Here is a 125,000-nt window from a genome sequence, read left to right as displayed (position 1 = left end):
GGGTCCTCCTCTAGATTAGTGAAGGAATGGAGGGTTGGGTCCTCCTCTAGTTTAGTGAAAGGTTGCGTCCTCCCCTAGATTAGTGAAGGAGAGGAGGGTTGGGTACTCCTCTAGATTAGTGAAGGGTTCAGTCCTCCCCTAGTTTAGTGAAGGCCTGGGTCCTCCCCTAGATTAGTGAAGGGGTGGAGGGTTGGGTCTTCTAGATTAGTGAAGGATTGGAGGGTTCGGTCCTCCCCTAGATTAGTGAAGGAGTGGAGGGTTGTGTCCTCCTCTAGATTAGTGAAGGATCGGATGTTTGGGTCCTCCTCTAGATTTGTGAAAAGGTGAAGGGTTGGGTCCTCCTCTAGTTTAGTGAAGGAGTGGAGGGTTGGGTCCTCCTCTAGATTAGTGAAGGAGTGGAGGGTTGGGTCCTCCTCTCGGTTAGTGAATGAGTGGAGGGTTGGGTCCTCGAAGGAGTGGAGGGTTGGGTCCTCCTTTAGTTTAGTGAAGGAGTGGAGAGTTGGGTACTCCTTTAGTTTAGTGAAGGAGTGGAGGGTTGGGTACTCCTTTAGTTTAGTGAAGTAGTGGAGGGTTGGGTCCTCCTTTAGTTTAGTGAAGGATAGGAGGGTTGGGTCCTCCACTAGGTTAGTGAAGGAGTGGAGGGTTGGGTCCTCCTTTAGTTTAGTGATGGAGTGGAGGGTTGGGTCCTCCTCTAGTTTAGTGAAGGAGTGAAGGGTTGGGTCCTTCCCTAGGTTAGTGAAGTAGTGGAGGGTTGGGTCCTCCTCTAATTTAGTGAAGGAGTGAAGGGTTGGGTCCTTCCCTAGGTTAGTGAACGAGTGGAGGGTTGGGTCCTCCTCTAGATTAGTGAAGGAGTGAAGGGTTGGGTCCTCCTCTAGATTAGTGAAGGAGTGGAGGGTTGGGTCCTCTTCTAGATTAGTGAAGGAGTGGAGGGTTGTGTCCTCCTCTAGGTTAGTGAAGGATTGGAGGGTTGGGTCCTCCTTTAGTTTAGTGAAGGAGTGGAGGGTTTGGTCCTCCTCTAGTTTAGTGAAGGAGTGGAGTGTTGGGTACTCCTCTAGATTAGTGAAGGGTTCAGTCCTCCCCTAGTTTAGTGAAGGCCTGGGTCCTCCCCTAGATTAGTGAAGGGGTGGAGGGTTGGGTCTGCTAGATTAGTGAAAGAGTGGGGGGTTGTGTCCTCCTTTAGATTAGTGAAGGATCGGATGTTTGGGTCCTCCTCTAGATTTGTGAAAAGGTGAAGGGTTCGGTCCTCCTCTAGATTAGTGAAGGATTGGAGGGTTTGGTCCTCGTCTAGTTTAGGGAAGGAGTGGAGGGTTTGGTCCTTCTCTCGGTTAGTGAAGGAGTGGAGGGTTGGGTCCTCCTCTAGGTTAGTGAAGGAGAGGAGTGTTGGGTTCTCCTCTAGATTAGTGAAGGAGTGGAGGGTTGGGTCCTCCTCTAGGTTATTGAATGAGTGGAGGGTTGGGTCCTCCTCTAGTTTAGTGAAGGAGTGGAGGGTTGGGTCCTCCTTTAGTTTAGTGAAGGAGTGGAGGGTTCGGTCCTCCTCTAAGTTAGTGAAGGACAGGAGGGTTGGTTCCTCCACTAGGTTAGTGAAGGAGTGGAGGGTTGGGTCCTCCTCTAGATTAGTGAAGGAGTGAAGGGTTGGGTCCTCATCTAGATTATTGAAGGAGTGGAGGGTTGGGTACTCCTCTAGTTTAGTGAAGGAGTGAAGGGTTGGGTCCTTCCCTAGGTTAGTGAAGGACAGGAGGGTAGGGTCCTCCACTAGGTTAGCGAAGGAGTGGAGGGTTGGGTCCTCCTCTAGATTAGTGAAGGAGTGAAGGGTTGGGTCCTCATCTAGGTTAGTGAATGAGTGGAGGGTTGGGTCCTCCTCTAGTTTACTGAAGGAGTGTAGGGTTGGGTCCTCCTTTCGTTTAGTGAAGGAGGGGAGGGTTGGGTCCTCCTCTAGTTTAGTGAAGGAGTGCAGGATTGGGTCCTCTATGATAGAGAAGGAGTGCAGGGTTGGGTCCTCCTCTGTGTTAGTGAAGAAGTGGGGGGTCGGGGTCCTCCTCTAGGTTAGTGAATGAGTGGAGGGTTTGGTCCTTCTCTCGGTTAGTGAAGGAGTGGAGGGTTGGGTCCTTCTCTAGATTAGTGAAGGAGTGGAGTGTTGGGTCCTCCTCTAGGTTAGTGAATGAGTGGAGGGTTGGGTCCTCCTCTAGTTTAGTGAAGGAGTGGAGGGTTGGGTCCTCTTTTAGTTGAGTGAAGGAGTGGAGGGTTGGGTCCTCCTTTAGTTTAGTGAAGGAGTGGAGGGTTGGGTCCTCCTTTAGTTTAGTGAAGGAGTGGAGGGTTGGGTCCTCCTTTAGTTTAGTGAAGGAGTGGCGGGTTGGGTCCTCCTTTAGTTTAGTGAAGGAGTGAAGGGTTGGGTCCTCCTCTAGTTTAGTGAAGGAGTGAAGGGTTGGGTCCTTCCCTAGGTTAGTGAAGGATAGGAGGGTTGGGTCCTCCACTAGGTTAGTGAAGGAGTGGAAGGTTGGGTCCTGCTCTAGATTAGTGAAGGAGTGAAGGGTTGGGTCCTCCTCTAGATTAGTGAAGGAGTGGAGGGTTGGGTCCTCTTCTAGATTAGTGAAGGAGTGGAGGGTTGGGTCCTCCTTTAGTTTAGTGAAGGAGTGGCGGGTTTGGTCCTCCTTTAGTTTAGTGAAGGAGTGGAGGGTTGGGTCCTCCTCTAGTTTAGTGAAGGAGTGAAGGGTTTGGTCCTTCCCTAGGTTTGTGAAGGAGTGCAGGATTGGGTCCTCTATGATAGAGAAGGAGTGCAGGGTTGGGTCCTCCTCTGGGTTAGTGAAGAAGTGGGGGGTTGGGTCCTCCTCTAGGTTAGTGAAGTAGTGGAGGGTTGGGTCCTCCTCTAGGTTACTGAATGAGTGGAGGGTTGGGTCCTCCTTTAGTTTAGTGAAGGAGTGGAGGGTTGGGTCCTCCTTTAGTTTAGTGAAGGAGTGGAGGGTTGGGTCCTCCTTTAGTTTAGTGAAGGAGTGGAGGTTTGGGTACTCCTCTTGGTTAGTGAAGGAGTGGAGGGTTGGGTCCTCCTCTAAGTTAGTGAAGGAGTGGAGGGTTGGGTCCTCCTCTAGTTTAGTGAAGGAGTGGAGGGTTGGGTCCTCCTTTAGTTTAGTGAAGGAGTGGAGGGTTGGGTCCTCCTTTAGTTTAGTGAAGGAGTGGAGGGTTGGGTCCTCCTTTTGTTTAGTGAAGGAGTGGCGGGTTGGGTCCTCCTTTAGTTTAGTGAAGGAGTGGAGGGTTGGGTCCTCCTCTAGTTTAGTGAAGGAGTGAAGGGTTGGGTCCTTCCCTAGGTTTGTGAAGGATAGGAGGGTTGGGTCCTCCTTTAGTTTAGTGAAGGAGGGGAGGGTTGGGTCCTCCTCTAGTTTAGTGAAGGAGTGCAGGATTGGGTCCTCTATGATAGAGAAGGAGTGCAGGGTTGGGTCCTCCTCTGGGTTAGTGAAGGAGTGGGGGGTCGGGTCCTCCTCTAGGTTAGTGAAGTAGTGGAGGGTTGGGTCCTCCTCTAGGTTAGTGAATGAGTGGAGGGTTGGGTCCTCCTTTAGTTTAGTGAAGGAGTGGAGGGTTGGGTCCTCCTTTAGTTTAGTGAAGGAGTGGAGGGTTGGGTCCTCCTCTCGGTTAGTGAATGAGTGGAGGGTTTGGTCCTTCTCTCGGTTAGTGAAGGAGTGGAGGGTTGGGTCCTCCTCTATTTTAGTGAAGGAGTGGAGTGTTGGGTCCTCCTCTAGGTTAGTGAATGAGTGGAGGGTTGGGTCCTCCTCTAGTTTAGTGAAGGAGTGGAGGGTTGGGTCCTCCTTTAGTTGAGTGAAGGAGTGGAGGGTTGGGTCCTCCTTTAGTTTAGTGAAGGAGTGGAGGGTTGGGTCCTACTTTAGTTTAGTGAAGGAGTGGAGGGTTGGGTCCTACTTTAGTTTAGTGAAGGAGTGGCGGGTTGGGTCCTCCTTTAGTTTAGTGAAGGAGTGAAGGGTTGGGTCCTCCTCTAGTTTAGTGAAGGAGTGAAGGGTTGGGTCCTTCCCTAGGTTAGTGAAGGATAGGAGGTTTGGGTCCTCCACTAGGTTAGTGAAGGAGTGGAGGGTTGGGTCCTTCTCTAGATTAGTGAAGGAGTGAAGGGTTGGTTCTCCTCTAGATTAGTGAAGGAGTGGAGGGTTGGGTCCTCTTCTAGATTAGTGAAGGAGTGGAGGGTTGGGTCCTCCTTTAGTTTAGTGAAGGAGTGGTGGGTTGGGTCCTCCTTTAGTTTAGTGAAGGAGTGGAGGGTTGGGTCCTCCTCTAGTTTAGTGAAGGAGTGGAGGGTTTGGTCCTTCTTTAGGTTTGTGAAGGAGTGCAGGATTGGGTCCTCTATGATAGAGAAGGAGTGCAGGGTTGGGTCCTCCTCTGGGTTAGTGAAGAAGTGGGGGGTCGGGTCCTCCTCTAGGTTAGTGAAGTAGTGGAGGGTTGGGTCCTCCTCTAGGTTAGTGAAGGAGTGGAGGGTTGGGTCCTCCTCTAGTTTAGTGAAGGAGTGGAGGGTTGGGTCCTCCTTTAGTTTAGTGAAGGAGTGGAGGGTTGGGTCCTCCTTTAGTTTAGTGAAGGAGTGGAGGGTTGGGTCCTCCTTTAGTTTAGTGAAGGAGTGAAGGGTTGGGTCCTCCTTTTGTTTAGTGAAGGAGTGGCGGGTTGGGTCCTCCTTTAGTTTAGTGAAGGAGTGGAGGGTTGGGTCCTCCTCTAGTTTAGTGAAGGAGTGAAGGGTTGGGTCCTTCCCTAGGTTTGTGAAGGATAGGAGGGTTGGGTCCTCCTTTAGTTTAGTGAAGGAGGGGAGGGTTGGGTCCTCCTCAAGTTTAGTGAAGGAGTGCAGGATTGGGTCCTCTATGATAGAGAAGGAGTGCAGGGTTGGGTCCTCCTCTTGGTTAGTGAAGAAGTGGGGGGTCGGGTCATGCTCTAGGTTAGTGAAGTAGTGGAGGGTTGGGTCCTCCTCTAGGTTAGTGAATGAGTGGAGGGTTGGGTCCTCCTTTAGTTTAGTGAAGGAGTGGAGGGTTGGGTCCTCCTTTAGTTTAGTGAAGGAGTGGAGGGTTGGGTCCTCCTCTCGGTTAGTGAAGGAGTGGAGGGTTGGGTCCTCCTCTGGTTTAGTGAAGGAGTGGAGGGTTGGGTCCTCCTTTAGTTTAGTGAATGAGCGGAGGGTTGGGTCCTCCTCTAGTTTAGTGAAGGAGTGGAGGGTTGGGTCCTCCTTTAGTTTAGTGAAGGAGTGGAGGGTTGGGTCCTCCTTTAGTTTAGTGAAGGAGTGGAGGGTTGGGTACTCCTCTTGGTTAGTGAAGGAGTGGAGGGTTGGGTCCTCCTTTAGTTTAGTGAAGGAGTGGAGGGTTGGGTCCTCCTTTAGTTTAGTGAAGGAGTGGCGGGTTGGGTCCTCCTTTGGTTTAGTGAAGGAGTGGAGGGTTGGGTCCTCCTCTAGTTTAGTGAAGGAGTGAAGGGTTGGGTCCTTCCCTAGGTTTGTGAAGGATAGGAGGGTTGGGTCCTCCACTAGGTTAGTGAAGGAGTGGAGGGTTGCGTCCTCCTCTAGATTAGTGAAGGAGTGGAGGGTTGGGTCCTCCTCTAGGTTAGTGAATGAGTGGAGGGTTGGGTCCTCCTCTAGATTAGTGAAGGAGTGGAGGGTTGGGTCCTCCTCTAGTTTACTGAAGGAGTGTAGGGTTGGGTCCTCCTTTAGTTTAGTGAAGAAGGGGAGGGTTGGGTCCTCCTCTAGTTTAGTGAAGGTGTGGAGGGTTGGGTCCTCCTTTAGTTTAGTGAAGGAGTGGAGGGTTGGGTCCTCCTTTAGTTTAGTGAAGGAGTGGAGGGTTGGGTCCTCCTCTCGTTTAGTGAAGGAGTGGAGGGTTGGGTCCTCCTCTAGTTTAGTGAATTAGTGGAGGGTTGGGTCCTCCTTTAGTTTAGTGAACGAGTGGAGGGTTGGGTCCTCCTCTAGTTTAGTGAAGGAGTGGAGGGTTGGGTCCTAATTTAGTTTAGTGAAGGAGTGGAGGGTTGGGTCCTCCTCTAGGTTAGTGAATGAGTGGAGGGTTGGATCCTCCTCTAGATTAGTGAAGGAGTGGCGGGTTGGGTCCTCCTTTAGTTTAGTGAAGGAGTGGAGGGTTGGGTCCTCCTCTAGTTTACTGAAGGAGTGTAGGGTTGGGTCCTCCTTTCGTTTAGTGAAGGAGGGGAGGGTTGGGTCCTCCTCTAGTTTAGTGAAGGAGTGCAGGATTGGGTCCTCTATGATAGAGAAGGAGTGCAGGGTTGGGTCCTCCTCTGGGTTAGTGAAGAAGTGGGGGGTCGGGGTCCTCCTCTAGGTTAGTGAATGAGTGGAGGGTTTGGTCCTTCTCTCGGTTAGTGAAGGAGTGGAGGGTTGGGTCCTTCTCTAGATTAGTGAAGGAGTGGAGTGTTGGGTCCTCCTCTAGGTTAGTGAATGAGTGGAGGGTTGGGTCCTCCTCTAGTTTAGTGAAGGAGTGGAGGGTTGGGTCCTCCTTTAGTTGAGTGAAGGAGTGGAGGGTTGGGTCCTCCTTTAGTTTAGTGAAGGAGTGGAGGGTTGGGTCCTCCTTTAGTTTAGTGAAGGAGTGGAGGGTTGGGTCCTCCTTTAGTTTAGTGAAGGAGTGGCGGGTTGGGTCCTCCTTTAGTTTAGTGAAGGAGTGAAGGGTTGGGTCCTCCTCTAGTTTAGTGAAGGAGTGAAGGGTTGGGTCCTTCCCTAGGTTAGTGAAGGATAGGAGGGTTGGGTCCTCCACTAGGTTAGTGAAGGAGTGGAAGGTTGGGTCCTGCTCGAGATTAGTGAAGGAGTGAAGGGTTGGGTCCTCCTCTAGATTAGTGAAGGAGTGGAGGGTTGGGTCCTCTTCTAGATTAGTGAAGGAGTGGAGGGTTGGGTCCTCCTTTAGTTTAGTGAAGGAGTGGCGGGTTGGGTCCTCCTTTAGTTTAGTGAAGGAGTGGAGGGTTGGGTCCTCCTCTAGTTTAGTGAAGGAGTGAAGGGTTTGGTCCTTCCCTAGGTTTGTGAAGGAGTGCAGGATTGGGTCCTCTATGATAGAGAAGGAGTGCAGGGTTGGGTCCTCCTCTGGGTTAGTGAAGAAGTGGGGGGTTGGGTCCTCCTCTAGGTTAGTGAAGTAGTGGAGGGTTGGGTCCTCCTCTAGGTTACTGAATGAGTGGAGGGTTGGGTCCTCCTTTAGTTTAGTGAAGGAGTGGAGGGTTGGGTCCTCCTTTAGTTTAGTGAAGGAGTGGAGGGTTGGGTCCTCCTCTCGGTTAGTGAAGGAGTGGAGGGTTGGGTCCTCCTCTAGTTTAGTGAATGAGAGGAGGGTTGGGTCCTCCTTTAGTTTAGTGAATGAGTGGAGGGTTGGGTCCTCCTCTAGTTTAGTGAAGGAGTGGAGGGTTGGGTCCTCCTTTAGTTTAGTGAAGGAGTGGAGGTTTGGGTACTCCTCTTGGTTAGTGAAGGAGTGGAGGGTTGGGTCCTCCTCTAGGTTAGTGAAGGAGTGGAGGGTTGGGTCCTCCTCTAGTTTAGTGAAGGAGTGGAGGGTTGGGTCCTCCTTTAGTTTAGTGAAGGAGTGGAGGGTTGGGTCCTCCTTTAGTTTAGTGAAGGAGTGGAGGGTTGGGTCCTCCTTTTGTTTAGTGAAGGAGTGGCGGGTTGGGTCCTCCTTTAGTTTAGTGAAGGAGTGGAGGGTTGGGTCCTCCTCTAGTTTAGTGAAGGAGTGAAGGGTTGGGTCCTTCCCTAGGTTTGTGAAGGATAGGAGGGTTGGGTCCTCCTTTAGTTTAGTGAAGGAGGGGAGGGTTGGGTCCTCCTCTAGTTTAGTGAAGGAGTGCAGGATTGGGTCCTCTATGATAGAGAAGGAGTGCAGGGTTGGGTCCTCCTCTGGGTTAGTGAAGGAGTGGGGGGTCGGGTCCTCCTCTAGGTTAGTGAAGTAGTGGAGGGTTGGGTCCTCCTCTAGGTTAGTGAATGAGTGGAGGGTTGGGTCCTCCTTTAGGTTAGTGAAGGAGTGGAGGGTTGGGTCCTCCTTTAGTTTAGTGAAGGAGTGGAGGGTTGGGTCCTCCTCTCGGTTAGTGAATGAGTGGAGGGTTTGGTCCTTCTCTCGGTTAGTGAAGGAGTGGAGGGTTGGGTCCTCCTCTAGATTAGTGAAGGAGTGGAGTGTTGGGTCCTTCTCTAGGTTAGTGAATGAGTGGAGGGTTGGGTCCTCCTCTAGTTTAGTGAAGGAGTGGAGGGTTGGGTCCTACTTTAGTTTAGTGAAGGAGTGGAGGGTTGGGTCCTACATTAGTTTAGTGAAGGAGTGGCGGGTTGGGTCCTCCTTTAGTTTAGTGAAGGAGTGAAGGGTTGGGTCCTCCTCTAGTTTAGTGAAGGAGTGAAGGGTTGGGTCCTTCCCTAGGTTAGTGAAGGATAGGAGGTTTGGGTCCTCCACTAGGTTAGTGAAGGAGTGGAGGGTTGGGTCCTTCTCTAGATTAGTGAAGGAGTGAAGGGTTGGTCCTCCTCTAGATTAGTGAAGGAGTGGAGGGTTGGGTCCTCTTCTAGATTAGTGAAGGAGTGGAGGGTTGGGTCCTCCTTTAGTTTAGTGAAGGAGTGGTGGGTTGGGTCCTCCTTTAGTTTAGTGAAGGAGTGGAGGGTTGGGTCCTCCTCTAGTTTAGTGAAGGAGTGGAGGGTTTGGTCCTTCTTTAGGTTTGTGAAGGAGTGCAGGATTGGGTCCTCTATGATAGAGAAGGAGTGCAGGGTTGGGTCCTCCTCTGGGTTAGTGAAGAAGTGGGGGGTCGGGTCCTCCTCTAGGTTAGTGAAGTAGTGGAGGGTTGGGTCCTCCTCTAGGTTAGTGAAGGAGTGGAGGGTTGGGTCCTCCTCTAGTTTAGTGAAGGAGTGGAGGGTTGGGTCCTCCTTTAGTTTAGTGAAGGAGTGGAGGGTTGGGTCCTCCTTTAGTTTAGTGAAGGAGTGGAGGGTTGGGTCCTCCTTTAGTTTAGTGAAGGAGTGGAGGGTTGGGTCCTCCTCTAGTTTAGTGAAGGAGTGAAGGGTTGGGTCCTTCCCTAGGTTTGTGAAGGATAGGAGGGTTGGGTCCTCCTTTAGTTTAGTGAAGGAGGGGAGGGTTGGGTCCTCCTCAAGTTTAGTGAAGGAGTGCAGGATTGGGTCCTCTATGATAGAGAAGGAGTGCAGGGTTGGGTCCTCCTCTTGGTTAGTGAATTAGTGGAGGGTTGGGTCCTCCTTTAGTTTAGTGAACGAGTGGAGGGTTGGGTCCTCCTCTAGTTTAGTGAAGGAGTGGAGGGTTGGGTCCTAATTTAGTTTAGTGAAGGAGTGGAGGGTTGGGTCCTCCTCTAGGTTAGTGAATGAGTGGAGGGTTGGATCCTCCTCTAGATTAGTGAAGGAGTGGCGGGTTGGGTCCTCCTTTAGTTTAGTGAAGGAGTGGAGGGTTGGGTCCTCCTCTAGTTTAGTGAAGGAGTGGAGGGTTGGGTCCTAATTTAGTTTAGTGAAGGAGTGGAGGGTTGGGTCCTCCTCTAGGTTAGTGAATGAGTGGAGGGTTGGATCCTCCTCTAGATTAGTGAAGGAGTGGCGGGTTGGGTCCTCCTTTAGTTTAGTGAACGAGTGGAGGGTTGGGTCCTCCTCTAGTTTAGTGAAGGAGTGGAGGGTTGGGTCCTAATTTAGTTTAGTGAAGGAGTGGAGGGTTGGGTCCTCCTCTAGGTTAGTGAATGAGTGGAGGGTTGGATCCTCCTCTAGATTAGTGAAGGAGTGGCGGGTTGGGTCCTCCTTTAGTTTAGTGAAGGAGTGGAGGGTTGGGTCCTCCTTTCGTTTAGTGAAGGAGGGGAGGGTTGGGTCCTCCTCTAGTTTAGTGAAGGAGTGCAGGATTGGGTCCTCTATGATAGAGAAGGAGTGCAGGGTTGGGTCCTCCTCTGGGTTAGTGAAGAAGTGGGGGGTCGGGGTCCTCCTCTAGGTTAGTGAATGAGTGGAGGGTTTGGTCCTTCTCTCGGTTAGTGAAGGAGTGGAGGGTTGGGTCCTTCTCTAGATTAGTGAAGGAGTGGAGTGTTGGGTCCTCCTCTAGGTTAGTGAATGAGTGGAGGGTTGGGTCCTCCTCTAGTTTAGTGAAGGAGTGGAGGGTTGGGTCCTCCTTTAGTTGAGTGAAGGAGTGGAGGGTTGGGTCCTCCTTTAGTTTAGTGAAGGAGTGGAGGGTTGGGTCCTCCTTTAGTTTAGTGAAGGAGTGGAGGGTTGGGTCCTCCTTTAGTTTAGTGAAGGAGTGGCGGGTTGGGTCCTCCTTTAGTTTAGTGAAGGAGTGAAGGGTTGGGTCCTCCTCTAGTTTAGTGAAGGAGTGAAGGGTTGGGTCCTTCCCTAGGTTAGTGAAGGATAGGAGGGTTGGGTCCTCCACTAGGTTAGTGAAGGAGTGGAAGGTTGGGTCCTGCTCTAGATTAGTGAAGGAGTGAAGGGTTGGGTCCTCCTCTAGATTAGTGAAGGAGTGGAGGGTTGGGTCCTCTTCTAGATTAGTGAAGGAGTGGAGGGTTGGGTCCTCCTTTAGTTTAGTGAAGGAGTGGCGGGTTGGGTCCTCCTTTAGTTTAGTGAAGGAGTGGAGGGTTGGGTCCTCCTCTAGTTTAGTGAAGGAGTGAAGGGTTTGGTCCTTCCCTAGGTTTGTGAAGGAGTGCAGGATTGGGTCCTCTATGATAGAGAAGGAGTGCAGGGTTGGGTCCTCCTCTGGGTTAGTGAAGAAGTGGGGGGTTGGGTCCTCCTCTAGGTTAGTGAAGTAGTGGAGGGTTGGGTCCTCCTCTAGGTTACTGAATGAGTGGAGGGTTGGGTCCTCCTTTAGTTTAGTGAAGGAGTGGAGGGTTGGGTCCTCCTTTAGTTTAGTGAAGGAGTGGAGGGTTGGGTCCTCCTTTAGTTTAGTGAAGGAGTGGAGGGTTGGGTCCTCCTCTCGTTTAGTGAAGGAGTGGAGGGTTGGGTCCTCCTCTAGTTTAGTGAATTAGTGGAGGGTTGGGTCCTCCTTTAGTTTAGTGAACGAGTGGAGGGTTGGGTCCTCCTCTAGTTTAGTGAAGGAGTGGAGGGTTGGGTCCTAATTTAGTTTAGTGAAGGAGTGGAGGGTTGGGTCCTCCTCTAGGTTAGTGAATGAGTGGAGGGTTGGATCCTCCTCTAGATTAGTGAAGGAGTGGCGGGTTGGGTCCTCCTTTAGTTTAGTGAAGGAGTGGAGGGTTGGGTCCTCCTCTAGTTTACTGAAGGAGTGTAGGGTTGGGTCCTCCTTTCGTTTAGTGAAGGAGGGGAGGGTTGGGTCCTCCTCTAGTTTAGTGAAGGAGTGCAGGATTGGGTCCTCTATGATAGAGAAGGAGTGCAGGGTTGGGTCCTCCTCTGGGTTAGTGAAGAAGTGGGGGGTCGGGGTCCTCCTCTAGGTTAGTGAATGAGTGGAGGGTTTGGTCCTTCTCTCGGTTAGTGAAGGAGTGGAGGGTTGGGTCCTTCTCTAGATTAGTGAAGGAGTGGAGTGTTGGGTCCTCCTCTAGGTTAGTGAATGAGTGGAGGGTTGGGTCCTCCTCTAGTTTAGTGAAGGAGTGGAGGGTTGGGTCCTCCTTTAGTTGAGTGAAGGAGTGGAGGGTTGGGTCCTCCTTTAGTTTAGTGAAGGAGTGGAGGGTTGGGTCCTCCTTTAGTTTAGTGAAGGAGTGGAGGGTTGGGTCCTCCTTTAGTTTAGTGAAGGAGTGGCGGGTTGGGTCCTCCTTTAGTTTAGTGAAGGAGTGAAGGGTTGGGTCCTCCTCTAGTTTAGTGAAGGAGTGAAGGGTTGGGTCCTTCCCTAGGTTAGTGAAGGATAGGAGGGTTGGGTCCTCCACTAGGTTAGTGAAGGAGTGGAAGGTTGGGTCCTGCTCGAGATTAGTGAAGGAGTGAAGGGTTGGGTCCTCCTCTAGATTAGTGAAGGAGTGGAGGGTTGGGTCCTCTTCTAGATTAGTGAAGGAGTGGAGGGTTGGGTCCTCCTTTAGTTTAGTGAAGGAGTGGCGGGTTGGGTCCTCCTTTAGTTTAGTGAAGGAGTGGAGGGTTGGGTCCTCCTCTAGTTTAGTGAAGGAGTGAAGGGTTTGGTCCTTCCCTAGGTTTGTGAAGGAGTGCAGGATTGGGTCCTCTATGATAGAGAAGGAGTGCAGGGTTGGGTCCTCCTCTGGGTTAGTGAAGAAGTGGGGGGTTGGGTCCTCCTCTAGGTTAGTGAAGTAGTGGAGGGTTGGGTCCTCCTCTAGGTTACTGAATGAGTGGAGGGTTGGGTCCTCCTTTAGTTTAGTGAAGGAGTGGAGGGTTGGGTCCTCCTTTAGTTTAGTGAAGGAGTGGAGGGTTGGGTCCTCCTCTCGGTTAGTGAAGGAGTGGAGGGTTGGGTCCTCCTCTAGTTTAGTGAATGAGAGGAGGGTTGGGTCCTCCTTTAGTTTAGTGAATGAGTGGAGGGTTGGGTCCTCCTCTAGTTTAGTGAAGGAGTGGAGGGTTGGGTCCTCCTTTAGTTTAGTGAAGGAGTGGAGGTTTGGGTACTCCTCTTGGTTAGTGAAGGAGTGGAGGGTTGGGTCCTCCTCTAGGTTAGTGAAGGAGTGGAGGGTTGGGTCCTCCTCTAGTTTAGTGAAGGAGTGGAGGGTTGGGTCCTCCTTTAGTTTAGTGAAGGAGTGGAGGGTTGGGTCCTCCTTTAGTTTAGTGAAGGAGTGGAGGGTTGGGTCCTCCTTTTGTTTAGTGAAGGAGTGGCGGGTTGGGTCCTCCTTTAGTTTAGTGAAGGAGTGGAGGGTTGGGTCCTCCTCTAGTTTAGTGAAGGAGTGAAGGGTTGGGTCCTTCCCTAGGTTTGTGAAGGATAGGAGGGTTGGGTCCTCCTTTAGTTTAGTGAAGGAGGGGAGGGTTGGGTCCTCCTCTAGTTTAGTGAAGGAGTGCAGGATTGGGTCCTCTATGATAGAGAAGGAGTGCAGGGTTGGGTCCTCCTCTGGGTTAGTGAAGGAGTGGGGGGTCGGGTCCTCCTCTAGGTTAGTGAAGTAGTGGAGGGTTGGGTCCTCCTCTAGGTTAGTGAATGAGTGGAGGGTTGGGTCCTCCTTTAGGTTAGTGAAGGAGTGGAGGGTTGGGTCCTCCTTTAGTTTAGTGAAGGAGTGGAGGGTTGGGTCCTCCTCTCGGTTAGTGAATGAGTGGAGGGTTTGGTCCTTCTCTCGGTTAGTGAAGGAGTGGAGGGTTGGGTCCTCCTCTAGATTAGTGAAGGAGTGGAGTGTTGGGTCCTTCTCTAGGTTAGTGAATGAGTGGAGGGTTGGGTCCTCCTCTAGTTTAGTGAAGGAGTGGAGGGTTGGGTCCTACTTTAGTTTAGTGAAGGAGTGGAGGGTTGGGTCCTACATTAGTTTAGTGAAGGAGTGGCGGGTTGGGTCCTCCTTTAGTTTAGTGAAGGAGTGAAGGGTTGGGTCCTCCTCTAGTTTAGTGAAGGAGTGAAGGGTTGGGTCCTTCCCTAGGTTAGTGAAGGATAGGAGGTTTGGGTCCTCCACTAGGTTAGTGAAGGAGTGGAGGGTTGGGTCCTTCTCTAGATTAGTGAAGGAGTGAAGGGTTGGTCCTCCTCTAGATTAGTGAAGGAGTGGAGGGTTGGGTCCTCTTCTAGATTAGTGAAGGAGTGGAGGGTTGGGTCCTCCTTTAGTTTAGTGAAGGAGTGGTGGGTTGGGTCCTCCTTTAGTTTAGTGAAGGAGTGGAGGGTTGGGTCCTCCTCTAGTTTAGTGAAGGAGTGGAGGGTTTGGTCCTTCTTTAGGTTTGTGAAGGAGTGCAGGATTGGGTCCTCTATGATAGAGAAGGAGTGCAGGGTTGGGTCCTCCTCTGGGTTAGTGAAGAAGTGGGGGGTCGGGTCCTCCTCTAGGTTAGTGAAGTAGTGGAGGGTTGGGTCCTCCTCTAGGTTAGTGAAGGAGTGGAGGGTTGGGTCCTCCTCTAGTTTAGTGAAGGAGTGGAGGGTTGGGTCCTCCTTTAGTTTAGTGAAGGAGTGGAGGGTTGGGTCCTCCTTTAGTTTAGTGAAGGAGTGGAGGGTTGGGTCCTCCTTTAGTTTAGTGAAGGAGTGGAGGGTTGGGTCCTCCTCTAGTTTAGTGAAGGAGTGAAGGGTTGGGTCCTTCCCTAGGTTTGTGAAGGATAGGAGGGTTGGGTCCTCCTTTAGTTTAGTGAAGGAGGGGAGGGTTGGGTCCTCCTCAAGTTTAGTGAAGGAGTGCAGGATTGGGTCCTCTATGATAGAGAAGGAGTGCAGGGTTGGGTCCTCCTCTTGGTTAGTGAATTAGTGGAGGGTTGGGTCCTCCTTTAGTTTAGTGAACGAGTGGAGGGTTGGGTCCTCCTCTAGTTTAGTGAAGGAGTGGAGGGTTGGGTCCTAATTTAGTTTAGTGAAGGAGTGGAGGGTTGGGTCCTCCTCTAGGTTAGTGAATGAGTGGAGGGTTGGATCCTCCTCTAGATTAGTGAAGGAGTGGCGGGTTGGGTCCTCCTTTAGTTTAGTGAAGGAGTGGAGGGTTGGGTCCTCCTCTAGTTTAGTGAAGGAGTGGAGGGTTGGGTCCTAATTTAGTTTAGTGAAGGAGTGGAGGGTTGGGTCCTCCTCTAGGTTAGTGAATGAGTGGAGGGTTGGATCCTCCTCTAGATTAGTGAAGGAGTGGCGGGTTGGGTCCTCCTTTAGTTTAGTGAACGAGTGGAGGGTTGGGTCCTCCTCTAGTTTAGTGAAGGAGTGGAGGGTTGGGTCCTAATTTAGTTTAGTGAAGGAGTGGAGGGTTGGGTCCTCCTCTAGGTTAGTGAATGAGTGGAGGGTTGGATCCTCCTCTAGATTAGTGAAGGAGTGGCGGGTTGGGTCCTCCTTTAGTTTAGTGAAGGAGTGGAGGGTTGGGTCCTCCTTTCGTTTAGTGAAGGAGGGGAGGGTTGGGTCCTCCTCTAGTTTAGTGAAGGAGTGCAGGATTGGGTCCTCTATGATAGAGAAGGAGTGCAGGGTTGGGTCCTCCTCTGGGTTAGTGAAGAAGTGGGGGGTCGGGGTCCTCCTCTAGGTTAGTGAATGAGTGGAGGGTTTGGTCCTTCTCTCGGTTAGTGAAGGAGTGGAGGGTTGGGTCCTTCTCTAGATTAGTGAAGGAGTGGAGTGTTGGGTCCTCCTCTAGGTTAGTGAATGAGTGGAGGGTTGGGTCCTCCTCTAGTTTAGTGAAGGAGTGGAGGGTTGGGTCCTCCTTTAGTTGAGTGAAGGAGTGGAGGGTTGGGTCCTCCTTTAGTTTAGTGAAGGAGTGGAGGGTTGGGTCCTCCTTTAGTTTAGTGAAGGAGTGGAGGGTTGGGTCCTCCTTTAGTTTAGTGAAGGAGTGGCGGGTTGGGTCCTCCTTTAGTTTAGTGAAGGAGTGAAGGGTTGGGTCCTCCTCTAGTTTAGTGAAGGAGTGAAGGGTTGGGTCCTTCCCTAGGTTAGTGAAGGATAGGAGGGTTGGGTCCTCCACTAGGTTAGTGAAGGAGTGGAAGGTTGGGTCCTGCTCTAGATTAGTGAAGGAGTGAAGGGTTGGGTCCTCCTCTAGATTAGTGAAGGAGTGGAGGGTTGGGTCCTCTTCTAGATTAGTGAAGGAGTGGAGGGTTGGGTCCTCCTTTAGTTTAGTGAAGGAGTGGCGGGTTGGGTCCTCCTTTAGTTTAGTGAAGGAGTGGAGGGTTGGGTCCTCCTCTAGTTTAGTGAAGGAGTGAAGGGTTTGGTCCTTCCCTAGGTTTGTGAAGGAGTGCAGGATTGGGTCCTCTATGATAGAGAAGGAGTGCAGGGTTGGGTCCTCCTCTGGGTTAGTGAAGAAGTGGGGGGTTGGGTCCTCCTCTAGGTTAGTGAAGTAGTGGAGGGTTGGGTCCTCCTCTAGGTTACTGAATGAGTGGAGGGTTGGGTCCTCCTTTAGTTTAGTGAAGGAGTGGAGGGTTGGGTCCTCCTTTAGTTTAGTGAAGGAGTGGAGGGTTGGGTCCTCCTCTCGGTTAGTGAAGGAGTGGAGGGTTGGGTCCTCCTCTAGTTTAGTGAAGGAGAGGAGGGTTGGGTCCTCCTTTAGTTTAGTGAATGAGTGGAGGGTTGGGTCCTCCTCTAGTTTAGTGAAGGAGTGGAGGGTTGGGTCCTCCTTTAGTTTAGTGAAGGAGTGGAGGTTTGGGTACTCCTCTTGGTTAGTGAAGGAGTGGAGGGTTGGGTCCTCCTCTAGGTTAGTGAAGGAGTGGAGGGTTGGGTCCTCCTCTAGTTTAGTGAAGGAGTGGAGGGTTGGGTCCTCCTTTAGTTTAGTGAAGGAGTGGAGGGTTGGGTCCTCCTTTAGTTTAGTGAAGGAGTGGAGGGTTGGGTCCTCCTTTTGTTTAGTGAAGGAGTGGCGGGTTGGGTCCTCCTTTAGTTTAGTGAAGGAGTGGAGGGTTGGGTCCTCCTCTAGTTTAGTGAAGGAGTGAAGGGTTGGGTCCTTCCCTAGGTTTGTGAAGGATAGGAGGGTTGGGTCCTCCTTTAGTTTAGTGAAGGAGGGGAGGGTTGGGTCCTCCTCTAGTTTAGTGAAGGAGTGCAGGATTGGGTCCTCTATGATAGAGAAGGAGTGCAGGGTTGGGTCCTCCTCTGGGTTAGTGAAGGAGTGGGGGGTCGGGTCCTCCTCTAGGTTAGTGAAGTAGTGGAGGGTTGGGTCCTCCTCTAGGTTAGTGAATGAGTGGAGGGTTGGGTCCTCCTTTAGGTTAGTGAAGGAGTGGAGGGTTGGGTCCTCCTTTAGTTTAGTGAAGGAGTGGAGGGTTGGGTCCTCCTCTCGGTTAGTGAATGAGTGGAGGGTTTGGTCCTTCTCTCGGTTAGTGAAGGAGTGGAGGGTTGGGTCCTCCTCTAGATTAGTGAAGGAGTGGAGTGTTGGGTCCTCCTCTAGGTTAGTGAATGAGTGGAGGGTTGGGTCCTCCTCTAGTTTAGTGAAGGAGTGGAGGGTAGGGTCCTACTTTAGTTTAGTGAAGGAGTGGAGGGTTGGGTCCTACTTTAGTTTAGTGAAGGAGTGGCGGGTTGGGTCCTCCTTTAGTTTAGTGAAGGAGTGAAGGGTTGGGTCCTCCTCTAGTTTAGTGAAGGAGTGAAGGGTTGGGTCCTTCCCTAGGTTAGTGAAGGATAGGAGGTTTGGGTCCTCCACTAGGTTAGTGAAGGAGTGGAGGGTTGGGTCCTTCTCTAGATTAGTGAAGGAGTGAAGGGTTGGTCCTCCTCTAGATTAGTGAAGGAGTGGAGGGTTGGGTCCTCTTCTAGATTAGTGAAGGAGTGGAGGGTTGGGTCCTCCTTTAGTTTAGTGAAGGAGTGGTGGGTTGGGTCCTCCTTTAGTTTAGTGAAGGAGTGGAGGGTTGGGTCCTCCTCTAGTTTAGTGAAGGAGTGGAGGGTTTGGTCCTTCTTTAGGTTTGTGAAGGAGTGCAGGATTGGGTCCTCTATGATAGAGAAGGAGTGCAGGGTTGGGTCCTCCTCTGGGTTAGTGAAGAAGTGGGGGGTCGGGTCCTCCTCTAGGTTAGTGAAGTAGTGGAGGGTTGGGTCCTCCTCTAGGTTAGTGAAGGAGTGGAGGGTTGGGTCCTCCTCTAGTTTAGTGAAGGAGTGGAGGGTTGGGTCCTCCTTTAGTTTAGTGAAGGAGTGGAGGGTTGGGTCCTCCTTTAGTTTAGTGAAGGAGTGGAGGGTTGGGTCCTCCTTTAGTTTAGTGAAGGAGTGGAGGGTTGGGTCCTCCTCTAGTTTAGTGAAGGAGTGAAGGGTTGGGTCCTTCCCTAGGTTTGTGAAGGATAGGAGGGTTGGGTCCTCCTTTAGTTTAGTGAAGGAGGGGAGGGTTGGGTCCTCCTCAAGTTTAGTGAAGGAGTGCAGGATTGGGTCCTCTATGATAGAGAAGGAGTGCAGGGTTGGGTCCTCCTCTTGGTTAGTGAAGAAGTGGGGGGTCGGGTCATGCTCTAGGTTAGTGAAGTAGTGGAGGGTTGGGTCCTCCTCTAGGTTAGTGAATGAGTGGAGGGTTGGGTCCTCCTTTAGTTTAGTGAAGGAGTGGAGGGTTGGGTCCTCCTTTAGTTTAGTGAAGGAGTGGAGGGTTGGGTCCTCCTCTCGGTTAGTGAAGGAGTGGAGGGTTGGGTCCTCCTCTGGTTTAGTGAAGGAGTGGAGGGTTGGGTCCTCCTTTAGTTTAGTGAATGAGCGGAGGGTTGGGTCCTCCTCTAGTTTAGTGAAGGAGTGGAGGGTTGGGTCCTCCTTTAGTTTAGTGAAGGAGTGGAGGGTTGGGTCCTCCTTTAGTTTAGTGAAGGAGTGGAGGGTTGGGTACTCCTCTTGGTTAGTGAAGGAGTGGAGGGTTGGGTCCTCCTCTAGGTTAGTGAATGAGTGGAGGGTTGGGTCCTCCTTTAGTTTAGTGAAGGAGTGGAGGGTTGGGTCCTCCTTTAGTTTAGTGAAGGAGTGGCGGGTTGGGTCCTCCTTTGGTTTAGTGAAGGAGTGGAGGGTTGGGTCCTCCTCTAGTTTAGTGAAGGAGTGAAGGGTTGGGTCCTTCCCTAGGTTTGTGAAGGATAGGAGGGTTGGGTCCTCCACTAGGTTAGTGAAGGAGTGGAGGGTTGCGTCCTCCTCTAGATTAGTGAAGGAGTGGAGGGTTGGGTCCTCCTCTAGGTTAGTGAATGAGTGGAGGGTTGGGTCCTCCTCTAGATTAGTGAAGGAGTGGAGGGTTGGGTCCTCCTCTAGTTTACTGAAGGAGTGTAGGGTTGGGTCCTCCTTTAGTTTAGTGAAGGAGGGGAGGGTTGGGTCCTCCTCTAGTTTAGTGAAGGTGTGGAGGGTTGGGTCCTCCTTTAGTTTAGTGAAGGAGTGGAGGGTTGGGTCCTCCTTTAGTTTAGTGGAGGGTTGGGTCCTCCTCTCGTTTAGTGAAGGAGTGGAGGGTTGGGTCCTCCTCTAGTTTAGTGAATTAGTGGAGGGTTGGGTCCTCCTTTAGTTTAGTGAACGAGTGGAGGGTTGGGTCCTCCTCTAGTTTAGTGAAGGAGTGGAGGGTTGGGTCCTAATTAAGTTTAGTGAAGGAGTGGAGGGTTGGGTCCTCCTCTAGGTTAGTGAATGAGTGGAGGGTTGGATCCTCCTCTAGATTAGTGAAGGAGTGGAGGGTTTGGTCCTCCTTTAGTTTAGTGAAGGAGTGGAGGGTTGGGTCCTCGTCTAGTTTAGGGAAGGAGTGGAGGGTTTGGTCCTTCTCTCGGTTAGTGAAGGAGTGGAGGGTTGGGTCCTCCTCTAGGTTAGTGAAGGAGAGGAGTGTTGGGTTCTCCTCTAGATTAGTGAAGGAGTGGAGGGTTGGGTCCTCCTCTAGGTTATTGAATGAGTGGAGGGTTGGGTCCTCCTCTAGTTTAGTGAAGGAGTGGAGGGTTGGGTCCTCCTTTAGTTTAGTGAAGGAGTGGAGGGTTCGGTCCTCCTCTAGGTTAGTGAAGGACAGGAGGGTTGGTTCCTCCACTAGGTTAGTGAAGGAGTGGAGGGTTGGGTCCTCCTCTAGATTAGTGAAGGAGTGAAGGGTTGGGTCCTCATCTAGATTATTGAAGGAGTGGAGGGTTGGGTACTCCTCTAGTTTAGTGAAGGAGTGAAGGGTTGGGTCCTTCCCTAGGTTAGTGAAGGACAGGAGGGTAGGGTCCTCCACTAGGTTAGCGAAGGAGTGGAGGGTTGGGTCCTCCTCTAGATTAGTGAAGGAGTGAAGGGTTGGGTCCTCATCTAGGTTAGTGAATGAGTGGAGGGTTGGGTCCTCCTCTAGTTTACTGAAGGAGTGTAGGGTTGGGTCCTCCTTTCGTTTAGTGAAGGAGGGGAGGGTTGGGTCCTCCTCTAGTTTAGTGAAGGAGTGCAGGATTGGGTCCTCTATGATAAAGAAGGAGTGCAGGGTTGGGTCCTCCTCTGGGTTAGTGAAGAAGTGGGGGGTCGGGTCCTCCTCTAGGTTAGTGAATGAGTGGAGGGTTTGGTCCTTCTCTCGGTTAGTGAAGGAGTGGAGGGTTGGGTCCTTCTCTAGATTAGTGAAGGAGTGGAGTGTTGGGTCCTCCTCTAGGTTAGTGAATGAGTGGAGGGTTGGGTCCTCCTCTAGTTTAGTGAAGGAGTGGAGGGTTGGGTCCTCCTTTAGTTGAGTGAAGGAGTGGAGGGTTGGGTCCTCCTTTAGTTTAGTGAAGGAGTGGAGGGTTGGGTCCTCCTTTAGTTTAGTGAAGGAGTGGAGGGTTGGGTCCTCCTTTAGTTTAGTGAAGGAGTGGCGGGTTGGGTCCTCCTTTAGTTTAGTGAAGGAGTGAAGGGTTGGGTCCTCCTCTAGTTTAGTGAAGGAGTGAAGGGTTGGGTCCTTCCCTAGGTTAGTGAAGGATAGGAGGGTTGGGTCCTCCACTAGGTTAGTGAAGGAGTGGAAGGTTGGGTCCTCCTCTAGATTAGTGAAGGAGTGAAGGGTTGGGTCCTCCTCTAGATTAGTGAAGGAGTGGAGGGTTGGGTCCTCTTCTAGATTAGTGAAGGAGTGGAGGGTTGGGTCCTCCTTTAGTTTAGTGAAGGAGTGGCGGGTTGGGTCCTCCTTTAGTTTAGTGAAGGAGTGGAGGGTTGGGTCCTCCTCTAGTTTAGTGAAGGAGTGAAGGGTTTGGTCCTTCCCTAGGTTTGTGAAGGAGTGCAGGATTGGGTCCTCTATGATAGAGAAGGAGTGCAGGGTTGGGTCCTCCTCTGGGTTAGTGAAGAAGTGGGGGGTCGGGTCCTCCTCTAGGTTAGTGAAGTAGTGGAGGGTTGGGTCCTCCTCTAGGTTAGTGAATGAGTGGAGGGTTGGGTCCTCCTTTAGTTTAGTGAAGGAGTGGAGGGTTGGGTCCTCCTCTCGGTTAGTGAAGGAGTGGAGGGTTGGGTCCTCCTCTAGTTTAGTGAAGGAGAGGAGGGTTGGGTCCTCCTTTAGTTTAGTGAATGAGTGGAGGGTTGGGTCCTCCTCTAGTTTAGTGAAGGAGTGGAGGGTTGGGTCCTCCTTTAGTTTAGTGAAGGAGTGGAGGTTTGGGTACTCCTCTTGGTTAGTGAAGGAGTGGAGGGTTGGGTCCTCCTCTAGGTTAGTGAAGGAGTTGAGGGTTGGGTCCTCCTCTAGTTTAGTGAAGGAGTGGAGGGTTGGGTCCTCCTTTAGTTTAGTGAAGGAGTGGAGGGTTGGGTCCTCCTTTAGTTTAGTGAAGGAGTGGAGGGTTGGGTCCTCCTTTAGTTTAGTGAAGGAGTGGAGGGTTGGGTCCTCCTTTTGTTTAGTGAAGGAGTGGCGGGTTGGGTCCTCCTTTAGTTTAGTGAAGGAGTGGAGGGTTGGGTCCTCCTCTAGTTTAGTGAAGGAGTGAAGGGTTGGGTCCTTCCCTAGGTTTGTGAAGGATAGGAGGGTTGGGTCCTCCTTTAGTTTAGTGAAGGAGGGGAGGGTTGGGTCCTCCTCTAGTTTAGTGAAGGAGTGCAGGATTGGGTCCTCTATGATAGAGAAGGAGTGCAGGGTTGGGTCCTCCTCTGGGTTAGTGAAGAAGTGGGGGGTCGGGTCCTCCTCTAGGTTAGTGAAGTAGTGGAGGGTTGGGTCCTCCTCTAGGTTAGTGAATGAGTGGAGGGTTGGGTCCTCCTTTAGTTTAGTGAAGGAGTGGAGGGTTGGGTCCTCCTTTAGTTTAGTGAAGGAGTGGAGGGTTGGGTCCTCCTCTCGGTTAGTGAATGAGTGGAGGGTTCTGTCCTTCTCTCGGTTAGTGAAGGAGTGGAGGGTTGGGTCCTCCTCTAGATTAGTGAAGGAGTGGAGTGTTGGGTCCTCCTCTAGGTTAGTGAATGAGTGGAGGGTTGGGTCCTCCTCTAGTTTAGTGAAGGAGTGGAGGGTTGGGTCCTCCTTTAGTTGAGTGAAGGAGTGGAGGGTTGGGTCCTCCTTTAGTTTAGTGAAGGAGTGAAGGGTTGGGTCCTCCTCTAGTTTAGTGAAGGAGTGAAGGGTTGGGTCCTTCCCTAGGTTAGTGAAGGATAGGAGGTTTGGTTCCTCCACTAGGTTAGTGAAGGAGTGGAGGGTTGGGTCCTTCTCTAGATTAGTGAAGGAGTGAAGGGTTGGTCCTCCTCTAGATTAGTGAAGGAGTGGAGGGTTGGGTCCTCTTCTAGATTAGTGAAGGAGTGGAGGGTTGGGTCCTCCTTTAGTTTAGTGAAGGAGTGGTGGGTTGGGTCCTCCTTTAGTTTAGTGAAGGAGTGGAGGGTTGGGTCCTCCTCTAGTTTAGTGAAGGAGTGGAGGGTTTGGTCCTTCTTTAGGTTTGTGAAGGAGTGCAGGATTGGGTCCTCTATGATAGAGAAGGAGTGCATGATTGGGTCCTCCTCTGGGTTAGTGAAGAAGTGGGGGGTCGGGTCCTCCTCTAGGTTAGTGAAGGAGTGGAGGGTTGGGTCCTCCTCTAGGTTAGTGAAGGAGAGGAGTGTTGGGTTCTCCTCTAGATTAGTGAAGGAGTGGAGAGTTGGGTCCTCCTCTAGGTTAGTGAAGGAGAGGAGTGTTGGGTTCTCCTCTAGATTAGTGAAGGAGTGGAGGGTTGGGTCCTCCTCTAGGTTATTGAATGAGTGGAGGGTTGGGTCCTCCTCTAGTTTAGTGAAGGAGTGGAGGGTTGGGTCCTCCTTTAGTTTAGTGAAGGAGTGGAGGGTTCGGTCCTCCTCTAGGTTAGTGAAGGACAGGAGGGTTGGTTCCTCCACTAGGTTAGTGAAGGAGTGGAGGGTTGGGTCCTCCTCTAGATTAGTGAAGGAGTGAAGGGTTGGGTCCTCATCTAGATTATTGAAGGAGTGGAGGGTTGGGTACTCCTCTAGTTTAGTGAAGGAGTGAAGGGTTGGGTCCTTCCCTAGGTTAGTGAAGGACAGGAGGGTAGGGTCCTCCACTAGGTTAGCGAAGGAGTGGAGGGTTGGGTCCTCCTCTAGATTAGTGAAGGAGTGAAGGGTTGGGTCCTCATCTAGGTTAGTGAATGAGTGGAGGGTTGGGTCCTCCTCTAGTTTACTGAAGGAGTGTAGGGTTGGGTCCTCCTTTCGTTTAGTGAAGGAGGGGAGGGTTGGGTCCTCCTCTAGTTTAGTGAAGGAGTGCAGGATTGGGTCCTCTATGATAAAGAAGGAGTGCAGGGTTGGGTCCTCCTCTGGGTTAGTGAAGAAGTGGGGGGTCGGGTCCTCCTCTAGGTTAGTGAATGAGTGGAGGGTTTGGTCCTTCTCTCGGTTAGTGAAGGAGTGGAGGGTTGGGTCCTTCTCTAGATTAGTGAAGGAGTGGAGTGTTGGGTCCTCCTCTAGGTTAGTGAATGAGTGGAGGGTTGGGTCCTCCTCTAGTTTAGTGAAGGAGTGGAGGGTTGGGTCCTCCTTTAGTTGAGTGAAGGAGTGGAGGGTTGGGTCCTCCTTTAGTTTAGTGAAGGAGTGGAGGGTTGGGTCCTCCTTTAGTTTAGTGAAGGAGTGGAGGGTTGGGTCCTCCTTTAGTTTAGTGAAGGAGTGGCGGGTTGGGTCCTCCTTTAGTTTAGTGAAGGAGTGAAGGGTTGGGTCCTCCTCTAGTTTAGTGAAGGAGTGAAGGGTTGGGTCCTTCCCTAGGTTAGTGAAGGATAGGAGGGTTGGGTCCTCCACTAGGTTAGTGAAGGAGTGGAAGGTTGGGTCCTCCTCTAGATTAGTGAAGGAGTGAAGGGTTGGGTCCTCCTCTAGATTAGTGAAGGAGTGGAGGGTTGGGTCCTCTTCTAGATTAGTGAAGGAGTGGAGGGTTGGGTCCTCCTTTAGTTTAGTGAAGGAGTGGTGGGTTGGGTCCTCCTTTAGTTTAGTGAAGGAGTGGAGGGTTGGGTCCTCCTCTAGTTTAGTGAAGGAGTGAAGGGTTTGGTCCTTCCCTAGGTTTGTGAAGGAGTGCAGGATTGGGTCCTCTATGATAGAGAAGGAGTGCAGGGTTGGGTCCTCCTCTGGGTTAGTGAAGAAGTGGGGGGTCGGGTCCTCCTCTAGGTTAGTGAAGTAGTGGAGGGTTGGGTCCTCCTCTAGGTTAGTGAATGAGTGGAGGGTTGGGTCCTCCTTTAGTTTAGTGAAGGAGTGGAGGGTTGGGTCCTCCTCTCGGTTAGTGAAGGAGTGGAGGGTTGGGTCCTCCTCTAGTTTAGTGAAGGAGAGGAGGGTTGGGTCCTCCTTTAGTTTAGTGAATGAGTGGAGGGTTGGGTCCTCCTCTAGTTTAGTGAAGGAGTGGAGGGTTGGGTCCTCCTTTAGTTTAGTGAAGGAGTGGAGGTTTGGGTACTCCTCTTGGTTAGTGAAGGAGTGGAGGGTTGGGTCCTCCTCTAGGTTAGTGAAGGAGTTGAGGGTTGGGTCCTCCTCTAGTTTAGTGAAGGAGTGGAGGGTTGGGTCCTCCTTTAGTTTAGTGAAGGAGTGGAGGGTTGGGTCCTCCTTTAGTTTAGTGAAGGAGTGGAGGGTTGGGTCCTCCTTTAGTTTAGTGAAGGAGTGGAGGGTTGGGTCCTCCTTTTGTTTAGTGAAGGAGTGGCGGGTTGGGTCCTCCTTTAGTTTAGTGAAGGAGTGGAGGGTTGGGTCCTCCTCTAGTTTAGTGAAGGAGTGAAGGGTTGGGTCCTTCCCTAGGTTTGTGAAGGATAGGAGGGTTGGGTCCTCCTTTAGTTTAGTGAAGGAGGGGAGGGTTGGGTCCTCCTCTAGTTTAGTGAAGGAGTGCAGGATTGGGTCCTCTATGATAGAGAAGGAGTGCAGGGTTGGGTCCTCCTCTGGGTTAGTGAAGAAGTGGGGGGTCGGGTCCTCCTCTAGGTTAGTGAAGTAGTGGAGGGTTGGGTCCTCCTCTAGGTTAGTGAATGAGTGGAGGGTTGGGTCCTCCTTTAGTTTAGTGAAGGAGTGGAGGGTTGGGTCCTCCTTTAGTTTAGTGAAGGAGTGGAGGGTTGGGTCCTCCTCTCGGTTAGTGAATGAGTGGAGGGTTTGGTCCTTCTCTCGGTTAGTGAAGGAGTGGAGGGTTGGGTCCTCCTCTAGATTAGTGAAGGAGTGGAGTGTTGGGTCCTCCTCTAGGTTAGTGAATGAGTGGAGGGTTGGGTCCTCCTCTAGTTTAGTGAAGGAGTGGAGGGTTGGGTCCTCCTTTAGTTGAGTGAAGGAGTGGAGGGTTGGGTCCTCCTTTAGTTTAGTGAAGGAGTGCAGGGTTGGGTCCTACTTTAGTTTAGTGAAGGAGTGGAGGGTTGGGTCCTCCTTTAGTTTAGTGAAGGAGTGGCGGGTTGGGTCCTCCTTTAGTTTAGTGAAGGAGTGAAGGGTTGGGTCCTCCTCTAGTTTAGTGAAGGAGTGAAGGGTTGGGTCCTTCCGTAGGTTAGTGAAGGATAGGAGGTTTGGTTCCTCCACTAGGTTAGTGAAGGAGTGGAGGGTTGGGTCCTTCTCTAGATTAGTGAAGGAGTGAAGGGTTGGTCCTCCTCTAGATTAGTGAAGGAGTGGAGGGTTGGGTCCTCTTCTAGATTAGTGAAGGAGTGGAGGGTTGGGTCCTCCTTTAGTTTAGTGAAGGAGTGGTGGGTTGGGTCCTCCTTTAGTTTAGTGAAGGAGTGGAGGGTTGGGTCCTCCTCTAGTTTAGTGAAGGAGTGGAGGGTTTGGTCCTTCTTTAGGTTTGTGAAGGAGTGCAGGATTGGGTCCTCTATGATAGAGAAGGAGTGCATGATTGGGTCCTCCTCTGGGTTAGTGAAGAAGTGGGGGGTCGGGTCCTCCTCTAGGTTAGTGAAGTAGTGGAGGGTTGGGTCCTCCTCTAGGTTAGTGAATGAGTGGAGGGTTGGGTCCTCCTTTAGTTTAGTGAAGGAGTGGAGGGTTGGGTCCTCCTTTAGTTTAGTGAAGGAGTGGAGGGTTGGGTCCTCCTCTCGGTTAGTGAAGGAAGTAGTGGAGGGTTGGGTCCTCCTCTAGGTTAGTGAATGAGTGGAGGGTTGGGTCCTCCTTTAGTTTAGTGAAGGAGTGGAGGGTTGGGTCCTCCTCTAGTTTAGTGAATGAGAGGAGGGTTGGGTCCTCCTTTAGTTTAGTGAATGAGTGGAGGGTTGGGTCCTCCTCTAGTTTATTGAAGGAGTGGAGGGTTGGGTCCTCCTTTAGTTTAGTGAAGGAGTGGAGGGTTGGGTCCTCCTTTAGTTTAGTGAAGGAGTGGAGGGTTGGGTCCTCCTCTCGGTTAGTGAAGGAAGTAGTGGAGGGTTGGGTCCTCCTCTAGGTTAGTGAATGAGTGGAGGGTTGGGTCCTCCTTTAGTTTAGTGAAGGAGTGGAGGGTTGGGTCCTCCTCTAGTTTAGTGAATGAGAGGAGGGTTGGGTCCTCCTTTAGTTTAGTGAATGAGTGGAGGGTTGGGTCCTCCTCTAGTTTATTGAAGGAGTGGAGGGTTGGGTCCTCCTTTAGTTTAGTGAAGGAGTGGAGGGTTGGGTCCTCCTTTAGTTTAGTGAAGTGGTGGAGGGTTGGGTCCTCCTCTAGGTTAGTGAAGGAGTGGAGGGTTGGGTCCTCCTCTAGTTTAGTGAAGGAGTGGAGGGTTGGGTCCTCCTTTAGTTTAGTGAAGGAGTGGAGGGTTGGGTCCTCCTTTAGTTTAGTGAAGGAGTGGAGGGTTGGGTCCTCCTTTAGTTTAGTGAAGGAGTGAAGGGTTGGGTCCTCCTTTTGTTTAGTGAAGGAGTGGCGGATTGGGTCCTCCTTTAGTTTAGTGAAGGAGTGGAGGGTTGGGTCCTCCTCTAGTTTAGTGAAGGAGTGAAGGGTTGGGTCCTTCCCTAGGTTTGTGAAGGATAGGAGGGTTGGGTCCTCCTTTAGTTTAGTGAAGGAGGGGAGGGTTGGGTCCTCCTCAAGTTTAGTGAAAGAGTGCAGGATTGGGTCCTCTATGATAGAGAAGGAGTGCAGGGTTGGGTCCTCCTCTTGGTTAGTGAAGAAGTGGGGGGTCGGGTCCTCCTCTAGGTTAGTGAAGTAGTGGAGGGTTGGGTCCTCCTCTAGGTTAGTGAATGAGTGGAGGGTTGGGTCCTCCTTTAGTTTAGTGAAGGAGTGGAGGGTTGGGTCCTCCTTTAGTTTAGTGAAGGAGTGGAGGGTTGGGTCCTCCTCTCGGTTAGTGAAGGAGTGGAGGGTTGGGTCCTCCTCTGGTTTAGTGAAGGAGTGGAGGGTTGGGTCCTCCTTTAGTTTAGTGAATGAGCGGAGGGTTGGGTCCTCCTCTAGTTTAGTGAAGGAGTGGAGGGTTGGGTCCTCCTTTAGTTTAGTGAAGGAGTGGAGGGTTGGGTCCTCCTTTAGTTTAGTGAAGGAGTGGAGGGTTGGGTACTCCTCTTGGTTAGTGAAGGAGTGGAGGGTTGGGTCCTCCTCTAGGTTAGTGAATGAGTGGAGGGTTGGGTCCTCCTTTAGTTTAGTGAAGGAGTGGAGGGTTGGGTCCTCCTTTAGTTTAGTGAAGGAGTGGCGGGTTGGGTCCTCCTTTGGTTTAGTGAAGGAGTGGAGGGTTGGGTCCTCCTCTAGTTTAGTGAAGGAGTGAAGGGTTGGGTCCTTCCCTAGGTTTGTGAAGGATAGGAGGGTTGGGTCCTCCACTAGGTTAGTGAAGGAGTGGACGGTTGCGTCCTCCTCTAGATTAGTGAAGGAGTGGAGGGTTGGGTCCTCCTCTAGGTTAGTGAATGAGTGGAGGGTTGGGTCCTCCTCTAGATTAGTGAAGGAGTGAAGGGTTGCGTCCTCCTCTAGATTAGTGAAGGAGTGGAGGGTTAGGTCCTCTTCTAGATTAGTGAAGGAGTGGAGGGTTGGGTACTCCTCTAGGTTAGTGAATGAGTGGAGGGTTGGGTCCTCCTCTAGTTTACTGAAGGAGTGTAGGGTTGGGTCCTCCTTTAGTTTAGTGAAGGAGGGGAGGGTTGGGTCCTCCTCTAGTTTAGTGAAGGTGTGGAGGGTTGGGTCCTCCTTTAGTTTAGTGAAGGAGTGGAGGGTTGGGTCCTCCTTTAGTTTAGTGAAGGAGTGGAGGGTTGGGTCCTCCTCTCGTTTAGTGAAGGAGTGGAGGGTTGGGTCCTCCTCTAGTTTAGTGAAGGAGTGGAGGGTTGGGTCCTCCTTTAGTTTAGTGAATGAGTGGAGGGTTGGGTCCTCCTCTAGTTTAGTGAAGGAGTGGAGGGTTGGGTCCTAATTTAGTTTAGTGAAGGAGTGGAGGGTTGGGTCCTCCTCTAGGTTAGTGAATGAGTGGAGGGTTGGATCCTCCTCTAGATTAGTGAAGGAGTGGAGGGTTTGGTCCTCCTTTAGTTTAGTGAAGGAGTGGAGGGTTGGGTCCTCCTTTAGTTTAGTGAAGGAGTGGAGGGTTGGGTCCTCCTTTAGTTTAGTGAAGGAGTGGAGGGTTGGGTCCTCCTTTAGTTTAGTGAAGGAGTGGCGGGTTGGGTCCTCCTTTAGTTTAGTGAAGGAGTGGAGGGTTGGGTCTTCCTCTAGTTTAGTGAAGGAGTGAAGGGTTGGGTCCTTCCCTAGGTTTGTGAAGGATAGGAGGGTTGGGTCCTCCACTAGGTTAGTGAAGGAGTGGATGGTTGCGTCCTCCTCTAGATTAGTGAAGGAGTGGAGGGTTGGGTCCTCCTCTAGGTTAGTGAATGAGTGGAGGGTTGGGTCCTCCTCTAGATTAGTGAAGGAGTGAAGGGTTGGGTCCTCCTCTAGATTAGTGAAGGAGTGGAGGGTTAGGTCCTCTTCTAGATTAGTGAAGGAGTGGAGGGTTGGGTCCTCCTCTAGTTTAGTGAAGGAGTGGAGGGTTTGGTCCTTCTTTAGGTTTGTGAAGGAGTGCAGGATTGGGTCCTCTATGATAGAGAAGGAGTGCAGGATTGGGTCCTCCTCTGGGTTAGTGAAGAAGTGGGGGGTCGGGTCCTCCTCTAGGTTAGTGAAGTAGTGGAGGGTTGGGTCCTCCTCTAGGTTAGTGAATGAGTGGAGGGTTGGGTCCTCCTTTAGTTTAGTGAAGGAGTGGAGGGTTGGGTCCTCCTTTAGTTTAGTGAAGGAGTGGAGGGTTGGGTCCTCCTCTCGGTTAGTGAAGGAGTGGAGGGTTGGGTCCTCCTCTAGTTTAGTGAATGAGAGGAGGGTTGGGTCCTCCTTTAGTTTCGTGAATGAGTGGAGGGTTGGGTCCTCCTTTAGTTTAGTGAAGGAGTGGCGGGTTGGGTCCTCCTTTGGTTTAGTGAAGGAGTGGAGGGTTGGGTCCTCCTCTAGTTTAGTGAAGGAGTGAAGGGTTGGGTCCTTCCCTAGGTTTGTGAAGGATAGGAGGGTTGGGTCCTCCACTAGGTTAGTGAAGGAGTGGACGGTTGCGTCCTCCTCTAGATTAGTGAAGGAGTGGAGGGTTGGGTCCTCCTCTAGGTTAGTGAATGAGTGGAGGGTTGGGTCCTCCTCTAGATTAGTGAAGGAGTGAAGGGTTGCGTCCTCCTCTAGATTAGTGAAGGAGTGGAGGGTTAGGTCCTCTTCTAGATTAGTGAAGGAGTGGAGGGTTGGGTACTCCTCTAGGTTAGTGAATGAGTGGAGGGTTGGGTCCTCCTCTAGTTTACTGAAGGAGTGTAGGGTTGGGTCCTCCTTTAGTTTAGTGAAGGAGGGGAGGGTTGGGTCCTCCTCTAGTTTAGTGAAGGTGTGGAGGGTTGGGTCCTCCTTTAGTTTAGTGAAGGAGTGGAGGGTTGGGTCCTCCTTTAGTTTAGTGAAGGAGTGGAGGGTTGGGTCCTCCTCTCGTTTAGTGAAGGAGTGGAGGGTTGGGTCCTCCTCTAGTTTAGTGAAGGAGTGGAGGGTTGGGTCCTCCTTTAGTTTAGTGAATGAGTGGAGGGTTGGGTCCTCCTCTAGTTTAGTGAAGGAGTGGAGGGTTGGGTCCTAATTTAGTTTAGTGAAGGAGTGGAGGGTTGGGTCCTCCTCTAGGTTAGTGAATGAGTGGAGGGTTGGATCCTCCTCTAGATTAGTGAAGGAGTGGAGGGTTTGGTCCTCCTTTAGTTTAGTGAAGGAGTGGAGGGTTGGGTCCTCCTTTAGTTTAGTGAAGGAGTGGAGGGTTGGGTCCTCCTTTAGTTTAGTGAAGGAGTGGAGGGTTGGGTCCTCCTTTAGTTTAGTGAAGGAGTGGCGGGTTGGGTCCTCCTTTAGTTTAGTGAAGGAGTGGAGGGTTGGGTCTTCCTCTAGTTTAGTGAAGGAGTGAAGGGTTGGGTCCTTCCCTAGGTTTGTGAAGGATAGGAGGGTTGGGTCCTCCACTAGGTTAGTGAAGGAGTGGATGGTTGCGTCCTCCTCTAGATTAGTGAAGGAGTGGAGGGTTGGGTCCTCCTCTAGGTTAGTGAATGAGTGGAGGGTTGGGTCCTCCTCTAGATTAGTGAAGGAGTGAAGGGTTGGGTCCTCCTCTAGATTAGTGAAGGAGTGGAGGGTTAGGTCCTCTTCTAGATTAGTGAAGGAGTGGAGGGTTGGGTCCTCCTCTAGTTTAGTGAAGGAGTGGAGGGTTTGGTCCTTCTTTAGGTTTGTGAAGGAGTGCAGGATTGGGTCCTCTATGATAGAGAAGGAGTGCAGGATTGGGTCCTCCTCTGGGTTAGTGAAGAAGTGGGGGGTCGGGTCCTCCTCTAGGTTAGTGAAGTAGTGGAGGGTTGGGTCCTCCTCTAGGTTAGTGAATGAGTGGAGGGTTGGGTCCTCCTTTAGTTTAGTGAAGGAGTGGAGGGTTGGGTCCTCCTTTAGTTTAGTGAAGGAGTGGAGGGTTGGGTCCTCCTCTCGGTTAGTGAAGGAGTGGAGGGTTGGGTCCTCCTCTAGTTTAGTGAATGAGAGGAGGGTTGGGTCCTCCTTTAGTTTCGTGAATGAGTGGAGGGTTGGGTCCTCCTCTAGTTTAGTGAAGGAGTGGAGGGTTGGGTCCTCCTTTAGTTTAGTGAAGGAGTGGAGGGTTGGGTCCTCCTTTAGTTTAGTGAAGGAGTGGAGGGTTGGGTACTCCTCTTGTTTAGTGAAGGAGTGGAGGGTTGGGTCCTCCTCTAGGTTAGTGAAGGAGTGGAGGGTTGGGTCCTCCTCTAGTTTAGTGAAGGAGTGGAGGGTTGGGTCCTCCTTTAGTTTAGTGAAGGAGTGGAGGGTTGGGTCCTCCTTTAGTTTAGTGAAGGAGTGGAGGGTTGGGTCCTCCTTTAGTTTAGTGAAGGAGTGAAGGGTTGGGTCCTCCTTTTGTTTAGTGAAGGAGTGGCGGGTTGGGTCCTCCTTTAGTTTAGTGAAGGAGTGGAGGGTTGGGTCCTCCTCTAGTTTAGTGAAGGAGTGAAGGGTTGGGTCCTTCCCTAGGTTTGTGAAGGATAGGAGGGTTGGGTCCTCCTTTAGTTTAGTGAAGGAGGGGAGGGTTGGGTCCTCCTCAAGTTTAGTGAAGGAGTGCAGGATTGGGTCCTCTATGATAGAGAAGGAGTGCAGGGTTGGGTCCTCCTCTTGGTTAGTGAAGAAGTGGGGGGTCGGGTCCTCCTCTAGGTTAGTGAAGTAGTGGAGGGTTGGGTCCTCCTCTAGGTTAGTGAATGAGTGGAGGGTTGGGTCCTCCTTTAGTTTAGTGAAGGAGTGGAGGGTTGGGTCCTCCTTTAGTTTAGTGAAGGAGTGGAGGGTTGGGTCCTCCTCTCGGTTAGTGAAGGAGTGGAGGGTTGGGTCCTCCTCTGGTTTAGTGAAGGAGTGGAGGGTTGGGTCCTCCTTTAGTTTAGTGAAGGAGGGGAGGGTTGGGTCCTCCTCTAGTTTAGTGAAGGAGTGGAGGGTTGGGTCCTCCTTTAGTTTAGTGAATGAGTGGAGGGTTGGGTCCTCCTCTAGTTTAGTGAAGGAGTGGAGGGTTGGGTCCTAATTTAGTTTAGTGAAGGAGTGGAGGGTTGGGTCCTCCTCTAGGTTAGTGAATGAGTGGAGGGTTGGATCCTCCTCTAGATTAGTGAAGGAGTGGAGGGTTTGGTCCTCCTTTAGTTTAGTGAAGGAGTGGAGGGTTGGGTCCTCCTTTAGTTTAGTGAAGGAGTGGAGGGTTGGGTCCTCCTTTAGTTTAGTGAAGGAGTGGAGGGTTGGGTCCTCCTTTAGTTTAGTGAAGGAGTGGCGGGTTGGGTCCTCCTTTAGTTTAGTGAAGGAGTGGAGGGTTGGGTCTTCCTCTAGTTTAGTGAAGGAGTGAAGGGTTGGGTCCTTCCCTAGGTTTGTGAAGGATAGGAGGGTTGGGTCCTCCTCTAGGTCAGTGAAGGAGTGGAGGGTTGGGTCCTCCTTTAGTTTAGTGAATGAGCGGAGGGTTGGGTCCTCCTCTAGTTTAGTGAAGGAGTGGAGGGTTGGGTCCTCCTTTAGTTTAGTGAAGGAGTGGAGGGTTGGGTCCTCCTTTAGTTTAGTGAAGGAGTGGAGGGTTGGGTACTCCTCTTGGTTAGTGAAGGAGTGGAGGGTTGGGTCCTCCTCTAGGTTAGTGAATGAGTGGAGGGTTGGGTCCTCCTTTAGTTTAGTGAAGGAGTGGAGGGTTGGGTCCTCCTTTAGTTTAGTGAAGGAGTGGCGGGTTGGGTCCTCCTTTGGTTTAGTGAAGGAGTGGAGGGTTGGGTCCTCCTCTAGTTTAGTGAAGGAGTGAAGGGTTGGGTCCTTCCCTAGGTTTGTGAAGGATAGGAGGGTTGGGTCCTCCACTAGGTTAGTGAAGGTGTGGAGGGTTGGGTCCTCCTTTAGTTTAGTGAAGGAGTGGAGGGTTGGGTCCTCCTTTAGTTTAGTGAAGGAGTGGAGGGTTGGGTCCTCCTCTCGTTTAGTGAAGGAGTGGAGGGTTGGGTCCTCCTCTAGTTTAGTGAAGGAGTGGAGGGTTGGGTCCTCCTTTAGTTTAGTGAATGAGTGGAGGGTTGGGTCCTCCTCTAGTTTAGTGAAGGAGTGGAGGGTTGGGTCCTAATTTAGTTTAGTGAAGGAGTGGAGGGTTGGGTCCTCCTCTAGGTTAGTGAATGAGTGGAGGGTTGGATCCTCCTCTAGATTAGTGAAGGAGTGGAGGGTTTGGTCCTCCTTTAGTTTAGTGAAGGAGTGGAGGGTTGGGTCCTCCTTTAGTTTAGTGAAGGAGTGGAGGGTTGGGTCCTCCTTTAGTTTAGTGAAGGAGTGGAGGGTTGGGTCCTCCTTTAGTTTAGTGAAGGAGTGGCGGGTTGGGTCCTCCTTTAGTTTAGTGAAGGAGTGGAGGGTTGGGTCTTCCTCTAGTTTAGTGAAGGAGTGAAGGGTTGGGTCCTTCCCTAGGTTTGTGAAGGATAGGAGGGTTGGGTCCTCCACTAGGTCAGTGAAGGAGTGGAGGGTTGGGTCCTCCTTTAGTTTAGTGAATGAGCGGAGGGTTGGGTCCTCCTCTAGTTTAGTGAAGGAGTGGAGGATTGGGTCCTCCTTTAGTTTAGTGAAGGAGTGGAGGGTTGGGTCCTCCTTTAGTTTAGTGAAGGAGTGGAGGGTTGGGTACTCCTCTTGGTTAGTGAAGGAGTGGAGGGTTGGGTCCTCCTCTAGGTTAGTGAATGAGTGGAGGGTTGGGTCCTCCTTTAGTTTAGTGAAGGAGTGGAGGGTTGGGTCCTCCTTTAGTTTAGTGAAGGAGTGGCGGGTTGGGTCCTCCTTTGGTTTAGTGAAGGAGTGGAGGGTTGGGTCCTCCTCTAGTTTAGTGAAGGGGTGAAGGGTTGGGTCCTTCCCTAGGTTTGTGAAGGATAGGAGGGTTGGGTCCTCCACTAGGTTAGTGAAGGTGTGGAGGGTTGGGTCCTCCTTTAGTTTAGTGAAGGAGTGGAGGGTTGGGTCCTCCTTTAGTTTAGTGAAGGAGTGGAGGGTTGGGTCCTCCTCTCGTTTAGTGAAGGAGTGGAGGGTTGGGTCCTCCTCTAGTTTAGTGAAGGAGTGGAGGGTTGGGTCCTCCTTTAGTTTAGTGAATGAGTGGAGGGTTGGGTCCTCCTCTAGTTTAGTGAAGGAGTGGAGGGTTGGGTCCTAATTTAGTTTAGTGAAGGAGTGGAGGGTTGGGTCCTCCTCTAGGTTAGTGAATGAGTGGAGGGTTGGATCCTCCTCTAGATTAGTGAAGGACTGGAGGGTTTGGTCCTCCTTTAGTTTAGTGAAGGAGGGGAGGGTTGGGTCCTCCTCTAGTTTAGTGAAGGTGTGGAGGGTTGGGTCCTCCTTTAGTTTAGTGAAGGAGTGGAGGGTTGGGTCCTCCTTTAGTTTAGTGAAGGAGTGGAGGGTTGGGTCCTCCTCTCGTTTAGTGAAGGAGTGGAGGGTTGGGTCCTCCTCTAGTTTAGTGAAGGAGTGGAGGGTTGGGTCCTCCTTTAGTTTAGTGAATGAGTGGAGGGTTGGGTCCTCCTCTAGTTTAGTGAAGGAGTGGAGAGTTGGGTCCTAATTTAGTTTAGTGAAGGATTGGAGGGTTGGGTCCTCCTCTAGGTTAGTGAATGAGTGGAGGGTTGGATCCTCCTCTAGATTAGTGAAGGACTGGAGGGTTTGGTCCTCCTTTAGTTTAGTGAAGGAGTGGAGGGTTGGGTCCTCCTTTAGTTTAGTGAAGGAGTGGAGGGTTGGGTCCTCCTTTAGTTTAGTGAAGGAGTGGCGGGTTGGGTCCTCCTTTAGTTTAGTGAAGGAGTGGAGGGTTGGGTCTTCCTCTAGTTTAGTGAAGGAGTGAAGGGTTGGGTCCTTCCCTAGGTTTGTGAAGGATAGGAGGGTTGGGTCCTCCACTAGGTCAGTGAAGGAGTGGAGGGTTGCGTCCTCCTCTAGATTAGTGAAGGAGTGGAGGGTTGGGTCCTCCTCTAGTTTGCGGAAGGAGTGTAGGGTTGGGTCCTCCTTTAGTTTAGTGTAGGAGGGGAGGGTTGGGTCCTCCTCTAGTTTAGTGAAGGAGTGCAGGATTAGGTCCTCTATGATAGAGAAGGAGTGCAGGGTTGGGTCCTCCTCTGGGTTAGTGAAGAAGTGGGGGGTCGGGTCCTCCTCTAGGTTAGTGAAGGAGTGGAGGGTTGGGTCCTCCTCTAGGTTAGTGAATGAGTGGAGGGTTGGGTCCTCCTTTAGTTTAGTGAAGGAGTGTAGGGTTGGGTCCTCCTTTAGTTTAGTGAAGGAGTGGAGGGTTGGGTCCTCCTCTCGGTTAGTGTAGGAGTGGAGGGTTGGGTCCTCCTCAAGTTTAGTGAAGGAGTGGAGGGTTGGGTCCTCCTTTAGTTTAGTGAATGAGCGGAGGGTTGGGTCCTCCTCTATTTTAGTGAAGGAGTGGAGGGTTGGGTCCTCCTTTAGTTTAGTGAAGGAGTGGAGGGTTGGGTCCTCCTTTAGTTTAGTGAAGGAGTGGAGGGTTGGGTACTCCTCTTGGTTAGTGAAGGAGTGGAGGGTTGGGTCCTCCTCTAGGTTAGTGAATGAGTGGAGGGTTGGGTCCTCCTCTAGTTTAGTGATGGAGTGTAGGGTTGGGTCCTCCTCTAGTTTAGTGAAGGTGTGGAGGGTTGGGTCCTCCTTTAGTTTAGTGAAGGAGTGGAGGGTTGGGTCCTCCTTTAGTTTAGTGAAGGAGTGGAGGGTTGGGTCCTCCTCTAGTTTAGTGAAGGAGTGGAGGGTTGGGTCCTCCTTTAGTTTAGTGAATGAGTGGAGGGTTGGGTCCTCCTCTAGTTTAGTGAAGGAGTGGAGGGTTGGGTCCTAATTTAGTTTAGTGAAGGAGTGGAGGATTGGGTCCTCCTATAGGTTAGTGAATGAGTGGAGGGTTGGATCCTCCTCTAGTTTAGTGAAGGAGTGGAGGGTTTGGTCCTCCTTTAGTTTAGTGAAGGAGTTGAGGGTTGGGTCCTCCTTTAGTTTAGTGAAGGAGTGGAGGGTTGGGTCCTCCTTTAGTTTAGTGAAGGAGTGGAGGGTTGGGTCCTCCTTTAGTTTAGTGAAGGAGTGGCGGGTTGGGTCCTCCTTTAGTTTAGTGAAGGAGTGGAGGGTTGGGTCTTCCTCTAGTTTATTGAAGGAGTGAAGGGTTGGGTCCTTCCCTAGGTTTGTGAAGGATAGGAGGGATGGGTCCTCCACTAGGTTAGTGAAGGAGTGGAGGGTTGCGTCCTCCTCTAGATTAGTGAAGGAGTGGAGGGTTGGGTCCTCCTCTATGTTAGTGAATGAGTGGAGGGTTGGGTCCTCCTCTAGATTAGTGAAGGAGTGAAGGGTTGGGTCCTCCTCTAGATTAGTGAAGGAGTGGAGGGTTAGGTCCTCTTCTAGATTAGTGAAGGAGTGGAGGGTTGGGTACTCCTCTAGGTTAGTGAATGAGTGGAGGGTTGGGTCCTCCTCTAGATTACTGAAGGAGTGTAGGGTTGGGTCCTCCTTTAGTTTAGTGTAGGAGGGGAGGGTTGGGTCCTCCTCTAGTTTAGTGAAGGAGTGCAGGATTGGGTCCTCTATGATAGAGAAGGAGTGCAGGGTTGGGTCCTCCTCTGGGTTAGTGAAGAAGTGGGGGGTCAGGTCCTCCTCTAGGTTAGTGAAGGAGTGGAGGGTTGGGTCCACCTCTAGGTTAGTGAATGAGTGGAGGGTTGGGTCCTCCTTTAGTTTAGTGAAGAAGTGGAGGGTTGGGTCCTCCTTTAGTTTAGTGAAGGAGTGGACGGTTGGGTCCTCCTCTCGGTTAGTGAAGGAGTGGAGGGTTGGGTCCTCCTCTAGTTTAGTGAAGGAGTGGAGGGTTGGATCCTCCTTTAATTTAGTGAATTAATTGAGGGTTGGGTCCTCCTCTAGTTTAGTGAAGGAGTGGAGGGTTGGGTCCTCCTTTAGTTTAGTGAAGGAGTGGAGGGTTGGGTACTCCTCTTGGTTAGTGAAAGAGTGGAGGGTTGGGTCCTCCTCTAGGTTAGTGAATGAGTGGAGGGTTGGGTCCTCCTCTAGTTTAGTGAAGGAGTGGAGGGTTGGGTCCTCTTTTAGTTTAGTGAAGGAGTGGAGGGTTGGGTCCTCCTTTAGTTTAGTGAAGGAGTGGAGGGTTGGGTCCTCCTTTAGTTTAGTGAAGGAGTGGAGGGTTGGGTCCTCCTCTAGTTTAGTGAAGGAGTGGAGGGTTGGGTCCTCCTTTAGTTTAGTGAATGAGTGGAGGGTTGGGTCCTCCTCTAGTTTAGTGAAGGAGTGGAGGGTTGGGTCCTAATTTAGTTTAGTGAAGGAGTGGAGGATTGGGTCCTCCTATAGGTTAGTGAATGAGTGGAGGGTTGGATCCTCCTCTAGTTTAGTGAAGGAGTGGAGGGTTTGGTCCTCCTTTAGTTTAGTGAAGGAGTTGAGGGTTGGGTCCTCCTTTAGTTTAGTGAAGGAGTGGAGGGTTGGGTCCTCCTTTAGTTTAGTGAAGGAGTGGAGGGTTGGGTCCTCCTTTAGTTTAGTGAAGGAGTGGCGGGTTGGGTCCTCCTTTAGTTTAGTGAAGGAGTGGAGGGTTGGGTCTTCCTCTAGTTTATTGAAGGAGTGAAGGGTTGGGTCCTTCCCTAGGTTTGTGAAGGATAGGAGGGTTGGGTCCTCCACTAGGTTAGTGAAGGAGTGGAGGGTTGCGTCCTTCTCTAGATTAGTGAAGGAGTGGAGGGTTGGGTCCTCCTCTATGTTAGTGAATGAGTGGAGGGTTGGGTCCTCCTCTAGATTAGTGAAGGAGTGAAGGGTTGGGTCCTCCTCTAGATTAGTGAAGGAGTGGAGGGTTAGGTCCTCTTCTAGATTAGTGAAGGAGTGGAGGGTTGGGTACTCCTCTAGGTTAGTGAATGAGTGGAGGGTTGGGTCCTCCTCTAGATTACTGAAGGAGTGTAGGGTTGGGTCCTCCTTTAGTTTAGTGTAGGAGGGGAGGGTTGGGTCCTCCTCTAGTTTAGTGAAGGAGTGCAGGATTGGGTCCTCTATGATAGAGAAGGAGTGCAGGGTTGGGTCCTCCTCTGGGTTAGTGAAGAAGTGGGGGGTCAGGTCCTCCTCTAGGTTAGTGAAGGAGTGGAGGGTTGGGTCCACCTCTAGGTTAGTGAATGAGTGGAGGGTTGGGTCCTCCTTTAGTTTAGTGAAGAAGTGGAGGGTTGGGTCCTCCTTTAGTTTAGTGAAGGAGTGGACGGTTGGGTCCTCCTCTCGGTTAGTGAAGGAGTGGAGGGTTGGGTCCTCCTTTAGTTTAGTGAAGGAGTGGAGGGTTGGATCCTCCTTTAATTTAGTGAATGAATTGAGGGTTGGGTCCTCCTCTAGTTTAGTGAAGGAGTGGAGGGTTGGGTCCTCCTTTAGTTTAGTGAAGGAGTGGAGGGTTGGGTACTCCTCTTGGTTAGTGAAAGAGTGGAGGGTTGGGTCCTCCTCTAGGTTAGTGAATGAGTGGAGGGTTGGGTCCTCCTCTAGTTTAGTGAAGGAGTGGAGGGTTGGGTCCTCTTTTAGTTTAGTGAAGGAGTGGAGGGTTGGGTCCTCCTTTAGTTTAGTGAAGGAGTGGAGGGTTGGGTCCTCCTTTAGTTTAGTGAAGGAGTGGAGGGTTGGGTCCTCCTCTAGTTTAGTGAAGGAGTGGAGGGTTGGGTCCTCCTTTAGTTTAGTGAATGAGTGGAGGGTTGGGTCCTCCTCTAGTTTAGTGAAGGAGTGGAGGGTTGGGTCCTAATTTAGTTTAGTGAAGGAGTGGAGGATTGGGTCCTCCTATAGGTTAGTGAATGAGTGGAGGGTTGGATCCTCCTCTAGTTTAGTGAAGGAGTGGAGGGTTTGGTCCTCCTTTAGTTTAGTGAAGGAGTTGAGGGTTGGGTCCTCCTTTAGTTTAGTGAAGGAGTGGAGGGTTGGGTCCTCCTTTAGTTTAGTGAAGGAGTGGAGGGTTGGGTCCTCCTTTAGTTTAGTGAAGGAGTGGCGGGTTGGGTCCTCCTTTAGTTTAGTGAAGGAGTGGAGGGTTGGGTCTTCCTCTAGTTTATTGAAGGAGTGAAGGGTTGGGTCCTTCCCTAGGTTTGTGAAGGATAGGAGGGTTGGGTCCTCCACTAGGTTAGTGAAGGAGTGGAGGGTTGCGTCCTTCTCTAGATTAGTGAAGGAGTGGAGGGTTGGGTCCTCCTCTATGTTAGTGAATGAGTGGAGGGTTGGGTCCTCCTCTAGATTAGTGAAGGAGTGAAGGGTTGGGTCCTCCTCTAGATTAGTGAAGGAGTGGAGGGTTAGGTCCTCTTCTAGATTAGTGAAGGAGTGGAGGGTTGGGTACTCCTCTAGGTTAGTGAATGAGTGGAGGGTTGGGTCCTCCTCTAGATTACTGAAGGAGTGTAGGGTTGGGTCCTCCTTTAGTTTAGTGTAGGAGGGGAGGGTTGGGTCCTCCTCTAGTTTAGTGAAGGAGTGCAGGATTGGGTCCTCTATGATAGAGAAGGAGTGCAGGGTTGGGTCCTCCTCTGGGTTAGTGAAGAAGTGGGGGGTCAGGTCCTCCTCTAGGTTAGTGAAGGAGTGGAGGGTTGGGTCCACCTCTAGGTTAGTGAATGAGTGGAGGGTTGGGTCCTCCTTTAGTTTAGTGAAGAAGTGGAGGGTTGGGTCCTCCTTTAGTTTAGTGAAGGAGTGGACGGTTGGGTCCTCCTCTCGGTTAGTGAAGGAGTGGAGGGTTGGGTCCTCCTCTAGTTTAGTGAAGGAGTGGAGGGTTGGATCCTCTTTTAATTTAGTGAATGAATTGAGGGTTGGGTCCTCCTCTAGTTTAGTGAAGGAGTGGAGGGTTGGGTCCTCCTTTAGTTTAGTGAAGGAGTGGAGGGTTGGGTACTCCTCTTGGTTAGTGAAAGAGTGGAGGGTTGGGTCCTCCTCTAGGTTAGTGAATGAGTGGAGGGTTGGGTCCTCCTCTAGTTTAGTGAAGGAGTGGAGGGTTGGGTCCTCTTTTAGTTTAGTGAAGGAGTGGAGGGTTGGGTCCTCCTTTAGTTTAGTGAAGGAGTGGAGGGTTGGGTCCTCCTTTAGTTTAGTGAAGGAGGGGAGGGTTGGGTCCTCCTTTAGTTTAGTGAAGGAGTGGCGGGTTGGGTCCTCCTTTAGTTTAGTGAAGGAGTGGAGGGTTGGGTCCTCCTCTAGTTTAGTGAAGGAGTGAAGGGTTGGGTCCTTCCCTAGGTTAGTGAAGGATAGGAGGGTTGGGTCCTCCACTAGGTAAGTGAAGGAGTGGAGGGTTGGGTCCTCCTCTAGTTTAGTGAAGGATAGGAGGGTTGTGTCCTCCACTAGGTTAGTGAAGGAGTGGAGGGTTGGGTCCTCTTCTAGATTAGTGACGGAGTGGAGGGTTGGGTCCTCCACTAGGTTAGTGAATGAGTGGAGGGTTGGGTCCTCCTCTAGTTTACTGAAGGAGTGTAGGGTTGGGTCCTCCTTTAGTTTAGTGAAGGAGTGGAGGGTTGGGTCCTCCTCTAGTTTAGTGAAGGAGTGCAGGATTGGGTCCTCTATGATAGAGAAGGAGTGCAGGGTTGGGTCCTCCTCTGGGTTAGTGAAGAAGTGGGGGGTCGGGTCCTCCTCTAGATTAGTGAAGGAGTGGAGGGTTGGGTCCTCCTCTAGATTAGTGAAAGACTGGAGGGTTGGGTCCTTCTCTAGGTTAGTGAAGGGTTGGGACCTTCCCTAGGTTAGTGAAGGATAGGAGGGTTGGGTCCTCCACTAGGTTAGTGAAGGAGTGGAGGGTTGGGTCCTCCTCTTGATTAGTGAAGGAGTGGAGGGTTGGGTCCTCCTCTAGATTAGTGAAGGAGTGAAGGGTTGGGTCCTCCTTTAGATTAGTAAAGGAGTGGAGGTTTTGGTCCTCCTCTAGGTTAATGAAGGGTTGGGTCCTTCCCTAGGTTAGTGAAGGAGTGAAGGGTTGGGTCCTCCTCTAGATTAGTAAAGAAGTGGAGGTTTGGGTCCTCTAGATTAGTGAAGGAGTGGAGGGTTGGGTCCTCCTCTAGATTAGTGAATAATTGGAGGGTTGGGTCCTTCTCTTGGTTAGTGAAGGAGAGGAGGGTTCGGTCCTCCTCTAGATTAGAGAAAAGGTGAACTGTTCGGTCCTCCTCTAGATTAGTGAAGTATTGGATGGTTCGGTCCTCCTCTAGATTAGTGATGGAATGGAGGGTTGGGACCTCCTCTAGTTTAGTGAAGGGTTGCGTCCTCCACTAGATTAGTGAAGGAGTGGAGGGTTGGGTCCTCCTCTAGATTAGTGAAGGGTTCAGTCCTCCCCTAGTTTAGTGAAGGCTAGGGTTCTCCCCTAGATTAGTGAAGGAGTGGAGGGTTGGGTCCTCTAGATTAGTGAAAGAGTGGAGGGTTGGGTCCTGCTCTAATTTAGTGAAGGAGTCGAGGGTTGGGTCCTCAATTAGGTTAGTGAAGGAGTGGAGGGTTGGGTCCTCCTCTAGGTTAGTGAAGGAGTGGAGTGTTGGGTTCTCCTCTAGGTTAGTGAAGGAGTAAAGGGTTGGGTCCTCCTCTAGGTTAGTGAATGAGTGGAGGGTTGGGTCCTCCTCTAGGTTAGTGAATGAGTGGAGGGTTGGGTCCTCCTCTAGTTTAGTGAAGGAGTGGAGAGTTGGGTCCTCCTCTAGATTAGTGAAGGAGTGGAGGGTTGGGTCCTCCTCTAGGTTAGTGAATAAGTGGAGGGTTGGGTCCTCCTCTAGTTTAGTGAAGGAGTGGAGGGTTGGGTTCTCCTCTAGATTAGTGAAGGAGTGGAGGGTTGGGTTCTCCTCTAGTTTAGTGAAGGAGTGCAGGGTTGGGTCCTCTAGGATAGTGAAGGAGTGGAGGGTTGCGTCCTCCTCCAGGTTAGTGAAGGAGTGGAGGATTGGGTCCTCCTCTAGAGTAGTGAAGGAGTGAAGGGTTGGGTCCTCCTCTAGATTAGTAAAGAAGTGGAGGTTTGGGTTCTCCACTAGGTTAGTGAAGGAGTGGAGGGTTGGGTCCTCCTCTAGAATAGTGAAGGAGTGAAGGGTTGGGTCCTCCTCTAGATTAGTAAAGAAATTGAGGTTTGGGTCCTCTAGATTAGTGAAGGATTGGAGGTTTGGGTCCTCCTCTAGATTAGTGAAGGTTTGGAGGGTTGGGTCCTTCCCTAGGTTAGTGAAGGAGTGGAGGGTTGGGTCCTCCTCTCGATTAGAGAAAAGGTGAACTGTTCGGTCCTCCTCTAGATTTGTGAAGGATTGGAGGGTTCGGTCCTCCACTAGATTAGTGATGGAATGGAGGGTTGGGACCTCCTCTAGTTTAGTGAAGGGTTGCGTCCTCCCCTAGATTAGTGAAGGAGTGGAGGGTTGGGTCCTCCTCTAGATTAGTGAAGGGTTCAGTCCTCCCCTAGTTGAGTGAAGGCTTGGGTTCTCCCCTAGATTAGTGAAGGAGTGGAGGGTTGGGTCCTCTAGATTAGTGAAAGAGTGGAGGGTTGGGTCCTGCTCTAGTTTAGTGAAGGAGTGGAGGGTTGGGTCCTCATCTAGGTTAGTGAACTAGTGGAGGGTTGAGTCCTCCTCTTGGTTAGTGAAGGTGTGGAGTGTTGGGTTCTCCTCTAGGTTAGTGAAGGAGTGAAGGGTTGGGTCCTCCTTTAGTTTAGTGAAGGCTTGGGTTCTCCCCTAGATTAGTGAAAGAGTGGAGTGTTGGGTCCTGCTCTAGTTTAGTGAAGGAGTGGAGGGTTGGGTCCTCCTCTAGGTTAGTGAAGGAGTGGAGTGTTGGGTTCTCCACTAGGTTAGTGAAGGAGTGAAGGGTTGGGTCCTCCTCTAGGTTAGTGAATGAGTGGAGGGTTGGGTCCTCCTCTAGGTTAGTGAATGAGTGGAGGGTTGGGTCCTCCTCTAGTTTCGTGAAGGAGTGGAGGGTTGAGTCCTCCTCTAGATTAGTGAAGGAGTGGAGGGTTGGGTCCTCCTCTAGGTTAGTGAATAAGTGGAGGGTTGGGTCCTTCTCTATTTTAGTGAAGGAGTGGAGGGTTGGGTTCTCCTCTAGATTAGTGAAGGAGTGGAGGGTTGGGTCCTCCTCTAGATTAGTGAAGAAGTGGAGGGTTGGGTCCTCCTCTAGGTTAGTGAATAAGTGGAGGGTTGGGTCCTCCTCTATTTTAGTGAAGGAGTGGAGGGTTGGGTTCCCCTCTAGATTAGTGAAGGAGTGGAGGGTTGGGTCCTCCTCTAGAATAGTGAAGGGGTGAAGGGTTGGGTCCTCCTCTAGATTAGTAAAGAAATTGAGGTTTGGGTCCTCTAGATTAGTGAAGGATTGGAGGGTTGGGTCCTCCTCTAGATTAGTGATGGATTGGAGGGTTGGGTCCTCCCTAGGTTAGTGAAGGAGTGGAGGGTTGGGTCCTCCTCTAGAATAGTGAAGGAGTGAAGGGTTGGGTCCTCCTCTAGACTAGTAAAGAAATTGAGGTTTGGGTCCTCTAGATTAGTAAAGAAATTGAGGTTTGGGTCCTCTAAATTAGTGAAGGATTGGAGGGTTGGGTCCTTCCCTAGGTTAGTGAAGGAGTGGAGGGTTGGGTCCTCCTCTGGGTTAGTGGAGGAGTAGATGGTTGGGTCCTCCTCTAGATTATTTAAGGAGTGGAGGGAGCGGTCCTTCTCTAGATTAGTGAAGGGTTGGGTCCTTCCCTAGTTTAGTGAAGGAGTGGAGGGTTGGGTCCTTCCCTCGGTTAGTGAAGGAGTGGAGGGTTGGGTCCTCCTCTACCTTTGCGAAGGTGTGGAGGGTTGGGTCCTCCTCTAGGTTAGTGAAAGAGTGGAGGGTTGGGTCCTCCTCTAGTTTAGTGAAGGAGTGGAGGGTTGAGTCCTCTTCTAGATTAGTGAAGGATTGGAGGGTTGGGTCCTTCCCTTGGTTAGTGAAGTAGTGGAGGGTTGGGTCCTCCTCTAGATTAGTGAAGGAGTGAAGGGTTGGGTCCTCCTCTAGATTAGTGAAGGAGTGGAGGGTTGGGTGCTCTAGATTAGTGAAGGAGTGGGGGGTTGGGTCCTGCTCTAGATTAGTGACTAAGTGAAGGGTTGGGTCCTCCTCTAGATTAGTGAAAGAGTAGAGGGTTTGGTCCTCCTCTAGATTAGTGAAGGATCGGAAGGTTGGGTCTTCCTCTAGATTAGTGAAAAGGTGAAGGACTCGGTCCTCCTCCAGAATAGTGAAGGATTGGAGGGTTCGGTCCTCCTCTAGATTAGTGAAGGAGTGAAGGGTTGGATCCTCCTCTAGGTTAGTGAATGAGCGGAGGGTTGTGTCCTCCTCTAGATTAGTGAAAGAGTGGAGGTTTGGGTCCTCCTCTAGATTAGTGAAGGACTGAAAGATTGGGTCCTCCCCTAAGGTTAGTGAATGAGTGAAGGGTTGGGTCCTCCTCAAGGTTAGTGAAGGAGTGAAGGGTTGGGTCCTCCTCTAGTTTAGTGAAGGATTGGAGGGTTGAGTCCTCCTCTAGTTTAGTGAAGGAGTGGAGGTTTGGGTCCTTCCCTTGGTTTGTGAAGGAGTAGAGGGTTGGGACCTTCCCTCAGTTAGTGAAGGAGTGGAGGGTTGGGTCCTCCTCTAGATTAGTGACTAAGTGAAGGGTTGGGTCCTCCTCTAGATTAGTGAAAGAGTGGAGGGTTTGGTCCTCCTCTAGATTAGTGAAGGACTGGATGGTTGGGTCCTCCGCTAGATTAGTGAAGGGGTGAAGGGTTCGGTCCTCCTCTAGATTAGTGAAGGAGTGAAGGGTTGGGACCTTCCCTCAGTTAGTGAAGGAGTGGAGGGTTGGGTCCTCCCCTTATTAGTGAAGGAGTGAAGGGTTGGGTCCACCTCTAGATTAGTGAAGTAGTGGAGGGCTGGGTCCTCCTCTGGGTTAGTGAAGGAGTGGAGGGTTGGGTCTTCCTCTAGATTAGTGAAGGAGTGGAGGGTTGTGTCCTCCCCTCGGTTAGTGAAGGAGTGAAGGGTTGGGTCCTCCCCTCGGTTAGTGAAGGAGTGGAGGGTTGGGTCCTCCTCTAGATTAGTGAAAGAGTGGAGGGTTGGGTCCTCCACTAGATTAGTGAATGAGTTTAGGGTTGGGTCCTCTAGATTAGTGAAAGAGTGGAGGGTTGTGTCCTCCTCTAGATTAGTGAAGGAGTGGAGGGTTGTGTCCTCCCCTCGGTTAGTGAAGGAGTGAAGGGTTGGGTCCTCCCCTCGGTTAGTGAAGGAGTGGAGGGTTGGGTCCTCTTCTAGATTTGTGAAGGAGTGGAGGGTTTGGGTCCTCCTCTAGATTAGTGAAAGAGTGGAGGGTTGGGTCCTTCATCTAGATTAGTGAAGGAGTGGAGGGTTTGGTCCCTCTCTCTCTGTCTGTCAGTCAGTCAGTCGGTCTGAGTGGAGCAGCTCTCTCTCTCTCTGTCTGTCAGTCAGTCAGTCGGTCTGAGTGGAGCAGCTCTCTCTCTCTCTGTCTGTCAGTCAGTCAGTCAGTCGGTCTGAGTGGAGCAGCTCTCTCTCTCTCTCTGTCTGTCAGTCAGTCAGTCGGTCTGAGTGGAGCAGCTCTCTCTCTGTCTGTCAGTCAGTCAGTTGGTCTGAGTGGAGCAGCTCTCTCTCTCTCTGTCTGTCAGTCAGTCAGTCGGTCTGAGTGGAGCAGCTCTCTCTCACTGTGTCTGTCAGTCAGTCAGTTGGTCTGAGTGGAGCAACTCTCTCTGTATGCCTGGCAGACTGTCATCTCCACTGGCGCTAGGTGAATACAGGTGGTCAGCTGGCCAGACACTGGTGCCATGCAAACCTTGTTGACTTGTCCATCAGCACTAGTACATTGCCAGACAGTTAAGAGACTGTGTGTTAGAGAGAGGGGAGGGGGGCGAGAGAGAGTTAAAGAGAGAGAAAGAGAGAGAGAGAGAGAGAGAGAGAGAAGAGGTATAGAGAGAGAGAGAGAGAGAGAGAGAGGGAGAGGGAGAGGGAGAGAGAGAGAGAGAAAGAGAGAGAGAGAGAGAAGAGGTATAGAGAGAGAGAGAGAGAGAGAGAAGAGGTATAGAGAGAGAGAGAGAGAGAGAGAGAGAGAGAGAGAGAGAGCGAGCGAGAGAAGAGGTATAGAGAGAGAGAGAGAAGAGGTATAGAGAGAGAGAGAGAGAGAGAGAGAACAGGGTTCTTTGGCTGTTCCCGTAGGAAAAATCATTTTGAGTTCCATGTAGAACCCATTACACAGAGGGTTCCACATAAAACCCAATATAGTTCTTCCTGGAACCCAAAAAAAGTTATCCTATGTGGACAGAGGGTTTTGGAACCCTTTATTCAAAGAGTGTTAAAAAAGACAAAGGTAGAGATATACAGGCAACAGCAGTCTCTTTAACAGCAGATGTTTTACACAGCAGCCGTTAACCTCATTTCCTGGGCGGAGAAATACGCTCTATTAGAGAAGTAACAGAAACTAGAAAAAAATACAAGAGAAAGACAGAGACAGAGAGAGAGAGGGAGAGAGAGAGAGAGAGAGAGAGAGAGAGAACAGGGAGTCTTAGAGTTTAGTGGAACACAAATAATTTTGTCACCAGCGAGCTCTGACTTGTAGAGACAGAGACGGTGCTGGTAAAAAGAGAGAGAGAGAGAGAGAGGGAGGGAAAGAGAGAGAGAGAGAGAGGGAATAGGGGGAGAGTTAAATAGAGGGAGGTAGCAACACGCATGTTCTGACAGAGGACAAGAAAGAGAGAGAGAAACGTTTTCACTCCTAGTGAGAAGCAGTAGAGAGAACATAGAGAGAGAGAAACGTTTTCACTCCTAGTGAGAAGCAGTAGAGAGAACATAGAGAGAGAGAAACGTTTTCACTCCTAGTGAGAAGCAGTAGAGAGAACATAGAGAGAGAGAAAGAGAGCGTAAAGAGAGAGAGAGGACGTAAAGAACAGGAGAGATAAACGGGCAGAGCAGTGAGGGAAGTGGCCAAAAAGAGACCCTGCAATCTGATCACTGTGGCAGTGTGTGAAGTGAGAGTTTTTATCTCTATCTAACCAGGCTCGGGCTCGTACCATCACTCACCTTCCCAACCGACGCGCGCTGGTCTGGTCTGTTCATTTCTTACTTTTCTTTCATCGACAAAGAGATCCGTCCTGGTTTTATGCGTCAAGTCATTTTTCTTATGGTCAACTAGCGGGGTATTGTGAACATCTCTACTCGTCTTTCTGCTCTAGTTTATAGAATCTCTGTCCTTGTTGAAACAGGTTCAGTACCTCGGTCCCTACCTTCTCTTTGTTTAGGCACCGTCCAGAGGAACACAGAGCAGGCAGAGCGGTATGTGTTGTGTGGAGTTACTAGCTGCAGGACAGGGTTTGGCTGTTTGAACAGACTCAATGACCAGTCCGTTGTGTTGTGTTGTGTGACCAGTCTGTTGTGTTGTGTGACCCGTCCGTTGTGTTGTGTGACCAGTCCGTTGTGTTGTGTGACCAGTCCGTTGTGTTGTGTTGTGTGACCAGTCCGTGTTGTGTGACCAGTCCGTTGTGTTGTGTGACCAGTCCGTTGTGTTGTGTGACCAGTCCGTTGTGTTGTGTGACCAGTCCGTTGTGTTGTGTGACCAGTCTGTTGTGTTGTGTGACCCGTCCGTTGTGTTGTGTGACCAGTCCGTTGTGTTGTGTGACCAGTCCGTTGTGTTGTGTGACCAGTCCGTTGTGTTGTGTTGTGTGACCAGTCCGTTGTGTTGTGTGACCAGTCCGTTGTGTTGTGTGACCAGTCCGTTGTGTTGTGTTGTGTGACCAGTCCGTTGTGTTGTGTGACCAGTCCGTTGTGTTGTGTTGTGTGACCAGTCCGTTGTGTTGTGTTGTGTGACCAGTCCGTTGTGTTGTGTGACCAGTCCGTTGTGTTGTGTGACCAGACCGTTGTGTTGTGTTGTGTGACCAGTCCGTTGTGTTGTGTTGTGTGACCAGTCCGTGTTGTGTGACCAGTCCGTTGTGTTGTGTGACCAGTCCGTTGTGTTGTGTGACCAGTCCGTTGTGTTGTGTTGTGTGACCAGTCCGTTGTGTTGTGTGACCAGTCCGTTGTGTTGTGTGACCAGTCCGTTGTGTTGTGTGACCAGTCCGTTGTGTTGTGTGACCAGTCCTTTGTGTTGTGTTGTGTGACCAGTCCGTTGTGTTGTGTGACCGTTGTGACTCTCTGAGAGCTTGTAAAGATAAAGCCCAGTCAGCTCTATGTGCTGTAAGAACGTCTGCATATATTATCCTAGATTAACACAAGATTGAAGTTATACTGAGGTGGAACCAGATAGCTTTTTTTCTGGGGTGGCTGGGTTGTTTTTGTTGTTGTGGTGACAGTCACTAGATTCTAGCTGTTCTGTTTGACAACTCTCTCTCCACCTGGTCGTGTTTCAGCATCGTAGACGTCACTCTCCTTTCTACCGGACTTTTTTTTTTTTTTTTTTTTTACATTTAAAAACGAAATCTACTTGAGGCTGAGTCACAAGGCTGTCTGTCTGTCTGGGGTTCTCCCTTCGTGACTCAGAGGAGACTCAGGTGATTTTCACACCAGCAATAACAGCAGTCACCGCAGCAGTGTGGGGGCATTAGGCTGAGGGACTCTCTTCATCACCACACACCTTTAATTGTTCTGGTCTGTAAACACCTTGCGTCAGTCACACTTACACTCTGACTGATTCACTGTTCTCTGAGGGGGGGGGAGAGAGAGAGAGAGAAAGACAGAGAGAGAGAGAGAGAGAGAGAGAGAGAGAGAGAGGGAGACAGACAGAGAGAGACAGAGAGAGACAGAGAGAGAGAGACAGAGAGAGACAGAGACAAAGACACACAGAGAGAGACAGAGAGAGAGGGAGAGAGAGAGAGAGAGACAGAGAGAGAGGGAGAGAGAGAGAGAGAGGGGGGAGAGAGGAAAAAAGAGCACTGAAGGAGAAAGGTGTTGAGAAGCAGAACAGACGGACCATGAGACTGGTGTGTTTGGTCCTTACGTGCCTGGCGGCGCTGTGCTTGGCGGGCAGCGTGAGCAGCATGTCCACCTGTAAGACTCTGGACCTGGAGCTGGTTAAGAAGAAACGCATCGAGGCGATCAGGGGACAGATCCTCTCCAAGCTGAGGATGCCCAAGGAGCCGGAGGAGGAGCAGGCGGGAGCAGGGAAGGAGATCCCTGTAGCGTTGCTCTCTCTCTACAACAGCACCGTGGAGCTCAGTGAGGAGCAGAAACTACAGCCACAGCCCACCACACACACACTGGATGAAGAGGAGGAGTACTTCGCCAAGGAGGTCCACAAGTTCACCATGAAGCAGGGTTAGTAGAGAGAATGACGCACACTGTCAAACACACACTGTCACACACACACACATATACATACAAACAGATATAGACACACACATATACATACAAACAGATATACACACACACACAATAATACAAACGCACACACACACGCACACAAACACACACACTGTCACACACACACACATATACATACAAACAGATATTCACACACACACATATATACAAACACACACACACACGCACACACACACAGTCACGCACACACATGCGCACATACACTCTCACGCACACACACGCGCACACACACTCTCACGCACACACACAGACTTGAGACCTCAAATCTACCGGTGTAATTACTACTGTAATTACTACTACTACTATTACTACTAACACACACACACACCATATACACACACACCATACACACACCCACCATATACACACACACACACCATATACACACACACCATATACACACACACACCATATACACACCACACACCATATACACACACACCATATACACACACACACCATATACACACACACCATATACACACCCACCATATACACACACACACACACCATATACACACACACACCATATACACACACACCATATACACACCACACACACCATATACACACACACCATATACACACACACACCATATACACACACACCATATACACACCCACCATATACACACACACCATATACACACACACACACCATCTACACACACACCATATACACACCACACACCATATACACACACACTGTCACACACACACACAAAGACATACAAACAGATATACACACACACACATATATACAAACACACACACACACGCACACACACACACACACTGTCACGCACACACATACGCACATACACTCTCACGCACACACATGCGCACACACACTCTCACGCACACACACAGACTTGAGACCTCAGATCTACCGGTGTAATTACTACACGAAGACACACACACACCATATACACACACACCATATACACACACACCATATACACACACACACCATATACACACACACCATATACACACACACACACCATATACACACACACCATATACACACACACACACCATATACACACACACCATATGCACACACACACACCATATACACACACACCATATACACACACACCATATACACACACACACCATATACACACACACACCATATACACACACACACACCATATACACACCATATACACACCATATACACACCATACACACACACACACACACACACACATATGCACACCACACACACACACACATATACACACACACACATATGCACACCATATACACACACACACAAATACACACACACATACGAACACATATACATATAAACAGATATACACACACACACACACACACACACACACACACACACACACACACACACACACACACACACATACATACATACATACATACATACATAATTTACATAGGTATTCAGACCCTTCTCAATGAGACTCGAAATTGAGATCAGGTGCATCCTGTTTCTATTGATCATCCTTGAGATGTTTCTACATCTTGATTGGAGTCCACCTGTGGTAAATTCAATTGATTGGACATGATTTGGAAAGACACACACCTGTCTATATAAGGTCCCACAGTTGACAGTGCATGTCAGAGCAAAAACCAAACCATGAGGTTGAAGGAATTGTCCGTAGAGCTCCGAGACAGGATTGTGTCGAGGCACAGATCTGGGGAAGGGTACCAAAACATTTCTGCAGCATTTAAGGTCCACAAATGGGGGAGAAGAGTCCTGGTCAGGGAGGTGACCATGAACCCAGTGGTCACTCTGAAAGAGCTCCAGAGTTCCTCTATGGAGATGGGAGAACCTTCCAGAAGGACAACCATCTCTGCAGCACCACAATCAGGTCTTTATGGTAGAGTGGCCAGATGGAAGCCACTTTAGTAAAAAGCACATGACAGCCCGCTTGGAGTTTTCCAAAAGACACCTAAATAAACTCAGACCATGACAAACAAGATTCTCTGGTCTGAACTGAGCAAAGTATAGAGAGATCCTTGATGAAAACCTGCTCCAGAGCGCTCAGGACCTCAGACTGGGGGCGAAGGTTCATCATCCAACAGGACAACGACCCTAAGCACACAGCCAAGACAACGCAGGAGTGACTTTGGGACAAGTCTCTGAATGTCCTTGAGTAGCCCAGCCAGAACCCGGACTTGAACCTGATCGAACATCTCTGGAGAGACCTGAAAATATCTGTGCAGCGACACTCCCCATCCAACCTGACAGAGCTTGAGAGGATCTGCAGAGAAGAATGGGAGAAACTCCCCCAATACAGGTGTGCCAAGCTTGTAGCGTCATACCCAAGAAGACTTGAGGCTGGAATCGCTGCCAAAGGTGTTCAACAAAGTCCTGAGTAAAGGGTCTGAATATTTATTTAAATGTGATATTTCATTTTTTATTTTATTTTATAAATTAGCTAAAATTTCTAAAAACCTGTTTTAGCTTTTGATGTGGGAAAAAAACAATACAATCAATTTTAGAATAAGGCTGCAATGTAACAAAATGTGGAAAAGTCAAGGGGTCTGAATACTTTTTGAATGCACTGTATACACACACACATCCATATATATACACACACACACACACACACATCCATATATATATACACACACACACACACACACACACACACACACACACACACACACACACACACACACACACACACACACACACACACATCCATATATACACACACACACACACACACACACACACACACACACACATCCATATATACACACACACACACACACACACACACACACACACACACATCCATATATACACACACACACACACACACACAGACACACACACACACACACACACATCCATATATATACACACACACACACACACACACACACACACACACAATGGAGGCAGACTGGTTCATTGACAGAGAGGAGCCGGTCATGATTTAATGTATTAACATATTATTAACATATGCCAAAACTCATCCTGTAATTCAAAACAGCTTCCACTCTTATTAACATATGCCAAAATGAACATGTTATTAACACATTTCCACTGTGAGCTTCCACTCACTACCACTGGGATTGATTGCTATTGAACCCTTCTACCAATACATTCCCTGAACATGTGTCGAGAAGTGAACGATACAACATGTGTTTCCCTTCTGTTCTGTTAACAAACATCTTCACAGATCAGCAGCGTAATCAGCATCTGTTCCGATGTCTTCTCTCCTGCTATTATTTGAACTGTTGTATTTCTGTCGTGTTCCTGGCATTATGATTTGACTCAACACGTTCTGGTCGGTGCTGGTTGTGAAATCAGACCTCCTCTTCGTGTTCTGTTGGGTTACGTGTTTCTTCTTGTGTTGTTCGTCTAGTGTCATTTTACCTCCTACCGCTGCTTCTCCTCTTCTTTTTCTTCTTCTCCTCTTCTCCTCTTCTTCTCCTCTTCTTCTTGTCCTCCTCTTCTTCTTATCCTCTTCTTCTTCTCCTCTTCTTCTCCTCTTCTATTCCTCCTATTTTTGTCCTCTTCTCTTCTTCTTGTCCTCTTCTCCTCTTCTCTTCTTCTCCTCTTCTTCTTCTCCTGTTCTTCTTCTTCTCCTCTTCTTCTTCTCCTCTTCTTCTTCTCCTCTTCTTCTCCTCTTCTCCTCTTCTCCTCTTCTTCTCCTCTTCTCCTCTTCTTCTTGTCCTCTTGTCCTCTTCTCCTCTTCTTCTTCTCCTCTTCTTCTTCTTCTCATCTTCTTCTTCTCCCCTTCTTCTCCTCTTCTCCTCTTCTTCTTGTCCTCTTCTCTTCTTCTTGTCCTCTTGTCCTCTTCTCCTCTTCTTCTTCTCCTCTTCTTCTTCTCCTCTTCTTCTTCTTCTCCTCTTCTTCTTCTCCTCTTCTTCTCTTCTCCTCTTCTTCTTCTCCTCTTCTTCTCCTCTTATCCTCTTCTTCTCCTCTTCTCCTCTTATCCTATTCTCCTCTTCTTCTTCTCCTCTTCTCCTCTTCTTCTTCTCCTCTTCTTCTTGTCCTCTTCTTCTTCTCTTCTTTTTCTCCTCTTCTTCTCCCCTTCTTCTTCTCCCCTTCTTCTCTTCTCCTATTCTCCTCTTCTTCTCTTCTTCTTCTATTCTTCTTCTCCTCTTCTTCTTCTCCCCTTCTTCTTCTCTTCTCTTCTTCTTGTCCACTTCTTCTTCTTCTCCTCCTCTTCTTCTTGTCCTCTTCTTCTCTTCTCCTCTTCTTCTTCTTCTTGTCCACTTCTTCTTCTTCTCTTCTCCTCTTCTTCTTGTCCTCTTCTTCTCTTCTCCTCTTCTTCTTCTTCTTGTCCACTTCTTCTTCTTCTCTTCTCCTCTTCTTCTTGTCCTCTTATTCTCTTCTCCTCTTCTTCTTCTCTTCTCTTCTTCTTGTCCACTTCTTCTTCTTCTCCCCTGCTTCTCTTCTCCTCTTCTTCTCTTCTTCTACTCTTCTTCTTCTCCTCTTCTTCTTCTCCTCTTCTTCTCCTCTTCTCTTCTTCTCCTCTTCTTCTCTTGTCCTTTTCTTCTCTTCTCCTCTTCTTCTTGTCCACTTCTTCTCTTCTCCTCTTCTTCTTGTCCACTTCTTCTTCTTCTCCTCCTCTTCTTCTTGTCCTCTTCTTCTCTTCTCCTCTTCTTCTTCTTCTTGTCCACTTCTTCTTCTTCTCTTCTCCTCTTCTTCTTGTCCTCTTCTTCTCTTCTCCTCTTCTTCTTCTTCTTGTCCACTTCTTCTTCTTCTCTTCTCCTCTTCTTCTTGTCCTCTTATTCTCTTCTCCTCTTCTTCTTCTCTTCTCTTCTTCTTGTCCACTTCTTCTTCTTCTCCCCTGCTTCTCTTCTCCTCTTCTTCTCTTCTTCTACTCTTCTTCTTCTCCTCTTCTTCTTCTCCTCTTCTTCTCCTCTTCTCTTCTTCTCCTCTTCTTCTCTTGTTCTTTTCTTCTCTTCTCCTCTTCTTCTTGTCCACTTCTTCTCTTCTCCTCTTCTTCTTGTCCACTTCTTCTCTTCTCCTCTTATTCTTCTTCTCCTCTTCTTCTTCTCTTCTTCTTCTCCTCCTCTTCTCTTCTTCTTGTCCTCTTCTTCTTCTTCTCTTCTCCTCTTCTTCTCTTCTCCTCTTCTTCTCTTCTCCTCTTCTTCTTCTTCTCTGCTTTTTCTTCTCCTCTTCTTCTTCTCCTCGTCTTCTCCTCTTCTCTTCTTCTCCTCTTCTTCTCTTGTCCTTTTCTTCTCTTCTCCTCTTCTCCTCTTCTTCTTCTCCTATTCTCCCCTTCTCTTCTTCTCCTCTTCTCCTCTTCTTCTCTTCTTCTCCTCTTCTTCTCTTCTTCTCCTCTTCTCCTCTTCTTCTTCTCCTCTTCTTCTTCTCCTCTTCTTCTTCTTCTCCTCTTCTTCTTCTCCTCTTCTTCTCTTCTCCTCTTCTTCTTCTCCTCTTCTTCTCCTCTTATCCTCTTCTTCTCCTCTTCTCCTCTTATCCTATTCTCCTCTTCTTCTTCTCCTCTTCTCCTCTTCTTCTTCTCCTCTTCTTCTTGTCCTCTTCTTCTTCTCTTCTTTTTCTCCTCTTCTTCTCCCCTTCTTCTTCTCCCCTTCTTCTCTTCTCCTATTCTCCTCTTCTTCTCTTCTTCTTCTATTCTTCTTCTCCTCTTCTTCTTCTCCCCTTCTTCTTCTCTTCTCTTCTTCTTGTCCACTTCTTCTTCTTCTCCTCCTCTTCTTCTTGTCCTCTTCTTCTCTTCTCCTCTTCTTCTTCTTCTTGTCCACTTCTTCTTCTTCTCTTCTCCTCTTCTTCTTGTCCTCTTCTTCTCTTCTCCTCTTCTTCTTCTTCTTGTCCACTTCTTCTTCTTCTCTTCTCCTCTTCTTCTTGTCCTCTTATTCTCTTCTCCTCTTCTTCTTCTCTTCTCTTCTTCTTGTCCACTTCTTCTTCTTCTCCCCTGCTTCTCTTCTCCTCTTCTTCTCTTCTTCTACTCTTCTTCTTCTCCTCTTCTTCTTCTCCTCTTCTTCTCCTCTTCTCTTCTTCTCCTCTTCTTCTCTTGTCCTTTTCTTCTCTTCTCCTCTTCTTCTTGTCCACTTCTTCTCTTCTCCTCTTCTTCTTGTCCACTTCTTCTTCTTCTCCTCCTCTTCTTCTTGTCCTCTTCTTCTCTTCTCCTCTTCTTCTTCTTCTTGTCCACTTCTTCTTCTTCTCTTCTCCTCTTCTTCTTGTCCTCTTCTTCTCTTCTCCTCTTCTTCTTCTTCTTGTCCACTTCTTCTTCTTCTCTTCTCCTCTTCTTCTTGTCCTCTTATTCTCTTCTCCTCTTCTTCTTCTCTTCTCTTCTTCTTGTCCACTTCTTCTTCTTCTCCCCTGCTTCTCTTCTCCTCTTCTTCTCTTCTTCTACTCTTCTTCTTCTCCTCTTCTTCTTCTCCTCTTCTTCTCCTCTTCTCTTCTTCTCCTCTTCTTCTCTTGTTCTTTTCTTCTCTTCTCCTCTTCTTCTTGTCCACTTCTTCTCTTCTCCTCTTCTTCTTGTCCACTTCTTCTCTTCTCCTCTTATTCTTCTTCTCCTCTTCTTCTTCTCTTCTTCTTCTCCTCCTCTTCTCTTCTTCTTGTCCTCTTCTTCTTCTTCTCTTCTCCTCTTCTTCTCTTCTCCTCTTCTTCTCTTCTCCTCTTCTTCTTCTTCTCTGCTTTTTCTTCTCCTCTTCTTCTTCTCCTCGTCTTCTCCTCTTCTCTTCTTCTCCTCTTCTTCTCTTGTCCTTTTCTTCTCTTCTCCTCTTCTCCTCTTCTTCTTCTCCTATTCTCCCCTTCTCTTCTTCTCCTCTTCTCCTCTTCTTCTCTTCTTCTCCTCTTCTTCTCTTCTTCTCCTCTTCTCCTCTTCTTCTTCTCCTCTTCTTCTTCTCCTCTTCTTCTTCTTCTCCTCTTCTTCTTCTCCTCTTCTTCTCTTCTCCTCTTCTTCTTCTCCTCTTCTTCTCCTCTTATCCTCTTCTTCTCCTCTTCTCCTCTTATCCTATTCTCCTCTTCTTCTTCTCCTCTTCTCCTCTTCTTCTTCTCCTCTTCTTCTTGTCCTCTTCTTCTTCTCTTCTTTTTCTCCTCTTCTTCTCCCCTTCTTCTTCTCCCCTTCTTCTCTTCTCCTATTCTCCTCTTCTTCTCTTCTTCTTCTATTCTTCTTCTCCTCTTCTTCTTCTCCCCTTCTTCTTCTCTTCTCTTCTTCTTGTCCACTTCTTCTTCTTCTCCTCCTCTTCTTCTTGTCCTCTTCTTCTCTTCTCCTCTTCTTCTTCTTCTTGTCCACTTCTTCTTCTTCTCTTCTCCTCTTCTTCTTGTCCTCTTCTTCTCTTCTCCTCTTCTTCTTCTTCTTGTCCACTTCTGCTTCTTCTCTTCTCCTCTTCTTCTTGTCCTCTTATTCTCTTCTCCTCTTCTTCTTCTCTTCTCTTCTTCTTGTCCACTTCTTCTTCTTCTCCCCTGCTTCTCTTCTCCTCTTCTTCTCTTCTTCTACTCTTCTTCTTCTCCTCTTCTTCTTCTCCTCTTCTTCTCCTCTTCTCTTCTTCTCCTCTTCTTCTCTTGTCCTTTTCTTCTCTTCTCCTCTTCTTCTTGTCCACTTCTTCTCTTCTCCTCTTCTTCTTGTCCACTTCTTCTTCTTCTCCTCCTCTTCTTCTTGTCCTCTTCTTCTCTTCTCCTCTTCTTCTTCTTCTTGTCCACTTCTTCTTCTTCTCTTCTCCTCTTCTTCTTGTCCTCTTATTCTCTTCTCCTCTTCTTCTTCTCTTCTCTTCTTCTTGTCCACTTCTTCTTCTTCTCCCCTGCTTCTCTTCTCCTCTTCTTCTCTTCTTCTACTCTTCTTCTTCTCCTCTTCTTCTTCTCCTCTTCTTCTCCTCTTCTCTTCTTCTCCTCTTCTTCTCTTGTCCTTTTCTTCTCTTCTCCTCTTCTTCTTGTCCACTTCTTCTCTTCTCCTCTTCTTCTTGTCCACTTCTTATCTTCTCCTCTTATTCTTCTTCTCCTCTTCTTCTTCTCTTCTTCTTCTCCTCCTCTTCTCTTCTTCTTGTCCTCTTCTTCTTCTTCTCTTCTCCTCTTCTTCTCTTCTCCTCTTCTTCTCTTCTCCTCTTCTTCTTCTTCTCTGCTTTTTCTTCTCCTCTTCTTCTTCTCCTCGTCTTCTCCTCTTCTCTTCTTCTCCTCTTCTTCTCTTGTCCTTTTCTTCTCTTCTCCTCTTCTCCTCTTCTTCTTCTCCTATTCTCCCCTTCTCTTCTTCTCCTCTTCTCCTCTTCTTCTCTTCTTCTCCTCTTCTTCTCTTCTTCTCCTCTTCTTCTCCTCATCTTCTTCTCTTCTTCTCCTCCTCTTCTTCTCTTCTTCTCCTCTTCTCTTCTTCTCCTCTTCTTCTCTTCTTCTTCTCCCTTTCTTCTCCTCTTCTCTTCTTCTCCTCTTCTTCTCTTCTTCTTCTCCCTTTCTTCTCCTCCTCTTCTTCGTCTCCTCTTCTTTCCCTCTTCTTATTCTCTTCTTCTTCTTCTTTTCCTCTTCTCCTCTTCTCTGCTCAGCCATCCTCTATTTTTCACCTGATCTCGTCCTCTTATCAACTACTTCTAAAGACAGTTAGGGTTAGATAGATGTCCTGTCTCTAAAGACAGAGTTAGGGTTAGGGTTAGATAGATGTCCTGTCTCTAAAGACAGAGTTAGGGTAGGGGGTTATATAGATGTCCTGTCTCTAAAGACAAAGTTAGGGTTAGGGTTAGATAGATGTCCTGTCTCTAAAGACAGAGTTAGGGTAGGGGGTTATATAGATGTCCTGTCTCTAAAGACAAAGTTAGGGTTAGGGTTAGATAGATGTCCTGTCTCTAAAGACAAAGTTATGGTTAGGATTAGATAGATGTCCTGTCTCTAAAGACAGAGTTAGGGTTAGATACAGTAGATGTCCTGTGTTGAGCAGTGAACATAGACCAACAGGAAGAACAAACACTAGAGAAGACAGGGAATGTTGTTCTGCTGAGATGAACACCAAATAACAGCGTATCACTAATGGGGGTAGAAGAGGAGGATGGAGAGAAGAAGGGTAAGAGTAGAAATCTTTCTGCTCATTCTCTCTGTTCTCTCTAATCTCTCTCTCTCTCTCCCTCGGGGTAGGGGGTTTCCTGTAACGTGAGTGTTGGGTTCTCCCTTCACTGCTCTGTCACTTATTCCCTCTCTCCCTCCCTCTCTCCCTCCCTCTCTCCCCCCTCGTGTTATTATCAGTGTGTTTGGGACAGGGCAGCTTGGCAGGGACAGGAAGGAAGGCGATAGGGAAGCTAGGCTGCTCTGGGAGATGGTTTGTCAATGACTCAGATCCGCTAGACTTGGTGCCCAAAGGGAGTCTTGGTTTCCTCCTAACAGTACCTTTGCTGTGCAGAACACAACCGAACATCCGGATTCCACTCTGCTCCTTAACTGAGATGTTTACTGGACAACCCAACGACTTTGTCGACCTCCAGTGTGTGTGTGTGTGTGTGTGTGTGTGTGTGTGTGTGTGTGTGTGTGTGTGTGTGTGTGTGTGTGTGCGTGTGCGTGTGTGCGTGTGTGAGCGCTGAGAGGAAGGAATTGTTAGATAATCATTGGGGAGATTGAGGACAGTACGACTACCAGTTTGTTGCATGCTGGTTAGATCTACAGCATCTCGTCAAAAGATCACAAGGATCAGACAGACTCATTAAGATAAGAGCATAAGGGAGGAACTGAATGACACAATCACTTTCACATCTTCATCATCATTATCATCAGCTAAAGCCAAATGATAGCTATAGGGAATCTTTGTTCCCCTGATGGCTATAGGGAAGCCTTGTAACCCTGATGGCTATAGGGAAGCCTTGTAACCCTGATGGCTATAGGGAAGCCTTGTAACCCTGATGGCTATAGGGAAGCCTTGTTACCCTGATGACTATAGGGAAGCCTTGTTAACCTGATGGCTATAGGGAAGCCTTGTAACCCTGATGGCTATAGGGAAGCCTTGTTAACCTGATGGCTATAGGGAAGCCTTGTTAACCTGATGGCTATAGGGAAGCCTTGTAACCCTGATGGCTATAGGGAAGCATTGTTACCCTGATGGCTATAGGGAAGCCACCTGATGGCTATAGGGAAGCCTTGTTACCCTGATGGCTATAGGGAAGCCACCTGATGGCTATAGGGAAGCCTTGTTACCCTGATGGCTATAGGGAAGCCTTGTTACCCTGATGGCTATAGGGAAGCCTTGTTACCCTGATGGCTATAGGGAAGCTTTGTTACCCTGATGGCTATAGGGAAGCCTTGTAACCCTGATGGCTATAGGGAAGCCTTGTTACCCTGATGGCTATAGGGAAGCTTTGTTACCCTGATGGCTATAGGGAAACTTTGTAACCCTGATGGCTATAGGGAAGCCTTGTTACCCTGATGGCTATAGGGAAGCATTGTTACCCTGATGGCTATAGGGAAGCCTTGTTAACCTGATGGCTATAGGGACGCCTTGTTACCCTGATGGCTATAGGGAAGCCTTGTTACCCTGATGGCTATAGGGAAGCATTGTTACCCTGATGGCTATAGGGAAGCCACCTGATGGCTATAGGGAAGCCTTGTAAACCTGATGGCTATAGGGAAGCCTTGTTACCCTGATGGCTATAGGGAAGCCACCTGATGGCTATAGGGAAGCCTTGTAACCCTGATGGCTATAGGGAAGCTTTGTTACCCTGATGGCTATAGGGAAGCCTTGTAACCCTGATGGCTATAGGGAAGCCTTGTTACCCTGATGGCTATAGGGAAGCTTTGTTACCCTGATGGCTATAGGGAAACTTTGTAACCCTGATGGCTATAGGGAAGCCTTGTTACCCTGATGGCTATAGGGAAGCATTGTTACCCTGATGGCTATAGGGAAGCCTTGTAAACCTGATGGCTATAGGGAAGCATTGTTACCCTGATGGCTATAGGGAAGCCACCTGATGGCTATAGGGAAGCCTTGTTACCCTGATGGCTATAGGGAAGCCCTGTAACCCTGATGGCTATATGGAAGCCTTGTAACCCTGATGGCTATAGGGAAGCCTTGTTAACCTGATGGCTATAGGGAAGCCTTGTTACCCTGATGGCTTTAGGGAAGCATTGTTACCCTGATGGCTATAGGGAAGCCTTGTTACCCTGATGGCTATAGGAAGCCTTGTTACCCTGATGGCTCTAGGGAATCTTTGTTACCCTGATGGCTATAGGGAAGCCTTGTTACCCTGATGGCTATAGGGAAGCCTTGTTACCCTGATGGCTATAGGGAAGCCTTGTTACCCTGATGGCTATAGGGAAGCCTTGTTACCCTGATGGCTATAGGGAAGCATTGTTACCCTGGTGGCTATAGGGAAGCCACCTGATGGCTATAGGGAAGCCTTGTAAACCTGATGGCTATAGGGAAGCCTTGTTACCCTGATGGCTATAGGGAAGCCTTGTTACCCTGATGGCTATAGGGAATCAACCTGATGGCTATAGGGAAGCCTTGTTACCCTGATGGCTATAGGGAAGCATTGTTACCCTGATGGCTATAGGGAAGCCTTGTTAACCTGATGGCTATAGGGACGCCTTGTTACCCTGATGGCTATAGGGAAGCCTTGTTACCCTGATGGCTATAGGGAAGCATTGTTACCCTGATGGCTATAGGGAAGCCACCTGATGGCTATAGGGAAGCCTTGTAAACCTGATGGCTATAGGGAAGCCTTGTTACCCTGATGGCTATAGGGAAGCCACCTGATGGCTATAGGGAAGCCTTGTAACCCTGATGGCTATAGGGAAGCTTTGTTACCCTGATGGCTATAGGGAAGCCTTGTAACCCTGATGGCTATAGGGAAGCCTTGTTACCCTGATGGCTATAGGGAAGCTTTGTTACCCTGATGGCTATAGGGAAACTTTGTAACCCTGATGGCTATAGGGAAGCCTTGTTACCCTGATGGCTATAGGGAAGCATTGTTACCCTGATGGCTATAGGGAAGCCTTGTAAACCTGATGGCTATAGGGAAGCCTTGTTACCCTGATGGCTATAGGGAAGCCACCTGATGGCTATAGGGAAGCCTTGTTACCCTGATGGCTATAGGGAAGCCCTGTAACCCTGATGGCTATATGGAAGCCTTGTAACCCTGATGGCTATAGGGAAGCCTTGTTAACCTGATGGCTATAGGGAAGCCTTGTTACCCTGATGGCTTTAGGGAAGCATTGTTACCCTGATGGCTATAGGGAAGCCTTGTTACCCTGATGGCTATAGGAAGCCTTGTTACCCTGATGGCTCTAGGGAATCTTTGTTACCCTGATGGCTATAGGGAAGCCTTGTTACCCTGATGGCTATAGGGAAGCCTTGTTACCCTGATGGCTATAGGGAAGCCTTGTTACCCTGATGGCTATAGGGAAGCCTTGTTACCCTGATGGCTATAGGGAAGCATTGTTACCCTGGTGGCTATAGGGAAGCCACCTGATGGCTATAGGGAAGCCTTGTAAACCTGATGGCTATAGGGAAGCCTTGTTACCCTGATGGCTATAGGGAAGCCTTGTTACCCTGATGGCTATAGGGAATCAACCTGATGGCTATAGGGAAGCCTTGTTACCCTGATGGCTATAGGGAAGCATTGTTACCCTGATGGCTATAGGGAAGCCTTGTTAACCTGATGGCTATAGGGACGCCTTGTTACCCTGATGGCTATAGGGAAGCCTTGTTACCCTGATGGCTATAGGGAAGCATTGTTACCCTGATGGCTATAGGGAAGCCACCTGATGGCTATAGGGAAGCCTTGTAAACCTGATGGCTATAGGGAAGCCTTGTTACCCTGATGGCTATAGGGAAGCCACCTGATGGCTATAGGGAAGCCTTGTAACCCTGATGGCTATAGGGAAGCTTTGTTACCCTGATGGCTATAGGGATGCCTTGTAACCCTGATGGCTATAGGGAAGCCTTGTTACCCTGATGGCTATAGGGAAGCTTTGTTACCCTGATGGCTATAGGGAAACTTTGTAACCCTGATGGCTATAGGGAAGCCTTGTTACCCTGATGGCTATAGGGAAGCATTGTTACCCTGATGGCTATAGGGAAGCCTTGTAAACCTGATGGCTATAGGGAAGCCTTGTTACCCTGATGGCTATAGGGAAGCCACCTGATGGCTATAGGGAAGCCTTGTTACCCTGATGGCTATAGGGAAGCCCTGTAACCCTGATGGCTATATGGAAGCCTTGTAACCCTGATGGCTATAGGGAAGCCTTGTTAACCTGATGGCTATAGGGAAGCCTTGTTACCCTGATGGCTTTAGGGAAGCATTGTTACCCTGATGGCTATAGGGAAGCCTTGTTACCCTGATGGCTATAGGAAGCCTTGTTACCCTGATGGCTCTAGGGAATCTTTGTTACCCTGATGGCTATAGGGAAGCCTTGTTACCCTGATGGCTATAGGGAAGCCTTGTTACCCTGATGGCTATAGGGAAGCCTTGTTACCCTGATGGCTATAGGGAAGCCTTGTTACCCTGATGGCTATAGGGAAGCATTGTTACCCTGGTGGCTATAGGGAAGCCACCTGATGGCTATAGGGAAGCCTTGTAAACCTGATGGCTATAGGGAAGCCTTGTTACCCTGATGGCTATAGGGAAGCCTTGTTACCCTGATGGCTATAGGGAATCAACCTGATGGCTATAGGGAAGCCTTGTTACCCTGATGGCTATAGGGAAGCATTGTTACCCTGATGGCTATAGGGAAGCCTTGTTAACCTGATGGCTATAGGGACGCCTTGTTACCCTGATGGCTATAGGGAAGCCTTGTTACCCTGATGGCTATAGGGAAGCATTGTTACCCTGATGGCTATAGGGAAGCCACCTGATGGCTATAGGGAAGCCTTGTAAACCTGATGGCTATAGGGAAGCCTTGTTACCCTGATGGCTATACGGAAGCCACCTGATGGCTATAGGGAAGCCTTGTAACCCTGATGGCTATAGGGAAGCTTTGTTACCCTGATGGCTATAGGGAAGCCTTGTAACCCTGATGGCTATAGGGAAGCCTTGTTACCCTGATGGCTATAGGGAAGCTTTGTTACCCTGATGGCTATAGGGAAACTTTGTAACCCTGATGGCTATAGGGAAGCCTTGTTACCCTGATGGCTATAGGGAAGCATTGTTACCCTGATGGCTATAGGGAAGCCTTGTAAACCTGATGGCTATAGGGAAGCCTTGTTACCCTGATGGCTATAGGGAAGCCACCTGATGGCTATAGGGAAGCCTTGTTACCCTGATGGCTATAGGGAAGCCCTGTAACCCTGATGGCTATATGGAAGCCTTGTAACCCTGATGGCTATAGGGAAGCCTTGTTAACCTGATGGCTATAGGGAAGCCTTGTTACCCTGATGGCTTTAGGGAAGCATTGTTACCCTGATGGCTATAGGGAAGCCTTGTTACCCTGATGGCTATAGGAAGCCTTGTTACCCTGATGGCTCTAGGGAATCTTTGTTACCCTGATGGCTATAGGGAAGCCTTGTTACCCTGATGGCTATAGGGAAGCCTTGTTACCCTGATGGCTATAGGGAAGCCTTGTTACCCTGATGGCTATAGGGAAGCCTTGTTACCCTGATGGCTATAGGGAAGCATTGTTACCCTGGTGGCTATAGGGAAGCCACCTGATGGCTATAGGGAAGCCTTGTAAACCTGATGGCTATAGGGAAGCCTTGTTACCCTGATGGCTATAGGGAAGCCTTGTTACCCTGATGGCTATAGGGAATCCACCTGATGGCTATAGGGAAGCCTTGTTACCCTGATGGCTATAGGGAAGCATTGTTACCCTGATGGCTATAGGGAAGCCTTGTTAACCTGATGGCTATAGGGACGCCTTGTTACCCTGATGGCTATAGGGAAGCCTTGTTACCCTGATGGCTATAGGGAAGCATTGTTACCCTGATGGCTATAGGGAAGCCACCTGATGGCTATAGGGAAGCCTTGTAAACCTGATGGCTATAGGGAAGCCTTGTTACCCTGATGGCTATAGGGAAGCCACCTGATGGCTATAGGGAAGCCTTGTAACCCTGATGGCTATAGGGAAGCTTTGTTACCCTGATGGCTATAGGGAAGCCTTGTTAACCTGATGGCTATAGGGAAGCCTTGTTACCCTGATGGCTATAGGGAAGCTTTGTTACCCTGATGGCTATAGGGAAACTTTGTAACCCTGATGGCTATAGGGAAGCCTTGTTACCCTGATGGCTATAGGGAAGCATTGTTACCCTGATGGCTATAGGGAAGCCTTGTAAACCTGATGGCTATAGGGAAGCCTTGTTACCCTGATGGCTATAGGGAAGCCACCTGATGGCTATAGGGAAGCCTTGTTACCCTGATGGCTATAGGGAAGCCCTGTAACCCTGATGGCTATATGGAAGCCTTGTAACCCTGATGGCTATAGGGAAGCCTTGTTAACCTGATGGCTATAGGGAAGCTTTGTTACCCTGATGGCTTTAGGGAAGCATTGTTACCCTGATGGCTATAGGGAAGCCTTGTTACCCTGATGGCTATAGGAAGCCTTGTTACCCTGATGGCTCTAGGGAATCTTTGTTACCCTGATGGCTATAGGGAAGCCTTGTTACCCTGATGGCTATAGGGAAGCCTTGTTACCCTGATGGCTATAGGGAAGCCTTGTTACCCTGATGGCTATAGGGAAGCCTTGTTACCCTGATGGCTATAGGGAAGCATTGTTACCCTGGTGGCTATAGGGAAGCCACCTGATGGCTATAGGGAAGCCTTGTAAACCTGATGCCTATAGGGAAGCCTTGTTACCCTGATGGCTATAGGGAAGCCTTGTTACCCTGATGGCTATAGGGAATCCACCTGATGGCTATAGGGAAGCCTTGTTACCCTGATGGCTATAGGGAAGCCAAGGTAACCTCTGGTGCCTATAGGGAAGTCACCTGATGGCTAAAGGGAAGCCTTGTAACCCTGATGGCTATAGGGAAGCCTTGTAACCCTTATGGCTATAGGGAAGCCCTGTAACCTCTGATGGCTATAGGGAAGCCTTGTAACCCTGGTGGCTATAGGGAAGCCATGTAACCCTGGTGGCTATAGGGAAGCCAACTGATGGCTATAGGGAAGCTTTGTAACCCTGGTGGCTATAGGGAAGCCAACTGATGGCTATAGGGAAGCCGTGTAACCCTTATGACTTTAGGGAAGTCACTTGATGGCTATAGCGAAGTCACCTGATGGCTATAGGGAAGCCTTGTAACCCTGGTGCATATAGGGAAGCCTTGTAACCCTGATGCCTATAGGGAAGCCTTGTAACCCTGGTGCCTATAGGGAAGCCTTGTAACCCTGGTACCTATAGGGAAGCCTTGTAGCCCTGGCGCCTATAGGGAAGCCTTGTAACCCTGGTACCTATAGGGAAGCCTTGTAACCCTGGTGCATATAGGGAAGCCTTGAACCCTGGTGCCTATATGGAAGCCTTGTAACCCTGGTAACCCTGGAAGCCACCGCATCATAACTTTTCTGTTATCATTCTGGAACATTATGTACTTTCCATTTGAGCTCCCAATGAAAACATGACTCATTACAGAAGTCACCCTACTCTTTTGCATTTACATTCAGCTTCCTACTTTTATATTCCTGTGTCATGTGTCTGGTCCAACCAATCAAAAAATGCTTATCAAAAGAAGGCCTCGTTCTGCTCTTGCTCTGTGCTGTACTGGCCCAGCTTCACTCAGAGTGGAATAGGGTCCCAGACCTCAGCTGGTCAGGAGCATTTTTACTTACTGGTGGTTGGCTGAGATGTATTTCTACCAGCCCATAAGTCATTGTACATAAGTAGATTGAAGGCTAAATGACTTGGTTACTTAATAATTTGGTTACTTAATGACTTGGTTAGTTAAAGACTTGGTTAATTACACACATTTTCATCGAGGAACACAATCCCTCATTCTTCTCAGATTTGTGAAAAGTCGTCTGCAAACAGTAGCACACGTGTGGATAAACAGTTACTTGTCTAGCAGAACACAGAGGGTGTTCTTTAACGGAAGCCTCGCAAACATAATCGAGGTAGACTCAGGGATTCCCCAGGGCAGCTGTTTAGGCCCCTTGTTTCTTTCAATCTTTACCAACAACATGCCACTGACTTTGAGTAAAGCCAGAGTGTCTATTTATGCAGATGACTCAACACTATACATGTCAGCTACTACAGCTACTGAAATGACCGCAACACATAAAGAGTTGCAGTTAGTTTCAGAGAGGGAGTGGGAAGGAATAAGTTAGTCCTAAATATTTATACAACTAAAAGGATTGTATTTGGGACAAATCATTCACTAAACCCTAAACCTCAACTAAATCTTCTAATAAATAATGTGGAAATTGAGCAAGTTGAGATGACTAAACTGCTTGGAGTAACACTGGATTGTAAAACTGTCAGGGTCAAAACATATATATACAACAGTAGCTAAGAAGTCTGGACGCACTATCTTGTCTCATCGCTACAACTCCCGTACGGGCTCGGGAGAGACGAAGGTCGAGAGCCATGCGTCCTCCGAAACACAACCCACTGCTTCTTAACACAGTGCGCATCCAACCCAAAAGCCAGCCGCACCAATGTGTCGGAGGAAACACTGTGCACCTGGCGACCTTGGTTAGAGTGCACTGCGCCCGGCCCACCACAGGAGTCGCTAGTGCGCAATGAGACAAGGATATCCCTACCGGCCAAGCCCTAACCCAGACAACGCTAGGCCAATTGTGCATTGCCCCACGGACCTCCCGGTCGCGTCCGGCTGCGACAGAGCCTGGGCGCGAACACAGAGTCTCTGGTGGCACAGCTAGCACTGCAATGCAGTGTCCTAGAACACTGCGCCACCCAGGAGGCTGCCTATTGTATTATTGACTGTACGTTTGTTAATTTTATGTGTAACTCTGTGTTGTTGCTTGTGTCGCACTGCTTTGCTTTATCTTGGCCAGGTCGCAGTTGCAAATGAGAACTTGTTCTCAACTGGCCTACCTGGATAAATAAAGGTGAAATAAAAATTTAAATAAAAAAAACAGACATCGCTTTCTGGATTGAGTTTATCTCTAAATAGATGTGTATTTGTATTTATTATGGATCCCCATTAGTTCCTGCCGAGGCAGCAGCTACTGTTCCTGGGGTTTATTATGGATCCCCATTAGTTCCTGTCAAGGCAGCAGCTACTCTTCCTGGGGTTTATTATGGATCCCCATTAGTTCCTGCCAAGGCAGCAGCTACTCTTCCTGGGGTTTATTATGGATCCCCATTAGTTCCTGCCAAGGCAGCAGCTACTCTTCCTGGGGTTTATTATGGATCCCCATTAGTTCCTGCCAAGGCATCAGCTACTCTTCCTGGGGTTTATTATGGATCCACATTAGTTCCTGCCAAGGCAGCAGCTACTCTTCCTGGGGTTTATTATGGATCCCCATTAGTTCCTGCCGAGGCAGCAGCTACTCTTCCTGGGGTTTATTATGGATCCCCATTAGTTCCTGCCAAGGCATCAGCTACTCTTCCTGGGGTTTATTATGGATCCACATTAGTTCCTGCCAAGGCAGCAGCTACTCTTCCTGGGGTTTATTATGGATCCCCATTAGTTCCTGCCGAGGCAGCAGCTACTCTTCCTGGGGTTTGTTATGGATCCCCATTAGTTCCTGCCAAGACAGCAGCTACTCTTCCTGGGGTTTATTATGGATCTCCATTAGTTCCTGCCGAGGCAGCGGTTACTCTTCCTGGGGTTTATTATGGATCCCCATTAGTTCCTGCCGAGGCAGCAGCTACTCTTCCTAGGGTCAAGCAAAATTAAGGCAGATTATTTTTTTTAAGATTACAATACATTCACAGATTTCACAACACACTGTGTGCCCCCAGACCTCTACTTCACCACTACCACATACAGTATGTACAGTACTAAATCCATGTATATGTGTGTGTATAATGCGTATGTTATCGTGTGTGTGTGTTTGTGTTGCTTCACAGTCCCCACTTTTCTATAAGATATATTTTTATCTGTTTATTAAATATGATTCTACTGCTTGCGTCAGTTACCTGATGTGGAATAGAGTTCCATGTAGTCATGGCTCTATGTAGTAATGTTGCCCCTCCCGTAGTCTGTTCTGGACTTGGGGACTGTGAAGAGACCTCTGGTGGCATGTGTTGTGGGGTATGTATGGGTGTCCGAGCTGTGTGCCAGTAGTTCAAACAGACAGCTTGGTGCATTCAACATGTCAATACTGCTCATAAAAACAAGCAGTGATGAAGCCAATCTCTCCTCCACGTTCAGCCAAGAGAGACTGACCTGCATATAATTAACATTAGCTCTCTGTGGACATTCGAGGGCCAGCCGTGCTGCTCTGTTCTGAACCAATTGCAAAAGTCCCTCTTTGTGGCACCTAACCACACGACTGAACAGTAGTCCAGGTGTGTCAAAACTAGGGCCTGTAGGACCTGCCTTGTTGATAGTGTTGTTAAGAAGGTAGAAACTAGGGCCTGAAGGACCTGCCTTGTTGATAGTGTTGTTAAGAAGGCAGAAACTAGGGCCTGTAGGACCTGCCTTGTTGATAGTGTTGTTAAGAAGGTAGAAACTAGGGCCTGAAGGACCTGCCTTGTTGATAGTGTTGTTAAGAAGGCAGAAACTAGGGCCTGTAGGACCTGCCTTGTTGATAGTGTTGTTAAGAAGGTAGAAACTAGGGCCTGTAGGACCTGCCTTGTTGATAGTGTTGTTAAGAAGGTAGAAACTAGGGCCTGTAGGACCTGCCTTGTTGATAGTGTTGTTAAGAAGGTAGAAACTAGGGCCTGAAGGACCTGCCTTGTTGATAGTGTTGTTAAGAAGGTAGAAACTAGGGCCTGAAGGACCTGCCTTGTTGATAGTGTTGTTAAGAAGGCAGAAACTAGGGCCTGTAGGACCTGCCTTGTTGATAGTGTTGTTAAGAAGGTAGAAACTAGGGCCTGTAGGACCTGCCTTGTTGATAGTGTTGTTAAGAAGGTAGAAACTAGGGCCTGTAGGACCTGCCTTGTTGATAGTGTTGTTAAGAAGGTAGAAACTAGGGCCTGAAGGACCTGCCTTGTTGATAGTGTTGATAAGAAGGTAGAAACTAGGGCCTGAAGGACCTGCCTTGTTGATAGTGTTGTTAAGAAGGTAGAAACTAGGGCCTGAAGGACCTGCCTTGTTGATAGTGTTGTTAAGAAGGTAGAAACTAGGGCCTGAAGGACCTGCCTTGTTGATAGTGTTGTTTAGAAGGTAGAAACTAGGGCCTGAAGGACCTGCCTTGTTGATAGTGTTGTTAAGAAGGTAGAAACTAGGGCCTGAAGGACCTGCCTTGTTGATAGTGTTGTTTAGAAGGTAGAAACTAGGGCCTGTAGGACCTGCCTTGTTGATAGTGTTGTTAAAGTTAGTGAGGGAGATATAAGTCTCCAACTTCAGCGATATTTGCAATTCGTTCCAGTCATTGGCAGCAGAGAACTGGCAGGAAAGGCGGCCGAAAGGAAGTGTTGGCTTTGGGGATGACCAGTGAGATATACCTGCTGGAGCGCGTGCTACGGGTGGGTGATGCTATGGTGACCAGTGAGCTGAGATAAGGCGGGGCTTTACCTAGTAGAGACTTATAGATGACCTGGAGCCAGTGGGTCTTGCGATGAATATGTAGTGAGGGCCAGCCAACGAGAGCGTACGGATGGCACTATGATAGACTGCATCCAGTATGTATTTTTTTTGTCAATTTTGTATGTCTGTTCTGTCTGTTCTGTTGGTCTGTTCTGTTTGTTCTGTGTGTCTGTTCTCTATGTCTGCTCTGTCTGTATGTCTGTTCTGTCTGTCTGTTCTGTTCTGTCTGTTCTGTCTGTTCTGTCTGTCTGTCTGTTCTGTCTGTTCTGTCTGTCTGCTCTGTTCTGTCTGTTCTGTCTGTTCTGCCCGTCTGTTCTGTGTGTCTGCTCTGTCTGTCTGTTCTGCCTGTCTGTTCTGTGTGTCTGTTCTGTATGTCTGCTCGTCTGTATGTCTGCTCTGCCTGTCTGTTCTGTTTGTTCTGTGTGTCTGTTCTGTATGTCTGCTCTGTCTGTCTGTTCTGTCTGTCCGCTCTGTTCTGCCTGTCTGTTCTGTCTGTTCTGTGTGTCTGTTCTGTATGTCTGCTCTGTCTGTCTGTTCTGTCTGCCTGGTCTGTCTAAACAAAAACGTTTTTTGTTTGTCATTATGGGACATTGTGTGTAGATAGATGAGATACTTTTTATTTCTTATTATCCCTTTTAGAATATGGCCGTAACGTAACAAAATGTGGTACAAAGTCAACGTGTCTGAATACTTTTCCGAATGAACTGTACGTATGTATTTCAGTGTGGAGGAGGTAGGAGCAACAGGTATATAGCCTTCCTGCAGGAATCTGGTTCCTCCCAGTGTAATTACAGAGCTATCTATCTCTCTGCCTGTCACAACAGCTGTCCCTGGCTTACTTCGGTTAGAGAGGAGGCCTTGATTAAACACACAAATCCCCCCCCACACCCAGGGTTAGCATGCAGCCTAACACACAAGGGGGATGGGGTTCCACTCTAGCCTAGCATGCCATACAGGGCTCCACGCTTCCTGTCCCCACACCTAGTCTGGTAACATTCATTACACACTCATTACACACTCATTACACACTCATTACACACTCCGTACACTCATAGCCGGTGTAAGTAGTTTAGTAGTCTTTTTACCCACGCTGCAGACGGATATTATCTGCGCTACTTTTGTGAGAAAAAAATAATATTTAAAATTATTTTCAAAATGAATATTATTTATTTATTTTTTTATCCAATTTTTCAGAGGGTGTTGCAGCACCCTCTGCAGCCCTACTTCCCACAGCTAAAGCTAACACTCACCTCCTAGCATAGAACACCATGCAGGGCTGAGGCTCTACGCATTTACACTAACATGCTAACACACAGCTAAAGCTAACACTCACCTCCTAGCATAGAACACCATGCAGGGTGGAGGCTCTACGCATTTACACTAACGTGCTAACACACAGCTAAAGCTAACACTCACCTCCTAGCATAGAACACCATGCAGGGTGGAGGCTCTACGCATTTACACTAACATGCTAACACACAGCTAAAGCTAACACTCACCTCCTAGCATAGAACACCATGCAGGGTTGAGGCTCTACGCATTTACACTAACATGCTAACACACAGCTAAAGCTAACACTCACCTCCTAGAATAGAACACCAGGCAGGGTTGAGGCACTACACATTTACACTAGCATGCTAACACACAGCTAAAGCTAACACTCACCTCGTAGCATAGAACACCATGCAGGGTGGAGGCTCTACGCATTTACACTAACATGCTAACACACAGCTAAAGCTAACACTCACCTCCTAGCATAGAACACCATGCAGGGTGGAGGCTCTACGCATTTACACTAACATGCTAACACACAGCTAAAACTAACATTCACCTCCTAGCATAGAACACCATGCAGGGTGGAGGCTCTACGCATTTACACTAACATGCTAACACACAGCTAAAGCTAACATTCACCTCCTAGAATAGAACACCATGCAGGGTTGAGTCTCTACTCATTTACACTAACATACAGGACCCTATAGCACTGTAAGGCCAGGGATTGGTCTGCACACAGCTAGCCTGATGCTCCAAGCTAGCTCCAGCTAGATAATGATTAGGTTGTTGTTGTCATCTATACAGTTTCTATAGAGATGCTACAGCAACATACAGTTTTACAATGACGGCCAAACCCGGGACGACGCTGGGCCACTTGTGCGCCGCTCTAATGGGACTCCCAATCACGGGCCGGTTGTGATACAGCCTGGATTCGAACCAGGGTTGTATGTGGTGACGCCTCAAGCACTGAGATGCGGTGCCTCAGACCGCCGCGCAACTCGGGAGCCCAAAATAGCAGTGTCACCATCATGCATCTGCCACTGACGTGTATGTTAACTGGGTGTTAAACGGAAAGCAAAAGTATAAACGGGAAAGTACTCTATTGCAACTGATAAGGTATTGAAAAGGGGAAGTGGAGTTATTCACTGCAAATACTGTGTTTCCCTAGTGCCCTATACTGGCCTCTGCCCTCTACTGTGTTATGGATGTGTAAGTTAAACCAGCCGCGTATGTCCGACACGCGATCTCTTGCTCACAACATGTTGTAATTTAAGTCAACTTGACGAAGCAGAAGGCTGGCTTGTGACTCTTAGTTATCGTCCGATCTCAGGGCGGGGGGGGGGGGGGGGGGGTGAAGTCACTGCACGTTGACTAGCTCTCACTATGATGATGATGATGATAAATAACAGTTATGTATAGTCAAGTGTTGGCTCTTCCTCGTATGGACTGGTTCTGTCTCCAGGTCTCTGCTATCAATGTGGGTTTACTGGAGCTCAGCAGCAGAGCTAATATTGAGCTCTAATGGGCAGCTATAGCAGGGTTAGGGCTGGTATTGAGCTGTAGCAGGGTTAGGGCTGGTATTGAGCTGTATCAGGGTTGGGGCTGGTATTGAGCTGTAGCAGGGTTAGGGCTGGTATTGAGCTGTAGCAGGGTTAGGGCTGGTATTGAGCTGTAGCAGGATTAGGGCTGGTATTGAGCTGTAGCAGGGTTAGGGCTGGTATTGAGCTGTAGCAGGGTTAGGGCTGGTATTGAGCTGTAGCAGGATTAGGGCTGGTATTGAGCTGTAGCAGGGTTAGGGCTGGTATTGAGCTGTAGCAGGCTGATGTAACAGGGTTAGGGCTGGTATTGAGCTGTAGCAGGGTTAGGGCTGGTTTTGAGATGTAGCAGTGTTAGGGCTGGTATTGAGCTGTAGCAGGGTTAGGGCTGGTATTGAGCTGTAACAGGGTTAGGGGTGGTATTGAGCTGTAGCAGGGTTAGGGCTGGTATTGAGCTGTAGCAGGCTGATGTAACAGGGTTAGGGCTGGTATTGAGCTGTAGCAGGGTTAGGGCTGGTATTGAGCTGTAGCAGGGTTAGGGCTGGTATTGAGCTGTAGCAGGGTTAGGGCTGGCATTGAGCTGTAACAGGGTTAGGGCTGGTATTGAGCTACAGCAGGTTTAGGGCTGGTATTGAGCTGTAGCAGGGATAGGAATGGTATTGAGCTGTAGCAGGGTTAGGGCTGGTATTGAGATGTAGCAGGGTTAGGGCTGGTATTGAGATGTAGCAGGGTTAGGGCTGGTATTGAGCTGTAACAGAGTTAGGGCTGGTATTGAGCTGTAACAGGGTTAGGGCTGGTATTGAGCTGTAGCAGGGTTAGGGCTGGTATTGAGCTGTAGCAGGGTTAGGGCTGGTATTGAGCTGTAGCAGGATTAGGGCTGGTATTGAGCTGTAGCAGGGTTGGGGCTGGTATTGAGCTGTAGCAGGCTGATGTAACAGGGTTAGGGCTGGTATTGAGATGTAGCAGTGTTAGGGCTGGTATTGAGCTGTAGCAGGGTTAGGGCTGGTATTGAGCTGTAGCAGGGTTAGGGCTGGTATTGAGCTGAAGCAGGGTTAGGGCTGGTATTGAGCTGTAGCAGGGTTATGGCTGGTATTGAGCTGTAGCAGGGTTAGGGCTGGTATTGAGATGTAGCATGCTGATGTAAAAGGGTTAGGGAGGGCTGGTATTGAGTTGTAGCAGGCTGATGTAACAGGGTTAGGGCTGGTATTGAGCTGTAGCAGGCTGATGTAACAGGGTTAGGGCTGGTATTGAGCTGTAGCAGGCTGATGTAACAGGGTTAGGGCTGGTATTGAGATGTAACAGGCTGATGTAACTGGTTTAGGGCTGGTATTGAGGTGTAGCAGGCTGATGTAACAGGGTTAGGGCTGGTATTGAGCTGTAGCAGGCTGATGTAACAGGGTTAGGGCTGGTATTGAGCTGTAGCAGGCTGATGTAACAGGGTTAGGGCTGGTATTGAGATGTAACAGGCTGATGTAACTGGTTTAGGGCTGGTATTGAGGTGTAGCAGGCTGATGTAACAGGGTTAGGGCTGGTATTGAGCTACAGCAGGGTTAGGGCTGGTATTGAGCTGTAGCAGGGTTAGGGCTGGTATTGAGATGTAACAGGGTTAGGGCTGGTATTGAGCTGTAGCAGGGTTAGGGCTGGTATTGAGCTGTAGCAGGGTTAGGGCTGGTATTGAGCTGTAGCAGGCTGATGTAACAGGGTTAGGGCTGGTATTGAGCTGTAGCAGGATTAGGGCTGGTATTGAGCTGTAGCAGGGTTAGGGCTGGTAGTGAGCTGTAGCAGGGTTAGGGCTGGTATTGAGCTGTAGCAGGGTTAGGGCTGGTATTGAGCTGTAGCAGGGTTAGGGCTGGTATTGAGCTGTAGCAGGGTTAGGGCTGGTATTGAGCTGTAACAGGCTGATGTAACAGGGTTAGGGCTGGTATTGAGCTGTAGCAGGGTTAGGGCTGGTATTGAGCTGTAGCATGGTTAGGGCTGGTATTGAGCTGTAGCAGGCTGATGTAACAGGGTTAGGGCTGGTATTGAGGTGTAGCAGGCTGATGTAACAGGGTTAGGGCAGGTATTGAGCTGTAACAGGCTGGGGCAAAACAGAGGTTTGGTCCTGGGCCAGACCCAGGGTGCCACACGCACGCAGACAGCTCCTCCCTCCTCTACCTCCTCCCTCTGTCTCTCCCCTCTGCCTTTCCCCTCTGTCTCCCCCTTGTAGGTTTCCACACCGTATCTATGCGCATGTCTACTACGGTTCACTTTTCACTTCACTTTTTCACACCCTCTCTCTCTCTCTCTCGCTCTATGTAACATGTGACAGCACTCTTCCTGTCCCTGCCTCCCACATCCCCTCTGCACCTCCTCCACCCTCATCCACCCTTCCCCTCATCCACCCTTCCCTTCCCCCTCTCTCTGTACTATATATATTTTCTCTCCATTATCTGGTCTGTCTCTGTCTGACTTATAACTGTGTGATAAAATGCCTGGTATAATGGATGGTGTTTAGAGGCATCAGTGGCTTGTCTCTGCTTCGCTCTACAAACCAGGAGGAATGTTCCTGCTCTACTCTGCCATGAACCACATATAGACTAGATATGATACACACAGAGTGGTTTCTTATAAGGCAAGCCCAAACAGTATAAGGTGTACAGGTGGAATGGCTGGCTACTTGTTAGACAGGCAGCAGTTAATTGTATACTGTAGAGCAGAAGGACATGTAGGCTTCCCAGAGCTGAAGGAAACCCCAATGGTTGAAACACTACAGTTGATTCAAGTCAGTTTGTTGATTTACTTTTTTTTTCAACTAATCACATTGATGCTACGCGGCTACGGTACATTGATGCTACAGTACATTGATGCTACGCGGCTACAGTACATTGATGTTACAGTACATTGATGCTACGCGGCTACAGTACATTGATGCTACAGTACATTGATGCTACGTGGCTACAGTACATTGATGCTACAGTACATTGATGCTATGTGGCTACAGTACATTGATGCTACGCGGCTACAGTACATTGATGCTACAGTACATTGATGCTACGCGGCTACAGTACATTGATGCTACAGTACATTGATGCTACGCGGCTACAGTACATTGATGCTACAGTACATTGATGCTACGCGGCTACGGTACATTGATGTTACAGTACATTGATGCTACAGTACATTGATGCTACGGTACATTGATGCTACGCGGCTACAGTACATTGATGCTACGCGGCTACAGTACATTGATGCTACAGTACATTGATGCTACAGTACATTGATGCTACAGTACATTGATGCTACGCGGCTACGGTACATTGATGCTACAGTACATTGATGCTACGCGGCTACAGTACATTGATGCTACAGTACATTGATGCTACGGTACATTGATGCTACGGTACATTGATGCTACAGTACATTGATGTTACAGTACATTGATGCTACGCGGCTACGGTACATTGATGTTACAGTACATTGATGCTACGCGGCTACGGTACATTGATGTTACAGTACATTGATGCTACGCGGCTACGGTACATTGATGTTACAGTACATTGATGCGACGCGGCTACGGTACATTGATGTTACAGTACATTGATGCTACGGTACATTGATGCTACAGTACATTGATGCTACGCGGCTACAGTACATTGATGCTACAGTACATTGATGCTACGCGGCTACAGTACATTGATGCTACAGTACATTGATGCTACGCGGCTACAGTACATTGATGCTACAGTACATTGATGCTACGCGGCTACAGTACATTGATGCTACAGTACATTGATGCTACGCGGCTACAGTACATTGATGCTACAGTACATTGATGCTACGCGGCTACAGTACATTGATGCTACAGTACATTGATGCTACGCGGCTACAGTACATTGATGCTACAGTACATTGATGCTACGTGGCTACAGTACATTGATGCTACAGTACATTGATGCTATGTGGCTACAGTACATTGATGCTACGCGGCTACAGTACATTGATGCTACAGTACATTGATGCTACGCGGCTACAGTACATTGATGCTACAGTACATTGATGCTACGCGGCTACAGTACATTGATGCTACAGTACATTGATGCTACGCGGCTACGGTACATTGATGTTACAGTACATTGATGCTACAGTACATTGATGCTACGGTACATTGATGCTACGCGGCTACAGTACATTGATGCTACGCGGCTACAGTACATTGATGCTACAGTACATTGATGCTACAGTACATTGATGCTACAGTACATTGATGCTACGCGGCTACGGTACATTGATGCTACAGTACATTGATGCTACGCGGCTACAGTACATTGATGCTACAGTACATTGATGCTACGGTACATTGATGCTACGGTACATTGATGCTACAGTACATTGATGTTACAGTACATTGATGCTACGCGGCTACGGTACATTGATGTTACAGTACATTGATGCTACGCGGCTACGGTACATTGATGTTACAGTACATTGATGCTACGCGGCTACGGTACATTGATGTTACAGTACATTGATGCGACGCGGCTACGGTACATTGATGTTACAGTACATTGATGCTACGGTACATTGATGCTACAGTACATTGATGCTACGCGGCTACAGTACATTGATGCTACAGTACATTGATGCTACGCGGCTACAGTACATTGATGCTACAGTACATTGATGCTACGCGGCTACGGTACATTGATGTTACAGTACATTGATGCTACGCGGCTACAGTACATTGTTGCTACACGGCTACGGTACATTGATGTTACAGTACATTGATGCGACGCGGCTACAGTACATTGATGCTACGCGGCTACAGTACATTGATGTTACAGTACATTGATGCGACGCGGCTACGGTACATTGATGTTACAGTACATTGATGCTACGCGGCTACAGTACATTGATGCGACGCGGCTACAGTACATTGATGCTACAGTACATTGATGCTATGCGGCTACAGTACATTGATGCTACGCGGCTACAGTACATTGATGCTACGCGGCTACGGTACATTGATGTTACAGTACATTGATGCGACGCGGCTACGGTACATTGATGTTACAGTACATTGATGCTACGGTACATTGATGCTACGCGGCTACAGTACATTGATGCGACGCGGCTACGGTACATTGATGCTACAGTACATTGATGCTATGTGGCTACGGTACATTGATGCTACAGTACATTGATGCTACAGTACATTGATGCTACGCGGCTACAGTACATTGATGCTACAGTACATTGATGCTATGTGGCTACGGTACATTGATGCTACAGTACATTGATGCGACGCGGCTACGGTACATTGATGCTACAGTACATTGATGCTACAGTACATTGATGCTACAGTACATTGATGTGACGCGGCTACGGTACATTGATGCTACGCGGCTACGGTACATTGATGCTACAGTACATTGATGCTACAGTACATTGATGCTACAGTACATTGATGTGACGCGGCTACGGTACATTGATGCTATGTGGCTACGGTACATTGATGCTACAGTACATTGATGCTATGTGGCTACGGTACATTGATGCTACAGTACATTGATGCTACAGTACATTGATGCTATGTGGCTACGGTACATTGATGCTACAGTACATTGATGCTACAGTACATTGATGCTACGCGGCTACAGTACATTGATGCTACAGTACATTGATGCTATGTGGCTACGGTACATTGATGCTACAGTACATTGATGCCACAGTACATTGATGCTACAGTACATTGATGCTACAGTACATTGATGCTACAGTACATTGATGCTACAGTACATTGATGCTGCAGTACATTGATGCTGTAGTACATTGATGCTACGCGGCTCCAGTACATTGATGCTACAGTACATTGATGCTACGCGGCTCCAGTACATTGATGCTACAGTACATTGATGCTACATGGCTACAGTACATTGATGCTACAGTACATTGATGCTACAGTACATTGATGCTACAGTATATTGATGCTACAGTACATTGATGCTACAGTACATTGATGCTACGTGGCTACAGTATATTGATCCTACGCGGCAACAGTATATTGATGCTGCAGTACATTGATGCTACAGTATATTGATTTTACACGGCTGCAGTACATTGATGCTACGTGGCTACAGTACATTGATGCTACGTGGCTACAGTACATTGATGCTACAGTACATTGATGCTACAGTACATTGATGCTACGTGGCTACAGTATATTGATGCTACGTGGCTACAGTACATTGATGCTACAGTACATTGATGCTACACGGCTGCAGTACATTGATGCTACAGTACATTGACGCTATGCGGCTACAGTACATTGTTGCTACACGGCTGCATTACATTGTTGCTACACGGCTGCAGTTCATTGATGCTACAGTACATTGATGCTACAGTACATTGACGCTACAGTACATTGATGCTACGTGGCTACAGTATATTGATGCTACGTGGCTACAGTACATTGATGCTACACGGCTGCAGTACATTGATGCTACAGTACATTGACGCTATGCGGCTACAGTACATTGATGCTACACGGCTACAGTACATTGATGCTAAGTGGCTACAGTACATTGATGCTATGCGGCTACAGTACATTGATGCTACACGGCTGCAGTTCATTGATGCTAAGTGGCTACAGTACATTGATGCTAAGTGGCTACAGTACATTGTTGCTACACGGCTGCATTACATTGATGCTAAGTGGCTACAGTACATTGATGCTACACGGCTACAGTACATTGATGCTAAGTGGCTACAGTACATTGATGCTATGCGGCTACAGTACATTGATGCTACAGTACATTGACGCTATGCGGCTACAGTACATTGATGCTACACGGCTACAGTACATTGATGCTAAGTGGCTACAGTACATTGATGCTATGCGGCTACAGTACATTGATGCTACAGTACATTGACGCTATGCGGCTACAGTACATTGATGCTACACGGCTACAGTACATTGATGCTAAGTGGCTACAGTACATTGATGCTATGCGGCTACAGTACATTGATGCTACAGTACATTGACGCTATGCGGCTACAGTACATTGATGCTACACGGCTACAGTACATTGATGCTAAGTGGCTACAGTACATTGATGCTACAGTACATTGTTGCTACACGGCTGCATTACATTGATGCTACACGGCTGCAGTTCATTGATGCTACACGGCTGCAGTACATTGATGCTATGTGGCTACAGTACATTGATGCTATGTGGCTACAGTACATTGATGCTACAGTACATTGATGCTACGCGGCTACAGTACATTGATGCTACGTGGCTACAGTACATTGATGCTATGCGGCTACAGTACAGTGATGCTACGTGGCTACAGTACATTGATGCTACAGTACATTGACGCTATGCGGCTACAGTACATTGATGCTACAGTACATTGATGCTACGCGGCTACGGTACATTGATGCTACAGTACATTGATGCTACAGTACATTGATGCTACAGTACATTGATGCTACGCGGCTACAGTACATTGATGCTACGTGGCAACAGTATATTGATGCTACACGGCTGCAGTACATTGATGCTACGTGGCTACAGTACATTGATGCTACGTGGCAACAGTATATTGATGCTACACGGCTGCAGTACATTGATGCTACGCAGCTACAGTACATTGACGCTATGCGGCTACAGTATATTGATGCTACAGTACATTGATGCTACGCGGCTACAGTACATTGATGCTACGCGGCTACAGTACATTGATGCTACGTGGCTACAGTACATTGATGCTACGCAGCTACAGTACATTGATGCTACGCGGCTACAGTACATTGATGCTACAGTACATTGATGCTACAGTACATTGATGCTACAGTACATTGATGCTACGCGGCTACAGTACATTGATGCTACGTGGCAACAGTATATTGATGCTACACGGCTGCAGTACATTGATGCTACGTGGCTACAGTACATTGATGCTACGTGGCTACAGTATATTGATGCTACGTGGCAACAGTATATTGATGCTACACGGCTGCAGTATATTGATGCTACACGGCTGCAGTACATTGATGCTACACGGCTGCAGTACATTGATGCTACGTGGCAACAGTACCTTGATAAATAACAAGAGAACACTGTTGTCTCAACTGTTTCTCTCTCCACCTGCTCTCTCTCTGTGTGCCCCAGATAAGAATGTCACCAAGCACCAGATGCTGTTTAACCTGAATGAGATGAGGTCCAGCATTGGGGACTACCATCTACTCTCCAGCGCTGAGCTCCGCCTGCTCATCAAAACCACTAACATCCCGTCTGGCAGTGAGCAGCGCCTGGAGCTCTACAAGGGGCTGGGCGACAGCAGACGATACCTGGGATCACGCTTCGTCACCAACAAGTGGAGTGACCGCTGGCTGTCTTTCGACGTCACTGAAACCCTCAAGGAATGGCTGAAGGGGACCGGTGAGTCCAGACAGATAACAGTCTGTAAGTCAGGTCATAACCTGTATAAGTCTGGTCATAGCCAGTGTAAGTAAGGTCATAGCCAGTGTAAGTCATCTGTAAGTCAGGTCATAGCCTGTATAAGTCAGGTCATAGCCAGTGTAAGTCAGGTCATAGCCTGTATAAGTCAGGTCATAGCCAGTGTAAGTCATCTGTAAGTCAGGTCATAGCCAGTGTAAGTAATCTGTAAGTCAGATCATAGCCAGTGTAAGTCATCTGTAAGTCAGGTCATAGCCAGTGTAAGTCAGGTCATAGCCAGTGTAAGTCAGGTCATAGCCAGTGTAAGTCAGGTCATAGCCTGTATAAGTCAGGTCATAGCTAGTGTAAGTTATCTGTAAGTCAGGTCATAGCCAGTGTAAGTCATCTGTAAATTAGATGATAGCCAGCCCAGTGTTGTGACTGTGTCTCGGAATCTTCAGTCATTTTTGGAATTAACATAAAATCTATGGCAATCTATTCTAACTTTGGTCATTTATACTTGAATATTTAAATATTTTTAATGTATTCATATATAGTTTTTTTTTATGTCTGATTTTCTAGTAGATAGACCATGTGGTTCTAGAGAAGATAGATTCATTAATGAAAAAAGCATCTAATTAACATTGGCATTATTTTCAATTCACTTTGCAACTCTTCCAACTTTTAACTTTTAACCCAATTGACCACAAATACATACTGACATAGGGGGCAATTCCGACATGATTTAAGCACGTATAAATGCACTTTCTCTCTGTGCATATTCTGACCTTGAATTTAAGCATGAGAGAAGCATGCTATTCACCCGCTCTTCGTTTGGAAGGGGGGGGGGGGGGGGGGGGGTAGAGATGTAAGAAATTAAATTGTGTCTACAGATACGCTGTATTCTGACCTTGACTTCAATCCCTTATAAATCCCCACCATCTTTATGATCGATGATTTTGAGAGTGAAAACCTGAAATAAATAGAGGAATATAGAGTATTTCACACATGGCGCTTTTCTTTCATCCACGAGACGTTTTGATTTTTCTGGAGGAGGGGACGGGGGGCAAAGTCGAGTATACCCAGGTTTAAACTGCTACGTTCCATAACGATTCAAATAGGCGACACGGCCCTATAATCAGTGACAGTTATACATGTATGTGGGTATAACTGACGGTAGCTGCCCGAAAGTGACTAATATTTAACACCATACACATTGTAAAAATGTGTATTAAATAAAAATACAGTAAAAAGTCTGGGTATATAATTAGAATATTCTAGAAATCATAAATCAACTCGTTTGGCGCTACACTGTCATTTACGCATGGCTACAGTACAGAAGCCTATTGTACAGAAGTCTCCAAATTTGATCCCCAAGTTATAAGGCAAGAATTTCATCAACTTCACTGTGGAAAAGGTCATAGGTCGATATGCTTCAGTTGGCTGATCATATATGACTGGTTTTCACACGTGTCTCCAGCGATCATAAGGTAAAACAGAGCTAAAACAACTGTAATTTATATTTACAATCCCCCTTAATCCAAACGGCTTCCCCATTTACCTAGTTCCTATCAATAGCTCTTATCAATGTGTAAATAACAGTGCATTAAAGAATGGTGTTATTTCTATCAGGAAATATAAAGTAGACGCTGTTCCACTCGTAAACCGACAGGTTGTTCATCGTTTCATCGATCATAAAGATGGTGGGGATTTATAAGGGAACGAATAGCGGGCGAATAGTATGCTTCTCTTATGCTTAAATTCAAGGTCAGAATATGCTCAGAGAGAAAGTGCATTTATACGTGCTTAAATCATGTCGGAATTGCCCCCTATGTCAGTATGTATTTGTGGTCAATTGGGTTAAAAGTTAAAAGTTGGAAGAGTTGCAAAGTGAATTGAAAATAATGCCAATGATAATTAGATGCTTTTTTCATTAATGAATCTATCTTCTCTAGAACCACATGGTCTATCTACTAGAAAATCAGACATAAAAAAAAACTATATATGAATACATTAAAAATATTTAAATATTCAAGTATAAATGACCAAAGTTAGAATAGATTGCCATAGATTTTATGTTAATTCCAAAAATGACTGAAGATTCCGAGACACAGTCACAACACTGGGCTGGCTATCATCTAACTTACAGATGGCTATGACCTGACTTAAACAGGCTATGACCTGACTTAAACTGGCTATGACCTGACTTATACAGGCTATGACCTGACTTACACTGGCTATGACCTGACTTACAGATGACTTACACTGGCTATGACCTGACTTACAGATGACTTACACTGGCTATGACCTGATATACAGATGACTTACACTGGCTATGACCTGACTTATACAGGCTATGACCTGACTTAAACTGGCTATGACCTGACTTATACAGGCTATGACCTGACTTACACTGGCTATGACCTGACTTACAGATGACTTACACTGGCTATGACCTGACTTACAGATGACTTACACTGGCTATGACCTGATATACAGATGACTTACACTGGCTATGACCTGACTTACAGATGACTTACACTGGCTATGACCTGACTTACACTGGCTATGACCTGACTTACACAGGCTATGACCTGACTTACACTAGCTATGACCTGACTTACAGATGACTTACACTGGCTATGACCTGACTTACACTGGCTATGACCTGACTTACAGATGACTTACACTGTATTTTCTGCTGGCTGCCCCGCCTACACAAAAAGCACTGAGCTGGGCTGAAACACCTGCATTTTGGAGCTGCCTATAAAATGCAAAACAGGCAACTCAAAAATAATATATGTATATATATTTATTTATTTATTTTGCTACGAAGGTGGTGCTGAAATCATGTGGGGCTGAAACAGGTGGGGCTGAAAACAGGTGGGGCTCTGGGTTAGGGCTAGAGCTCTGTCCTGAAGGACGAGTCGCACGCTGATTAGTTTGCATTTCCTTCCTCTGTCACTTGTGGTTGTCGTGTGGTGGTTCCCTGAGGATTGCTAGCCAATAGGGGATCATATTGGACCATGTAGCCTATTGGAATCATTATGAAACTCAGACCACATTTAGCAGGTTAAACCTGGAGCCTGGCGCGCGGTTCACAACGACTGGACCTTCACAGTTCCTTGATTAGTGAGGATTATCAGGTTGGATTTATATAGTATATAAACTACTGTTCAACCCCTATTGTACACTTTTCTCACCTTCCAATATTTCATGATTTGAACAATTTCATATTTTTCATGGTGAATTTAACCACTGTATTTTTGATTCACCAATATATTTTGTGCGTAAAAGCTCTCCAAACCTTTTTTGTTGTTTTGTTAGTGATTCATAAACACTTTCCTAACCCTAAAATGATATACAAGATCAGAGTATTTAAAAAAATCAACCAATCGGGGTGCTGAATAGGAGATGAATATGCATGTATTCCCATGGCTTTGGTTCATTAAAAAAAATAAAAAAAACAAAGACAGGAAGTGAAATGCCACACGCTGCTACTCCCAGGTCATGATGCTCCCAGGTCATGATGCTCCCTGGTCATGATGCTCCCAGGTCATGATGCTCCCTGGTCATGATGCTCCCTGGTCATGATGCTCCCTGGTCATGATGCTCCCTGGTCATGATGCTCCCAGGTCATGATGCTCCCAGGTCATGATGCTCCCAGGTCATGATGCTCCCTGGTCATGATGCTCCCAGGTCATGATGCTCCCTGGTCATGATGCTCCCTGGTCATGATGCTCCCTGGTCATGATGCTCCCTGGTCATGATGCTCCCAGGTCATGATGCTCCCTGGTCATGATGCTCCCTGGTCATGATGCTCCCAGGTCATGATGCTCCCTGGTCATGATGCTCCCTGGTCATGATGCTCCCAGGTCATGATGCTCCCTGGTCATGATGCTCCCTGGTCATGATGCTCCCTGGTCATGATGCTCCCAGGTCATGATGCTCCCTGGTCATGATGCTCCCAGGTCATGATGCTCCCAGGTCATGATGCTCCCAGGTCATGATGCTCCCTGGTCATGATGCTCCCTGGTCATGATGCTCCCTGGTCATGATGCTCCCTGGTCATGATGCTCCCTGGTCATGATGCTCCCAGGTCATGATGCTCCCTGGTCATGATGCTCCCAGGTCATGATGCTCCCAGGTCATGATGCTCCCAGGTCATGATGCTCCCTGGTCATGATGCTCCCAGGTCATGATGCTCCCAGGTCATGATGCTCCCTGGTCATGATGCTCCCAGGTCATGATGCTCCCAGGTCATGATGCTCCCAGGTCATGATGCTCCCAGGTCATGATGCTCCCAGGTCATGATGCTCCCAGGTCATGATGCTCCCTGGTCATGATGCTCCCAGGTCATGATGCTCCCAGGTCATGATGCTCACTGGTCATGATGCTCCCTGGTCATGATGCTCCCAGGTCATGATGCTCACTGGTCATGATGCTCCCAGGTCATGATGCTCCCTGGTCATGATGCTCCCAGGTCATGATGCTCCCAGGTCATGATGCTCCCTGGTCATGATGCTCCCTGGTCATGATGCTCCCAGGTCATGATGCTCCCTGGTCATGATGCTCCCTGGTCATGATGCTCCCAGGTCATGATGCTCCCAGGTCATGATGCTCCCAGGTCATGATCCTCACTGACGCTCACATGATGAGTCTGTGGAGGAAATTATAATTTAAAGATACACCAACTTTTAAAGGGATGACTTTATTAAGATAAATGTGCTGAAAACCCCATTGAATGGAAAACACCACGAGAAAATATGTTGGCCAGCAAGTGGGAGGGTTCTTAGCAGTTGAATGAAAGGTATTGAGCGCGCGCAAGGGAACCACGCCTGCAAAGCCCATTTAAAAAGTGAGTCTGTACACCAACTACTGAGAAGTGCTTACGAAAGGCGTACATACGTGAGTCTGAGTCGAACCCAATTTAAATATTAAATACGAAAAACGTTGATTTCATGCTGAACCTCTCATATTAAACACCAATAGTAGATGGTTTATATTTAGGATAATGTTTATTTCATGCTGAACCCTCTCATATTGAACACCAATAGTAGATGGTTTATATTTAGGATAATGTTTATTTCATGCTGAACCTCTCATATTGAACACCAATAGTAGATGGTTTATATTTAGGATAATGTTTATTTCATGCTGAACCTCTCATATTGAACACCAATAGTAGATGGTTTATATTTAGGATAATGTTTATTTCATGCTGAACCTCTCATATTGAACACCAATAGTAGATGGTTTATATTTAGGATAATGTTTATTTCATGCTGAACCTCTCATATTGAACACCAATAGTAGATGGTTTATATTTAGGATAATGTTTATTTCATGCTGAACCTCTCATATTGAACACCAATAGTAGATGGTTTATATTTAGGATAATGTTTATTTCATGCTGAACCTCTCATATTGAACACCAATAGTAGATGGTTTATATTTAGGATAATGTTTATTTCATGCTGAACCTCTCATATTGAACACCAATAGTAGATGGTTTATATTTAGGATAATGTTTATTTCATGCTGAACCCTCTCATATTGAACACCAATAGTAGATGGTTTATATTTAGGATAATGTTTATTTCATGCTGAACCCTCTCATATTGAACACCAATAGTAGATGGTTTATATTTAGGATAATGTTTATTTCATGCTGAACCCTCTCATATTGAACACCAATAGTAGATGGTTTATATTTAGGATAATGTTTTACACAGCTTTGTCATTTTTTAAAAATCATCTTATTTAATTATTTAATATATTTTACATTTGATAAGGCCACTCAGAGGACGAGAGGTAATTACAGACACCTGTACAAATCTGGAGTACCCAAAATGGCCACTAGATGTATTTTATAGATTACATAAAATCCTTGAAAGATACCACCATTTTGGTAGTTTTGCTGGTAAACTTAGAAAGTTTCCATCACTGTTACCCTCCCTTTGCAACGCTACCTGTGTCTCTGCTCTCGTTGTGTTTCAGAGGAAGAGCAGGGCTTTGAGTTGAAGCTGTACTGTGAGTGTGGTAAACCCATGGAAAAGTTCCTCTTCAGTATCTCCGGGTTGGACAGCGGGGTACGAGGTGACGTGGCTGGTCTAGCCAAGAACATGAGGAAGCCTCACATCTTGGCCATGTCCATCCCCCAGAACTACAGCTCACAGCTCACCTCCTCGCGTAAGAAACGGGCCATCGCTACAGACGACACCTGCACAGAGTAAGGACTGCTGCGTCTGTCTGTCTGTCTGTCTGTCTGTCTGTCTGTCTGTGTCTGTCTCACCCTAACATCTTCCTCCCTTCTGTTCTGCAGTAAAACAGAGAACTGTTGCGTGAGGAAACTCTACATCGACTTCAGGAAAGATCTGGGCTGGAAGTGGATCCACCAGCCAAAAGGTTACCATGCCAACTACTGCATGGGCTCATGCACCTACATCTGGAATGCTGAAAACAAATACTCTCAGGTACAGTTCTAGAATACTCTCAGGTACAGTTCTAGAATACTCTCAGGTACAGTTCTAGAATACTCTCAGGTACAGTTCTAGAATACTCTCAGGTACAGTTCTAGAATACTCTCAGGTACAGTTCTAGAATACTCTCAGGTACAGTTCTAGAATATTATCAGGTACAGTTCTAGAATATTATCAGGTACAGTTCTAGAATATTCTCAGGTACAGTTCTAGAATACTCTCAGGTACAGTTCTAGAATACTCTCAGGTACAGTTCTAGAATACTCTCAGGTACAGTTCTAGAATACTCTCAGGTACAGTTCTAGAATATTATCAGGTACAGTTCTAGAATACTCTCAGGTACAGTTCTAGAATACTCTCAGGTACAGTTCTAGAATATTCTCAGGTACAGTTCTAGAATATTATCAGGTACAGTTATAGAATACTCTCAGGTAGAGTTCCAGAATACTCTCAGGTACAGTTCTAGAATACTCTCAGGTACAGTTCTAGAATACTCTCAGGTACAGTTCTAGAATACTCTCAGGTACAGTTCTAGAATACTCTCAGGTACAGTTCTAGAATACTCTCAGGTACAGTTCTAGAATACTCTCAGGTACAGTTCTAGAATACTCTCAGGTACAGTTCTAGAATATTATCAGGTACAGTTCTAGAATACTCTCATGTACAGTTCTAGAATACTCTCTGGTACAGTTCTAGAATATTCTCAGGTACAGTTCTAGAATATTATCAGGTACAGTTATAGAATACTCTCAGGTAGAGTTCCAGAATACTCTCAGGTACAGTTCTAGAATACTCTCAGGTACAGTTCTAGAATACTCTCAGGTACAGTTCTAGAATATTATCAGGTACAGTTCTAGAATACTCTCAGGTACAGTTCTAGAATACTCTCAGGTACAGTTCTAGAATACTCTCAGGTACAGTTCTAGAATATTATCAGGTACAGTTCTAGAATACTCTCATGTACAGTTCTAGAATACTCTCTGGTACAGTTCTAGAATATTCTCAGGTACAGTTCTAGAATATTATCAGGTACAGTTATAGAATACTCTCAGGTAGAGTTCCAGAATACTCTCAGGTACAGTTCTAGAATACTCTCAGGTACAGTTCTAGAATACTCTCAGGTACAGTTCTAGAATATTATCAGGTACAGTTCTAGAATACTCTCAGGTACAGTTCTAGAATACTCTCAGGTACAGTTCTAGAATACTCTCAGGTACAGTTCTAGAATACTCTCAGGTACAGTTCTAGAATACTCTCAGGTACAGTTCTAGAATACTCTCAGGTACATTTCTAGAATATTATCAGGTACAGTTCTAGAATATTCTCAGGTACAGTTCTAGAATACTCTCAGTTTCAAGTGTGGAATGGTACATCTCCACTTAAAGATGGAACTTAAGGATTGTGGACACTGGCCAGTCAGTCTCGTAGACCACAATGTTTACTAGTCCGGGTCCAAAATCTGACAACATTTCTCTTTCCGGCGGGCTAGTTTGGCACAGCTTAATGTCCACAGCTTATCTCCACTGATATAGTCATTTTCTGTAACGTTTCTAGGAAACAGAGAGCTCTGCCTTAAGAGTTAGATAAGAGGCAGTCATCTGTCATGTGACTGGAGCTGATAGATACTAGTTGTGTGTAATCAGAAGTGTCTGTGGACCAGTCCAGCTAGTTAGAGATACGAGTAGAAAGTCAGGGGCTTCCCAGCTGTCTCCTTCTTCCTGATCGATCTATTTACTGTTTGTCTGTAATGGCTCTGTTTACACCTCTGGGGCTCTAGTTGCTGCTTTCTTAGTGGTCAGGTCACGTGTTCTAGAAAAACTCCTGACTCACTAGCCCTGTACTGTTAAATCCCAATAGTTAGTGATGACGTCTGCATGAGACATGGTGGTCAGGGTTAAGAACTGTCTCAGCAAGGGCCAGTAAACACTTGACATGTACTGACTGTGCTCTCTGTCTCTGTCTCTCTCTGTCTCTCTCTCTGTCTCTCTCTGTCTCTGTCTCTGTCTCTCTCTCTGTCTCTCTCTGTCTCTGTCTCTCTCTGTCTCTGTCTCTCTCTGTTTCTCTCTGTCTCTGTCTCTCTCTGTCTCTATCTGTCTCTCTCTCTGTCTCTCTGTCTCTCACTGTCTCTCTCTGTCTCTCTCTCTCTCTCTGTCTCTCTCTGTCTCTCTCTCTGTCTCTCTCTGTCTCTCTCTGTCTCTCTCTCTGTCTCTGTCTCTCTCTCTCTGTCTCTCTCTGTCTCTCTCTCTGTCTCGCTCTGTCTCTCTCTCCCTCTCTGTCTCTCTCTGTCTCTGTCTCTCTCTGTCTCTCTCTGTCTCTCTCTCTGTCTCGCTCTGTCTCTCTGTCTCTCTCTGTCTCTCTCTGTCTATGTCTCTCTCTGTCCCTGTCTCTGTCTCTCTCTGTCTCTCTCTGTCTCTCTCTGTCTCTCTGTCTCTCTCTGTGTCTCTCTCTGTCTCTCTCTCTGTCTGTCTCTCTCTGTCTCTGTCTCTGTCTCTCTCTCTCTCTCTCTCTCTCTCTCTCTCTCTCTCTCTCTCTCTCTCTCTCTCTCTCTGTCTCTCTCTGTCTCTCTCTGTCTCTGTCTCTCTCTGTTTCTGTCTCTGTCTCTCTCTGTCTCTCTCTGTCTCTCTCTCTGTCTCTGTCTCTCTCTGTCTCTCTCTGTCTCTGTCTCTCTCTGTCTCTCTCTCTCTTTCTTTTTCTCTTTCTTTCTTTCTTTCTTTCTGTCTCTGTCTCTCTGTCTCTGTCTCTCTCTGTCTCTGTCTCTGTCTCGCTCTGTCTATGTCTCTCTCTGTCTCTCTCTGTCTCTCCCACTCTCTCCATCTCTCACTCTGTCTCTCTCTCTCCATCTCCTTCCGCCTTACTACCTCTCCTCCTCTCTCTGTCCAACACATACATGTTATTTCTCAGCGATGTAGCTCTTGTGTGTCATATTGTCTTGGCACAGTGCTTTTGCTGACAATGCACTACTTAAGTGACCTGTCTGTGTTTGTCTCTCTCTCTCTCACACACACACACACACACACACACACACACACACACACACACACACACACACACACACACACACACACACACACACACACACACACACACACACACACACACACACAGATCCTTGCCCTGTACAAGCACCACAACCCAGGAGCGTCGGCCCAGCCGTGCTGTGTACCCCAGGTCTTGGAACCTCTGCCAATCCTCTACTACGTAGGGAGACAACACAAGGTACAGCTAACCCCCTAACCTAGACAACACAAGGTACAGCTAACCCCCTAACCCCCTAACCCTCTAACCCCCTAACCCTCTAACCCCCTAACCCCCTAACCCTCTAACCCACTAACCCCCTAACCCTCTAACCCCCTAACCCTCTATCCCACTAACCCTCTAACCCTCTAACCCCCTAACCCTCTAACCCCCTAACCCCTTAACCCTCTAACCCTCTATCCCACTAACCCCTTAACCCTCTAACCCCCTAACCCTCTATCCCACTAACCCCCTAACCCCCTAACCCTCTAACCCCCAACCCCTCTAACCCCCTAACCCTCTAACCCCCTAACCCCTCTAACCCCCTAACCCCTTAACCCTCTAACCCCCTAACCCTCTAACCCCCTAACCCTCTAACCCCCTAACCCACTAACCCTCTAACCCCCTAACCCCCTAACCCTATCCCTCTAACCCCCTAACCCCCTAACCCTCTAACCCCCTAACCCCCTAACCCTCTAACCCCCTAAACCCTATCCCCCTAACCCCCTAACCCTCTATCCCTCTAACCCTCTAACCCCCTAACCCCCTATCCCTCTAACCCTCTAACCCCCTAACCCTAACCTAGGCAACACAAGGTATTAACACTTCTGTGTTTTAGAGGCGAGACATTCTATTTCTACATGACATAATCAGTCATGACTGTTGGTGAAAGATGTTCAGCTAGGATTGTCCACTAACAGTGGTGTTGGTGTAGTCACTAACAGTGGTGTTGGTGTAGTCACTAACAGTGGTGTTGGGGTGTAGTCACTAACAGTGGTGTTGGGGTGTAGTCACTAACAGTGGTGTTGGTGTAGTCACTAACAGTGGTGTTGGGGTGTAGTCACTAACAGTGGTGTTGGGGTGTAGTCACTAACAGTGGTGTTGGGGTGTAGTCACTAACAGTGGTGTGGGTGTGTAGTCACTAACAGTGGTGTGGGTGTAGTCACTAACAGTGGTGTTGGTGTAGTCACTAACAGTGGTGTTGGTGTAGTCACTAACAGTGGTGTGGGAGTGTAGTCACTAACAGTGGTGTTGGTGTAGTCACTAACAGTGGTGTTGGGGTGTAGTCACTAACAGTGGTGTGGGGGTGTAGTCACTAACAGTGGTGTGGGGGTGTAGTCACTAACAGTGGTGTGGGTATAGTCACTAACAGTGGTGTGGGTGTAGTCACTAACAGTGTTGGGGGTGTAGTCACTAACAGTGGTGTGGGTATAGTCACTAACAGTGTTGTTGGGGTGTAGTCACTAACAGTGGTATGGATGTAGTCACTAACAGTGGTGTTGGTGTGTAGTCACTAACAGTGGTGTTGGTGTGTAGTCACTAACAGTGGTGTGGGTGTGTAGTCGCTAACAGTGGTGTGGGTGTGTAGTCACTAACAGTGGTGTGGGTGTGTAGTCGCTAACAGTGGTGGGGGTGTAGTCACTAACAGTGGTGTTGGTGTGTAGTCACTAACAGTGGTGTGGGGGTGTAGTCACTAACAGTGGTGTCGGGTGTAGTCACTAACAGTGGTGTTGGTGTGTAGTCACTAACAGTGGTGTGGGGTGTAGCTACTAACAGTGGTGTGGGGGTGTAGTCACTAACAGTGTTGTTGGGGGGTGTAGTCACTAACAGTGATGTTGGGGTGTAGCTACTAACAGTGGTGTGGGGGTGTAGTCACTAACAGTGTTGTTGGGGGGTGTAGTCACTAACAGTGGTGTTGGGGTGTAGTCACTAACAGTGGTGTGGGGGTGTAGTCACTAACAGTGTTGTTGGGGGGTGTAGTCGCTAACAGTGGTGTGGGTATAGTCACTAACAGTGGTGTTGGTGTGTAGTCACTAACAGTGGTGGGGGTGTAGTCACTAACAGTGGTGTGGGGTGTAGTCACTAACAGTGATGTTGGGGTGTAGCTACTAACAGTGGCGTGGGGGTGTAGTCACCAACAGTGTTGTTGGGGGGTGTAGTCACTAACAGTGGTGTTGGGGTGTAGTCACTAACAGTGGTGTGGGGGTGTAGTCACTAACAGTGTTGTTGGGGGGTGTAGTCACTAACAGTGGTGTTGGGGTGTAGTCACTAACAGTGTTGTTGGGGTGTAGTCACTAACAGTGTTGTTGGGGTGTAGTCGCTAACAGTGGTGTGGGTATAGTCACTAACAGTGGTGGGAGGGTGTAGTCACTAACAGTGGTGTGGGGGTGTAGTCACTAACAGTGGTGTGGATGTAGTCACTAACAGTGGTGTTGGTAGTCACTAACAGTGGTGTTGTGGTGTGTAGTCACTAACGGTGGTGTGGGTGTGTAGTCACTAACAGTGTTGTTGGGGTGTAGTCGCTAACAGTGTTGTTGGGGTGTAGTCACTAACAGTGGTGTTGGTGTGTAGTCACTAACAGTTGTGTGGGGGTGTAGTCACTAGCAGTGGTGTCGGGGTGTAGTCACTAACAGTGGTGTTGGTGTGTAGTCACTAACAGTGGTGGGGGTGTAGTCACTAACAGTGGTGTGGGGTGTAGTCACTAACAGTGATGTTGGGGTGTAGCTACTAACAGTGGTGTGGGGGTGTAGTCACTAACAGTGTTGTTGGGGTGTAGTCACTAACAGTGGTGTTTGGGTGTAGTCATTAACAGTGGCAGGGGTGTAGTCACTAACAGTGGTGTTGGGGTGTAGTCACTAACAGTGGTGTTTGGGTGTAGTCACTAACAGTGGTGTTGGGGTGTAGTCACTAACAGTGGTGTGGGGGTGTAGTCACTAACAGTGTTGGGGGTGTAGTCACTAACAGTGTTGGGGGTGTAGTCACTAACAGTGTTGGGGGTGTAGTCACTAACAGTATTGTGGTGTGTAGTCACTAACAGTGGTGTTGAGGTGTAGTCACTAACAGTGGTGGGGGTGTAGTCACTAACAGTGGTGTTGGGGTGTAGTCACTAACAGTGGTGTGGGGGTGTAGTCACTAACAGTGTTGGGGGTGTAGTCACTAACAGTGTTGGGGGTGTAGTCACTAACAGTGGTGGGGGTGTGTAGTCACTAACAGTGTTGGGGGTGTAGTCACTAACAGTGTTGGGGGTGTAGTCACTAACAGTGTTGGGGGTGTAGTCACTAACAGTGTTTTTGGGGGAGTGTAGTCACTAACAGTGGTGTGGGTGTAGTCACTAACAGTGTTGGGGGTGTAGTCACTAACAGTGGTGTGGGTGTAGTCACTAACAGTGTTGTTGGGGTGTAGACACTAACAGTGGTGTTTGGGTGTGTAGTCACTAACAGTGGTGTGGGTGTGTAGTCACTAACAGTGGTGTTTGGGTGTAGTCACTAACAGTGGTGTGGGTGTGTAGTCACTAACAGTGGTGGGGTGTGTAGTCACTAACAGTGGTGGGGGTGTGTAGTCACTAACAGTGGTGGGGGTGTGTAGTCACTAACAGTGGTGGGGGTGTGTAGTCACTAACAGTGGTGGGGGTGTGTAGTCACTAACAGTGGTGGGGGTGTGTAGTCACTAACAGTGGTGGGGGTGTGTAGTCACTAACAGTGGTGGGGGTGTGTAGTCACTAACAGTGGTGTTTGGGTGTAGTCACTAACAGTGGTGTGGGTGTGTAGTCACTAACAGTGGTGTGGGTGTGTAGTCACTAACAGTGGTGTTTGGGTGTAGTCACTAACAGTGGTGGGGGTGTAGTCACTAACAGTGGTGTGGGTGTGTAGTCACTAACAGTGGTGGGGGTGTGTAGTCACTAACAGTGGTGGGGGTGTGTAGTCACTAACAGTGATGGGGGTGTGTAGTCACTAACAGTGGTGGGGGTGTGTAGTCACTAACAGTGGTGGGGGTGTGTAGTCACTAACAGTGGTGTTTGGGTGTAGTCACTAACAGTGGTGGGGGTGTAGTCACTAACAGTGGTGTTGGTAGTCACTAACAGTGGTGTTGGGTGTGTAGTCACTAACAGTGGTGTGGGTGTGTAGTCACTAACAGTGGTGTTGGGTGTGTAGTCACTAACAGTGGTGTGGTGTGTTTGTTTGTTTCAGGTGGAACAGTTGTCCAACATGATTGTGGAGAGCTGTAAGTGCAGCTAGAAGACATCGGTCATATCTCCTCTATCTCCTCTATCTCCTCTTATCTCCTATTATCTCCTCTATCTCCTCTAATCTCTTCTATCTCCTCTATCTCCTATCTCCTCCTATCTCCTCTATCTCCTCCTATCTCCTTTATCTCTGCCTCTTCTTTTTCCTCACACACACCGATATGGACACACGGAGAAGGAATGGAGGGAGGAGAGAGAACTCAGAGAGGAACAAGAGACGAGATAGAAGAATTGACTCTGGGATGGAGGAGTGGAACAAGAGATGAGAAGATGATCATTTGTGATCGATGACAGAACCAGCCTCCTCCCTGATGGAACAAGACCAGAACTATGGACATTTCTGCTTTTTTTTAAAAACATTTTACACGCTATAACCTGGATGAATATAGGCTTTACATTTAAATAATACATTTATCTCAAGGAGTGAATTAATTTATTGTGTTACATGTAGCAGAGCTGTATAGTGTATTACTGTAGGGGCTTAGAGGTGCAGTGGCATGTGGGGTAGTGATGGGAGAGACTTTGAGGACAGGGGTTAAGGGTTATCCGATACCCCAGAAGAGGTACAGGAGGACATCATTGGACCCAGAGAACACCAACAGGACCAGAATGAAATACTTCATTTTAAGGGGAACACATTTTTTTTTCTAGTAAGGATGGGGCCCAGGACTTTTGTTTTTTGAACCAACAGTGCCTGCCCAGAACTCACTTGTGCCAGACATTAGTACGAGGACACCACACGTTTGCACAAAAGCCTAAGGACCTTGTTTATGTGGGTGAATCATTGGGCTGGACCAGGTGTTTCCCAGAAGAGGCTTGAGAAGTTTTACGACAGCGAGCCTCCCTGGCTAGAGAGACTGTTACGGGTCGATGGCCTCCAGACAGACTGTTTATTGGTCGATGGCCTACAGAGAGACTGTTTATTGGTCGATGGCCTCCAGAGAGACTGTTTATTGGTCGATGGCCTAAGGAGAGACTGTTTATTGGTTGATGTTCTCCAGAGAGACTGTTTATTGGTCGATGGCCTCCAGAGAGACTGTTTATTGGTCGATGTCCTCCAGAGAGACTGTTTTTTGGTCGATGGCCTCCAGAGAGACTGTTTATTGGTCGATGGCCTCCAGAGAGACTGTTTATTGGTCGATGGCCTCCAGAGAGACTGTTACAGGTCGATGGCCTCCAGAGAGACTCTTTATTGGTCGATGGCCTCCAGAGAGACTGTTTATTGGTCGATGGCCTCCAGAGAGACTGTTTACTGGTCGATGGCCTCCAGAGAGACTGTTTTTTGGTCGATGGCCTCCAGAGAGACTGTTGATTGGTCGATGGCCTCCAGAGAGACTGTTGATTGGTCGATGGCCTCCAGAGAGACTGTTACAGGTCGATGGCCTCCAAAGAGACTCTTTATTGGTCGATGGCCTCCAGAGAGACTGTTTATTGGTCGATGGCCTCCAGAGAGACTGTTGATTGGTCGATGGCCTCCAGAGAGACTGTTGATTGGTCGATGGCCTCCAGAGAAACTGTTTATTGGTCGATGTCCTCCAGAGAGACTGTTTATTGGTCGATGGCCTCCAGAGAGACTGTTACAGGTCGATGGCCTCCAGAGAGACTGTTTATTGGTCGATGGCCTCCAGAGAGAATGTTTATTGGTCGATGGCCTCCAGAGAGACTGTTGATTGGTCGATGTTCTCCAGAGAGACTGTTGATTGGTCGATGGCCTCCAGAGAGACTGTTGATTGGTCGATGGCCTCCAGAGAGACTGTTGATTGGTCCATGGCCTCCAGAGAGACTGTTGATTGGTCCATGGCCTCCAGAGAGACTGTTGATTGGTCCATGGTCCTTAATGTTTCGTCTTTACCGTCCATCACTTTCACCTGTTTATTTAGCTTTATTACTGCTACTATGTTATTCTGTTATTCTGTGTGCTGTCAGTTTGTTTCTGTTCCCCTGTCGTAGGTTGTTCATCATTCTGTCCGGCTTGTTATAACATTGTCTGTGTGTGTGTGTGTGTGTGTGTATGTGTGTGTGTGTGTGTGTGCGTGTGTGTGTGTGCGTGCGTGTGTAGCGCTGTGTGTGTGTGTGTGTAGCGTTGTGTGTGCATCACATGCTCTGTGCTGTCAGAGGGAGGAGTAACTGTGGCAGTATTAGTAGGATTGGTACGCCCTGCCTTATGACATGCGTGTTGTTTTAGAGGGAGAGGGAATGTGGTTGTGGTGGTGGATGGGGGGGGGGGGGGGGGGTTAGAGGAAGCTGGGAGCACCATGGACCGTCTGTTTACACACTGTTTGTGTGTTGCTGCTTCACGTTGCTATAAAGTCAATATAGACAATTTATTGCTTCTATTTAAAGATAAAATAGTCACATTTCTGCTTGTTATTGCAGCCCAAAACAAAGTTGTTGTTGTTGTTGTTGTTGTTGTTGTTGCTCGGTGTGATGTACTGTTACACGTTCCAGGTCATGTGGGAGAGGGAACTCTGCTTCTTTCTCACTTTACAATAATTGCACTTACTTTTTTTTTCAGTCCTTTTTTGTAATTTCAACGTAAATATCTGAAAACAACTTTAAATAAACATTGATGTTGTTCATTTCTTGTATTATCGTAGCAGATTTGTAGAGAACACTGGGAAAATCAGATTTATAGAGAACAGTGGGAAAATCTGATTTATAGAGAACATTCTAGAGAAAATCATATTTATAGAGAACACTGGGAAAAACAGATTTATAGAGAACACTGGGAGAATCAGATTTGTAGAGAACATTCTAGAGAAAATCATATTTATAGAGAACACTGGGAAAAACAGATTTATAGAGAACACTGGGAGAATCAGATTTATAGAGAACATTCTAGAGAAAATCAGATTTATAGAGAACACTGGGAAAATCAGATTTATAGAGAACACTGGGAAAATCAGATTTATAGAGAACACTGGGGAAATCAGATTTATAGAGAACATTCTAGAGAAAATCAGATTTATAGAGAACACTGGGAAAATAAGATTTATAGAGAACATTCTAGAGAAAATCATATTTATAGAGAACACTGGGAAAAACAGATTTATAGAGAACACTGGGAGAATCAGATTTATAGAGAACATTCTAGAGAAAATCAGATTTATAGAGAACATTGGGAAAATTAGATTTATAGAGAACACTGGGGAAATCAGATTTATAGAGAACACTGGGAAAATCAGATTTATAGAGAACACTCTAGAGAAAATCAGATTTATAGAGAACACTGGGGAAATCAGATTTATAGAGAACATTCTAGAGAAAATCAGATTTATAGAGAACACTGGGGAAATCAGATTTATAGAGAACACTGGGAAAATCAGATTTATAGAGAACACTCTAGAGAAAATCAGATTTATAGAGAACACTGGGAAAATCAGATTTATGGAGAACATTCTAGAGAAAATCAGATTTATAGAGAACACTGGGAAAATCAGATTTATAGAGAACACTGGGAAAATCAGATTTATAGAGAACACTCTAGAGAAAATCAGATTTATAGAGAACACTGGGAAAATCAGATTTATAGAGAACATTCTAGAGAAAATCAGATTTATAGAGAACACTGGGAAGATCAGATTTATAGAGAACACTGGGAAAATCAGATTTATAGAGAACATTCTAGAGAAAATCAGATTTATAGAGAACACTGGGAGAATCAGATTTATAGAGAACACTGAGAAAATCAGATTTATAGAGAACACTGGGAAAATCAGATTTATAGAGAACACTGGGGAAATCTGATTTATGGAGAACACTGGGGAAATCAGATTTTTAGAGAACTTTCTAGAGAAAATCATATTTATAGAGAACACTGGGAAAAACAGATTTATAGAGAACACTGGGAGAATCAGATTTATAGAGAACATTCTAGAGAAAATCAGATTTATAGAGAACACTGGGAAAATAAGATTTATAGAGAACACTGGGAAGATCAGATTTATAGAGAACATTCTATAGAAAATCATATTTATAGAGAACACTGGGAAAAACAGATTTATAGAGAACACTGGGAGAATCAGATTATAGAGAACATTCTAGAGAAAATCAGCTTTATAGAGAACACTGGGAAAATCAGATTTATAGAGAACATTGGGAAAATCAGATTTATAGAGAACACTGGGAAAATCAGATTTATAGAGAACATTCTAGAGAAAATCAGATTTATAGAGAACATTGGGAAAATCAGATTTATAGAGAACATTCTAGAGAAAATCAGACTTATAGAGAACACTGGGGAAATCAGATTTATAGAGAACATTCTAGAGAAAATCATATTTATAGAGAACACTGGGAAACACAGATTTATAGAGAACACTGGGAGAATCAGATTTATAGAGAACATTCTAGAGAAAATCAGATTTATAGAGAACACTGGGAAAATCAGATTAATAGAGAACACTGGGAAGATCAGATTTATAGAGAACATTCTATAGAAAATCATATTTATAGAGAACACTGGGAAAAACAGATTTATAGAGAACACTGGGGAATCAGATTTATAGAGAACACTGGGAAAATCAGATTTATAGAGAACACTGGGAGAATCAGATTATAGAGAACATTCTAGAGAAAATCAGCTTTATAGAGAACACTGGGAAAATCAGATTTATAGAGAACATTGGGAAAATCAGATTTATAGAGAACACTGGGAAAATCAGATTTATAGAGAACATTCTAGAGAAAATCAGATTTATAGAGAACATTGGGAAAATCAGATTTATAGAGAACATTCTAGAGAAAATCAGATTTATAGAGAACACTGGGGAAATCAGATTTATAGAGAACACTGGGAAAATCAAATTTATGGAGAACACTGGGAAGATCAGATTTATAGAGAACACTGGGAAGATCAGATTTATAGAAAACACTGGGAAAATCAGATTTTTAGAGAACATTCTAGAGAAAATCAGATTTGTAGAGAACACTGGGAAAATCAGATTTATAGAGAACACTGGGAAAATCAGATTTTTAGAGAACATTCTAGAGAAAATCAGATTTATAGAGAACACTGGGAAAATCAGATTTATAGACAACATTCTAGAGAAAATCAGATTTATAGAGAACACTGGGAAAATCAGATTTATAGAGAACACTGGGAAGATCAGATTTATAGAGAACACTGGGAAAATCAGATGTGTAGAGAACACTGAGAAAATCAGATTTATAGAGAACATTCTAGAGAAAATCAGATTTATAGAGAACACTGGGAGAATCAGATTTATAGAGAACACTGAGAAAATCAGATTTATAGAGAACACTGGGAAAATCAGATTTATAGAGAACATTCTAGAGAAAATCAGATTTATAGAGAACACTGGGAAGATCAGATTTATAGAGAACACTGGGAAGATCAGATTTATAGAGAACACTGGGAAAATCAGATTTTTAGAGAACATTCTAGAGAAAATCAGATTTATAGAGAACACTGGGAAACACAGATTTATAGAGAACACTGGGAGAATCAGATTTATAGAGAACATTCTAGAGAAAATCAGATTTATAGAGAACACTGGGAAAATCTGATTTATAGAGAACATTCTAGAGAAAATCATATTTATAGAGAACACTGGGAAAATCAGATTTATAGAGAACACTGGGAAAATCAGATTTATAGAGAACATTCTAGAGAAAATCATATTTATAGAGAACACTGGGAAAATCAAATTTATAGAGAACATTCTAGAGAAAATCAGATTTATAGAGAACACTGGGAGAATCAGATTTATAGAGAACACTGAGAAAATCAGATTTATAGAGAACACTGGGAAAATCTGATTTATAGAGAACACTGGGAAAATCAGATTTATGGAGAACACTGGGAAAATCAGATTTTTAGAGAACATTCTAGAGAAAATCAGATTTATAGAGAACACTGGGAAAATCAGATTTATAGACAACATTCTAGAGAAAATCAGATTTATAGAGAACACTGGGAAAATCAGATTTATAGAGAACACTGGGAAGATCAGATTTATAGAGAACACTGGGAAAATCAGATGTGTAGAGAACACTGAGAAAATCAGATTTATAGAGAACATTCTAGAGAAAATCAGATTTATAGAGAACACTGGGAGAATCAGATTTATAGAGAACACTGAGAAAATCAGATTTATAGAGAACACTGGGAAAATCAGATTTATAGAGAACATTCTAGAGAAAATCAGATTTATAGAGAACACTGGGAAGATCAGATTTATAGAGAACACTGGGAAGATCAGATTTATAGAGAACACTGGGAAAATCAGATTTTTAGAGAACATTCTAGAGAAAATCAGATTTATAGAGAACACTGGGAAACACAGATTTATAGAGAACACTGGGAGAATCAGATTTATAGAGAACATTCTAGAGAAAATCAGATTTATAGAGAACACTGGGAAAATCTGATTTATAGAGAACATTCTAGAGAAAATCATATTTATAGAGAACACTGGGAAAATCAGATTTATAGAGAACACTGGGAAAATCAGATTTATAGAGAACATTCTAGAGAAAATCATATTTATAGAGAACACTGGGAAAATCAAATTTATAGAGAACATTCTAGAGAAAATCAGATTTATAGAGAACACTGGGAGAATCAGATTTATAGAGAACACTGAGAAAATCAGATTTATAGAGAACACTGGGAAAATCTGATTTATAGAGAACACTGGGAAAATCAGATTTATGGAGAACACTGGGAAGATCAGATTTATAGAGAACACTGGGAAGATCAGATTTATAGAAAACACTGGGAAAATCGATTTTTAGAGAACATTCTAGAGAAAATCAGATTTGTAGAGAACACTGGGAAAATCAGATTTATAGAGAACACTGGGAAAATCAGATTTTTAGAGAACATTCTAGAGAAAATCAGATTTATAGAGAACACTGGGAAAATCAGATTTATAGACAACATTCTAGAGAAAATCAGATTTATAGAGAACACTGGGAAAATCAGATTTATAGAGAACACTGGGAAGATCAGATTTATAGAGAACACTGGGAAAATCAGATGTGTAGAGAACACTGAGAAAATCAGATTTATAGAGAACATTCTAGAGAAAATCAGATTTATAGAGAACACTGGGAGAATCAGATTTATAGAGAACACTGAGAAAATCAGATTTATAGAGAACACTGGGAAAATCAGATTTATAGAGAACATTCTAGAGAAAATCAGATTTATAGAGAACACTGGGAAGATCAGATTTATAGAGAACACTGGGAAGATCAGATTTATAGAGAACACTGGGAAAATCAGATTTTTAGAGAACATTCTAGAGAAAATCAGATTTATAGAGAACACTGGGAGAATCAGATTTATAGAGAACATTGGGAAAATCAGATTTATAGAGAACATTCTAGAGAAAATCAGATTTATAGAGAACACTGGGGAAATCAGATTTATAGAGAACATTCTAGAGAAAATCAATAAACTACTAGTTGGTAGGGCTGGTAGGGCTGTGTGTGTGTGTGTGTGTGTGTGTGTGTGTGTGTGTGTGTGTGTGTGTGTGTGTGTGTGTGTGTGTGTGTGTGTGTGTGTGTGTGTGTGTGTGTGTGTGTGTGCGCGTGCGTGGGAGAGTTTTCCACGCCATGGTGGAAAAGCATGTTGTGTGCCAAGTGTGTGTCCATCAGACAGACAGACAGGTAGTCACTCCTACAGACAGACAGTCAGTCACTCCTACAGACAGACAGTCAGTCACTCCTACAGACAGACAGTCAGTCACTCCTACAGACAGACAGTCAGTCACTCCTACAGACAGACAGGTAGTCACTCCTACAGACAGACAGGTAGTCACTCCTACAGACAGACAGTAAGGGTAAACACTCAATGGGCTGACTACCTGGGAGGAGACCTGGGGCTATGCTTCAATGGTGGATGAGGAGGGGGGACCGGCACTGTCGCTTCCAGCAGGCACGGCCTCTCTCTCTCTCTCTGTCTCTCTCCCTCCCTCCCTCCCTCCCTCCCTCCCAGCCTCCCTCCCCCTCTCTCTCTCTCTCTCTCTCTCTCTCTCTCTCTCTCTCTCTCTCTCTCTCTCTCTCTCTCTGTCTTTCTCCCTCCCAGCCTCCCTCTCTCTCTCTCTCGCTCTCTCTCTCTCTCTCTCTCTCTCTCTCTCTCTTTCTCTCTCTCTCTCTGTCTCTCTCCCTCCCTCCCTCCCAGCCTCCCTCCCTCCCTCTCTCTAGGTATTACGGTACTATGTAAGGAAGGAGAGCAGCTGTTTCAGGTGTGTTGAAGGTTAGTGACAGCATGGAAAAGTAAACACACAAATATACTGTGTACACGGTAGTACACACACACACACACACACACACACACAGACACACATTTGTTTTACTGTCCTTCTGAGGACCAAACAATTGATTCCCATTCACAAAACTCCTAACCCTAACCCTAACCCTAACCCTAACCCCAACTCTTAAACCTAAGCAGAATCCTAACCCTTACGCTTACTCTAACCCTAACCTTAAACCTAACCCCAACTCTTAACTCTAACCTTAACCCTAACCCCTAACCTTAAACCTAACATTAACCCCTAACCTTAAACTTAACCCCAACTCTTAACCTTAACCCTAACCCCTAACCTTAAACATAACCTTAAATCTAACCTTAAACCTAACCTTAACCCCTAATCCTAACCCTAACCCCTAATCCTAATCCCTAACCTTAAATTTAACCCCAACTCTTAATCTTAACCCTAACCCCTAACCTTAAACATAACCTTAAATCTAACCTTAACCCCTAACCCTAACCCCTAACCCTAACCCTTAACCCTAACCCCTAATCCTAGCCCCTAACCCTAACCCCTAACCCTAACCCCTAACCCTAACCCCTAATCCTAGCCCCTAACCCTAACCCCTAACCCCTATATTTTCGGGGGTATGTGAACATGATCTGGTACACTTCAGGACATTTATTGACATATTGAACATTCATCCTCCCACCATGACAGCAAAATACAGTTTCCACCCACACACAATGAACCTCTTGGACATAAAGTACTGACACACACACAGTCTCCCCGAGGACACCGAAACACACACACAGTCTCCCCGAGGACACCGAAACACACACACACACACACACACACACACACACACACACACCACACCACAATTCCACCCACAAATACACACATTCAATGGTATTGTCAAGTCACAACTAATCCGATTCCATAGACTATGTACTGTACACAACAGAAAGACTTTCATCCAGCCACACAGACCGTCTGTGGTGCACGTGGGAAGAAGGGAGTACTCAAAGTGGTCAGGCCTCACCCAGAACAGATGCCCTTATCCCAAACCCAAACCATAACCTCCATAACTCTCCTTGCAGAACACTGGCCCTGAATCCTGACCCGGGCAATCTTAACCCCCCCCACCCCCCCTCCCACCCCCCCCCCACCCCCCCCCATACACACACACACACACACACACACACACACACACACACACAGACAGACCTCCAGATGATCAGCACCTTCTCAGACACAAACAAATTCCTTCACTCCAGATTCAAAGCCACATTTATCCACACACAACATACACCCCCCCACCCCCCACCCCACCCACCCCCCACCCCACCCCACCCCACCACCACTCCAGAACTTCAGACCTATGTCTGCCTGCTGCAGAAACCTCAACCTGAGCGGATCTCTTAGTCTGTGCCATATTTTTCCAACGGACCCACCCTTAAAAACCACAACAGTATTATACACAACACCCACTCATTCCAAATCCATATGCACACACTTACAGACCTCTCCCCCATGACCATTCAGAGAGACCCGGCATTGTCTATGCCATAAACCTGCAACGTTATGTCACAACGTGTTTTATAGGAGAAACCAGCCACGCCGTCTTGAAACGCATCAAACAGCACTTCTACACTACTGACGGAAGAAAAAAAAAAACCACACACTACAAACACACCTGGTCTAACACTTTTACAACCCAACACACAACCTCCCCCTCCACATCGTCGGTCTAGAGATGACAGCCTGCTGGACCATGATCCCAGAGAATACTGACTGAATCCAGGTGGATAAACAAAATTAAGACCGTGGCTCCACTTGGTTTGAACGGTGAAGAAAAGTACACAGTGTTGACTTGTAGGGGTCAGTTGGGGGGCCCAGTTAGGAGAGACAGAGGGGCCACCAACACCAGGAGGAAGTTCAGAAATAAAGAACATGTTTTATTTGCCCTGAATTGATTTCTATTTTCTATTTATTTCCTTTTCTTATATGAAGCATTTAAACATAGCACTTATTTATGCAGCTCTTAATCCCTTAATCTCTTCATATCTTAATCTCTTAATCTCTTCATATATTCATATCTTAATCTCTTAATCCCTTAATCTCTTAATCTCTTCATATATTCATATCTTAATCTATTAATCTCTTAATCTCTTCATATATTCATATCTTAATCTCTTAATCCCTTAATCTCTTAATCTCTTCATATATTCATATCTTGATCTCTTAATCCCTTAATCTATTCATATATTCATATCTTAATCTCTTCATATATTCATATCTTAATCTCTTAATCCCTTAATCTCTTCATATCTTAATCTCTTAATCTCTTAATCTCTTCATATATTCATATCTTAATCTCTTAATCCCTTAATCTCTTAATCTCTTCATATATTCACATCTTAATCTCTTAATCCCTTAATCTCTTCATATATTCATATCTTAATCTCTTCATATATTCATATCTTCATCTCTTAATCTCTTAATTTCTTCATATACTCAGATCTTAATCTCTTAATCCCTTAATCTCTTTATATATTCATATCTTAATCACTTAATCCCTTAATCTCTTCATATATTCATATCTTAATCTCTTAATCCCTTAATCTCTTCATATATTCATATCTTAATATCTTAATCCCTTAATCTCTTCATATATTCATATCTTAATCTCTTAATCCCTTAATCTCTTCATATATTCATATCTTCATCTCTTAATCCCTTAATCTCTTCATCTCTTAATCCCTTAATCTCTTCATATATTCATATCTTCATCTCTTAATCCCTTAATCTCTTCATCTCTTAATCCCTTAATCTCTTCATATATTCATATCTTCATCTCTTAATCCCTAAATCTCTCGATACCTTGATCGTTTAATCCCTTAATCTCTTCATATTAATCCCTTAATCCCTTAATAATTGAATCCCTTGGTCTTTCATTATTTACTATATAATTTGCTTATTCAATGATATATCTATTCATGTATTGAAGAGTTTGCATCGTTAAATATTATAATTTGTTTCTACTTGTTGACCCTCAGCACTTAATCAACCCTTGTCTTCCTCTCATTGAACTGTCTCAGGTGACCCCTCTGAGCTCTCGGCCTCCAATAATTCCTCAGGAAAAAAAAACGCCCCATCTGCCCCCACCCTCTCCAGACCAGACAAATTTACCGCCCCACGTTCCCCTCTCCATACCAGACTGAGCAGGAAGTTGCAATAGGCCCGTGTAACCCAAGGGTGGATGCCAGCACAAACAAAAAAAACTCTTAAATCTAACCCTAGTTGCAACCCTAAACTTAACCCCTAAACCTAATCCTAACCCTAAACCTAACCCTTCAGCCTAAAACTAACCCCCAAGCCTAAACCTAAACCTAACCCCTAAACCTAAAACTAACCCCCAAGCCTAAACCTAAACCTAACCCCTAAACCTAATCCTAACCCTAACTCCTAAACCTAACCCTTAAGCCTAAAACTAACCCCCAAGCATAAACCTAACCCCAACCCTTAAACCTAATCCTAACCCTAACTCCTAAACCTAACCCTTAAGCCTAAAACTAACCCCAAGCATAAACTTAACCCTAAACCTAATCCTAACCCTAACTCCCAAACCTAAACCTAACACTTAAGCCTAAAACTAACCCCCAAGCCTAAACCTAACCCTAAACCTAACCCCTACGCCTAAAATAGCCTTTTTCCTTGTGGGGAACATCAAAATTAATTTTTCCTGTTTTACTATCCTTTTAAGGGCTTCTGGTCCCACAATAATAGTAAAACCAAAAACACACACACATTGCTTGAAGGCAGTTCAAAGGCTGGTGAGTCATAAACAGAAGGACTGGGAAAGGAGGAATGTGTGTCAGAGGGGAATTCAGAACCAAGCAGGGGGGAATGAAGGGGGAGAAAGGAGGAGAGGAAAGGAGGAGGATGAGGACAGAAGAAGAAAGGCGAATGAGGGAGAGGAGAGGAAAGGAGAAAGCAGGCAGGGAGGGATGGAGCAGGCAGGGTGGGATGGAGCAGGGAGGGATGGAGCAGGTAGGGTGGGATGGAGCAGGGAGGAATGGAGCAGGCAGGGAGGGATGGAGCAGGGAGGGATGGAGCAGGGAGGGATGGAGCAGGCAGGGAGGGATGGATGGAGCAGGGAGGGATGGAGCAGGCAGGGGGGGATGGAGCAGGGAGGGAGGGATGGAGCAGGGAGGGAGGGATGGAGCAGGGAGGGATGGAGCAGGCAGGGAGGGATGGAGCAGGGAGGGATGGATGGAGCAGGGAGGGATGGAGCAGGGAGTGATGGAGCAGGCAGGGAGGGATGGAGCAGGGAGGGATGGATGGAGCAGGGAGGGATGGAGCAGGGAGTGATGGAGCAGGCAGGGAGGGATGGAGCAGGGAGGGATGGATGCAGCAGGGAGGGATGGAGCAGGGAGTGATGGAGCAGGGAGGGATGGAGCAGGCAGGGAGGGATGGATGGAGCAGGGAGGGATGGAGCAGGCAGGGGGGGATGGAGCAGGGAGGGACGGAGCAGGGAGGGATGGAGCAGGCAGGGAGGGATGGATGGAGCAGGGAGGGATGGAGCAGGCAGGGAGGGATGGAGCAGGGAGGGATGGATGGAGCAGGGAGGGATGGAGCAGGGAGGGATGGAGCAGGCAGGGAGGGATGGAGCAGGCAGGGAGGGATGGAGCAGGGAGGGATGGATGGAGCAGGGAGGGATGGAGCAGGCAGGGAGGGATGGAGCAGGGAGGGATGGATGGGTGGAGCAGGGAGGGATGGAGCAGGGAGGGATGGAGGAGGGAGGGAGGGATGGATGGAGCAGGGAGGGAGGGAAAGAGCAGGGAGGGATGGAGCAGGCAGGGTGGGATGGAGCAGGCAGGGAGGGATGGAGCAGGCAGGGAGGGATGGAGCAGGGAGGGAGGGATGGAGCAGGGAGGGATGGATGGGTGGAGCAGGGAGGGATGGAGCAGGGAGGGATGGAGGAGGGAGGGAGGGATGGATGGAGCAGGGAGGGAGGGAAAGAGCAGGGAGGGATGGAGCAGGCAGGGTGGGATGGAGCAGGCAGGGAGGGATGGAGCAGGCAGGGAGGGATGGAGCAGGGAGGGAGGGATGGATAGAGCAGGCAGGGAGGAATGGAGCAGGGAGGGAGGGATGGAGCAGGCAGGGATGGAGCAGGGAGGGGTGGAGCAGGGTGGGATGGAGCAGGGTGGGATGGAGCAGGCAGGGTGGGATGGAGCAGGGAGGGGTGGAGCAGGGTGGGATGGAGCAGGGAGGGATGGAGCAGGGAGGGAGGGATGGAGCAGGGAGGGATGGAGCAGGGTGGGATGGAGCAGGGAGGGAGGGATGGAGCAGGGAGGGGTGGAGCAGGGAGGGATGGAGCAGGGAGGGATGGATGGAGCAGCCAGGGAGGGATGGAGCAGGCAGGGTGGGATGGAGCAGGCAGGGAGGGATGGAGCAGGCAGGGTGGGATGGAGCAGGCAGGGTGGGATGGAGCAGGGAGGGATGGAGCAGGGAGGGATGGAGCAGGGAGGGATGGATGGAGCAGCCAGGGAGGGATGGAGCAGGCAGGAAGGGATGGAGCAGGGGGGAGGGATGGAGCAGGGAGGGATGGAGGAGGGAGGGTGGGATGGATGGAGCAGGGAGGGAGGGATGGATGGAGCAGGGAGGGAGCTTTGTGTGTGTGTGTGTGTGTGTGTGTGTGTGTTAGTGTTATGGGGAATGTGGGAGGTGGTCAGGGTTAGCGGGGGCTGTAGGATGGGGTTGGGGGGGGCTCGGTACGGGGCTCTTTAGGGGTCTGTCGTGCCTCCGGCTATCTAAAATATGTGGATGCCTGTCCTGTCCCCAAGAGACAGAGGATTGGTCCTGCCACATATTGGTTACGCTGAGAGAGAAAGAAAGCAAGAGAGAGAGGGAGCAGGCAGGGAGGAGGCAGGGGAGCCCCCCACCCCACATGTGCGTGCGTGCGTGGGAGTTAGTGTTACAGGGAATGTGGGAGGACGTCAGGGTTATGGCGGCTGTGGGAGGGGGTTAGAGTTTGGGGGGCTGTGGCATGTTGAACATACCTCTTAGGTATGTATCAGATATTCAACATGCTCTGCTCATACCTACTGTAACGTTCTGGGCCCAAACCACACAAAAACAACACTAGACACTATGAAACACAAAGCTTTGACTATCTCATCCTGGAATATACAAGGTCAGAGGTCATCTGCTTTTTGGCCTAAAGAGCAGGAACCTGGACTTCGTCAAAGAAATTGGAAATACAGACATTGTCATCCTACAAGAAAACATGGTATAGAGGAGACAGACCCACTGGTTGCCCTCTAGGTTACAGAGAGGTGTGAAACAGGGAAGAAACTCAGAGGGTGTGGTATAGAAACTCAGGGGGTGTGGTATAGAAACTCAGGGGGTGTGGTATAGAAACTCAGGGGGTGTGGTATAGAAACTCAGAGGGTGTGGTATAGAAACTCAGAGGGTGTGGTATAGAAACTCAGGGGGTGTGGTATAGAAACTCAGGGGGTGTGGTATAGAAACTCAGAGGGTGTGGTATAGAAACTCAGAGGGTGTGGTATAGAAACTCAGAGGGTGTGGTATAGAAACTCAGAGGGTGTGGTATAGAAACTCAGGGGGTGTGGTATAGAAACTCAGGGGGTGTGGTATAGAAACTCAGAGGGTGTGGTATAGAAACTCAGAGGGTGTGGTATAGAAACTCAGGGGGTGTGGTATAGAAACTCAGGGGGTGTGGTATAGAAACTCAGGGGGTGTGGTATAGAAACTCAGGGGGAGTGGTATAGAATCTCAGGGGGTATGGTATAGAAACTCAGGGGGTGTGGTATAGAAACTCAGGGGGTGTGGTAAAGAAACTCAGGGGGTGTGGTATAGAAACTCAGGGGGTGTGGTATAGAAACTCAGGGGGTGTGGTATAGAAACTCAGGGGGTGTGGTATAGAAACTCAGAGGGTGTGGTATAGAAACTCAGGGGGTGTGGTATAGAAACTCAGGGGGTGTGGTATAGAAACTCAGGGGGTGTGGTATAGAAACTCAGGGGGTGTGGTATAGAAACTCAGGGGGAGTGGTATAGAATCTCAGGGGGTATGGTATAGAAACTCAGGGGGTGTGGTATAGAAACTCAGGGGGTGTGGTATAGAAACTCAGGGGGTGTGGTATAGAAACTCATGGGGAGTGGTATAGAATCTCAGGGGGTATGGTAGAGAAACTCAGGGGTGTGGTATAGAAACTCAGGGGGTGTGGTATAGAAACTCAGGGGGTGTGGTATAGAAACTCAGGGGGTGTGGTATAGAAACTCAGGGGGTGTGGTATAGAAACTCAGGGGGTGTGGTATAGAAACTCAGGGGGTGTGGTATAGAAACTCAGGGGGTGTGGTATAGAAACTCAGGGGGTGTGGTATAGAAACTCAGGGGGTGTGGTATAGAAACTCAGGGGGTGTGGTATAGAAACTCAGGGGGTGTGGTATAGAAACTCAGGGGGTGTGGTATAGAAACTCAGGGGGTGTGGTATAGAAACTCAGGGGGTGTGGTATAGAAACTCAGGGGGTGTGGTATAGAAACTCAGGGGGTGTGGTATAGAAACTCAGGGGGTGTGGTATAGAAACTCAGGGGGTGTGGTATAGAAACTCAGGGGGTGTGGTATAGAAACTCAGGGGGTGTGGTATAGAAACTCAGGGGGTGTGGTATAGAAACTCAGAGGGTGTGGTATAGAAACTTAGGGGGTGTGGTATAGAAACTCAGAGGGTGTGGTATAGAAACTCAGAGGGTGTGGTATAGAAACTCAGGGGGTGTGGTATAGAAACTCAGAGGGTGTGGTATAGAAACTCAGGGGGTGTGGTATAGAAACTCAGGGGGTGGGGTATAGAAACTCAGGGGGTGTGGTATAGAAACTCAGGGGGTGTGGTATAGAAACTCAGGGGGTGTGGTATAGAAACTCAGAGGGTGTGGTATAGAAACTCAGGGGGTGTGGTATAGAAACTCAGGGGGTGTGGTATAGAAACTCAGAGGGTGTGGTATAGAAACTCAGGGGATGTGGTTTAGAAACTCAGGGGGTGTGGTATAGAAACTCAGGGGGTGTGGTATAGAAACTCAGGGGGTGTGGTATAGAAACTCAGAGGGTGTTGTATAGAAACTCAGGGGGTGTGGTATAGAAACTCAGGGGGTGTGGTATAGAAACTCAGGGGGTGTGGTATAGAAACTCAGGGGGTGTGGTATAGAAACTCAGGGGGAGTGGTATAGAATCTCAGGGGGTATGGTATAGAAACTCAGGGGGTGTGGTATAGAAACTCAGGGGGTGGGGTATAGAAACTCAGGGGGAGTGGTATAGAATCTCAGGGGGTATGGTAGAGAAACTCAGGGGGTGTGGTATAGAAACTCAGGGGGTGTGGTATAGAAACTCAGGGGGTGTGGTATAGAAACTCAGGGGGTGTGGTATAGAAACTCAGGGGGTGTGGTATAGAAACTCAGGGGGTGTGGTATAGAAACTCAGGAGGTGTGGTATAGAAAGACAGGGGAACCAACACCTACCTGAAGGTGACGGGGGGACCTGGAGCTGACAGGGGGACCAACACCTACCTGGAGGTGACAGGGGAACCAACACCTACCTGGAGGTTACAGGGGGACCAACACCTACCTGGAGGTGACAGGGGGACCAACACCTACCTGGAGGTGACAGGGGGACCAACACCTACCTGGAGGTGACAGGGGGACCAACACCTACCTGGAGGTGACAGGGGGACCAACACCTACCTGGAGGTGACAGGGGGACCTGGAGGTGACGGGGGACCAACACCTATCTGGAGGTGACAGGGAGACCAACACCTACCTGGAGGTGACATGGGAACCAACACCTACCTGGAGGTGACAGGGGGACCAACACCTACCTGGAGGTGACATGGGAACCAACACCTACCTACCTGGAGGTGACAGGAGGTGACAGAGGGACCAACACCTACCTGGAGGTGACAGGGGGACCAACACCTACCTGGAGGTGACAGGGGGACCTGGAGGTGACAGGGGTACCAACACCTACCAGGAGGTGACGGGTGGACCTGGAGCTGACAGGGGGACCTGGAGGTGACAGGGGGACCTGGAGGTGACAGGGGGACCAACACCTACCTGGAGGTGACAGGGGAACCAACACCTACCTGGAGGTGACAGGGGAACCAACACCTACCAGGAGGTGACGGGGGGACCTGGAGCTGACAGGGGGACCAACACTTACCTGGAAGTGACAGGGGAACCAACACCTACCTGGAGGTGACAGGGGGACCAACATCTACCTGGAGGTGACAGTGGGACCAACACCTACCTGGAGGTGACAGGGGGACCAACACCTACCTGGAGGTGACAGGGGGACCAACACCTACCTGGAGGTGACAGGGGGACCAACACTTACCTGGAAGTGACAGGGGAACCAACACCTACCTGGAAGTGACAGGGGAACCAACACCTACCTGGAGGTGACATGGGAACCAACACCTACCTGGAGGTGACGGGGGGACCAACACCTATCTGGAGGTGACATGGGAACCAACACCTACCTACCTGGAGGTGACAGGAGGTGACAGAGGGACCAACACCTACCTGGAGGTGACAGGGGGACCAACACCTACCTGGAGGTGACATGGGAACCAACACCTACCTACCTGGAGGTGACAGGAGGTGACAGAGGGACCAACACCTACCTGGAGGTGACAGGGGGACCAACACCTACCTGGAGGTGACAGGGGGACCTGGAGGTGACAGGGGTACCAACACCTACCAGGAGGTGACGGGTGGACCTGGAGCTGACAGGGGGACCTGGAGGTGACAGGGGGACCTGGAGGTGACAGGGGGACCAACACCTACCTGGAGGTGACAGGGGAACCAACACCTACCTGGAGGTGACAGGGGAACCAACACCTACCAGGAGGTGACGGGGGGACCTGGAGCTGACAGGGGGACCAACACTTACCTGGAAGTGACAGGGGAACCAACACCTACCTGGAGGTGACAGGGGGACCAACATCTACCTGGAGGTGACAGTGGGACCAACACCTACCTGGAGGTGACAGGGGGACCAACACCTACCTGGAGGTGACAGGGGGACCAACACCTACCTGGAGGTGACAGGGGGACCAACACTTACCTGGAAGTGACAGGGGAACCAACACCTACCTGGAAGTGACAGGGGAACCAACACCTACCTGGAGGTGACATGGGAACCAACACCTACCTGGAGGTGACGGGGGGACCAACACCTATCTGGAGGTGACATGGGAACCAACACCTACCTACCTGGAGGTGACAGGAGGTGACAGAGGGACCAACACCTACCTGGAGGTGACAGGGGGACCGACACCTACCTGGAGGTGACAGGGGGACCAACACATATCTGGAGGTGACAGGGGGACCAACACCTACTTGGAGGTGACGGGGGGACCAACACCTACCTTGAGGTGACAGGGGAACCAACACCTACCTGGAGGTGACAGGGGGACCAACACCTACTTGGAGGTGACGGGGGGACCAACACCTACCTTGAGGTGGCAGGGGAACCAACACCTACCTGGAGGTGACAGGGGGACCAACACCTACCTGGAGGTGACTTGGGAACCAACACCTACCTGGAGGTGACGGGGGGACCAACTCCTATCTGGAGGTGACATGGGAACCAACACCTACCTACCTGGAGGTGACAGGAGGTGACAGAGGGACCAACACCTACCTGAAGGTGACAGGGGGACCAACACCTACCTGGAGGTGACAGGGGGACCAACACCTACCTGCAGGTGACAGGGGGACCAACACCTATCTGGAGGTGACAGGGGGACCAACACCTACTTGGAGGTGACGGGGGGACCAACACCTACCTGGAGGTGACAGGGGGACCAACACCTACCTGGAGGTGACAAAGGAACCAACACATACCTGGAAGCGACAAAATAACCATCTGTTGGTCACAGATACCTTAAAAAGTGTGGATCCGAAGGCCAGTCACTATCTGGTGTGACCATCATTTGCCTCATGCAGTGCGACACATCTCCTTCAAATAGAGTTGATCAGGCTGTTGATTGTGGCCTGTGGAATGTTGTCGCCACTCCTCCTCAACGGCTGTGTGAAGTTGCTGGATATTGGTGTGAACTGTAACGCGCTGTCGTACACGTCGATCCAGAGCATCCCAAACATGCTCAATGGGTGACATGTCTGGTGAGTATGCAGGCCATGGAAGAACTGGGACATTTTCAGCTTGCAGGAATTGTGTACAGATCCTTGCGACATGGTGCTGTGTGTTATCATGCTGAAACATGAGGTGATGGCGGCAGATGAATGGCACGACAACGGGCCTCAGTATCTCGTCACGGTATCTCTGCGCGTTCAAATTGCCATTGATAAAATGCAATTGTGTTCGTTGTCCGTAGCTGATGCCTGCCCCATACCATAACCCCACCTCCACCATGGGGCATTCCGTTCACAACGTTGACATCAGCAAACCGTTCGCCTGCACAACGCCGTACACGCTGTCTGCCATCTTCCCGTTACAGTTCAAACCGGGATTCATCCGTGAAGAGCACCAGTGGCCATCATCATTTGCCCACTGAAGTTGGTTACGACGCCAAACTGCAGTCAGGTCAAGAACCCTGGTGAGGACGACGAGCACACAGATGAGCTTCCCTGAGACGGTTTCGACAGTTTGTGCAGAAACCCTTCGGTTGGGCAAGTCCACAGTATCATCAGCTGTCCGGGTGGCTGGTCTCAGACAATCCTGCAGGTGAAGGAGCCTGATGTGGAGGTCCTGGGCTGGCATGTTTACACGTGGCCTGCAGTTGAAAGGCCGGTTGGATGTACTGCCAAATTCTCTAAAATGATGAAACTCACTAAAAGTGGCAGTAATAAAGCCTCTCCTGAAAAAGCCCAAAAACTATTGGCTTATATCGAATCTCCCATTCCTCTCAAAAACATTAGAAAAAACTGTTGCGTGGCAACTCAATGCCGTCCTGAAGACAAATAATGTGTATAAAATTCTCCGGTCTGGTTTCAGAGCACGTCATAGTACTGAGACTGCTCTCGTGAAGTTGTAAATTACCTTTTAATGACATCAGACCAAGGTTTTGCAGCTGTCCTCAAGCTCCTAGATCTTAGTGTCGCTTTGACACCATCGATCACCACATTTTTTGGAGAGATTGGGAAACCCAAATTGGTCTACACAGAGTTCTTGCCTGGTTTAAATCTTATCTGTTGGAAAGATATAAATGAGTCTCTGTGGATGGTTTGTCCTCTTACAAATCAATTGTACATTTTGGTGTTCCTCAAGGTTCCGTTTTAGGACCACTACTGTTTTCACTATATATTCTACCTCTTGGTGAAGATCTTCAGAAGCACAATTTTCACTACTAAGCGGACGGCACACAGCTGTACATTTCGATGAAACATGGTGAAGTCCCAAAATTGCCTACCCTGGAAGCCTGTGTTTCAGACATAAGGAAGTGGATGGTGGCAAATGTTTTACTTTTAAACTCAGACAAAACAGAGATGCTAGTTCTAGGTCCCGAGAAACAAAGAGATCTGATGTTTGATCTGACAATTAATCTTGATGGTTGTACAGTCGTCTCAAATCAAACTGTGAAGGACCTCGGCGTTACTCTGGACCCTGATCTCTCTTTTGACGAACTTATCAAGAATATTTCAAAGGTTGCATTTTCATCTTTGTAACACAATCACACACTTTTTGTCCAGAAATAATGCAGAAAAGCTAATCCATGCTTTTGTCACTTCTACATAGGACTAGTGCAATGCTCTACTTTCTGGCTACCCGGATAAAACACTAAATACACTTTAGTTGGCGCTAAACACGGCTGCTAGAATCTTGACCAGAACCAAAACATTTGATCATATTACTCCAGTGCTAGCCTCTCTACTTCCTGTTAAGGCAAGGGCTGATTTCAAGGTTTTACTGCTAACCTACAAAGTATTACATGGGCTTGCTCCTATCTATCTCTCCGATTTGGTCCTGCCGTTCATACCTACAAGTATGCTACAGTCACAAGACGCAGGCCTCCTAACTGTCCCTAGAATTTCTAAGCAAACAGCTGGAGGCAGGGCTTTCTCCTTTAGAGCTCCATTTTTATGGTGGTTTGCCTATCTATGTGAGGAACACAGATTCGGTCTCTACTTTTAAGTCTTTACTGAATCTCTTACTTATCTCTTCAGTAGGAACTATGATTGAGTGTAGTCTGGCCCAGAGGTGCGACGGCGAACAGCAAGCCACTGATGTGACGAACCGCCCTTGCTTTCTCTGCCTGGTCGGCTCCCCTCTCTCCACTGGGATTCTCTGCTTCTGACCCTATTACGGGGGCTGAGTCACTGGCTTACTGGTGCTCTTTCTTGCCATCTCTAGGAGGGGTGCGTCACGTTGTGCCAGGCTTTTTTAACTATACTCGACTTGAGTGGGTTGAGTCACTGATGTGATCTTCCTGTACGGTTTTACACCCCCTCGGGCTCGTGCTTTGGAGGAGATCTTCGTGGGCTATACAGTCTCAGTCTCAGGGTAGTAAGTTGGTGCTCTGGTGCTCCCTCTAGTGGTGTGGGGTTGATATTGCTCTTTGCTTTGACAAAGTGGGTAGGGTTATATCCTGCCTGGTTGGCCCTGTTCTTGGGTGTCTCCCGACACCACTGTGTGAACTTAAGTATGCTCCCTCTAATTCTCCCATCTCTCTCCCCTCCCGGAGGACCTCTGCCCTAGGACCATACCTCAGGACTACCTGGCCTGATGACTCCTGGCTGTGCTGTTGATCCAGTTTCTGCTGTTTTGACTATGGCTAAGGAATCCTGACCTGTTCACCGGATGTGGTATCTTCAAATCAAATTAGAGTTTATTTACGCAGAATACAACAGTACAGTGAAATTCTTACTTACAGGCTCTAACCAACAGTGCAAAAAAGGTATTAGGTGAACAATAGGTAAGTAAATAAAACAACAGTAAAAATACAGGCTACATACAGTAGAGAGGCTACATACAGTAGAGAGGCTATATACAGTAGAGAGGTTATATACAGTAGAGAGGCTATATACAGTAGAGAGGCTCTATACAGTAGAGAGGCTCTATATAGTAGAGAGGCTATATACAGTAGAGAGGCTATATACAGTAGAGAGGCTATATACAGTAGAGAGGCTATATACAGTAGAGGGGCTATATACAGTAGAGAGGCTATATACAGTAGAGAGGCTATATATAGTAGAGAGGCTCTATATAGTAGAGAGGCTATATACAGTAGAGAGGCTATATACAGTAGAGAGGCTCTATATAGTAGAGAGGCTATATACAGTAGAGAGGGTATATACAGTAGAGAGGCTCTATATAGTAGAGAGGCTCTATATAGTAGAGAGGCTCTATATAGTAGAGAGGCTATATACAGTAGAGAGGCTATATACAGTAGAGAGGCTCTATATAGTAGAGAGGCTCTATATAGTAGAGAGGCTATATACAGTAGAGAGGCTATATACAGTAGAGAGGCTATATACAGTAGAGAGGCTATATACAGTAGAGAGACTATATACAGTAGAGAGGCTATATACAGTAGAGAGGCTATATACAGTAGAGAGGCTATATACAGTAGAGGGGCTCTATACAGTAGAGAGGCTATAACAGTAGAGAGGCTATATACAGTAGAGAGGCTATATACAGTAGAGAGGCTATATACAGTAGAGAGGCTATATACAGTAGAGGGGCTCTATACAGTAGAGAGGCTATAACAGTAGAGAGGCTATAACAGTAGAGAGGCTATATACAGTAGAGAGGCTATATACAGTAGAGGCTATATACAGTAGAGAGGCTATATACAGTAGAGAGGCTACATACAGTAGAGGGGCTATATACAGTAGAGAGGCTATATACAGTAGAGGGGCGATATACAGTAGAGAGGCTATATACAGTAGAGGGGCTATATACAGTAGAGAGGCTATATACAGTAGAGGGGCTATATACAGTAGAGAGGCTATATACAGTAGAGGCTATATACAGTAGAGAGGCTATATACAGTAGAGAGGCTACATACAGTAGAGGGGCTATATACAGTAGAGAGGCTATATACAGTAGAGAGGCTATAAACAGTAGAGAGGCTATATACAGTAGCGAGGCTATAACAGTAGAGAGGCTATATACAGTAGAGAGGCTATATACAGTAGCGAGGCTATATACAGTAGAGAGGCTATATACAGTAGAGAGGCTATATACAGTAGAGGGGCTATATACAGTAGAGGGGCTATATACAGTAGAGAGGCTATATACAGTAGAGGGGCGATATACAGTAGAGAGGCTATATACAGTAGAGGGGCGATATACAGTAGAGAGGCTATATACAGTAGAGGGGCTATATACAGTAGAGAGGCTATATACAGTAGAGAGGCTATATACAGTAGAGAGGCTCTATATAGTAGAGAGGCTATATACAGTAGAGAGGCTATATACAGTAGAGAGGCTCTATATAGTAGAGAGGCTATATACAGTAGAGAGGGTATATACAGTAGAGAGGCTCTATATAGTAGAGAGGCTCTATATAGTAGAGAGGCTCTATATAGTAGAGAGGCTATATACAGTAGAGAGGCTATATACAGTAGAGAGGCTATATACAGTAGAGAGGCTATATACAGTAGAGAGGCTCTATATAGTAGAGAGGCTCTATATAGTAGAGAGGCTATATACAGTAGAGAGGCTATATACAGTAGAGAGGCTATATACAGTAGAGAGGCTATATACAGTAGAGAGACTATATACAGTAGAGAGGCTATATACAGTAGAGAGGCTATATACAGTATAGAGGCTATATACAGTAGAGGGGCTCTATACAGTAGAGAGGCTATAACAGTAGAGAGGCTATATACAGTAGAGAGGCTATATACAGTAGAGAGGCTATATACAGTAGAGAGGCTATATACAGTAGAGAGGCTATATACAGTAGAGAGGCTATAACAGTAGAGAGGCTATATACAGTAGAGAGGCTATATACAGTAGAGGCTATATACAGTAGAGAGGCTATATACAGTAGAGAGGCTACATACAGTAGAGGGGCTATATACAGTAGAGAGGCTATATACAGTAGAGGGGCGATATACAGTAGAGAGGCTATATACAGTAGAGGGGCTATATACAGTAGAGAGGCTATATACAGTAGAGAGGCTATATACAGTAGAGAGGCTATATACAGTAGAGAGGCTATATACAGTAGAGGGGCTATATACAGTAGATGGGCTACATACAGTAGAGGGGCGATATACAGTAGAGAGGCTATAAACAGTAGAGAGGCTATAAACAGTAGAGAGGCTATATACAGTAGAGAGGCTCTATATAGTAGAGAGGCTCTATATAGTAGAGAGGCTATATACAGTAGAGAGGCTATATACAGTAGAGAGGCTCTATATAGTAGAGAGGCTATATACAGTAGAGAGGGTATATACAGTAGAGAGGCTCTATATAGTAGAGAGGCTCTATATAGTAGAGAGGCTCTATATAGTAGAGAGGCTATATACAGTAGAGAGGCTATATACAGTAGAGAGGCTATATACAGTAGAGAGGCTCTATATAGTAGAGAGGCTCTATATAGTAGAGAGGCTATATACAGTAGAGAGGCTATATACAGTAGAGAGGCTATATACAGTAGAGAGGCTATATACAGTAGAGAGACTATATACAGTAGAGAGGCTATATACAGTAGAGAGGCTATATACAGTAGAGAGGCTATATACAGTAGAGGGGCTCTATACAGTAGAGAGGCTATAACAGTAGAGAGGCTATATACAGTAGAGAGGCTATATACAGTAGAGAGGCTATATACAGTAGAGAGGCTATATACAGTAGAGGGGCTCTATACAGTAGAGAGGCTATAACAGTAGAGAGGCTATAACAGTAGAGAGGCTATATACAGTAGAGAGGCTATATACAGTAGAGGCTATATACAGTAGAGAGGCTATATACAGTAGAGAGGCTACATACAGTAGAGGGGCTATATACAGTAGAGAGGCTATATACAGTAGAGGGGCGATATACAGTAGAGAGGCTATATACAGTAGAGGGGCTATATACAGTAGAGAGGCTATATACAGTAGAGGGGCTATATACAGTAGAGAGGCTATATACAGTAGAGGCTATATACAGTAGAGAGGCTATATACAGTAGAGAGGCTACATACAGTAGAGGGGCTATATACAGTAGAGAGGCTATATACAGTAGAGAGGCTATAAACAGTAGAGAGGCTATATACAGTAGCGAGGCTATAACAGTAGAGAGGCTATATACAGTAGAGAGGCTATATACAGTAGCGAGGCTATATACAGTAGAGAGGCTATATACAGTAGAGAGGCTATATACAGTAGAGGGGCTATATACAGTAGAGGGGCTATATACAGTAGAGAGGCTATATACAGTAGAGGGGCGATATACAGTAGAGAGGCTATATACAGTAGAGGGGCGATATACAGTAGAGAGGCTATATACAGTAGAGGGGCTATATACAGTAGAGAGGCTATATACAGTAGAGAGGCTATATACAGTAGAGAGGCTCTATATAGTAGAGAGGCTCTATATAGTAGAGAGGCTATATACAGTAGAGAGGCTATATACAGTAGAGAGGCTCTATATAGTAGAGAGGCTATATACAGTAGAGAGGGTATATACAGTAGAGAGGCTCTATATAGTAGAGAGGCTCTATATAGTAGAGAGGCTCTATATAGTAGAGAGGCTATATACAGTAGAGAGGCTATATACAGTAGAGAGGCTATATACAGTAGAGAGGCTATATACAGTAGAGGGGCTCTATACAGTAGAGAGGCTATAACAGTAGAGAGGCTATATACAGTAGAGAGGCTATATACAGTAGAGAGGCTATATACAGTAGAGAGGCTATATACAGTAGAGGGGCTCTATACAGTAGAGAGGCTATAACAGTAGAGAGGCTATAACAGTAGAGAGGCTATATACAGTAGAGAGGCTATATACAGTAGAGGCTATATACAGTAGAGAGGCTATATACAGTAGAGAGGCTACATACAGTAGAGGGGCTATATACAGTAGAGAGGCTATATACAGTAGAGGGGCGATATACAGTAGAGAGGCTATATACAGTAGAGGGGCTATATACAGTAGAGAGGCTATATACAGTAGAGGGGCTATATACAGTAGAGAGGCTATATACAGTAGAGGCTATATACAGTAGAGAGGCTATATACAGTAGAGAGGCTACATACAGTAGAGGGGCTATATACAGTAGAGAGGCTATATACAGTAGAGAGGCTATAAACAGTAGAGAGGCTATATACAGTAGCGAGGCTATAACAGTAGAGAGGCTATATACAGTAGAGAGGCTATATACAGTAGCGAGGCTATATACAGTAGAGAGGCTATATACAGTAGAGAGGCTATATACAGTAGAGGGGCTATATACAGTAGAGGGGCTATATACAGTAGAGAGGCTATATACAGTAGAGGGGCGATATACAGTAGAGAGGCTATATACAGTAGAGGGGCGATATACAGTAGAGAGGCTATATACAGTAGAGGGGCTATATACAGTAGAGAGGCTATATACAGTAGAGAGGCTATATACAGTAGAGAGGCTCTATATAGTAGAGAGGCTCTATATAGTAGAGAGGCTATATACAGTAGAGAGGCTATATACAGTAGAGAGGCTCTATATAGTAGAGAGGCTATATACAGTAGAGAGGGTATATACAGTAGAGAGGCTCTATATAGTAGAGAGGCTCTATATAGTAGAGAGGCTCTATATAGTAGAGAGGCTATATACAGTAGAGAGGCTATATACAGTAGAGAGGCTATATACAGTAGAGAGGCTATATACAGTAGAGAGGCTCTATATAGTAGAGAGGCTCTATATAGTAGAGAGGCTATATACAGTAGAGAGGCTATATACAGTAGAGAGGCTATATACAGTAGAGAGGCTGACTATATACAGTAGAGAGGCTATATACAGTAGAGAGGCTATATACAGTATAGAGGCTATATACAGTAGAGGGGCTCTATACAGTAGAGAGGCTATAACAGTAGAGAGGCTATATACAGTAGAGAGGCTATATACAGTAGAGAGGCTATATACAGTAGAGAGGCTATATACAATAGAGGGGCTCTATACAGTAGAGAGGCTATAACAGTAGAGAGGCTATATACAGTAGAGAGGCTATATACAGTAGAGGCTATATACAGTAGAGAGGCTATATACAGTAGAGAGGCTACATACAGTAGAGGGGCTATATACAGTAGAGAGGCTATATACAGTAGAGGGGCGATATACAGTAGAGAGGCTATATACAGTAGAGGGGCTATATACAGTAGAGAGGCTATATACAGTAGAGAGGCTATATACAGTAGAGAGGCTATATACAGTAGAGAGGCTACATACAGTAGAGGGGCTATATACAGTAGATGGGCTATATACATTAGAGAGGCTATATACAGTAGAGAGGCTATAAACAGTAGAGAGGCTATATACAGTAGCGAGGCTATATACAGTAGAGAGGCTATATACAGTAGAGAGGCTATATACAGTAGCGAGGCTATATACAGTAGAGAGGCTATATACAGTAGAGAGGCTATATACAGTAGAGGGGCTATATACAGTAGAGGGGCGATATACAGTAGAGAGGCTATAAACAGTAGAGAGGCTATATACAGTAGAGAGGCTATAAACAGTAGAGAGGCTATATACAGTAGCGAGGCTATAACAGTAGAGAGGCTATATACAGTAGAGAGGCTATATACAGTAGCGAGGCTATATACAGTAGAGAGGCTATATACAGTAGTGAGGCTATATACAGTAGAGAGGCTATATACAGTAGAGAGGCTATATACAGTAGAGAGACTATATACAGTAGAGAGGCTATATACAGTAGTGAGGCTATATACAGTAGAGAGGCTATATACAGTAGAGAGGCTATATACAGTAGAGAGACTATATACAGTAGTGAGGCTATATACAGTAGAGAGGCTATATACAGTAGAGAGGCTATATACAGTAGAGAGACTATATACAGTAGAGAGGCTATATACAGGCACCGGTTAGTCAGGCTGATTGAGGTAGTATGTACATGTAGATATGGTTAAAGTGACTATGCATATATGATGAACAGAGAGTAGCAGCAGCGTAAAAGGGGGGGAGGGGAACACAATGCAAATAGTCCGGGTAACCATTTGTCCTAGACTTGGCACTCCGGTACCGCTTGCCATGTGGTAGTAGAGAGAACAGTCTATGACTGGGGTGGCTGGGGTGTTTGAATTTTTTTTAGGACCTTCCTCTGACACCGCCTGGATGACAGGAAGCTTGGCCGTTCGTGTACTACCCTCTGTAGTGCCGTGCGGTCGGAGGCCGAGCAGTTGCAATAGCAAGCAGTGATGCAACCCGTCAGGATGCTCTCGATGGTGCAGCTGTAAAATATTTTCAGGATCTGAGGACTTATGTCAAATCTTTTCAGTGTTCTGAGGGGGAATAGGTTTTGTTGTGCCCTTTTCACGACTGTCTTGGTTGTGTTTGGACCATGTTAGTTTGTTGGTACTGTGAACACCAAGGAACTTGAAGCTCTCAACCTGCTCCACTACAGCCCTGTCGATCAGAATGGAGGCGTGGCTCGGTCTTCTTTTTCCTGTAGTCCACAATCATCTCCTTTGTCTTGATCACGTTGAGGGAGAGGTTGTTGTCCTTGCACCACATGGTAAAGTCTCTGACCTCCTCCCTAAAGGCTGTCTCATCGTTGTCGGTGATCAGGCCTACCACTGTTGTGTCATCAGTAAACTTAATGATGGTGTTGGTGTCGTGCCTGGCCGTGCAGTCGTGGGTGAAAAGGGAGTACAGGAGTGGACTGAGCACGCAACCCTTTGAGGGACTCCCGTGTTGAGGAGCATGGCAGATGGCAGATGTGTTGTTACCTACCCTTATCACCTGGGGGTGGCCCGTCAGGAAGTCTAAGATCCAGTTGCAGAGAGAGTGGTTTAGTCCCAGGGTCCTTAGCTTAGTGATGAGCTTTGAGGGCACTATGGTGTTGAACGCTGAGCTGTAGTCAATGAATAGCATTCTCACATAGGTGTTCCTTTTGTCCAGGTGTGAAAGGGAAGTGTGGAGTGTTGGGTTGGGTTTAGGCTGAGTTTCTGTATAAGCACTTTGTGACATCTTCTGATGTAAGAAGGGAGAGAGAGAGAGAGAGAGACAGGGAGAGAGAGCACAATTAGACCCAACCAAATCATGAGAAAACAAAAAGATAATTACTTGACACATTGGAAAGAATTAACAAAAAAACAGAGCAAACTAGAATGCTAATTGGCCCTAAACAGAAAGTACACAGTGGCAGAATACCTGACCACTGTGACTGACCCAAACTTAAGGAAAGCTTTGACTATGTACAGACTCAGTGAGCATAGCCTTGCTATTGAGAAAGGCCGCCGTAGGCAGACCTGGCTCCCAAGAGAAGACAGGCTATGTGCTCACTGCCCATAAAATGAGGTGGAAACTGAGCTGCACTTCCTAACCTCCTGCCCAATGTATGACCATATTAGAGAGACATATTTCCCTCAGATTACACAGATCCACAAAGAATTCGAAAACAAATGCAATTTTGAAAAACTCCCATATCTACTGGGTGAAATACCACAGTGTGCCATCACAGCAGCAAGATTTGTGACCTGTTGCCACAAGAAAAGGGCAACCAGTGAAGAACACACACCATTGTAACTACAACCCATATTTATGCTTATTTATTTTATCTTGTGTCCTTTAACCATTTGTACATTGTTACAACACTGTATATATATATAATATGACATTTGTAATGTCTTTATTGTTTTGAAACTTCTGTATGTGTAATGTTTACTGTTAATTTGTATTGTTTATTTCACTTTTGTATATTATCTACTTCACTTGCTTTGGCAATGTTAACACATCTTTCCCATGCCAATAAAGAGAGAGAACACATTGCCACAGAGCCTGACCAGTCCAAAGATCTAATTGCTACCTTATCTTTTTTAGAAAACATTTCTTCTAGCGAATGAGTCAGTCTATCAGTCAGGGCAACAACACTCAGACAGAGTGACGCACAAGTCAGACACACTCTCTCTATCTCACACACACTCAGTCACACACTCTCTCTATCTCACACACACTCAGTCACACACTCTCTCTAGCTCCCACACACTCAGTCACACACTCTCTCTAGCTCCCACACACTCAGTCACACACTCTCTATATCTCACACATGCTCAGTCACACACTCTCTCTATCTCACACACACTCAGTCACACACTCTCTCTATCTCACACACACTCAGTCACACACTCTCTCTAGCTCCCACACACTCAGTCACACACTCTCTCTAGCTCCCACACACTCAGTCACACACTCTCTCTAGCTCCCACACACTCAGTCACACACTCTCTCTATCTCCCACACACTCAGTCACACACTCTCTCTAGCTCCCACACACTCAGTCACACACTCTCTCTAGCTCCCACACACTCAGTCACACACTCTCTCTAGCTCCCACACACTCAGTCACACACTCTCTCTAGCTCCCACACACTCAGTCACACACTCTCTCTAGCTCCCACACACTCAGTCACACACTCTCTCTAGCTCCCACACACTCAGTCACACACTCTCTCTATCTCACACACACTCAGTCACACACTCTCTCTATCTCACACACACTCAGTCACACTCTCTCTAGCTCCCACACACTCAGTCACACACTCATTCTCTCTCTCTCTCTCCCTCTCTCCCTCTGTCTGTCTCGCTCTCTCCCTCTCTCGCTCTCTCTCTCTGTCTGTCTCTCTGTCTCTCTCTCTCTCTCTC

General features: G+C 47.5%; 1 protein-coding gene across 2 annotated transcripts; it reads left to right on the top strand.

Moving 5' to 3' along the window:
- Positions 1-45,613: 45,613 nt before the first annotated feature.
- Positions 45,614-96,521, top strand: tgfb1a (transforming growth factor, beta 1a). 2 transcript variants are annotated; one of them, XM_090218988.1, is made up of 7 exons: positions 45,614-48,438; positions 79,936-80,205; positions 86,203-86,434; positions 86,528-86,678; positions 89,790-89,900; positions 93,887-93,956; positions 94,039-96,521. In XM_090218988.1, exons 1-6 carry the CDS (start codon positions 48,096-48,098, stop codon positions 93,932-93,934), a joined length of 1,155 nt encoding a protein of 384 aa, XP_090075114.1. In that variant the 5' UTR covers positions 45,614-48,095; the 3' UTR covers positions 93,935-93,956; positions 94,039-96,521. The 2 variants fall into 2 exon arrangements, with proteins under 2 accessions (XP_090075114.1, XP_036817505.1); XM_036961610.2 differs by having other exon boundaries at positions 93,887-96,521.
- Positions 96,522-125,000: the final 28,479 nt, after the last annotated feature.

The sequence above is a fragment of the Oncorhynchus mykiss genome, chromosome 24 (genome assembly GCF_057628025.1).
Source record: "Oncorhynchus mykiss isolate SJ-2025 chromosome 24, ASM5762802v1, whole genome shotgun sequence".
NCBI lineage: Eukaryota > Metazoa > Chordata > Actinopteri > Salmoniformes > Salmonidae > Oncorhynchus > Oncorhynchus mykiss.
Note: the sequence above shows the minus strand (reverse complement) of the source record. Positions and strands in the feature narration are given on the sequence as shown.

Bases quoted from the DNA above. Each gene is read 5' to 3' on its own strand.
- tgfb1a (XM_090218988.1), top strand. From the start codon at position 48,096: ATGAGACTGGTGTGTTTGGTCCTTACGTGCCTGGCGGCGCTGTGCTTG. The intron at 48,439-79,935 runs GTTAGTAGAGAG...TGTGTGCCCCAG, and splicing joins CAAGTTCACCATGAAGCAGG to ATAAGAATGTCACCAAGCAC. The intron at 86,679-89,789 runs GTACAGTTCTAG...ACACACACACAG, and splicing joins CTGAAAACAAATACTCTCAG to ATCCTTGCCCTGTACAAGCA.